The sequence below is a fragment of the Emys orbicularis genome, chromosome 13 (assembly GCF_028017835.1).
Source record: "Emys orbicularis isolate rEmyOrb1 chromosome 13, rEmyOrb1.hap1, whole genome shotgun sequence".
NCBI lineage: Eukaryota > Metazoa > Chordata > Testudines > Emydidae > Emys > Emys orbicularis.
In genome coordinates this window covers 41104082-41235502 of record NC_088695.1, presented here as the reverse complement: position 1 = coordinate 41235502, position 131421 = coordinate 41104082, and the positions used below count along the sequence as shown (strand labels likewise).

Genomic DNA, 131421 nt, shown 5'->3' with positions numbered 1-131421 from the left:
AAAATGCTTTCCTCCCCTGGGAGGCAAGAAGTTTTGGTTCTCCAAATGTGCACTTCATCCTAAATGTGTGTAAATGTAATGTTCATGAAGAGGGCTGGCTTGACAGCCCTGTGGGCTGATGTCTTCTGTTGATCCATAGAACACTGACAATGCAAGGAACAGAAGCAGTGTAAGCTTCCCACATCCTGCCACCTTAATTTGAAGGGGTCACATATAGAGGGCAGGGGTTAAAGTGACACTGTCACCTTGATACTTCTTTAAGTAACCTATTTTAAAAATTCCAGTTTCTGTAAAACAGCCTTTAAATAAATACTCTGTCCTGACATTTAAAAAAAATGTATAAGGTTTTTCTGCTCCTGTACCGATGTTTACCAGGGTCTTTCCATCATGGAAGAAACTGACTTTGAAGTCAGTGGGTGTCAGGGCCAGGATATAAGTAGCCAGGGCTAGTAGTTAGCATAGGGCAGGGTGCTGGGTTCCCATGCCAGTGGGGGTTCAGAACCAGGAGGTCAGGAATCAGGCTGAGTCAGGGTCAGGTAGCGCTCGGTGAGCAGCCCAAAGCATGGTGGAGCCCAGCACTTCCTTCTCCTGTCTCCTGACCCTGACCTCCTGATTCCTAGTATCTGACTGTCAGTTCATGACCTCCTGGTTCTGAACCCTGGTTGGCATGGGGAGATGGTCCCTCCTACCCCATCCTACATTAATCACTGGCCAACTTCGTCCCAGTGTCAACAGTTTGTATGGATGATTTCCTGTTCCTCCTTCTGGCTTAAGTAGGGGGAGCGGGCCAACCAGAAGCTCCAGTGTTCCAGGCTCCGGGGTGATGCCCGCTATCTGAGCTGGTCTTCAAGGAGTTTTGATTCTAGTTCCTGTCAGTAAGTTGTTGGCTGCAGTGTGATGATAGGTAAGAACGCTGTGGACCTGGATTCAAGTTCCATGGATTGCAGGGATCTTCCCAGCAGGCAATTGTATTTGTACAATCTAACTTTAATGCCCCTTTTAATTTTGTTTTAAACACTCAAAGGTACCTTAGCCAGCCAGGCAATAGGCGTCCTTTTTATTCCCCCTTTTCCCAAATCTGCAGATTGAATTTGCCAAACCTTATGGAAAAACATAAACCCCTTGAATTCAACTGGCCCTTTGCTGATAAGAGAAAATGGGCATCTCTTCTAGGAGCAGAAAACAAAGAGCAGAGATCTCAGAAGCGAGATTTTGATAGTTGATGCAAGAAGATGGGAACAGTCAGCTGTGAAGCAAGGGATAAAAGAGGAGATTTGAGGCCAAAGAAGTGGTGAGAACTAAGAGAAGGGAAGCAAAGTGTTTGATCAGAGAGTGGCTGGGAACTAAAAGGCTGTGAAGTCAGAGCAGCACCCTGAGATTTCAGGCCCATTGTGATGGACTTGTACTTGTAAGCTCCAAGTTCAAAACTGGCTACAGGGAGAATGGATTTGGCAATCTTCTCCTCAGTGTTGTCAACCTCCAGCATTCAAAAATCATGAATAGGGCCTCCAAAATCTAGAGATTGTCTCTCAACTCATGACCTGTGAAAGAAATAATACAGCTCAGATTCTTTTATCTGCTTTCTGGTTTTGGAGCTTTTAGGGCCAGTTTTCAAGCTTTTCTCCACAACCCTGATATCTAGAACATAAGAACGGACACACTGGGTCAGACCAGTGATCGATCTAGCCCAGTACCCTGTCTTCCGACAGTGGCCAATACCGGGTGCTTCAGAGGGAATGAACAGAACAAGGCAATTATCAAGCCATCCATCCCTTGTCATCCAGTCCCAGCTTCTGGCAGTCAAAGGTTTGGGGAAACCCAGAGCATGGAGTTGCACCCCTGACCATCTTGGATAATAGCCACTGATGGACCTGTCCTACATTCACTTATCTAACCCTTTTTTGAACTGTTATACTTTTGGCCTTCACATCATTCCCTGGCAATGAGTTTCACAGGTTGACTGTGTTGTGTGAGGAGGTACTTCCTTTATATTTGTTTTAAACCCACTGCCTATTAATTTCATTGGGTGACCCCCCGGTCCTTGTGTTATGTGAAAGGGTATATAACACCTCCAGATCTATTCACTTTCTCCACTCCATTCATGATTTTATAGACGTCTATCATCTTCTTAGTCATCTCTTTTCTAAGATGAACAGTCCCAGTCGTTTTAGTCTCTCCTCATATGGAAGCTGTTCCATACCCCTGGTCATTTTTGTTGACCCTTCTCTGTGACTTTTCCAATTCTAATATATCTTTTTTTAGATGGAATGACCAGAACTGCATGCAGTATTCAAGGTGTGGGAATACCATGGATTTATATAGTGGCATTATGATATTTTTCTGTCTTCTTATCTATCCCTTTCTTAATGGTTTCTAACATTCTGTTAGGTTTTTGACTGCCATTTTACATTGAGCAGATGTTTGCAGAGAATTATCCACGATAACGCCAAGATCTTTCTTGAGTGGTAACAGCTAATTTTGATCCCATCAGTTTGCGTATATAGAATTTTTCTTGTGGTTTTTATATGAAAGCTGAGATTTTCTTGTAATTAATTGACTCCAGGAGCTGGAGCTTAAGGAAAAATCACCAAATTGCACAAGAACTGTGATACAATCATGAGTTTGCAACATGGCAGAACTTAGCCTGCACTGGTGTGCATTATATACTGCACTATAGATGTGGGCATGATTGGTTGTGCCTGATGAGCACAAAGGAACACATTCTCCAGTGGCAGAGTAGAAATAACTTCCACTGACATCAATGGGAGTTCCTCCTGTCCTGTGATGAGGGAGCAGTGGCCCTGGGCTGGGAGCTGCAAGTCAGGGTGGTTATGCACTGGCAAATATGGGGAAGCTTGTACAAACTCTGCCTGCTCAATGTCTGGATCACTTTGTCTCATATTTGTCCCTAACTGTAGATACATTTACAAAGAAGCCCTGGGAGCTAAGGCAGTAAATTGAAGAGCTGGTGCTGAAGACTGAAAACTGACTCGCAAAACTGGTGTGCCGCTGAGATCTGCAAGAAGGCCGATATCAGAGAGCCGCAAAATACGGTAAAGAAACTGTCACTGCCGACAGCTGAGTTTAGAGCTGAGATCCGGGAGCAGATACGACAGCACTGGGAGCTGAGATGTGAGAGGCAGGAACTAGATGCTGGGAGTTGAGGCCTGAGATCTGAAAGCTGGGAGTAGCCCAGGCACACTGAGGCAGGGACACTGAGCTGAATGTGTGCTATACTCACTTGCCTTGCAACTGCAATAGGAAGACACAGCATGAAAGGCTGAACTGAGTGGGAGTTCCCTTTTATTGTCAGTGGACCGTATGTGGTAGGCTTAATTTCTTGCTGATGTTCTATATTCTCCAAACCTTTTTAGGAGGTATCTGCTAGTACAAAGGGCTATTTCTCCCTGCCAGAACAGGTAGTTATTATTTAACAAGTTAATCACCTACGTTAGTCATCACAACACTTGACTAGGAGTGAGAAGGCAAATAGCAAAACACTGAGGCTGAGATTTTCAGAGCTGCTGTGACAGTTTGGGGAACCTGTCTATGTACAACTTATAAATTCCAGATTGATTTAATCAACTGTCTGTATTCCTTATGTCTTATGATTTTCTTTACTGTGTTTGAATGCCACTTACTCCTTGCATGAAGGAGGCAGGGGAGTGGTGACTAAGGCCCTTTATTTTTTGTTTTTATTTTGTTTAAAATTTCCTGAGTATCTATCAGCCTTTATTACAAATAGTTAAAAAAGAGGTGAAAATTGGTGCACAAAATTAACTTCACAGTTTTCTGGATAAATATCAGGGTTCATATTAGGGGATGGGAGGGCAGAAATAAAGCAACAAATAGAGAAAGTACGAGTATTGAAAGTTAAAGCAGTTTAATGCTGCGGTTTATTTCATGAACTGCACATTAACAGTATGTTCACATAGGCACATATATGCATATGCATGGGTATCTTCCATTACACTGCCTTATTTTAACACACAGCCTTGCATTTACACCTAGATTAATTTATTATTAACATAAACACATATACTAATGTAATGTAGTGGATTTACTTAACATAATCAGTATTTTCATGTACTTGAGTGGTCCAAAATTTGAGTGAAAACCAGCAAAAACTAAATAACAGTTTTGTAAAACTCAGGAATTTTTCACTAAAAATCAGTAAAAACTGAAAATGAAGGGCCTTCTCTATGAATAGATCAGTCATTAAAGGCTATCAGCACCTGAATAGATCTTGCTCAGGCAGAGGGAAAAAAGAACTGCATCCTAGCTAAAACCAGTTTTCTCCAACTTCTCTGAAGAAGGCTAGGGTTTGAAGGAATAGAATATTTCCAGGAGAGGGAGCCACACCATGAGGTGTTGGTACATCCCTTTAAAAACTCAGAAATAGAAATTGGGTGGGTTGGACTGACAAAGGAAGCTTGGGGCAGGAGAGTGGGACAAGCTTTTGGAGGAAGAGGGACTTTCTGGCTGTGAAACCAGACAAGGCTGAAGGAAGCTGGCTGCAGGAGAGAAAGGAGAAGCCATGAGCTGCAGGAGGGGGGATTGTGGACACCCTAAAGGACTTTGATGAAGTCCCAAAGAATGTTCAAGACTGGTGAGGAAACTGAGACAGGTAATGGCTTATAGGTGTGTTGCTGTTTTTACCTAGAACTGTATGGCTCTTGTGCTGTCTAGATTAATTGTGATGGACACAGGCTTTGCAAAAGGTTTCTGTTTGCATCAATTATTACATGTCCCTACAGAGGTAAACTGTAAACCAGAGTGCCTGCAAGGTTGGAGCTTTGGGAAAGGTGTTTAAGCAACTGAGGCATCTGGAGGAGCCTGCATCAGGCTTGGGACCTGGGCAGTTGGATTGCAGGGGCTCAACTCTCAGAGGTGGGTGACAGAAAGAGAATCTGCTCCCCATGAGCATGCCTAGAAACTATGAGCCTGGACTCTGTTCAGACTCCAGAAAGGTTAAAAGTGCATGGTCCAGCATGTGGGACTCGAAACGCAGCGATCTGGTGAATATCCAGCAGGGGGAGCTTGACTAGGGCCATGACAGCTGCTTAAAAGATTTGGATACCCCATTCCCATTAGAAATGATAAGGAATTGGACATCCAGAATCTGGATGCAGCTTTGAAAATCCTGCCCTAAAATCTATTTTACACAAAGTTCCTTAAAGGCTTCACAGGTAACCAAGGGATGGTTTTGAATAACAAATGTCCCTTTAAAGTGTCTGCAGGATCTTAGTGCAAAACATCACTAACCTGAATTCTGCAAAAGTGCAGGATGCTTAACATGATCAAGGCTACTAATATAGCTAAGTGTCACTAGGAAAAGGGAGATGAGGTGGTGATGATATCATTAAGAATAATTGTGGCTAGCAGCTTCCATTTGAGGACCTCAGAGTAATTTAGAAATATCAATGAAACAAGCTTTGCAACCCCACTGTGAGGCAGGGAGGTATTACTACCTCATTTTACAGACAGGTTAAGTAACTGGCCCAAGATCATAAAAGAAGTCCATTAAAGGCTTGATTCAAAGGCCATTGAAATCAATGGAACAATTTCAAGGGGGTTTTAATCAGGCTACAGCAGAACCTGAAATAGATCCCACATCCTCTCTCTCGTGGGGCTGTACTTACTTTAATCACAAGAGGAACCTTCCCACTCAAGAGAGGGAGAAAGATATGGAGCAAGCCCCTCTACTGGATACAACTTGCACTTCCAACAGAGAATAAAATCACATGGGGGTGATAGCACCCTAAAATATTTCACTAGTGTAACAGCCTTATTATATTATGGAACATTTTTACGGCAAATACACATTTTGTTTTGTATTTCTGAAGTAGAGGCTTGCAGAGAAACTCCTATCAGACCCCAGAGCACAATGCATTCGAATCTTCAGGCAAGATATTCAAAAAATAATTAAAATCCTGTCCTACTCTGAAAAGTGACTGTGAAGATGGCCCTGTGGGGAACCACGTGTATTGTCTCTGGTAGACACCACATCACATCTGCTTGCTTTACAAGAAGAAAAATGCTTTTCTAACTGGCAGCTCTGCAAACTTTCAGTCGGATTTTGAAATCACTCTGGCTTCTTTCTTCCCATGTGTCATCACCACTAATAAAGATTCTGCAAGTGGATTGTAGCTAATTCTCTGGGTGATAGCTGAGACAGAATAGAATCCAGCTCAGTCTCCCATAGCGGCACTGGCTGTGCAGTGATAACAGGGGGGAAAACTAGCAAAAACTTACGGTTAGATATAGGCTCAGTCAGTGGCAAAATTTGGATCCAAATTTTGAGCACACCAAAGTTCAGAGGCATTTGGTTCTGTAGGGTGTTGGTTCAGGTCCATCTCTACTTATCTTTTGTCCGTGGAGTGAGTAGCGCTGAATAGAATGATCTAATCTGTTGACTGTGAAGGTGCCATTTTTATTTACATTGTAAACTCTTTTTGACAGGGAATGTTTTTTTGTTATGTATTTGTACAGTTCCTAGCATAGTGGGGCCCTGATCCATGACAGCGGCCCCCAGGAGCTAATGTAATACAAGTAATATTCTCATTGTCACTTTTCTGACTCATAGCTGCTCTTTAACGAGTTTTGTCCCTGGCTCAGAGAAAAGGGAGGATTTTAATTATGATTGTGTGGCGTAGATATTGCAGAATTCCATATTAGAAGTGGCTGCATTTCAAGGTATATCAAGTGATCTTTCAATATATTTTATTCAGTGTTTAGAATTCTTCTAGCTTAAAAGCCCCTACATAAAGATAAGGTATTGTGTGGCTAGTACACTGTCTCTCACTCTACTAGTCATTGCCAGAAGTCCCCTCCTCTCAGTTGCGATACTTTGTGGAACTGATCTTTTAGAGGAAGCAAATTAGGGTTTCTGCATCTGAAATATCATTTCTGGTGGGGCTGCCATCATTGCCTGTTAAGGGTTAATAGTTTGGGACATGATATATCATTGAAAGCCACTGGGTGTTGGCGGCACTTGCGGGATTTCATTACAATGAGCTGCTTTTCCATCAATGTACTGTGTCAGAATGATGTCTGATGTCAGAAACTGTATGTAGAAACTGCACTACCCATGGCAGGTGACCTTATGATTTGCAATTCTGGTTGCCTTCCAACATATACATCCTTGGATATGACATCGTTAGGTATAACCTCGCAAAATATCTTCATGGGATGAATTCACTTCTCGGGACTCATAATATCACTCAGTGAGGATCTTACTTTATAACAGTTAACCTTCTGCCCCAGGACGTTGCCATTAATGACATTAGAGAGTTGCTAACAGTAGGATGCAGGTTCCAGTTTGTTGTTGTGTTTTAAACTGTTAGGGGTAAATCAGATGAAGAGAAGAGATAGTGAGGAAAGGTGATGTTGGCAACAGTCAATAGGGGTCTCATGTCCTATTCTACTCCTGCTGTCCTCTAGGGCCAAAAAATTCTTGAGAGGTAGTGGAGTTCTGCTGGGCTGGTTTGAAATTTTGGGAAAATTTCATCATGATTTTTTCCCATTTTTTTTTCCAATTAAATTTTGAAAATTTTCATTGAATTTGGGAAAATTTCTGTACAAAACTATGACAGTTCTTCCAGAAACTGTAATGTCCAGTGATGTTCCTTAAAAATATCCCAATGGACTTAGACGGACCCCCGCCCCATTCTGCAAAGTCATAGGCACAGGTTTAACTGTACACATTATGAATGGTCGCAGGAACTTAAACGGCACTACTCACAGTACATAAAGTGAAGCGCATGCATTAAGTCTTTGCAGGATAGCTAACTGGGATGACCTCAGTATGGGCAGTATTTCTTATGCATTCCCTTAGCATGTGCCGTATTCCCTGTAGTAGTAACTGTAGGGAATACTGTACACACTCTGGCAATGATACCGGTTTACCAAGGTGAAATGGGAACGTTTTTAAGGGTGACCACTGCCAGGGCCGTAGCAACAAAGAACGTGGCCCCCTTCGAATGGTGGCCCCCTCTGAACATATGTCCGGGCGGGGCCCCTTACAATGCAGAAACTGGAATGCGGTATTTATTTTGCCACTTTTAGGGGCCCCCTTTCTTGCGGGGCCCCCTCCGGTCGGAGGGTACAGAGGGCGCTCGCTACGCCTCTGACCACTGCACACTCTATTTGAAGAAACAATGTGCTTAAATACAGGTCACAATATAGAGTGATATGTTGGGATTACAACAGCAAGGAATAGTCTCCTGTCATTTGTACCTCTGTAGTCTTGTTGCTGTCATTTGGCTTGGATGACTGTTACTAGCTCAACAGCTATAAATACAGAGGCCCCAATGCTTATTCCCAGGAACCTATTGCAAAAAGCTCTGTGCTAGTTCAAATCAAACCATTTCCAAAGTAAAATCATATGGTTACATTATCTTCTCATTTACACCAGTGTGACACACATTGTCCTCATTCGGCTTAGCTTGGCTGTCTTGGTGTCAGCAAAGGGAGAATTTGGCCTATGGTGTCTTCAAGTGCTGTTTGAGTATTTGTATTGATTGAACTGGCCCCTGACTTTGTTCATGACAATGTTTTCCCATGGTATTTTAAAGTCTCCTAACTCCACCAAGTGGATGATCACTTCACTGCACTTCTACCAGTAGCCAGACGAACATGCAAAAGAGCCAGGAGGTTGGCACCAATCACAATAGCCACTGGTCACCTGGGAAGTTGAGATAAAGACCGGATTGGATAAAATAAGCCTCCCTTGCCTCCCTCCACCTGAGTGTTCAAAACACTTAGGAACAAAACCTCCTCTTGTTTCTGGCATGCACTGGCACCAGATGTGCCACAGCACTTTGAGAATGTTTTAATGGGATTTCCGGTCATCTGCAGACTGGGTTTGGGTGAGAGGACCCCATCAGCTTTCCTTCCGAAGGACTCCAAGCAGGGTGGGAGGGCTGCCAGTTGCCCCAGACTGTAAGACATGACTCCACCAGGCTGCACTCTAACAAGGTAAAGCAGCCAGGCTGTTGGTCACCCCAAAAAGCCATAATTGGGTAAGTATCTGAACTGTGTTGGGGCTCTGAGGCAAATATCCAATATCCTTGTATCTCCGAACAACAGGGCAAGAGAGTGCAATTGTTTAGGGTGATCCAAATGGGGCATAAAAAGGAGCCAGGGCTGGCCCTCTATTGTGTAGTGTTCTCAAACACTAAGCCACACCTCAGGGGTGTGGAGAGACATGAAAAAGGACACTGCCGAATCCTGCAGAGTCTTTTCTCCAGATTCTTGGAACCATTATTTTAGAAATTAAAGCTGAGATTTTTCAAAGTCACCGTTAGGATTTGGATCCTCAATCAGCCCCAGCCTGTACTGACCTCAGCTGACATGGTTTAAGCTAATTTACCCAAAATGCACATGGACTCGCAGTGAATTATTTAGTACGTTATTTTTCATTGCTGAGGAGTTTTTAAGAAAAATGTCTTTTTAATGCCACCTAGTCTTGTCCTGTCTGTGACGGATTAGACAATCGAATAAATCTTCCCCATCTGGGATCTTATGATATTTGGCAGCAAGGTATATAATTCCCACATACTTGTGGATATAGCAACTAGAATTGGAACATGACAATAAAATTAGATCACGATATAGTGTACTCGTAACTAAAGCCAAACAGCAACTTGTATTAGCAGAAAGCCCAGGCTAACTGACTAGTATCGGGGGGGGGGGGGGGGGGGGAGGGGAGTGTCAACAATATTTATGCAAGAGAATTTAGGAGCAGTGTCATTACAGTTCTGCCCATTCATGTGATGATAAGCATATATGAAAATAGTATGATTATTTCAAAGACAATGCAAGTGACCAAAGGCTTACAGGGAAACATTATTGAAGAGGAAATTTTAGGAATGGGGAAGCACTTATAAAAGGAGCCTAAATAAGCTGTTTCTGGAGCTGTTTATAATGCTTTTGGAAAATGATTGTGGTCGTCATTTTTGAAGGCAGCTTGTAAATAAGATTATTCCAGACAGCTTACAGCAGAATTGATTCATAGCATCTTAAAATCTTATTCAGTCCTACATAGTATGGTGCCTACCTATCAATTTTGTTCGTAAGACTGAGGGGGGGAGGGAGAATGTAGGCAAGGCCATAGAACTGAGTTAATACATTCAGATCAATCAGGGTTCCTGAAGACACATCAGTGATGATAAGATGGTTGCCCCTCTACATTGCAAGTATTCTGGTCTTGTTTTTCAAGTGCTATATGAATTTTTACTAACATTTACCAGGTTATACTGCAATCCAATCTTACAACTAGAAATGGCTGGAAAATGGTGGGGGAAAAAGTCATGAAATTCTTTTTCCAGTTTTTTAAATCAAAATTTGAGATTTTGATAAATTTTGTTTTTTTTTAAATTCCCATCAGCTCTATGTGCAATCTATAAAACTGGGGCCTACTCAGGAGTTGGATGAATATTCTGCAGGAAGTGCTCTTGGTGATGGAAATGCAGTGATTGAGTCTGAACCAGTTACCAATGCTATTGTTAGGGATGGTGGGATTAAGGGGCTACCTGCCATTATTCAGATGAAACAGAAGACAGAACTTGACCACTTGTTGTGTAAACTTCAATAGCCGTTTGAGCCAGAAAAGGTACATTAAGGGTGGTGTCCGCGCCTCATTTGGTCTCTAATATGCCCATGTATAGGTAGAATGGAAATCATAATTGCTCTTGTTTATTATGTCCATTATGACCTATATTTTCAAAAGTAATGAGTGATTGTGGGTGCTTACCTTGAGATACCTAAGAGAGGTCTAATTTTTCAGAAAGTGTTGAAAATCAGAACCCATTAATGTATCTCAAGCTGGGCACCCAAGAATCAGTTGCTCCTTTGGAAAATTTAGGCCTGTGTTCCTTGCCTCCTGTCCTAGGCTGTTCAGTGATGCTGTACAGCATTAAACAGCTGCTGCATTCCACTCCAGAGGTAGTTGAACCACAGTGGTGTTTCCTGGGTATAGTTTGTAAATAACGTTGTGATGAATAAATACTCATTTGTTAGTAATTATACTGGAAAGAAAAAAGCCTGGGGGAAGTGAATGGGTACAAAGCTGCCTTGAAACTCGTATGGTGAGACCGAGAGCAGATTGTACTTCAAAATTCTTTGGATCAGCACATGGACCTTCCAATAACCATTTCATCCGAATGGCTCATGAGCACCTCCATCTCTTTAAGCACTGAAGCCCATCACCTTCAGTTCACAGCGCTCTTGAAAATATTAAGTGATTACATATTCTTGCAGTCTCAGCATATATTTCCATTTACACTCAATTCTCAGTGTGATACGTAGAAAATTATATAGAGCAAGCCTAAAAAAAAAAAAAAACCCCAACACCAAGCCTTGAGTTTCTAGTCACAGCAGCTACTGTACCCAGGGTCAGCGCTTCCACTAGGCGACCCTAGGCGGTCGCCTAGGGCGGCAGGATGTGGGGGGCGGCATTTCGCTGCCCACAGCAGAATTTCGGCGGCGAGGGGCTTCTTCCACTCCGGGTCGTTGGCCGAAATTCGGCGGCGGGTCCTTCACTCACTCCGGGACCCGCCGCCGAAGTGCCCCGAAGACCCAGAGCGGAAGGACCCCCGCCGCCGAGAACACAGCTTCAAAGGAGGAGCTGCCGCCGATTACTGTGGAGGAGCGCTGCCACCTAGGGCGGCAAAAACCCTGGCGCTGCTCCTGCCTGTACCTGTATGTTCAGCCTTACAACTCCTGCTGTTTAACCAAAATATCCCTCCTGGGTTGCAGCAGCATCATGAACATTACTGAACTTACACTGCTGAGCTGAACATAACAACTGTACTTGAAAAGCTGGGCTCCCTAGTGTGTGGGAAAAGGCATTGAGCTCAGTTAATTAAACCCCAATGGACTGATTCAGCCTCACGGTTGCTGCACTACAGGGACACCCAGTGTTTCAGAACAAGCGCCAGCCTGGAATGGCTGAGACTGTTGGAGTGGGAGAGGAAACAGGGCAAAAGCCATTCAACAGCTCTCTAGGGGATTGATTGAAGTAGCAGCAAGGGCTTGTCTAGAAAGAGTTAGTGAACAGCAAGTTGGAGTGTAAATGTACAGCACACTAGCCTGCTGTTCATTAACTGATACCCTGTACACAGGCAATTCCTAGTGCACTTTGGCATACAGTACTCCTGCTAGAAACAACTTCAGAGGAAGTAATCGGTTTTCAAAAGCTTGCAGGCTAACAGAACTACCACCATCTACCTTGGGTGATGACTAAGAAAGGGGAAAATGACTCCCCATTGAAGAAACAAGGGAAATTGCTTGTATCCCTCCCTTAGATCATAACCAGCTGTTCCTCTAAGTCACTGGTTCCAGGTGGATTCTTGCCCTCCACACCTTCTCTGCATTGGGCAAGGGGAGAAGAAACTTGCTGCTGTTAGCTACCTACCACTTATATACCTATAACGTATGGGGGCACATGGCAGTATCCTCCCATTGCTGCTTTTAGGCAGAAAGTGCTATAATCTATTACAATATTGGCTTTTATTTGGCTTCAAGAACATGTTAAAAAATGTGACAAGAGCAGGATCAATATATAGATCAGCATAGTTGTAACTATTGGATTCATTATTTAGCACTGAGGGTTAAGTATCAGAGGGGTAGCCGTGTTAGTCTGAATCTGTAAAAAGCAACAGAGGGTCCTGTGGCACCTTTAAGACTAACAGAAGTATTGGGAGCATAAGCTTTCGTGGGTAAGAACCTCACTTCTTGTACTTGCATCTGAAGAAGTGAGGTTCTTACCCACGAAAGCTTATGCTCCCAATACTTCTGTTAGTCTTAAAGGTGCCACAGGACCCACTGAGGGTTTTATTCCCCAAAGCCAGACCATAGAGGTACAAGTTTTTAGGCATCAAATCAACTTGATTCCACGAGGTGCAGCATTTAAGTGAGATCCACTGGTTTATTGGAAAGGTAGATTGTTTCTGCATTGCCAAAGTTCCCCATAGCACAGTTTCAGCTTACTGATGCTCTAACAGCAGAGTTCGTGCACATGTGTTTACATAGCATTACACTGCAATAGTTGCTATGCTAATACTCTTACGTTTCCTATGTGGGGAGGCACAGGGCTGTTTGCTATTTATTTAGGATTCTGACAACTGGAACAAGCTGCCTGAGTGTCGATAAAAAGGGTCATTTTCACAGGGGATTGTAGCTGTACACCAGGAATGAAGTGATTCAAATACCTCATTTGTGTGATTCTTTTCACTTGGGAACTGGGATAAGTACACTTTATAAAGAATCTCCACTTCAAATGGCAAAGCCAATAGCTCCCTGCAAGACTCAATCCAAGAGCTAGAAAAATATGGATGGGGTATTTGTTCTGACTTATTCCTCCTCCTTATCGCTTAAATAACCTTCTCCTATTCGCTTTCTGGGTTGAGGCCAGAAGCCCAGCAGCTCTTATCCATTAGAACTTTGGCTCATTCTATGAAGAGAAAGTATTGGCACATTGTTTATTCTCATATTAAGGACTGAGCGATGATTGTGTGGCACTGAGTGCATTAAAAAACAAATCTTGGATAATGCACAAGAAAGAGGAGGCTCAAGAGTAGAAAGAGTGGTTCAGTATGAACACACACCTCAGTCCAAACTGGATCTGTATCCAAAATGAAGTCCTACCACAGCCACTCTGCAGTGTCTAGCTAGAAAGCAATGCTGTCTGACTCAGATGCCAAGTCATCCGTTTAGGAAAAAGCATCCACAGCTTATGGAAGCAGGCTTGCTGCCTGAGGTTGAATTTTTAGAGCAGCAAACTCATCTTAATATTGGTGCATAAACAGACAAAGAGCATTTGGGCAATCCTCAAAGAAGCGTCTGAGTGTGTTATTTATCAGAGTGAAGTTCCCATAGGAAAAGTCAGTGTGAACAGTATTGAGGCAGAGAATCACAGTTTACAAATTCAAAGGCAGCATTTCATTTAAGAATAACCATGCATCTCCTTAAATGCCTTGCACATTACCAAAGTGTAAAAGAGGCTAACTTTCCACATATTGATTGCTCCTTCTGAAATTCAGTCTGTGGCACAAGTTCTGCTAATGCACCGGAGTTGTATGTGAAAACCATGCCAGCTAGCATCCATTTCACCAGTGTTTCTGTTGTGTCACCATCCTGACCATTTTCAACGCCATGTCCCCTTGATCGGATGGTACCTACCATAGGGAAAGAGAGTGTGTTATTAATTGCTATGCGGAAGCAGACTGCTAGCTCTAGATGTTTCATAGTCACACTAATATTTAGCTTGCTTTTCTAGGACAGCCTTCACCTTGCTCCCTGGTATTAGTGCATTGTGAGAGTACCTTCCAAGTGAGGACTGCAGTCAGGTAAAGATGGGGAAACAGAGGCACAGACAGGTTAAAGTGACTTTCCCAGGGTCAAACAGGAATATGTGGCAGAGCCAGGAAGAGAAAACAGGTCTCCTAACTCCCAGTTCTGGGCCTTAAACAGAAGGCCGATCTTCCTCCCAAGCAGTGAGAACTGACAACATTAGAAGCAAATTCCATGTGGCTCAAGCAGATACACGGCCATGGGAATGTCCCTAATCTAGAAGCAAGCTTAGGCTCTTGCTCTAGCACTTGTGAAAATAAGTTGGATGCAGTTCAGAGTTTGGTTGTTTTTTTGTTTCCAAGGTTGCGGGAAGGAAGACAGGGGGCCTGATTCTGATCTCATGCTAGTCTTACACCAGTGGGAGTAACTTTACTGAAGACAATAGATGTACTCCCATTTAAAAAAAAAGCCAGTGAAAGGATAATAAGACTTTTCTGCTAAAGAGGGAAATAAAGAGTGCAACTAGCAGGGCATTAGGATGGTGGTCACAAATATACAATGAAGGCCTAAAAGTGACTAATTATGGGAAATTCCACGGCAAGGCCAAGAAACAAGTGAATTAAGGTGGCTGGATTCTGAAACTGTTTCCTGTTTCAGGAAGGCTGGGAAGCTGCTAGATACAGTTTGGTGGTCTTCACTTAAACAAGCCTCAGTATGTTGACTAAATAGGCTTCTAATATTTTGGACTCTGCAAGGAAAGTGCAATTAAGATTTACCCTCCTCCCATTGTTCTGGATTGTTGTACAGAACATAAAGATTACATTTGTCTCAATACAGTAGATACATCTACACTGTGTTACAAAGATGGATGAAATGCAGATTACCGCTCTTTGTTCAAACAATTTAGAGAGACAGCATTGAATTAAGATCTGATTTTCCATTACCTTATTCGACGGTCAATTAAACCCGAGCAAAGTACTGGGTGTAAAATGCTACCAAACCAGAAAGGCAGCGTTTTACAACCTGTGCTCCACACAATGCATAGTCATTGACACCAGTACAGAGAAAGGGAGAATAAGGCCCATTAAGTCTGTGCTGGGTATTATGCAAAGTCTGAGTGTAAGCCAGATCTCCAAACCAGGAAGTTAATTAATCAAAGGAATAATCTACATAGTCTGATTCGGGAGTGTTCATGCAAATGTGGGAAAGCATTTAGCCATAATATGCAGGCAAAGCAGACAGATACATCATTCACAACTTGACTAATATTAGGTTTCTTCTTTCAGCAAATGTGCTATTTACCATGTGCCCAGCCTTTAGAATCCAGTAAAAGGCCAAGTTCTCATAGGACTTATGGAAAGCAGCTGTCTCAGAGGACTCTGGAGATCCATACAGAGCCTTCCATTTTTGTTGGCTGAACTGCTTCAGTTTAGGCCATTTCAGTTTCTGAACCCATGCCTCCTGGCCTAAGTTAGGGATAGAAGAGTTATGTTTCATTATTATTTGTTTATAGTAAGGCAGCATCTAAAGGTCCCAACTGAGATTGGCATCCCATTATTCTAGACGCGATATGAACAAATATATAGCAAGTATAGTTGGTCAAAAAAATTTGAATGTTGAAAAAAAAAATTTTTGCAACCACAAAAAAACCTTTTAATAAAAAATTCAAATGATTTTCTTCCCCGTGGGTCAGAGTCTTGTAAAAATTCCAAAAGTTGACCCAAAGGTTTTGATCAGTTCTAACAACAGCAGACGGTTCTGCTCTGAAGAGCTCACAATCTAAATAGATAAGACATACCGACTGCGGGAGGGAAAGACAGAAACACAGAGGAGTGAAGCAGCTTGTGCCTGGTTACCTAGCACAGTGATTCTCAACCAGGGGTATATGTACCCCTGGACGTACGCAGAGGTCTTCCAGCGGGTACCTCAACTCATCTAGATATTTGTCTAGTTTTACAACAGGCTACATAAAAAACCATAGCGAAGTCAGTACAAACCAAAATTTCATACAGACAATGATTTGTTTATACTGCTCTATATACTACACACTGAAATGTAAGTACAATATTTATATTCCAATTGATTTATTTTGTAGTTATATGGTAAAAATGAGAAAGGGAGCAACTTTTCAGTACAAGTGCGCTGTGACAGGTTTGTATTTTGATGTCTAATTTTATAAGCAAGTCGTTTTTATGTGAAGTGTAACGTGAGGGTACGCAAGACTCCTGAAAGGGGTACAATAGTCTGGAAAAGTTGAGAGCCACTGACCTAGCAGGCTAGTGGCACAGCTGGACACAGAACCCAAATCTCTTGAATGCCAGTCCAGTGCCCTGCCCATTGCACCACACTGCCTCTCAATGGCACAAGTCTGACTCTCCTGACACAAAGCGGTCTGTACCAACAACATTCAGGTTTAAACAGAAACACAAGGTAGAGAGGTGTCTCCTTGGAGAAGTGGCAGCAATAGCAACTCCAGCATATTCTGATTCCCCTTCCCACACAACATCCTGAAGCCCTCCCTTGCTACACAGAAACCTAAAGATGGACACACCGGCAGGTAGGAATTCCTCAGCTCAGCGGGGCACAGAAGACCAATGTTAGGCGGTTCCCACCATAATGCATGCGTAGGCAAAATAAGCCTCATTCTGGTTCTAAATGTATATCGATACCAATACAAGCACCGGTCCTGCACGTTGCTGGACTCCCTGTCCCCCAGGTTGTAGGAATCGAGGCTGTTCAGCACCCTGCAGGATCAAGCTGACAGCACAAGCTGTGATAGCACAAGCACCCATTGGAAACACGCTCTGCATTAGGGCCAGTGTTTTGCTGTTTGTTACAGTCAATCAACCAGGAGAGTCTGAAAAGGCGACATCTGTTTTCAAGACCAAGCTAGGGAAGAGAAGAGTGTTGAGACAGCAAATAAAGAGACCAGTTTCAGGACATTTAAAAAAACTATTACTGTTTTTAAAACCACCGCTCAGTTACTACAGCAATTCATGCTGTAAGAAGTGCAGCTTAATTTTACCTCAAAATTAGCAATTTGTGGCACTCCAATTTGTCCTACCAGTTTTGACATCCTAAATAGCATCTATTTAAAGAATTATTGATTGCTGGGCTGTCCATGAAAAGGAATTGAAAAGGAGAGCTTTGGGTCGTCTGTTCTTAGCAATTAGGGGCTGAGAGATTACAGCAATAAACTCTGTTCAGGAGTCTATTTTAACAAAGGAGAAAAAGGAAACAGAATGAACTCTGGGGATTTGCTGCAGAGTGAGATATTCCAGTGACACCTAATGTGGCCCACAAGCTTCATTTCACAAGTGCGGAGTCTCTTAAAGACGAGAAAAACTTTTGAGCAACCACGATGTACATGCTGAGCAAGCATGTGCTCTTGGGCAGGTGCACATGTCCTTCAACCCCACCTGCTCCAGACTGATCATTAGGCTCACTCATTGTGTCACTTCTGACACCATTATTAATTATTTCTGTTGTGGTAACGCCCCGAGTCCTCAGTCAGCATTGGGCCACCTTGTCCTAGGTTCTGTACAAACACATAATAAGACATGGTCCCTGCCCCAAAGGGCCTGCCATCCAATACAATCAATATCAGTAGGGCAGGAGAAAGGAATGAAATAAATATGTCCAATTTTATATATGCACCAGTCATGTTTTGCATGTATAAATAAATAGTCACCTGCCTGCTCCTTAGTTTGTGATTAGTTAGTTGGTGAATTATGTGGAGGCATCATGGAAAAAGTAGGTTGTGAGGAGTATTTGACGTGAAGGGAGGGGGGCATTGGCTTTACTGCTAAATTTAGAGGGCCTTCCTCACGTAGGGGGCTGCCTGGAAGTAGGCCCATAAATTCTTGTAGGGGAAGTAGACATAATGGGGGATCAAGGCTAGAGTGGGTGGGGTGATGTGGTAAAACGTATGAAGGGGCAGAATTGTGAAGGACCTTAAAGGAGAGGGCAAGAAGCCTGCACCTGATCTAGTGGGTAAGGGGCATCCAGTGGAGGGATTCAAGTAGGTGTGGCTCTGTGCAGGGGGATGGTTGACAGAGTCAGAGCATCAGGTCAGAAAGATGATAACTCAGTTATTTGTGCTTTGGGAGATGAGGGGCCACTTCTTTCTTTGTGCTATAAAATACCTAGCACGTAGTAAAATAGTTAACAACAAAATACGCCACCAGCGTAACCTGTGATGCCTGGAAAGACATAAGAGAAGACAATGAAGTAAATCACATCCCCAATAATGGCTAGGGTCAGACAGTAATAAAAAAAATCAGGATCCACCCTTATTGTTGGCTCTATTTCAGGAGTAGCAAGGTTTGGATTGCTGCCTTTGGCAAACTACACTACGTTGACATAGTTAGGAGTTATGTCATAGTATGTAATTCAAGAAGCTGGAAGTAAGCATGGCAGAGATGTAACTAATGTGATCAAATTCTTAGAGTGGGGGGGATATCTCGTAGCACCAAATCCCTGTGATCTGAGACCTAGCCCAGCATTTCCCTTCGAACTTAATTTCTACCTTCCAACTCTGTTGCAAAGCTAGTTTCCAACAGTGAATCCTATTCCTCATGGAACTATGGTTAGCAGTGTCCTCAGGACTGCGGGACAGATTCTGAGCTGTATCTCTCAAAGGTACAACTCAGAGGTACATCCCAACTGGAGGATGGTTGGGGAGACAAAACCATGATTGTGCCTCCCAAAATCTGGTCTGGCTTGGGGGCTTATTATAAATTAGAATAGCCACTGGGGGCTAACTATTTATAGGCTTACCTAGACCATTTAACACTGTAGTACCTGAGCATCTCATAATATTCATGAATTTATCATTGAAAATCCTGAGGGCAAGGAAAATTTATAATCCCCATTTTCAGATAGCGGAGGAGGGAAGGTGGTGAAACTGAGGCAGAGCTTAAGTGGCTTCACCAAGGCTCACTTAGGAAGCTTCTGGAACTGTTTGGAACAGAACCCCTCTCTTCTGAATCCCAAGGCAGTGGCTGCATCACAAGATAGTCCTTCCTCTTAGGCACTTCATGCTCATATTAGGACTGGCAAAAATATTCTGTCAAAACTGTGTTCCAACAGAAGATTTGGTATTTTGATTATATGAAACTTTTCACAAAAAGCAGCTGCCTCCTGTGGTAGATTTTTTTTTTTCAAACAAACAAAAAATCTACCACAGGAAGCAGGCACTTTTTGTGAAAAATTTCATTTAATCTAAACACCAAATGCCTGGGAAACAAAAATATTTTCAATTTGGCTAGTCTGCTGTGGTGCCTCATGGGAACTGTAGTTTGGTTTCCTCGCATCCCCATTCATTTTTATGGCTTGGGCTCCCCAGCTGGACTACATCTCCCATGATGCAACCACCTCCCGTCACTACAAGGTGAGACTGTGGTGCATCATGGGAGGAATTGGGTGAACAGGGAGCTCAACCTGTTGAATGGACACATGAATGGACGCACGAGGCACCTCAACTACAACTCCCTGAGGCACCATGGCAGCTTTTCCAAATTAAAATATTTTGGTGGGTTTTTTTGTTTTTGGGGGTGTGTGTGTCGGGGATTGGAGGGGGGGGGGCGGAAATCAAAAGGTCAACATTTTCTGCAGGAGGGGAAAAAAAGCCTGTTTTCCAAACAACTCTACTCAATTTCCCTGTTTGCCAGAAGAACTGGTTGCCTTGTGGACAGCCTGAGTGTGCAGCTGTTACTTTAGATGGCTGGATGAGGAGAGCCGCACTAACAGCTTCAGCAGACTGAGCTGGAACTATTGGCACATACGGAAGCGTTGCATGATTTACTGAGTGACGCAATGTGCCCATTTTGGTGCATCTTTTAGGATGTCTCAACCACTGTGTATATTTTATAAGCCACTTGGAACTTCTGAAAGAAACAGTCCTTGTTTAAAAAAAAATGCTTGAAAGCCACTTTTCAAATCTGTTTTTAGTGATCTTATTTTGCCATAGAAGGGGGAAAAATTGGCCGCAGGTACCATCATTTACTACCAGTCACATCAGCATAGAGTTAATGCTCCCAGCAGAGTGGGCTTTAATCTAATTAACTGAGAATTATTTAGGGATAGTTAACTATCCAGCACGGCAAACAGACTTTTCTAGGTCTGTTCAATAGCTTCAGTGGAACGCTACATGGAAGAAGAATGAATCCTTACCCATGGTGTCCACAATGAGATCCAGCTGTCCGTTATAGACAGTAACGTTGACATTGGCTGCCAGCAGCGCATCCACAATATCAGTGACAGGCTTCATGAAGTCGTCGGCCATGTGTAAGAAGACTTCTTCTGACTGACCTATTCAGACGGATCCAAACATGAAAGACAGTGCAATTGTGTCATCTTTAAATGGAAGCATCAGCAGCAGGGCTTGCCAAGAGTTGTGAAATGCAATTCGTTGCTGCAGAAAAGCAAGCACTGGAACGGTATATTCCAGACCACAATGATCAGTCTGAGTGACTGGAGAGAAATGGAGAATGGCCAAATTCCACATATATACAGGGGCTATCAAAGCAGCACAGGACATGTTTCTAACAGTACTTCACATGCGGATTTGTCAGTTTCCATCTCCCATTACAGATCTGGAGGGGTGTTGGCAGGTATTCAGCATTGCTCTGTTTCCCTCTGGTTTGATTTACACCCTCCTTTCCCTGAACTCTCACAGCACTGGCTTTCTGGCAGAGGAGAATGGCTAGGAATCCTTTTGGCAGACTGAGCTGCACAGATAGGTTGCAGCTGCTCAGGCATGAGGCATACTCTCCGTGCCAGGGTGTGCACCTAGTTAGACCCTGGCAGGCTAGAGAGGAAGACACAAGGACCAGAATCATGCCTATGCCCATAGGCCTGCCCAGTTCCCTGTTGTGGGTCTTTTTAGGAGCCTGTCCCACAGTTGGGCCCAAGCAGGATGAGAATTTTAACAAGCAAGTCAGGGAGACTTTATGTGGTACAGCATCAAGACTGCTTTGAACAGACTACAATATTGTGTAAGTGACAAGCTGCCCATTAGAGCCATGTCAGAGGGTAGGAAGGTACCTCCCCACGTGACAGAGTCAGGAATGATTGTCAGCTTCTTTCGGATGGGTCCATTCATCAGGTCACTTAAGCTGTCCTTATGCAGACGTTCAACATGGCGCTGGTAAAGTTTAACTGAAAGGAAAGAAAAGAGTTTATTCTGCGGCACAGGGTGTTGGATTTAAAGATGATGGATAGGCATGAAGATGGTGTCTGATAAACAAACACCACCAGGCAAAAACAAGTCTTATCGAGGATCATTCAGTTCAGACCTAAGAAACTCTTTGCTACTGAAACCGCAATAGTACACAGAGGAAGAGACTTGCTGATTTTTAAGAGGTCTACAGTAGAAGATAGAATCAGCCTATAGCATGGTCAGAAGATAGAAGAGGAACAGAGTCATTATCTTGTTCCTTTTTCTGCCAGTGCATATTGTTCCCAACAGTACATTTCTGGGCTAAGTTTCTGCTTTAGCTAGTAAGCCTGAACATCAACTCTTCTCATCACCAGACGAGTTAGTTTTGAGCTGCAACCAGTTGTTACTTTTAAAAGTAAGGAGGGCTCTTCACCTCATCCCTCCACTCCCATCTGTCTCTGGGAGCCAACAGAGACAGTAATAAAAAGTTATTTTATTTCCATGTCAACATTTAAAGGCGATAAAGAAGTGATGGCATGAAGGCTGATGGAGGCAAGTGTCTAATCAGATCATCTCATGCAAGTGTTTGGAGGACATAGTTAGTTCATAGGTTGTGAAGTTCCACAGTAATGTATTTACTACTGCCTGTGACTAATATCCAGGGTGCACAGGGTGTATCTAGGTGGAATCATATGCCACAGAAGAGCTGTGGTATATCTCTCAAGAGTATTCTTCAAGCCCTCCTTGTACGGAGGCCAGTAGGTTCAGGACTTGAGAACACTGGAGGCATCTTTGCAAGATGTGGTAGCCACTGACAGTTCCTACCGCCTACAACCACACGTCTGGGTGCTCAGCACCTCTGCAAATCAGGCCCTTGGAAGCTTAACTTCATAAACGTGCTCCTCTCAACTTACGAAGATGGGTATTTTCATGTTTCGAGGCTTTGAGATCTGGAGACTTCTTGGCTAGGATGTTATAGAAATTCACGTTGTCAGTGTTCTGAAAGAGGGAGAGAAGAGGATATATCAGACTAGACATTTGGTCCCTTGCTCCCCTCCTTTTTGATGATGGGTTTTGGGAAAGGGATTTTTCCAGTTCCCAAAGTTCACACACAACTGTGTGTGAGAGAGAGTGAGGGAGAGCATAGGCCTTGCTACTCATTTTCTTACCTAGCCTTGAAGAGGAGGGAATCTCCTTGAATCCCACCACCCCATCCATGGCTCCAGAGTTTCCACCAGCTGCAGCCATAGCCTCAGTGCCACAGAACTCCCAGATGCTCCCTTCGGCTAGACCTTCCCAATGTGAGGCTTCCCATTGCTCAGTTTCCTCCTATCACACCAGCCTCAGCCATCCCACCAGCCTCAGCCATCCCACGCGCTCCCTTCTGTTAGTGTCAATCAATATCTGGCATCCATATTCTGGAACAACTGATGCAGCCAATTCATCATATCCAAGAATTGTGGATTCACCACATCCCTAATACAGCCAATAGACTGGACATGGACCAGAAAAGAGATGTGTTTCCATTAAAATTACTCAGAATTAAAAACAAGACCCTACAAATTTCCCATAATTAAATTTTAAATATTTAGAAGTTCTGATGTAGAAATCATAAATCATTCCTTAGCAACAACCAAAGTGGAGCAGCTGTGCCATCCCCTGTTACATACACACTGCAGCTGGTCTTATTTATGTGCTTTACTTTAAATCATCTGTTTAAGTGCTTTACTGAATCAAAACCTTAGTGCTGGACTGCTTCGCACCCATCTGGGCCTCCTTCTCCATTGCCTACCACCTTGTGTAGTCATTAACACCAGTGCAAAGAGAGTATCAAATGCTTTCAAGTCAGCATGGTGGCACACTGAGTGCACTGGTGTGAACAACTGCACAAGGAGCGGGATAATGGAGAATCTGCCCCTTCTGTACGTTAATAGCAGAGCGTTACCTGAATTTGTTCATTTCCATAAGCCATTAGCATAAGTAACTTACAAATCTTGATGCCAGACAGCATTTTCATACCTGTTCAATTACATCCTCGGTTTGACTCCAGAGCAAAGTGGCCAGTGTGTATTGCCCTTTATTCACTGCATTCATGACCTTTTTGGCAGCGGCAGTCACCTTCACTAGACCTTGATCATCAAGGAGAGACTGGAATGCAAACAGGGAGAGAACAACCAATTTTCATGGAAGGAATTTGATTTGAGGCCATAAGTCAATGTCATGCCCTGTTAATTATCAGTATAATTACCATTGTACTGGTTGAAAGCTAACCTAGAAATGGAAGTCTCCTCTTGGATTTAAATTGTATAATATAAGGTCTTGAATGAAGCCTTAAAAACCAGAACAGCTATTGCAAATAGCAGAGATGGAGTAGATACTTACAGTGCTGTAAAGGTATGGCCCCCAGGAAAGCACAGAATCTAGAGAAACAAAATAGGTTTCAAGCATCTAACAATTTCTCTGACAAAATTTTCCCTCTAATATAGCAGGGATAATAGTGACAGCAGCATAGAGAGGCAAAGATGAATTACTCAATAAAGAGGCATTGTCAGATCAAATTTAGTACAAAATTTAGGCACTGAAGCTGTTTACAAAGTCTAAACCCACCACCATGACATTAGCTTCCCACACATTAGCTAATGGAACTGTTTAAAGCAACCAATAGACATTTCTCCTGCAGCATTTGCAACTGAAACATTGCAGCACTGTGCTAGTGCATGAGAACATGTAGACAGATTTGCGTAGTCAATGTTCACCTGTTTGCAAACAGTGCAAGTGGACAAAAAATATAAATAAGTCAGATTTTTGAAGATAAGTTATAAGCCAGCGTTGTTATTTGTAGCACAGGTAGGGAAGATTGTTTAAGGTAAACCTATAGCTTCCCACCCTTCTAACTTCCCAAATCTAAATCCAGCTCCTCCAATGGGGCCTGCCTATGTAGATCTCACTGTAGGATCAGGACCCTAAAAAATGCTTTCAACTCTGCCATTTTCTCCCCAAGCAAACAGTCATCCCAGCTTTGTTGACTATCACACTGCTGTGGCTGGTGGCTTCTAATGTTAGCGGTAAACTTAGAGATGGTTGGTAAAATGCAAACAGTAGTTTAAAAGCCAGATGGGGTAGAAATTTAGAAACACTTAGACCTCCCAATGTAAAGCCCCCTACCTACTGTAGAGGCTAGTAGTAAAACAGGCATTTTCCTACCTCCATTTTTTAAATGTGCTTGGATCACATAAGGCCAAACTATTCAAGAGTGTACAGCAGAGATTGGGTGCCCACCTGGAGACACCTTTGACCTGCTGTTCAGAGGTGCAGGGTTCAGGTGGAGTTGTGGGTTCTCAGCATTTCTGAGAAATCAGGCCTCAAGCAGTCTAACATTTGAGTTTCACAGTTTCTGGATGCCCAAAATCAACAGCCACCAAATCAAGGAGCATGCCAATCACAGGGCGAAAGGAAGGAGGCTGGAATAGCTCTCCCTCAGCACGCCATCCTTCTAAGTACCACGGAGAAAACAGTTTCAGTTGCAGCCTTGTGAATCCTTCAGTGGCTAAGCCTTAACTGAAGCATTTGTTTACTGAAATACTTCAGACTTTTAGTGACTTTTAGGGACACTCCCCGGCCACCCATCTAAAGGAATATGAGTTTGTTACTAGCCATTTTGAATTTTTGACTCCTCTAGAGTGGGGCTGGTTTAATTACAGCTCCTTGGAACATCAATGTACATTTACCCTGATTAGATTGCCTGCATTCACTGGAGATCTGCTCCATTTAAAGTAGCACAGACAGTATTCTAGACAGAGGTGGACTTTTTGGGGAGAGGGAGAAGTTCACAAAAATCCTATAAACGTACCTACAGGAGAAATCCATGAATCTCCGAGAGCAGCCCCACCAAAATTGCACTCTATGCTCCCATCGTGAATAGCCTTTAAAAATAACGTAAAGAGAGCTTTTAACACACATTTCGGTAAACAAGGATCTTCTAGCTATTCTTCTCCTTAACCAGCAAATGGTAGAAACAGGCTTCACAATGCAAGATAAGCAGAAGTGCCTTTGTGTTTGTCATAGGTTTCACCCCTACTCTGAACTTTAGGGTACAGATGTGGGGACCTGCATGAGAATCCCTAAGCTTAATTACCAGCTTAGATCAGTATGCTGCCACCACCCAAATCGTTCAAAACAGCTGCTTATGAGTCATTTGGGAAACTCTGTCTTCCCCCCCAAAATATCTCCCTCCCAAGTACTATAACCCTTCCCTGGATAGCCTTGAGAGACTTCTCCACCAAGTTCCTGGTGAACACCGATCCAAACCCTTGGATCTTAAAACAAGGAGAAATTAACCATCCCCTCTCCTTTCCCCCACCAATTCCTGATGAGTCCAGATCCAACCCCCTTGGATCTTAAAACAAGGAAAAATCAATCAGGTTCTTAAAAAGAAGGCTTTTAATTAAAGAAAGAAAGATGAAAGGAAAACCTCTGGGAGAGAGCATACAAGCTTCTCTCACAGACAACAGATTCAAAACACAGAGGCTGTTCCCCTGGGCAAAACCTTAGTTACACAAAGAAATCCCAATTTGATTATCCCTCTAATGCACAAGACAAGTCACAAAAGAAAATAAACATAAACCTATTTATTTCTTCTCTAATACTCACTACTCTGATAAGAGGCTGATTCCTGGATCTTTTTTCTCTCCGGGCACAAAACTTAACGAACACTGAGACAAAGGAAAACTTCCCTCCTTCCTCTTGAAAAACCTTATCCCCCCATTGGTTCCTCTGGTCAGGTGTCAGCTAGGCTAGGTGAACTTCTTAACTCTTTACAGGTAAAAGAGGCATTAACCCTTAACTGTCTGTTTATGACAGTGTTACAGGAAACAACCCTTTCATTTTAACTAGCATCAAGACAAAATGACAAATGAGATCTGATGAGAGTCCATTTATGTTCCAAATGACTATCAATTCATCATTGGCACTTGTCTTGGTAAGAGGAGGCTCTGTAAGAGTCGCTGAATTCATTCTTGAACTTCATGGCCTGACATGATTATCATAGGATAAGACAACAGCACCAGCAGAAGGAAGATAGGAAGGGAGTACATGGTTTGCATGTACACTGTATCTATAAAAGCCAGTTATGGAAGCTCAAAGTTTTATGAAATTTCTAATTCAGTTTGAGCCTTTGAGAATAAGCTGCTTCTTTCAGTGATCTTGGGCCCTCAAGAGCCTTGTCACTTGTCAGAGGCACATGGTGTATTCAGGACATTGTTGAATCACCCAAGTCAAGCAACTGACTCTGGGCTAAAGAATTTATGGGGCAGATTTTCAAAGGCACAAGTGGGAATTGGGTGCCCAACTCCTACTGACTTCCAATGGGAGTCGAGCACCTGACTACCCTGTGTGCCTTTGAAAATCTACCCCAACAAGGCTGCCTGTGCTCCATTTAACCCCTGAGACATGGGGCACAATGTAATCATTTCCTAGTTATCCACTTCTTAGCTTGACTAAGATCTTTCTCGTCTACAGTGAACAAACTTTACTCTCTAAAAATGAAAAAGCTTCTACTCAAAAACAAAACAAAAAATCAAATACACCATTAGACCCTTCTTTAAGATGTGAGAAATACACATGCTGCCAGGGAAGAAGCTGTTATTTACTCACATAGGGAATGATCTGCTTTACCTTATACAGCTCTAAAGCGATTCCAGCTGCCATTTTTCCTCCATAAGATTCTGAGAAGATGTAAAATGGAATAGTCTGGAAAAGGAAACCATACCATAAGGCTATTAGGCTCCCAGAGCAATATACGTTTTGCCCACCCTCCGCCACCCAACAAAACCCAAACTGCACCTGTTCATCCCTCAAACACTAGATATTTTGTTTGTTCATTCTGAGTTGCACCTAAAGAGGCTACGATCCTACAATGCTCTATGCACAGAACTTCATTGTCTTCAGTGGGGCTCACTACAGGCACAAGAATCCATCGGCCTGAATGGAGGATTGGGGCCAAAGACAGCAGCACAAATAAATGCAGCTGCAATAGATGTCAATTAGACATCCAATGTCACCTTTAAATCGGGGAGAAAAAAAGGACATCAGTTGTGCCTGCAGGTTTAAAACAAACAATAGGAAGTACTTCTTCACCCAATGCACAGTCAACCTGTGGAACTTGTTGCCCAGGGGATGTTGTGAAGGCCAAAACTATAACTTGGTTAAAAAAAGAATTTAGGTAAGTTCATGGAGGATAGGTCCATTAACCGTCATTAACCAAGATGGTCAGGGATACAACCCCCGCTCTGGATGTCCCTAGCTTCTGACTGCCAGAAGCTGGGAGTGGAAGACAAGGGATAGATCACTTGATGATTGCCCTGTTCTTTTCATTCACTCTGAAGCACCTGGCATTGGCCACTATTGGAAGACAGGATACCGGGCTAGATGGACCATGTGCAGTAGCTAGTGGCATATGCTACCTTCTGGAGAGGCTGTTATCTTCCTCTGTCTAGCTGTTTACTAATCCTCTCTGATGCCTTGATTAGAATCACAATTTTCTTTAGTGTTATTAAACAAAATGAGTTCCTTACCTGGAATTCTTTCTTTGACCTGAAGAATTCTTTAAGAAGAACCAGCATATCGGAAGATACAGTGGAGAGATCTTTTGCAAACGCATTACTATCATTTGTGTAACTGAATCCAGTGCCAACGGGATTATCGACAAACAGTAAACTGGCTGCCTGCAGCTATACAACCAGGAGAAAGGAGATTTGTATGAAGTCTCCATTCAATTACTAATACATGCAGATTTCCCCTTTTCCCAGTCCCAGACGTGTATTACAGACAAGTTCACCAAACCATGTTTCCTCCACCAAATCAAATGGGTAAGCCTATGCTTAAATGAGCTGCTCTGAGCAGCTGTTTCTCCAACTACAGCATTTTAGGGATAAAGTATTCAAAGATAAGCAAGTGATTGCAAACATGTGGAGGAGAATGGTTCAATACCACTTTAAGTGTTTTTGTTGGATCAAAAGTAGAACTACAGAAAAATTCTGGTCTTAGGAAGAGTTGAATTTAAGATGGACACTGTACTGCTTGGGGCATTTTTGTCCTGGTCAATCACCTGACTAAGAAGGCAAGGATCTCATCTATAAGTCAATGAGTAAAAGCTAAGATTACCAATCTTAAACTTTCTACTATACCCAGGTTGTATTTCTTGGTTTCAGTTCTGCATCCAAGGGACCAATTTCTTCAAAGTTCCCAAATCCACAGCCTGAAGCTCCTGGACCTCCCTACGGGGGAAAACAAAACAAGAAAGCTAATTAGAATCAAGACAAACCAATGGAGTTTGATCATTGGAGTTACACAGGACTAGTTTGTGTGCTGCATGCTAAAATGCAAAGGGAGCCACTGTCTTCCTTCATTATAGATATGCCCTATTTGTGGAGAGAGGAATTTAAAAGACTCAATCACTAATTTGGGACAGCATTTGATTATCTTTATGCCAGGCAGATACTATTCTGAAGCTTTTCTTCCCATGCAGAGATGAGCACACTTCAGTGCAGTAGGGTATGGAAGAGTCAGCTACTGAGCTGGTGCATGTATAATAGTCAGTTTTCCCCAGGTGCACGGGATGTGCACCACACATTGCAGAATTAATCCGGAATGTGAAAGACTGCATCAACTGGTGGATTATATTCAACATTAGCTACTGTAATATACTGTCTAGGATTTGTGTGTGAGTATAACACACACACACACACACACACACACACACCCATTTGGATAGAACTGGTCTCCACTCTAAACTAAAAGTCCCAATCTTTTCCCTCTCCATACAGAAATCTTTCTAGGCCTCTAATCATTTTCACCAATTGTCTCTGACTTCAGACTGTTGGATCTGCCCTTTAGTTATGTGTTCACAGGGAGCCTAGCACAAAGGGGTTGAGGTCACTAAGTACAATCACAATCCAAAAAATAATGAACTGTCTTGATTTCTGCTATATGCTTCTTGATATAGGGTGATCAGAGCTAAACACATATTTCAGGTGAGGTGTCCCATTAATTTATATAATTGCTTTTTAACATTTTCAGTATTCTTTTGTAACCTGAAAACCTAGTTCAGACAGGACTCAGAGAATAAGTCATAGCTCAGAATCTTATTTCTGTGTAGCTAGACTATCATGGCAGATCACTATGCTGAATGGTGCAGAAATCAAGATTCCTTTTAAAATGTCTTTTACAATATCTTACCTGAAGCCACATAATGAGCGGTAATTCTGTGAATTTTTTGGCAGAGTTGTTTGCATAGTAGAGCCACCAGAACATGTGTGCATTGCTTCTGACTGTTACATACCCCCATGCTTCTTTCTGTTCTTTTGATTTCTTTACAACTGCACCTAAAGAAAAGGGGTATCTGATTCAGTCAAGTAGAGTTGGGCATTTGACCAATCCAAAAATAATTGGTCAACGAGAGGTCAAATATTGTCAAATCATGTCAAAATTGTCAAATATTTTACAGAACTAATTTATTATAACAGTAACAATAGTAACAACAAAGAGAGACTTTATGGTCTGCAGTAGGCTAGGCCTTAGATAGATACTTATGCCTAACTACAAAAAGTAAGTTCTTAACTGTTATTGGAACTCAGAAAACTATGAAACACAATGAAATGAAGTTCTAAAAAATGAAAGAATGGCACCATGATGCAATCAAAAAGGTAGGTCACTGCCTATACCAGAGAATTCTTGTTAGGATAACTGACGGTGATCAAATAGCCAGTCAGTTGACATTGTCATTTGATTATCAACTGACATTGTCAACTGACCAGCTTGCCAAAAATAAATTAGAGTGTGAAACATTTGGCCTTGAAACATTTGACCAAAAGAGACTTGGCTGAGACCCATGAGTTTTAATTTTGGGTGTGGTAATTACAAACACTCTCATTCAAAAATATTTACTACTGAACAAAACACCTGAACCCTGACTACACTCACACTTCCACCCAAATCCTGCAAATATTTAAGCACTTGCATAACTTTGACTTCAGTGGGTCTACCCACAGGAATGAAGTTATGCATGTACTTAAGTGTTAGCAGGATTGGGGCCTTCCATTATCGCTACCACCAGTGCAGCTGTCCAAATGCTGGAATAAATTTTCTGGACCATACATGCCTTTTAGTACTTGCAAAGAGCCGGGCTGAAACACTGGTGCCATTGAAGACAATGTCAAGTCTTCCATTGACTGTAATGGGGCCAAGATTTCAGCCTCAGGGTATAACAGTTTGGTCCCAGTCTTACAGGCAAGATCAAATCATGTTATTATAGTATCAAACTATTGTTAAGTTAAGGGCCCTAAGAAAAGTCATCATTAGGGCCTGATCCAAAGTCCAGTGAAGGCAGCTGAAGACTCATATTAACTTCAATGGGCATAATCTACTATGGTGTATGATGCAGATGCATTGTAGGGAGCAGACCTTTAAAGCTTAATCCCCTCCCTTGTCTTCTTTATCACAAAATAGTCACTAGAACAATGTGGAATGTCCAATAACTGAGAAGCAGGTTGGTCAGTAAAGATGCCCTAGAGCATAGTACTGGAATGATTCCATTTTTTGGTTAGAAATTTGGGTTAAGAACTGCTACACATCTGTGCAAAAGCACATTAAAGTGCTGGCTTATTCTGAAGGGGCGCTGTTTCACTTGGATTTCAGGAGCAGCAGCATTAATGGCCTTGAACAAACCTACAATTTGCTAGCAGCGTTATCAGAATGTTTTGAAAACACTGCAAGTAGAGGAAGGGTTACCCATGTAGAATGATATTATAAACAGAATTGGTTTAGCCGTGTTCTCTTTAGATCTGATGTGACCCTCTGATATTTTTCTTGACACTTTGTAACATCAATAATCCACATTCATTCTTACTGCCAAGATGGACTTCAGCTCATCAGTTCACATCGTGTCATGGTTTCAAAAATAAGGATAGCACCCTCGACCGGTCCTCTGCATTCGTCTGTGTCATTTGTTGACAAGCTATTTGGGACTATTAACATTACCTAAAAATGCTATCTGCTTTGAAGTGCACAATGCGTTTGCCTTATATTCAAGAAAAAGTCTCTGCTGTCCAATCAAGCAATGACCTCCAAGAGAGAGTTTGGTATATGGCTCTAAAGACCTATAGCCCTGATATTACAATTGGATCCAGAACAGCAGACCATGTGCCTATGGGGAGCCCCATTGAAATGGGTGCAAGGATCTGTATAGGATCCAGGTCCAATTGCAGGATGGGACCTTAATTTTCAGGCAGCTTCACTTCAGGGAATACTCCATTACCCAGTACCAAAGAGCTTGGATCATAGAAGCTGAAGGTGGAAGCCAAAAGGCCAGGCCACAAGAATCTTGTGGTAGGAAGGAAAGTCAGCCTCAAGTAAACTAAAATGCTTGCAGTTAAACCACATACATTTCCCAGTAGAAGTGTGCATCTAACTTTAAATCAGTTATTAGGAGTTAACTGGGCACTTGCTTACAATGGTCAACATAGGTGTGTCTCGAAGTTATTTTTCTAACTTCAGGATAAATCCTGAAGCTGGGCTTGAAAGCAGTTTAACAGCTGATGTGCAGAGAGGCAGCCTAATTTTTACAAGTCCTTATAACCCCTTAAATGTTGCATTACACAATAGCTTGCAGTAAATCAGAGAGGTGCAATTTGAACAAGGAATATTGTTTTTTCAGCTTGTTAACTATTTTTCCTTTTTGTGTTTTCAATTTATTTAGTTATTTCAAGAACCCTAGAGGTCCAGCAAGATCATCAATTGTATGACCCCTCATCTAAAACCTAGGCTAATAGATCATATGCATAGAAAATTATCCACATAAGACAAACAATGTCTCCCCACTTATATCTTATCAATAGCCCTGAAAGTAAGCTCCAAAACATCTCAGTTACATTATTCTTAGTCGTCTGATTAATGTTTTATCTTAGAAAAGTTACACAACAGAGACTTATCTTCACTTGTCCTGGGAGACCAGTGATGGTGGGGAGGGTTAGAAGCAGCAGAGTTTAGAGTGTTAGATTCCATCTAAATCCTGTTCTGTGTAACAAGCTGGCATCTTTAACCCACCCCACACTAGGTTCCTGCTGTTCAGGTAGGGGAAGTGGACCGTTTTCTTCAGGGATAAAAAAATCAGCCACATAATAAAGACTGACACTTAAGGGTGCACAGCACAGAGCTCTAAATTAAAGAGGGGCACATCATGTTCAAATTAAAACACCACCCCCAACCAAATATTTTTGGACACACCCAATTTTCAAACTTGATCCCCAAGCCTACAATCCTGAGGTTGTGCAGACTGACCCATGCAGAGTTCTATTAAAGTCAATGGGGCTCCGTGTGGGGGCAAAGGGCCATCCACATGTTCCTTATTGAAGGATCAGGGCCTCAGAGAGCAGTTCTTACGCATACCACATAAATAAGAGACTGCCTGTTTACCACTTCAGTAGCGCAAGGCTACTTTTACGGGAGTAAAAAGAAAGAGCTACTCCTGCAGATGGGAGGGGTGCAGAATACGCCCACAGCAGATGTACATGTACGTTCTAGGACATTGGATCAGATCTCTGACTCATGCAAATACTTGCCATTGATTTCAGTATGGCTACTTACATGTACTTACATATTCTTAGGGCCTGACCCTGAACACGCTTGGGAACTTTTTCCACTGCGAAAGACTAAAGGAACAGCCAGAGTGTTCCAAAAAAGGGATTACATAATTAATGTCACAGGATAGGCAAAGCTTAAAACAGTGTGAGCCTGGAACAGACCCCCTTAAAAAGGATCAGACTTTGAAAGCTCTGCACAAAACTCTCAGCACATCTGGATTTAGATGGTTCTGCCAGGGTCTAGCACAAAAAATATCTGGAGGGCGGGTATGCAGGGTAAAAGAAGGCATCATTCATTCCTTAGTGTTCACCTAACAATAAATGCCTGAAAGTTTGACAAGCCATAAAACAGTCAATTTAGAGCAAGTTGTAGGAGAAAGGTGCTTGTGAGTAATGTCCATCACCCCTAGCTTCAACAATTCCTCATAGATCTAGTGAAACATGCATCTCTCGTACCCTCCGCCCCCTACCAAACATACCTGAACCCAAAGTCAGCAGGAAAAGCAGCAGGATAACATGTTGTCTAAGCGGCAGCTCCATCTCCGCAGCAACTGGGGAGTTTCCTGACTGAAAATCATATGACTCGGGTCTCTAGTCAGCTGCGTAGTGAAAAGGGAAGTGCTGGCTCTCTGGTTAGAGAGGGAGCAGTTACTACCCCAGGGCGCCCTCTCTCCTCCCCTGCATGGTAAATGCAACAGATATCTGTGCTGCAGATAATATACCAGTTACACTTAACATGGTTCTATCTGTGCGGCAGATTTAGCTGGCTTGCCAAACCGGCTGATTTCCCTATGTTATGCTACAGCAGGGGTGGGCAAACTTTTTGGCCTGAGGGCCACATCTGGGTATGGAAATTGTATGGCGGGCCATGAATGCTAACAAAATTGGGTGTTGGGGTGTAGGAGGGGGTGAGGGCTCCGGCTGGGGGTGCGGGCTCTGGGGTGGAGCTGGGGATGAGGGGTTGGGGGTGCAGGAGGGTGCTCCGGGTTTGGACTGAGGGGTTTGGAGGGCGGGAGAGGGATCAGGGCTGGAGCAGGGGCTTTGGGCCCAGGACGGGGGTAGGTGTGTAGGCTCCCGGAAGCAGCGGCATGTCCCCCCTTCTGGCTCCTACGCGGAGGTGCGGCCAGGTGGCTCTGTGCATTGCCCCGTCTGCAGGCGCTGCCCCTGCAGCTTCCATTGGCCACGGTTCCCAGCATGCGAAGCCCCCTTGCTGCCCCTACGTGTAGGAGCCGGAGGGGGGACATGCCGCTGCTTGTGGGAGATGTGCGGAGCCACGGCACGTGCAGAGCAGGGCCAACCTCCGATCCTGCTCCCTGACTGGAGCGCCGGAGCGGGGCAAGCCCCGGACCCTGCTCCCCAGCGGGAGCTTGCGGGTCGGATTAAAATGTCTGAAGGGTCAGATGCGGCCCCCGGACCGTAGTTAGACCACCCCTGTGCTACAGGGTTTATTGGGTTTGTCTACATGAGAACTACTGGTTTTTCTGATGCTGGACACTAAATCCAGCCTGTGAGATGAGGAAAGGAATTGTATATAAAATCAGTGAGTGATTTGTGTGTGCTAAAAGGATGTACAATCATTGTTTCCACAACTTCTCTAGTGATTTAGGTTTTCCAAATTCATTCTTCCTGGAGACATAATCCTAAGAAAATATTTCTCTCTCTCTCTCTCTTTTAATGTCCACACATCTCAGCTTCTCATTTCATGGTATTCAGGTTGGACACTTTCTATAAGAACTCCTTGCTCCTATCTTGCAGATACCCAAACCAAAAACATTTATCTACAAGAGTAATTTTTCTGATGTGAGTAATCCACTGAAGTTAATGAGACTCCACATATGCATAGGGCTCTACCCTGTAAATCTGACATCAGTCTCATGGATTTAAGATGTTAATATCAGTTCTCCTTAGAACGTAAGAGCAGAATTGTTTTACATGATTAACTTTACATGGGGTGTGTTGGGGGGATAAAGGGGAACAGAGAGTTTAAATGATAATTAAGGCTTTGATCCTGCATCTGGCTCCACCCAGCCATATTCTAATGCCCATGCATAGCCAGCTGCAGGATCAGGGTCTAAAACAGACACTCCTCTGTGCCAAGGTGGGTGAGGTAATATCTTTTCATGGACCAACTCCTGTTGATGAGAGAGACAAGCCTTCGAGCCACACAGAGCTCTTCAGATTGCTCCTCAGTGCCCAAATACTCATGAATGTCACTATGAAAAAGAGGAAACAGGGAACAATATTGGAAATACGGGCCCTGGCCCTGCGCTGAGCTCCACAGTCGTCAAAAATAAATACTATGATAAAACCAGTCGATAACACTCACAATAATTATTGATGATCCATATGAACACGATTGTGATAGAGTGATTGACAATCCAGTCATTCCCTGCTGCAGCATGCACTGTTCTCTGGCTGTAGTTCACCGCTGCTACTGACAGGTGACGTCTGGAATGCAAAGCTGCTGGGTGACCATAGAATCATAGCAGATAAGGGTTGGAAGAGACCTCAGAAGGTTCTAGTCCAATCCCCTGCTCAAAGCAGGACCAACCCCAACTAAATCCCAGCCAGGGTTTTGCTGTGCTGGCTGCTGCTGGAGCCCAGCCAAGTGTGCCTCGTCATCGGCCTCATCAGCCTTATCCAGGTAATGTTCAGCATCACCCGCTGGGCTCAGCTCAGCCTCTTCCTGGAGGGGGCGCTGCTGCAACCGACCGAGAGCACGCAGCTGGTGTGGGACAATGACTCCCTCAGGTACCGGGGGGGGCACGGGACGGCGAGACTCCCTCAGGTATTGGGGGGTGGGGCGGTGAGTTTCCCTCAGGTACCAGGGATCAGGTACCGGGGGCGGGGCGGCAAGACTCCCTCAGGTACTGGGGGGGCAGGAGCACGGGCGACTCCCTCAGGTACTGGGGGGGGGCAGGGCGGGGCGGCGACACTCCCTCAGGTACCGGGGGGTGGGTGGGTTGGCGAGACTCCCTCAGGTACTGGAGGGGAGTGGCGGCAGCAAGACTCCCTCAGGTACTGGGGGTGGGGTGGGGCAGCGTGACTCCCTCAGGTACCGGGGGGGGGGAGTGAGACTCCCTCAGGTACCGGGGGGGGCAGGGCGGGGCGGCGACACTCCCTCAGGTACCGGGGGGTGGGTGGGTTGGCGAGACTCCCTCAGGTACTGGAGGGGAGTGGCGGCAGCAAGACTCCCTCAGGTACTGGGGGTGGGGTGGGGCAGCGCGACTCCCTCAGGTACCAGGGGGGACAATTCGGCGAGACTCCCTCAGGTACCAGAGGGGAGCGGCGGCAGCGAGACTCCCTCAGGTACTGGGGGTGGGGTGGGGCGGCGAGACTCCCTCAGGTACCCAGGGGGACAATTCGGCGAGACTCCCTTAGGTACCGGAGGGGAGCGGTGGCAGCGAGACTCCCTCAGGTACCAGAGGGGAACGGCGGCAGCGAGACTCCCTCAGGTACTGGGGGTGGGGTGGGGCGGCGAGACTCTCTCAGGTACCGGGGGGGAGTGCACGGGCGACTCCCTCAGGTACCGGCGGGGCAGGGCCGCGGGCAACTCCCTCAGGTATGGGGGCGGGGGCAGGCTGTGGGCAATTTGTTCCTTGCCTCCTGTCCTAGGCAGTTCAGTGATGCTGTACAGCAGTAAACAGCTGCTGCATTCCACTCCAGAGGTAATTGAACCACAGTGGTGGATCAAGTGTTTCCTGGGTATAGTTTGTAAAGAACGTTGTGATGAATAAATACTCATTTGTTAGTAATTATACTGGAAAGAAAAAAGCCTGGGGGAAGTGAATGGGTACAAAGCTGCCTTGAAACTCGTATGGTGAGACCGAGAGCAGATTGTACTTCAAAATTCTTTGGATCAGCACATGGACCTTCCAATAACCATTTCATCCGAATGGCTCATGAGCACCTCCATCTCTTTAAGCACTGAAGCCCATCACCTTCAGTTCACAGCGCTCTTGAAAATATTAAGTGATTACATATTCTTGCAGTCTCAGCATATTTTTCCATTTACACTCAATTCTCAGTGTGATACGTAGAAATTTATATAGAGCAAGCCTAAAAAAAAAAAAAAAAACCCCAACACCAAGCCTTGAGTTTCTAGTCACAGCAGCTACTGTACCCAGGGTCAGCGCTTCCACTAGGCGACCCTAGGCGGTCGCCTAGGGCGGCAGGATGTGGGGGGCGGCATTTCGCTGCCCACAGCAGAATTTCGGCGGCGAGGGGCTTCTTCCACTCCGGGTCGTTGGCCGAAATTCGGCGGCGGGTCCTTCACTCACTCCGGGACCCGCCACCGAAGTGCCCCGAAGACCCAGAGCGGAAGGACCCCCGCCGCCGAGAACGCAGCTTCAAAGGAGGAGCTGCCGCCGATTACTGTGGAGGAGCGCTGCCACCTAGGGCGGCAAAAACCCTGGTGCTGCTCCTGACTGTACCTGTATGTTCAGCCTTACAACTCCTGCTGTTTAACCAAAATATCCCTCCTGGGTTGCAGCAGCATCATGAACATTACTGAACTTACACTGCTGAGCTGAACATACCAACTGTACTTGAAAAGCTGGGCTCCCTAGTGTGTGGGAAAAGGCATTGAGCTCAGTTAATTAAACCCCAATGGACTGATTCAGCCTCACGGTTGCTGCACTACAGGGACACCCAGTGTTTCAGAACAAGCGCCAGCCTGGAATGGCTGAGACTGTTGGAGTGGGAGAGGAAACAGGGCAAAAGCCATTCAACAGCTCTCTAGGGGATTGATTGAAGTAGCAGCAAGGGCTTGTCTAGAGTTAGTGAACAGCAAGTTGGAGTGTAAATGTATAGCACACTAGCCTGCTGTTCATTAACTGATACCCTGTACACAGGCGATTCCTAGTGCACTTTGGCATACAGTACTCCTGCTAGAAACAACTTCAGAGGAAGTAATCGGTTTTCAAAAGCTTGCAGGCTAACAGAACTACCACCATCTACCTAGGGTGATGACTAAGAAAGGGGAAAATGACTCCCCATTGAAGAAACAAGGGAAATTGCTTGTATCCCTCCCTTAGATCATAACCAGCTGTTCCCCTAAGTCACTGGTTCCAGGTGGATTCTTGCCCTCCACACCTTCTCTGCATTGGGCAAGGGGAGAAGAAACTTGCTGCTGTTAGCTACCTACTACTTATATACCTATAACGTATGGGGGCACATGGCAGTATCCTCCCATTGCTGCTTTTAGGCAGAAAGTGCTATAATCTATTACAATATTGGCTTTTATTTGGCTTCAAGAACATGTTAAAAAATGTGACAAGAGCAGGATCAATATATAGATCAGCATAGTTGTAACTATTGGATTCATTATTTAGCACTGAGGGTTTTATTCCCCAAAGCCAGACCATAGAGGTACAAGTTTTTAGGCATCAAATCAACTTGATTCCACGAGGTGCAGCATTTAAGTGAGATCCACTGGTTTATTGGAAAGGTAGATTGTTTCTGCATTGCCAAAGTTCCCCATAGCACAGTTTCAGCTTACTGATGCTCTAACAGTAGAGTTTGTGCACATGTGTTTACATAGCATTACACTGCAATAGTTGCTATGCTAATACTCTTAAGTTTCATATGTGGGGAGGCACAGGGCTGTTTGCTATTTATTTAGGATTCTGACAACTGGAACAAGCTGCCTGAGTGTCGATAAAAAGGGTCATTTTCAAAGGGGATTGCAGCTGTACACCAGGAATGAAGTGATTCAAATACCTCATTTGTGTGATTCTTTTCACTTGGGAACTGGGATAAGTACACTTTATAAAGAATCTCCACTTCAAATGGCAAAGCCAATAGCTCCCTGCAAGACTCAATCCAAGATCTAGAAAAATATGGATGGGGTATTTGTTCTGACTTATTCCTCCTCCTTATCGCTTAAATAACCTTCTCCTATTCGCTTTCTTGGTTGAGGCCAGAAGCCCAGCAGCTCTTATCCATTAGAACTTTGGCTCATTCTATGAAGAGAAAGTATTGGCACATTGTTTATTCTCATATTAAGTACTGAGCGATGATTGTGTGGCACTGAGTGCATTAAAAAACAAATCTTGGATAATGCACAAGAAAGAGGAGGCTCAAGAGTAGAAAGAGTGGTTCAGTATGAACACACACCTCAGTCCAAACTGGATCTGTATCCAAAATGAAGTCCTACCACAGCCACTCTGCAGTGTCTAGATAGAAAGCAATGCTGTCTGACTCAGATGCCAAATCATCCGTTTAGGAAAAAGCATCCACAGCTTATGGAAGCAGGCTTGCTGCCTGAGGTTGAATCTTTAGAGCAGCAAACTCATCTTAATATTGGTGCATAAACAGACAAAGAGCATTTGGGCAATCCTCAAAGAAGCGTCTGAGTGTGTTATTTATCAGAGTGAAGTTCTCATAGGAAAAGTCAGTGTGAGCAGTATTGAGGCAGAGAATCACAGTTTACAGATTCAAAGGCAGCATTTCATTTAAGAATAACCATGCATCTCCTTAAATGCCTTGCACATTACCAAAGTGTAAAAGAGGCTAACTTTCCACATAGTGATTGTTCCTTCTGAAGTTCAGTCTGTGGCACAAGTTCTGCTAATGCACTGGAGTTGTATGTGAAAACCATGCCAGCTGGCATCCATTTCACCAGTGTTTCTGTTGTGTCACCATCCTGACCATTTTCAACGCCATGTCCCCTTGATCGGATGGTACCTACCATAGGGAAAGAGAGTGTGTTATTAATTGCTATGCAGAAGCAGACTGCTAGCTCTAGATGTTTCATAGTCACACTAATATTTAGCTTGCTTTTCTGGGACAGCCTTCACCTTGCTCCCTGGTATTAGTGCATTGTGAGAGTACCTTCCAAGTGAGGACTGCAGTCAGGTAAAGATGGGGAAACAGAGGCACAGACAGGTTAAAGTGACTTTCCCAGGGTCAAACAGGAATATGAGGCAGAGCCAGGAAGAGAAAACAGGTCTCCTGACTCCCAGTTCTGGGCCTTAAACAGAAGGCCAATCTTCCTCCCAAGCAGTGAGAACTGACAACATTAGAAGCAAATTCCATGTGCCTCAAGCAGATACATGGCCATGGGAATGTCCCTAATCTAGAAGCAAGCTTAGGCTCTTGCTCTAGCACTAGTGAAAATAAATTGGATGCAGTTCAGAGTTTGGTTGTTTTTTTGTTTCCAAGGTTGCGGGAAGGAAGACAGGGGGCCTGATTCTGATCTCATGCTAGTCTTACACCAGTGGGATTAACTTTTCTGAAGACAATAGATGTACTCCCATTTAAAAAAAAAAAGCCAGTTAAAGGATAATCAGCTCTTGAGTCCTTTAGTTCTACTTTTTGGTACTCCCACTGGTAACATTTCTCGAGGGTCATTAAGGGAGAGGATTTATATGTATTAAGACTTTTCTGCTAAGGAGGGAAATAAAGGGTGCAACTAGCAGGGCATTAGGATGGTGGAAACAAATATTCATTGAAGGCCTAAAAGTCACTAATTATGGGAAATTCCATGGCAAGGCCAAGAAACAGAAGTGAATTAAGGTGGCTGCATTCTGAAACTGTTTCTGGCTGGGAAGCTGCTAGATACAGTTTGGTGCTCTTCACTTAGGGCAGTGCTTCTCAAAGTCGGGCCGCCGCTTGTGCAGGGAAAGCCCCTGGCGGTCCAGGCCAGTTTGTTTACCTGCCGTGTTGGCAGGTCCGGCCGATCGCGGCTCCTACTGGCCGCGGTTCGCCGCTCCAGGCCAATGGGGGCTGCGGGAAGCGGCGCAGGCCGAGGGATGTGCGGGCCACCGCTTCCAGCAGCTCTCATTGGCCTGGAGCAGCGAACTGCAGCCAGTGGGAGCCGCGATCAGCCGAACCTGCGTACACGGCAGGTAAACAAACTGGCCCGGACCGCCAGGGGCTTTCCCTGCACAAGCGGCGGCCCGACTTTGAGAAGCACTGACTTAGGGCACATCTTCACCGGCAATGTTAAAGGGCTGGCGCGGCAATGCTTTAACATGGCTTGTGTAGTCGTGGCATAGCGCTGGGAAAGAACTCTCCCAGCGCTCTAAACAAACCACCTCCATGAGGTGCACTGTCGACACTGGTACTTTACAGGGCTAAAACCTGCAGCACTCAGGGGGAGGTTTTTTCACACTCCTGAGCGAGAAAGTTGCAGCGCTGTAAAGTGCCAGTGTAAACAAACCCTTAAACAAGCCTCAGTGTATTGACTGAATAGGCTTCTAATATTTTGGACTCTGCAAGGAAAGTGCAATGAAGATTTACCCTCCTCCCATGGTTCTGGATTGTTGTACAGAACATAAAGATTACATTTTTCTTAATACAGTAGATACATCTACACCATGTTACAAAGATGGATGAAATGCAGATTATTGCTCTTTGTTCAAACAATTTAGAGAGACAATATTGAATTAAGATCTGATTTTCCATTACCTTATTCGACGGTCAATTAAACCCGAGCAAAGTACTGGGTGTAAAATGCTACCAAACCAGAAAGGCAGCGTTTTACAACCTGTGCTCCACACAATGCATAGTCATTGACACCAGTACAGAGAAAGGGAGAATAAGGCCCATTAAGTCTGTGCTGGGTATTATGCAAAGTCTGAGTGTAAGCCAGATCTCCAAACTAGGAAGTTAATTAATCAAAGGAATAATCTACATAGTCTGATTCGGGAGTGTTCATGCAAATGTGGGAAAGCATTTAGCCATATTATGCAGGCAAAGCAGACAGATACATCATTCACAACTTGACTAATATTAGGTTTCTTTTGTCTTTCAGCAAATGTGCTATTTACCATGTGCCCAGCCTTTAGAATCCAGAAGAAGGCCAAGTTCTCATAGGACTTATGGAAAGCAGCTGTCTCAGAGGACTCTGGAGATCCATACAGAGCCTTCCATTTTTGTTGGCTGAACTGCTTCAGTTTAGGCCATTTCAGTTTCCGAACCCATGCCTCCTGGCCTAAGTTAGGGATAGAAGAGTTATGTTTCATTATTAATTGTTTATAGTAAGGCAGCATCTAAAGGTCCCAACTGAGATTGGTGTCCCATTATTCTAGACGCTATATGAACAAATATATAGCAAGTATAGTCGGTCAAAAAATGTTGAATGTTCAAACAAATTTTTTTTTTTGCAACCACAAAAAAACCAACAACTTTTAATTAAAAATTTCAAAGGATATTCTTCCCTGGGGGACAGAGGCTTGTGAAAATTCCAAAAGTTGACCCAAAGGTTTTGATCAGTTCTAAGAACTGTGACACGTTTATATTTTGATGTCTGATTTTGTAAGCAAGTCATTTTTATTTGATGCATTTTTATGCAATAGCAACTCCAGCATATTCTCATTCCCCTTCACACACAACATCCTGAAGCCCTCCCTTGCTCCACAGAAACCTAAAGATGGACACACCGGCAGGTAGGAATTCCTCAGGGGGGCACACAAGACCAATGTTAGGCGGTTCCCACCATAATGCATACTTGGGCAAAATAAGCCTCATTCTGGTTCTAAATGTATATCGATACCAATACAAGCACCGGTCCTGCACGTTGCTGGACTCCCTGTCCCCCAGGTTGTAGGAATCGAGGCTGTTCAGCACCCTGCAGGATCAAGCTGACAGCACAAGCTGTGATAGCACAAGCACACATTGGAAACACGCTCTGCATTAGGGCCAGTGTTTTGCTGTTTGTTACAGTCATTCAACCAGGAGAGTCTGAAAAGGCGACATCTGTTTTCAAGACCAAGCTAGGGAAGAGAAGAGTGTTGAGACAGCAAATAAAGAGACCAGTTCCAGGACCATTTAAAAAAGCTATTACTGTTTTTAAAACCACCGCTCAGTTACTACAGCAATTCATGCTGTAAGAAGTGCAGCTTAATTTTTCGTCAAAATTAGCAATTTGTGGCACTCCAATTTGTCTTACCAGTTTTAACATCCTAAATAGCATCTATTTAAAGAATTATTGATTGCTGGGCTGTCCATGAAAAGGAATTGAAAAGGAGAGCTTTGGGTCGTCTGTTCTTAGCAATTAGGGGCTGAGAGATTACAGCAATAAAACTCCATAATACGAGAGGATTGTTTGTCCAGATCAGTACAGGAGACTATTTTAACAAAGGAAAAAAAGGAAACAGAATGAACTCTGGGGATTTGCTGCAGAATGAGATATTCCAGTGACACCTAATGTGGACCACAAGCTTCATTTCACAAGTGCGGAGTCTCTTAAAGACAAACAAAAACTTTTGAGCAACTGCAATGTACATGTGCTTAAGCTGAGCAAGCCTGTGCTCTTGGGCATTTGCACATGTCCTTCAACCCCACCCTCTCCAGACTGATCATTAGGCTCACTCATTGTGTCACTTCTGACACCATTATTAATGGTTTCTATTCTGGTAACGCCCAGAGTCCTCAGTCAGCATTGGGCCACCTTGTCCTAGGTTCTGTACAAACACATAATAAGACATGGTCCCTGCCCCAAAGGGCCTGCCATCCAATACAATCAATATCAGTAGGGCAGGAGAAAGGAATGAAATAAATATGTCCATTTTTATATGTACACCAGTCATGTTTTGCATGTATAAATATATAGTCACCTCACAGCTCCTTAGTTTGTGATTACTTAGTGGGCTAATTATGTGGAGGCATCATGGAAAAAGTAGGTTGTGAGGAGTATTTGATGTGAAAGGAGGGGGGCATTGGCTTTACTGATAAATTTAGAGGGCCTTCCTCACATAGGGGGCTGCCTGGAAGAAGGCCCATAAATTCTTGTGGGGGGGTGTGTGAGTGGGGACTAGAGTAGGCCAGAGCAGCTGCGCAGGCCGGCAGCCAACTAAGGAAGGGCTTACTGGGGGTCAATCAGGGCCAAGATTAGAGCCAGCCAATGAGGGCTAGGCTAGACACTATATAAAGGCTGCCCAGGAAAGGAGCAGGCAGTCTCTCCCAGACCTTTAGAGGGGGAAGGTCTGTCTCCTGAGTGAGAAGACCAGCACCTGGGACAGCGCAGTGCTAGGCAGGCCCAGGGGAGCAGAAGGGAACTCCAGCCTGCAGGCCCTGAGGGAAGGGCCTAACCCGGTGCAAAGGGGCCGAAGGGGAAGTGGCCCAGGGAGAGAGGTGCACAAGGGGAGAGATGGAGGGCAGGAAGGCTGCTGCCAAAGGGTCCCTGGGTCGGGACCCAGTGTAGAGGGTGGGCCTGGGTCCCCCCTTCTTCCTTGTATTACACCTGGCTGTTGAATTGGCCATAGTGGACTGCACCAGACCCCTGACACATGGGGTTAGACTTTGGGGTGTGGTTGGCCACTGTGGCTGAAGGGAAAGATTGTGGTTAACCCCCCCCATTCCCCCCGGAAGGGGGTGAGGATGGACTAGGGGGCATTGCCGGAGGGCAGTGGCCTGAAATGGACATCGCTGAGCGGGGAGCAACGTGGGTCCGGACACCAGCAGAGAGCAGAGGATGGACGGGACACCACCAGCAGAGGGTGCCCCGCCAAGGACTGAGCTAATTCCCGGAGCGATCAGTGGGAAGCGCCGTGGTGATGAGTCCCAACCCTGTCACAGGGGGAAGTAGACATAATGGGGGAGCAAGGCTAGAGTGGGTGGGGTGATGTGGTAAAACGTATGAAGGGGCAGAATTGTGAAGGACCTTAAAGGAGAGGGCAAGAAGCCTGCACCTGATCTAGTGGGTAAGGGGCATCCAGTGGAGGGATTCAACTAGGTGTGGCTCTGTGCAGGGGGATGGTTGACAGAGTCAGAGCATCAGGTCAAAAAGATGATAACTCAGTTATTTGTGCTTTTGGAGAGGAGGGGCCACTTCTTTCTTTGTGCTATAAAATACCTAGCACGTACTAAAATAGGTAACAAAAAAATACGCCACCAGCGTAATCTGTGATGCCTGGAAAGACATAAGAGAAAAGACAATGAAGTAAACCACATCCCCAGTAATGGCTAGGGTCAGACAGCAATAAAACAAACAAACCAGGATCTACCCTTATTGTTGGCTCCATCTCAGGAGTAGCAAGGTTTGGATTGCTGCGCTTGGCAAACTACAGTATGTTGACATAGTTAGGAGTTATGTCATAGTATGTAATTCAAGAAGCTGGAGGTAAGCATGGCAGAGATGCAACTAATGTGATCAAATTCTTAGAGTGGGGGGGATATCTCCTAGCACCAAATCCCTGTGATCTGAGACCTAGGCCAGCATTTCCCTTCAAACTTAATTTCTACCTCCCAACTCTTGCAAAGTGAGTTTCCAACAGTGAATCCTATTCCTCATGGAACTATGGTTAGCAGTGTCCTCAGGACTGCGGGACAGATTCTGAGCTGTATCTCTCAAAGGTACAACTCAGAGGTGCAGCCCAATTGAGTGTGCAGCTGCTCTTCTGGATGAGGAGAGCCGCACTAACAGCTTCAGCAGACTGAGCTGGAACTATTGGCACATACGGAAGCGTTGCATGATTTACTGAGTGACGCAATGTGCCCATTTTGGTGCAACTTTTAGGATGTCTCAACCACTGTGTATATTTTATAAGCCACTTGGAACTTCTGAAAGAAACAGTCCTTGTTTAAAAAAAATGGCTTGAAAGCCACTTTTCAAGTCTGCTTTTAGTGATCTTATTTTGCCATAGAAGGGGAAAAAATTGGCCTCAGGTACCATCATTTACTACCAGTCACATCAGCATAGAGTTAATGCTCCCAGCAGAGTGGGCTTTAATCTAATTAACTGAGAATTATTTAGGGATAGTTAACTATCCAGCACGGCAAACAGACTTTTCTAGGTCTGTTCAATAGCTTCAGTGGAACGCTACATGGAAGAAGCAGCCATACCCACCTATGCTCTCTCTCCCATAGCATCGTGTGAGCAGAAAGGAGGGGACCCAAGCCCATGGGTCTGACCAGGATGGGATAGTCAGGGGGCAGCCAGCTCCCTTGTGTCCTTCCAAAAAACTAATACAGGGGCTCTACAGGGATGCAAAAATGTGTGTGGAGTATATGGGCCATGTTGCTTCTCCCAGCAGCAGTCAGGGTGCTCTGCCAAGAGTACTAAGGGACAGCATGGAGGAAGAGCACCCAGGAGCAGTTGGAGGCACTAACCCCTACATAGAGCTGCCCTCCCATCACTGCACCACGGAGTGTGTGTGGGTGAGTGAGTGAGGAATCTGTGGATTTTGGGAACTGAATTCCTGGTCTTTTCTGGGAACAAACCCAGCTTAAACCCTCTCCAAGAAAACTTTAAAGCGAATAAGATCTATGTGTCTATTGCCTGTGTTCCTGAAAAGGTGACAGAGTGTGATTTGTAAGATATAGAAATGTACCTCAATGTAGAGGAAGGATAATCCATTGGTTAGAGCAGTAGCCTAGGCCCTGGGAACCTGGGTTCACTTCCCTGCTCTGCCACAGACTTCCTGTGTGACCCTGGGGCAGTCACTTAGTCCTTGCATGCCTTGGTTCCCCATCTATAAAACAGGGGAAATGGCACTGCCCTTCCTCAGGGGTGTTGTGAGGACAAATACATTAAAGACTGTGAGGTGCGTAGGTATTATAGTAGTGGGGACTATGTAAGTACTATAGATGGGGGGATTGTATAGGGGCCGGCATACAGATTCAAGTACAAATGTTAATGACCAGTGTACATCTTTCTCTTCAGAGAGAAGAAGAATGAATCCTTACCCATGGTGTCCACAATGAGATCCAGCTGTCCGTTATAGACAGTAACGTTGACATTGGCTGCCAGCAGCGCATCCACAATATCAGTGACAGGCTTCATGAAGTCTTCGGCCATGTGTAAGAAGACTTCTTCTGACTGACCTATTCAGACAGATCCAAACATGAAAGACAGTGCAATTGACTAAGTGTGTCATCTTTAAATGGAAGCATCAGCAGCAGGGCTTGCCAAGAGTTGTGAAATGCAATTCGTTGCTGCAGAAAAGCAAGCACTGGAACGGTATATTCCAGACCACAATGATCAGTCTGAGTGACTGGAGAGAAATGGAGAATGGCCAAATTCCACATATATACAGGGGCTATCAAAGCAGCACAGGACATATTTCTAACAGTACTTCACATGCGGATTTGTCAGTTTCCATCTCCCATTACAGATCTGGAGGGGTGTTGGCAGGTATTCAGCATTGCTCTGTTTCCCTCTGGTTTGATTTACACCCTCCTTTCCCTGAACTCTCACAGCACTGGCTTTCTGGCAGAGGAGAATGGCTAGGAATCCTTTTGGCAGACTGAGTTGCACAGATAGGTTTCAGCTGCTCAGGCATGAGGCATACTCTCCGTGCCAGGGTGTGCACCTAGTTAGACCCTGGCAGGCTAGAGAGGAAGACACAAGGACCAGAATCATGCCTATGCCCATAGGCCTGCCCAGTTCCCTGTTGTGGGTCTTTTTAGGAGCCTGTCCCACAGTTGGGCCCAAGCAGGATGAGAATTTTAACAAGCAAGTCAGGGAGACTTTGTGGTACAGCATCAAGACTGCTTTGAACAGATTACAATATTGTGTAAGTGACAAGCTGCCCATTAGAGCCATGTCAGAGGGTAGGAAGGTACCTCCCCATGTGACAGAGTCAGGAATGATTGTCAGCTTCTTTCGGATGGGTCCATTCATCAGGTCACTTAAGCTGTCCTTATGCAGACGTTCGACATGGCGCTGGTAAAGTTTAACTGAAAGGAAAGAAAAGAGTTTATTCTGCGGCACAGGGTGTTGGATTTAAAGATGATGGATAGGCATGAAGATGGTGTCTGATAAACAAACACCACAAGGCAAAAACAAGTCTTATCGAGGCTCATTCAGTTTAGACCTAAGAAACTCTTTGCTACTGAAACCGCAATCGTACACAGAGGAAGAGACTTGCTGATTTTTAAGAGGTCTACAGTAGAAGAGAGAATCAGCCTATAGCATGGTCAGAAGATAGAAGAGGAACAGAGTCATTATCTTGTTCCTTTTTCTGCCAGGGCATATTGTTCCCAACGGTACATTTCTGGGGCTAAGTTTCTGCTTTAGCTAGTAAGCCTGAACATCAACTCTTCTCATCACCAGACGAGTTAGTTTTGAGCTGCAACCACTTGTTACTTTTAAAAGTAAGGAGGGTTCTTCACCTCATCTCTCCACCCCCATCTGTCTCTGGGAGCCAACAGAGACAGTAATAAAAACAGTTATTTTATTTCCATGTCAACATTTAAAGGCGATGAAGAAGTGATGGCGTGAAGGCTGATGGAGGCAAGTGTCTAATCAGATCATCTCATGCAAGTGTTTGGAGGACATAGTTCATAGGTTGTGAAGTTCCACAGTAATGTATTTATTACTGCCTGTGACTAATATCCAGGGTGCACAGGGTGTATCTAGGTGGAATCATATGCCACAGAAGAGCTGTGGTATATCCCTCAAGAGTATTCTTCAAGCCCTCCTTGTACGGAGGCCAGTAGGTTCAGGACTTGAGAACACTGGAGGCATCTTTGCAAGATGTGGTAGCCACTGACAGTTCCTATCGCCTACAACCACACGTCTGGGTGCTCAGCACCTCTGCAAATCAGGCCCTTGGAAGCTTAACTTCATAAACGTGCTCCTCTCAACTTACGAAGATGGGTATTTTCATGTTTCGAGGCTTTGAGATCTGGAGACTTCTTGGCTAGGATGTTATAGAAATTCACGTTGTCAGTGTTCTGAAAGAGGGAGAGAAGAGGATATATCAGACTAGACATTTGGTCCCTTGCTCCCCTCCTTTTTGATGATGGGTTTTGGGAAAGGGATTTTTCCAGTTCCCAAAGTTCACACACAACTGTGTGTGAGAGAGAGTGAGGGAGAGCATAGGCCTTGCTACTCATTTTCTTACCTAGCCTTGAAGAGGAGGGAATCTCCTTGAATCCCACCACCCCATCCATGGCTCCAGAGTTTCCACCAGCTGCAGCCATAGCCTCAGTGCCACAGAACTCCCAGATGCTCCCTTCGGCTAGACCTTCCCAATGTGAGGCTTCCCATTGCTCAGTTTCCTCCTATCACACCAGCCTCAGCCATCCCACGCGCTCCCTTCTGTTAGTGTCAATCAATATCTGGCATCCATATGCTGGAACAACTGATGCAGCCAATTCATCATATCTAGATGAATCCAAGAATTGTGGATTCACCACATCCCTAATACAGCCAATAGACTGGACATGGACCAGAGAAGAGGTGTGTTTCCATCACAGTTACTCAGAATTAAAAACAAGACCCTACAAATTTCCCATAATTAAATTTAAATATTTAGAAGTTCTGATGTAGAAGCTAGAAATCATTCCATAGCAACAACCAAAGTGGAGCAGCTGTGCCGTTCCTTTTACATACACACTGCAGCTGGGAGGAATGGTTACACAGGCTTAGAGAGAAAGGCAAAAAGATAGCCAAAGTATCATCCTAAAGCATGAAATGAGGAAGTGAAACCAGCCATGCACAGAACACTGGCAGCTGCAAAACAGCCAAAAACAAGAAGCAGTTTTTAGCGTAATCTTTCAGCTTTAGTATAGCATTATGTGACTTTTTTTTAAAGTCACATATGGTTCACTTATGTAGCACTTGTCGCTGTAAAACACATACTTTGGCCCAAGCAAGCAAAGCATGGTTTTAAAGTTAAGACTGAGTAGTACCACTGAAGTCAATGGGCTTATTCATGTGCTTTACTTTGAATCATCTGTTTGAGTGCTTTAATGACCTTCAAAACCTTAGTGCTGTACTGCTTCGCACACATCTGGGCCTCCTTCTCCATTGCCTACCACCTTGTGTAGTCATTAACACCAATGCAAAGACAGTATCAAATGCTTTCAAATCAGCATGGTAGCACACTGAGTGCACTGGTGTGAACAACTGCACAAGGAGCGGGATAATGGAGAATCTGGCCTATCTGTACCTTAATAGCAGAGCGCTACCTGAATTTGTTAATTTCCATAAGCCATTAGCATAAGTTACTTACAAATCTTGATGCCAGACAGCATTTTCATACCTGTTCAATTACTTCCTCGGTTTGACTCCAGAGCTCAGTGGCCAGTGTGTATTGCCCTTTATTCACTGCATTCATGACCTTTTTGGCAGCGGCAGTCACTTCCACTAGACCTTGATCATCAAGGAGAGACTGGAATGCAAACAGGGAGAGAACAACCAATTATTCATGGAAGGAATTTGATTTGAGACAATAAGTCAATGTCATGCCCTGTTAATTACCAGTATAATTACCGGTATACTGGTTGAAAGCTAACCTAGAAATGGAAGTCCCCTCTTGGATTTAAATTGTATAGTATAAGATCTTGAATGAAGCCTTAAAAACCAGAACAATTATTGCAAATAGCAGAGATGGAGTAGATACTTACAGTGCTGTAAAGGTATGGCCCCCAGGAAAGCACAGAATCTAGAGAAACAAAATAGGTTTCAAGCATCTAATAATTTCTCAGACACAAATTTCCCTCTAATATAGCAGGGATAATAGTGACAGCAACATAGAGAGGCAAAAATGAATTACTCAATAAAGAGGCATTGTCAGATCAAATTTAGTACAAAATTTAGGCACTGAAGCTGTTTACAAAGTCTAAACCCACCACCATGACATTAGCTTCCCACACATTAGCCAATGGAACTGTTTAAAGCAACCAATAGACATTTCTCGTGCAGCATTTGCAACTGAAACATTGCAGCACTGTGCTAATGCATGAGAACACGTAGACAGATTTGTGCAGTCAAAGTTCACCTGTTTGCAAACAGTGCAAGTGGACAAAAAATATAAATGTCATATTTTTGAAGATAAGTTATAAGCCAGTGTTGTTATTTGTAGCACAGGTAGGGAAGATTGTTTAAGGTAAACCTATAGCTTCCTAACCTTTTAACTTCCCACATCTAAGTCCAGATCCTCCAATGGGGCCTGCCCATGTAGATCTCACTGCAAGATCAGGACCCTAAGAAATGCTTTCATCTCTGCCATTTTCTCCCAAAGCAAACAGTCATCCCAGCTTTGTTAACTACCACACTGCTGTGGCTGGTGGCTTCTAATGTTACTGGTAAACTTAGAGATTGGTGGTAGTTTAAAAGCCTGATGTGGTGGAAATTTAGGAACACTTAGACCTCCCGATGTTAAGCCCCCTACCTACTGTAGAGGCTAGTGGTAAAATAAGCATTTCCCTACCTGCCATTTTTAAAATGTGCTTGGATTACATAAGGCCAAACTATTCAAGAGTGTACAGCAGAGATTGGGTGCCCACCTGGAGACACCTTTGACCTGCTGTTCAGAGGTGCAGGGTTCAGGTGGAGTTGTGGGTTCTCAGCATTTCTGAGAAATCAGGCTTCAAGCAGTCTCACATTTGAGTTTAACAGTTTCTGGATGGCCAAAGTCAATGGTCACCAAATCAAGGAGCATGCCAAATCAGTTGCAGCCTTGTGAATCCTTCCGTGGCTAAGCCTTAGTGACTTTTTGGTGACTTTTAGGGACACTCCCCTGCCACCCATCTAAAGGAATATGAGTTTGTTACTAGCTTTGTCCTGAGGCCATTTTGATTTTTGACCCCTCTAGAGTGGGGCTGGTTTAATTACAGCTCCTTAGAACATCAATGTGCATTTACCCTGATTAGATTGCCTGCATTCACTGGAGATCTGCTCCATTTAAAGTAGCAGAGACAGTATTCTAGACAGAGGTGGGCTTTTTGGGGAGAGGGAGAAGTTCACAAAAATCCTATAAACGTACCTACAGGAGAAATCCATGAATCTCCGAGAGCAGCCCCACCAAAATTGCACTCTATGCTCCCATCATGAATAGCCTTTAAAAATAACGTAAAGAGAGCTTTTAACACACATTTCGGTAAACAAGGATCTTCTAGCTAGTTCTTCTCCTTAACCAGCAAATGGTAGAAACAGGCTTCACAATGCAAGATAAGCAGAAGTGCCTTTGTGTTACAGGAAACAACCCTTTCTTTTTAACTAGCAGCAAGACACAATGACAAATGAGATCTGATGAGAGTCCATTTATGTTCCAAATGACTATCAATTCATCATTGGCACTTGTCTTGGTAAGAGGAGGCTCTGGAAGAGTCACTGAATTCATTCTTGAACTTCATGGCCTGACATGATTATCATAGGATAAGACAACAGCACCAGCAGAAGGAAGATAGGAAGGGAGTACATGGTTTGCATGTGCATTGTATCTATAAAAGCCAGTTATGGAAGCTCAAAGTTTTATGAAATTTCTAATTCAGTTTGAGCCTTTGAGAATAAGCTGCTGCTTTCAGTGATCTTGGGCCCTCAAGAGCCTTGTCACTTGTCAGAGGCACATGGTGTATTCAGGGATTTGTTGAATCATCCAAATCAAGCAACTGACTCTGGGCTAAAGAATTTATGGGGCAGATTTTCAAAGGCACAAGTGGGAATTGGGTGCCCAACTCCTACTGACTTCCAATGAGCACCTAACTACCCTGTGTGCCTTTGAAAATCTATCCCAACAAGGCTGCCTGTGCTCCATTTAACCCCTGAGACATGGGGCACAATGTAATCATTTCCTAGTTATCCACTTCTTAGCTTGACTAAGATCTTTCTCGTCTACAGTGAACAAACTTTACTCTCTAAAAATGAAAAAGCTTCTACTCAAAAACAAAACAAAAAATCAAATACACCATTAGACCCTTCTTTAAGATGTGAGAAATACACATGCTGCCAGGGAAGAAGCTGTTATTTATTCACATAGGGAAGGATCTGCTTTACCTTATACAGCTCTAAAGCGATTCCAGCTGCCATTTTTCCTCCATAAGATTCTGAGAAGATGTAAAATGGAATAGTCTGGAAAAGGAAACCATACCATAAGGCTATTAGGCTCCCAGAGCAATATACGTTTTGCCCACCCTCCGCCACCCACACAAAACCCAAACTGCACCTGTTCATCCCTCAAACACTAGATATTTTGTTTGTTCATTCTGAGTTGCACCTAAAGAGGCTACGATCCTACAATGCTCTATGCACAGAACTTCATTGTCTTCAGTGGGGCTCACTACAGGCACAAGAATCCATCGGCCTGAATGGAGGATTGGGGCCAAAGACAGCAGCACAAATAAATGCAGCTGCAATAGATGTCAGTTAGACATCCAATGTCACCTTTAAATCGGGGAGAAAAAAAGGACATCAGTTGTGGGTTTAAAACAAACAATAGGAAGTACTTCTTCACCCAATGCACAGTCAACCTGTGGAACTTGTTGCCCAGGGGATGTTGTGAAGGCCAAAACTATAACTTGGTTAAAAAAAGAATTTAGGTAAGTTCATGGAGGATAGGTCCATTAATCGTCATTAACCAAGATGGTCAGGGATACAACCCCCGCTCTGGATGTCCCTAGCTTCTGACTGCCAGAAGCTGGGAGTGGAAGACAAGGGATAGATCACTTGATGATTGCCCTGTTCTTTTCATTCACTCTGAAGCACCTGGCATTGGCCACTATTGGAAGACAGGATACCGGGCTAGATGGACCATGTGCAGTAGCTAGTGGCATATGCTACCTTCTGGAGAGGCTGTTATCTTCCTCTGTCTAGTTGTTTACGAATCCTCTCTGATGCCTTGATTAGAATCACAATTTTCTTTAGTGTTATTAAACAAAATGATTTCCTTACCTGGAATTCTTTCTTTGACCTGAAGAATTCTTTAAGAAGAACCAGCATATCGGAAGATACAGTGGAGAGATCTTTTGCAAACGCATTACTATCATTTGTGTAACTGAATCCAGTGCCAACGGGATTATCGACAAACAGTAAACTGGCTGCCTGCAGCTATACAACCAGGAGAAAGGAGATTTGTATGAAGTCTCCATTCAATTACTAATACATGCAGATTTCCCATTTTCCCAGTCCCAGAAGTGTATTACAGACAAGTTCACCAAACCATGTTTTCTCCACCAAATCAAATGGGTACGCCTATGCTTAAATGAGCTGCTCTGAGCAGCTGTTTCTCCAACTACAGCATTTTAGGGATAAAGTATTCAAAGATAAGCAAGTGATTGCAAACATGTGGGGGAGGATGGTTCGATACCACTTGAAGTGTTTTTGTTGGATCAAAAGTAGAACTACAGAAAAATTCTGGTTTTAGGAAGTGTTGAATTTAAGATGGACACTGTACTGCTTGGGGCATTTTTGTCCTGGTCAATCACCTGACTAAGAAGGCAAGGATCTCATCTATCAGTCAATGAGTAAAAGCTAAGATTACCAATCTTAAACTTTCTACTATACCCAGGTTGTATTTCTTGGTTTCAGTTCTGCATCCAAGGGACCAATTTCTTCAAAGTTCCCAAATCCACAGCCTGAAGCTCCTGGACCTCCCTACAGGGGAAAACAAAACAAGAAAGCTAATTAGAATCAAGACACACCAATAGAGTTAGATCATTGGAGTTACACAGGACTAGTTTGTGTGCTGCATGCTAAAATGCAGAGGGAGCCCCCGTCTTCCTTCATTATAGATATGCCCTGTTTGTGGAGAGAGGAATTTAAAAGATTCAATCACTAATTTGGGACAGCATTTGATTATCTTTATGCCAGGCAGATACTATTCTGAAGCTTTTCTTCCCATGCAGAGATGAGCACACTTCAGTGCGGTAGGGTATGGAAGAGTCAGCTACTGAGCTGGTGTATGTATAATAGTCAGTTTTCCCCAGGTGCACGGGATGTGCACCACACATTGCAGAATTAATCCTGGAATGTGAAAGACTGCATCAACTGGTGGATTATATTCAACGTTAGCTATTGTAATATACTGTCTAGGATTTGTGTGTGTGAGTATAACACACACACACACACACACACACACACACACACACACACACACACACACACACACACACACACACACACACCCATTTGGATAGAACTGGTCTCCACTCTAAACTAAAAGTCCCAATCTTTTCCCTCTCCATACAGAAATCTTTCTAGGCCTCTAATCATTTTCACCAATTGTCTCTGACTTCAGACTGTTGGATCTGCCCTTTAGTTATGTGTTCACAGGGAGCCTAGCACAAAGGGGTTGAGGTCACTAAGTACAATCACAATCCAAAAAATAATGAACTGTCTTGGTTTCTGCTATATGCTTCTTGATATAGGGTGATCAGAGCTAAACACATATTTCAGGTGAGGTGTCCCATTAATTTATATAATTGCTTTTTAACATTTTCAGTATTCTTTTGTAACCTGAAAACCTAGTTCAGACAGGACTCAGAGAATAAGTCATAGCTCAGAATCTTATTTCTGTGTAGCTAGAATATCATGGCAGATCAGTATGCTGAATGGTGCAGAAATCAAGATTCCTTTTAAAATGTCTTTTACAATATCTTACCTGAAGCCACATAATGAGAGGTAATTCCGTGAAATTTTTGGCAGAGTTGTTTGCATAGTAGAGCCACCAGAACATGTGTGCATTGCTTCTGACTGTTACATACCCCCATGCTTCTTTCTGTTCTTTTGATTGCTTTATAACTGCACCTAAAGAAAAGGAGTATCTGATTCACTCAAGTAGCATGAGCATTTGACCAGTCCAAAAATAATTGGTCAACAAGAGGTCAAATATTGTCAAATCATGTCAAAATTGTCAAATATTTTACAGAACTAATTTATTAAAACAGTAATAACAAAGAGAAAGACTTTATGGTCTACAGTAGGCTAGGCTTTAGGCATAAGTATCTATCTAACTACAAAAAGTAAGTTCTTAACTGAGTTATTTTAACTCAGAAAAACATGAAACACAATGAAATGAAGTTCTAAAAAATGAAAGAATGGTACCATGATGCAATCAAAAAGGTAGATCAGAGCATTCTTGTTAGGATAACCGACGGTGATCAAATAATAGCTGGTCAGTTGACATTATTTGTCAACTGACCAGCTTGCCAAACCTAAATTAGAGTGTGAAACATTTGGCCTTGAAACATTTGACCAACAGAGACTTGGCTGAGACCCATTAGTTTTAATTTTGGGTGTGGTAATTACAAACACTCTCATTCAAAAATATTTACTACTGAACAAAACACCTGAACCCTGACTACACTCATACTTCCACCCAAATCCAGCAAATAACTTTGACTTCAGTGGGTCTACCCACGGGAATGAAGTTATGCATTTACTTAAGTGTTAGCAGGATTGGGGCCTTCCATTATCGCTACCACCAGTGCAGCTGTCCAAATGCTGGAATAAATTTTCTGGACCAGACATGCCTTTAAGTACTTGCAAAGAGCTGGGCTGAAATACTGGTGCCATTGAAGACAATGTCAAGTCTTCCATTGACTGTAATGGGGCCAAGATTTCAGCCTCGGGGTATAACAGTTTGGTCCCAGTCTTACAGGCAAGATCAAATCATGTTATTATAGTATTAAACTATTGTTAAGTTAAGGGCCCTAAGAAAAGTCATCATTAGGGCCTGATCCAAAGTCCAGTGAAGGCAGCTGAAGATTCATATTAACTTCAATGGGCATAATCTACTACGGTGTATGATGCAGATGCATTGTAGGGAGCAGACCTTTAAAGCTTAATCCCCTCCCTAGTCTTCTTTATCACAAGACAGTCACTAGAACAACGTGAAATGTCCAATAACTGAGAAGCAGGTTGGTCAGTAAAGATGCCCTAGAGCATAGTACTGGAATGATTCCATTTTTTGGTTAGAAATTTGGGTTAAGAACTGCTACACATCTGTGCAAAAGCACATTAAAGTGCTTGCTTATTCTGAAGGGGCGCTGTTTCACTTGGATTTCAGAAGCAGCAGTTTGTTCAAGCAGTTAATGGCCTTGAACAAACCTACAGCGTTATCAGAATGTTTTGAAAACACTGCAAGTAGAGGAAGGGTTACCCATGTAGAATGATATTATAAACAGAATTGGTTTAGCCATGTTCTCTCTAGCTCTGATGTGACCCTTTGATATTTTTCTTGATACTTTGTAGCATCAAGAATCCATATTAATTCTTACTGCTAAATTGGACTTCAGCTCATCAGTTCACATTGTGTCATGGTTTCAAAAATAAGGATAGCACCCTCAACCGGTCCTCTGCATTCGTCTGTGTCATTAGTTGACAAGCTATTTGGGACTATTACCATTACCTAAAAATGCTATCTGCTTTGAAGTGCAACAATGCATTTGCCTTATACTCAAGAAAAAGTCTCTGCTGCCCAATCAAGCAATGACCTCCAAGGGAGAGTTTGGTATAAAGCTCTAAAGACCTATGGCCCTGATACTACAATTAGATCCAGAACAGCAGACCATGTGCCTATGGGGAGCACCAGTGAAGTGGGTGCAAGGGTCTGCATAGGATCCAGGACCAACTGCAGGATGGGGCCTTAATTTTCAGGCAGCTTCACTCCAGGGAATACTCCATTACCCAGTACCAAAGAGCTTGGATCATAGAAGCTGAAGGTGGAAGCCAAAAGGCCAGGCCACAAGAATCTTGTGGTAGGAAGGAAAGTCAGCCTCAAGTAAACTAAAATGCTTGCAATTAAACCACATACATTTCCCAGTAGAAGTGTGCATCTAACTTTAAATCAGTTATTAGGAGTTAACTGGGCACTTGCTTACAATGGTCAACATAGGTGTGTCTCGAAGTTATTTTTCTAACTTCAGGATAAATCCTGAAGCTGGGCTTGAAAGCAGTTTAACAGCTGATGTGCAGAGAGGCAGCCTAATTTTTACAAGTCCTTGTCTTTTTATAACCCCCTAAATTATGTATTATACAATAGCTTGCAGTAAGTCAGAGAGGTGCAATTTGAACAAGGAATATTGTTTTTTCAGCTTGTTAACTATTTTTCCTTTTTGTGTTTTCAATTTATTTAGTTATTTCAAGAACCCTAGAGGTCCAGCAAGATCATCAATTGTATGACCCCTCATCTAAAACCTAGGCTAATAGATCATGTGCATAGAAAATTATCCACATAAGACAAACAATGTCTCCCCACTTATATCTTATCAATAGCCCTGACAGTAAGCTCCAAAACATCTCAGTTACATTATTCTTAGTCATCAGCTTAATGTTTTATCTGAGAAAAGTTACACAACAGAGACTTATCTTCACTTGTCCTGGGAGACCAGAGAGGGTGAGAGAATCAGCAGAGTTTAGAGCATTAGATTCCATCTAAACTGGCATCTTTAACCAACCCCACATTAGGTTCATGCTTTCAGGAAGGGGAAGTGGACCTTTTTCTCCAGGAAAAAAGTCAGTCACACAATAAAGACTGACACTATAGCTTAAGGGTGCACAGCACAGAGCTCTAAATTAAAGAGAGGCACATCAAGTTCAAATTAAAGCACCACCCCGAACCAATATTTTTTTGGACACACCCAATTTTCAAACTTGATCCCCAAACCTACAATCCTGAGGTTGTGCAGACTGACCCATTAAAGTCAATGGGGCTCCGTGTGGGGGCAAAGGGCCATCCACATGTTCCTTATTGAAGGATCAGGGCCTCAGAGAGCAGTTCTTATGCATACCACATAAATAAGAGACTGCCTGTCTATCACTTCAGTAATACAAGGCTACTTTTATGGGAGTAAAAAGAAAGAGCTACTCCTACAGATGGGAGGGGTGCAGAATACGCCCGCAGCAGATGTACATGTACGTTCTAGGACATTGGATCAGATCTCTGACTCATGCAAATATTTGTCATTGATTTCAGTGGGGCTACTTATATGTGGTTAAGTTACATATATTCTTAGGGTCTGATGCTGAACACGCTTGGAAACTTTTTCCACTGTGAAAGACAAGGGAACAGCCAGAGTGTTCCAAGAAAGGGATTACATAATTAACGTTACAGGATAGGTAAAGCTTAAAACAGTGTGAGCCTGGAACAGACCCCCTTAAAAAGGATCAGACTTTGAAAGCTCTGCACAAAACTCTCAGCACATCTGGATTTAGATGGTTCTGCCAGGGTCTAGCACAAAAAATATCTGGGGAGCGGCTATGCAGGGTAAAAGAAGGCATCATTCATTCCTTAGTGTTCACCTAACAATAAATGCCTGAAAGTTCGAGAAGCCATAAAACAGTCAATTTAGAGCAAGTTGTACGAGAAAGGTGCTGGTGAGTAATGTCCATCACCCCTAGCTTCAATAATTCCTCATAGATCTAGTGAAACATGCATCTCTCGTACCCTCAGCCCCCTACCAAACCTACCTGAACCCAAAGTCAGCAGGAAAAGCAGCAGGATAACATGTTGTCTAAGCGGCAGCTCCATCTCTTCAGCAACTGGGGAGTTTCCTGACTGAAAATCATATGACTCGGGTCTCTAGTCAGCTGCGTAGTGAAAAGGGAAGTGCTGGCTCTCTGGTTAGAGAGGGAGCAGTTATACTACCCCAGGGCGCCCTCTCTCCTCCCCTGCATGGTAAATGCAACAGATATCTGTGCTGCAGATAATATACCAGTTACACTTAACATGGTTCTATCTGTGCGGCAGATTTAGCTGGTTTGCCAAACCGGCTGATTTCCCTATGTTATGCCACAGAATGTATTGGGCTTGTCTACATGAGAACTACTGGTTTTTCTGATGCTGGATGCTAAATCCAGCCTGTGAGATGAGGAAAGGAATTGTACAGTATATTAAATCAGCGAATGATTTGTGTGTGCTAAAAGGATGTACAATCATTGTTTCCACAACTTCTCTAGTGATTTAGGTTTTCCAAATTCATTCTTCCTGGAGACAAAATCCTAAGAAAATATTTCTCTCTCTCTCTCTCTCTCTCTCTCTCTCTTTTAATGCCCACACATCTCAGCTTCTCATTTCATGGTATTCAGGTTGGACACTTTCTATAAGAATTCCTTGCTCCTATCTTGCAGATACCCAAACCAAAAACATTTATCTACAAGAGTAATTTTTCTGATGTGAGTAATCCACTGAAGTTAATGAGCAACAGAGGGTCCTGTGGCACCTTTAAGACTAACAGAAGTATTGGGAGCATAAACTTTCGTGGGTAAGAACCTCACTTCTTCAGATGCAAGAGGCTTGCATCTGAAGAAGTGAGGTTCTTACCCACGAAAGCTTATGCTCCCAATACTTCTGTTAGTCTTAAAGGTGCCACAGGACCCTCTGTTGCTTTTTACAGATTCAGACTAACACGGCTACCCCTCTGATACCTGAAGTTAATGAGACTCCACATATGCATAGGGCTCTACCCTGTAAATCTGACATCAATCTCATGGATTTAAGATGTTAATATCAGTTCTCCTTAGAACGTAAGAGCAGAATTGTTTTACATGATTAACTTTACATGGGGTGTGTTGGGGGGATAAAGGGGAACAGAGAGTTTAAATGATAATTAAGGCTTTGATCCTGCATCTGGCTCCACCCAGCCATATTCTAATGCCCATGCATAGCCAGCTGCTGGATCAGGGACTAAAACAGACACTCCTCTGTGCCAAGGTGGGTGAAGTAATATCTTTTATTGGACCAACTTCTGTTGAGGGGAGACGCAAGCTTTCGAGCCACACAGAGCTCTTCTTCAGATCGCTCCTCGGTTCCCAAATTCTCATGAATGTCACTATGAAAAAGAGGAAATAGGGAACAATATTGGAAATATGGGCCCTGATCCTGCGCTAAGCTCCACAGTCGTCACAAAACCAAAGTCGATAACACACAATAATTACTGGTGATCAATATGAACACGATTGTGACAGAGTGATTGACAATCCAGTCGTTCCCTGCTGCAGCATGCACTGTTCTCTGGCTGTAGTTCGCCGCTGCTGCCGGCAGGTGGCGTCCGCAACCCGAAGCTGCTGAGTGATGCCTCTCTTGTCCCGCGTGGGGCACCGTAGTATCCCTCCCCTCTCCGGCCTCCTTGTCCAAGATGGCGGCGGCCGGTGGAGGGGGCCCTGTGCGGCTCCGGCTGCTCTTCGACTACCCGCCCCCCGGGAGCCCGGGCTGTTCGCTGTGCTGGCTGCTGCTGGAGCCCAGCCAAGTGCGCCTGGTCACCGACCTCATCAGCCTAATCCGGGAAAAGTTCGGCTTCAGCCGCCGGGCTCAGCTCAGCCTCTTCCTGGAGGGGGCGCTGCTGCCACCGACCGAGAGCGCGCGGCTGGTGCGGGACAACGACTCCCTCAGGTAGCGTGGGGTGGGGCGGGCGCGAGACTCCCTCAGGTTGGGGGGGGGGGCGCGCGAGACTCCCTCAGGCACCGAGGGGGGAGGGGCGGAAGCAGCGAATCTTGGTGGGGGCATCTCTGGCCACGGTTCAGTTGCCCCCGTGGGAGATTGACGCCCCTGATGTTTCTGCCTAGGCTGCCTTGGCCCAAGGTGGTGCTTTAGGCTGGGACAAAAAAATGGAGCCATAGGAGAGGGGGCTTTTTAAATTATTGTTAGGAAACTCGGCTGTTCCCCAGGTGGCTGGAGGAGCCTGGGCCTTGAGGCTCAAATCTCTGCCTTGCAGCGAGCCCAACCAGGAGTCGTCTCTCTGCACCGTCTCCGTAGTGTTGCTTTCATATAGCCAATTTTGGTTGGATGTATTCCTGGAGATTTCATCACCTGACGTAATCTTTAATTAAAGATTAATCTTTAATTCCCAGAGATTCCAGGCCAATCTTGGAGGGTTGGCAACCCTACTTTCATGGCTGCCCCGCGCCGCTCTTGCCTAGTGGATGGGAAAACCTGTTTCTGAAAATAGCTAACAGGATTTGGAACACCCTCTTCCCCTTGCGCAGACACCTTTTAATACTTTTAAAATCATATCAGCCGGTCATATTGTAGCCTAGGTTCAACTCTCTCTTGAAAAACATCTTTATTGTTGCCTGGAAATACCCTTAAAATCTTGAGATTTTGGAGGCAGGCCTGCAGTGTCCTACAAAGCCGGTGTGGTTAGATGTTGACAGATGTTTGGCTGTGTGTGTGTGTTCTCTCTGTGTGCCGCCCCAGCCCTGTGTAGACAGCTGGCACGACAAACCTTGTGCGAACCGCCCAATGACCATAAGATTCATTAAGGGACGAAGGCACCCAGCCAGGTTCATTGTTGACGAAGCACGGCACTAGCATTCTGCAGACTCTACGGGACCACTAATACATGTATACCTGTAACAATGGACCAGCTCAGTGAACTCCCTCTGAGATACATCTTTATATTCTAATACAAATAAGTTAGTACTGCCCATTTGACATAGTTAGTTACTGCCCCCTGACGTGGCTAGTTATCACACATCACCTTGTACACATTGGTTTGATCAAAACATTTTTATTACGTACTGTCTTCCTGACCTTATCTTTTAGGAGGGGTCAGTGTGTTCCTGTTATCCTTGGGGAATGTTTTTGTAGCATTCTTGATATCTGGATGTTCTGGTACCACTTGATATTGAGATGTGTTTGCATGAGTACTTTGTGACTAGCACTTTTTAGGAATGTGTATTTCTGCAATATCAGCCCTGTTTTTGCCAGATTTTGTGAGCAGGTTTTGCCTCATACCAGGCCTTTGATACAAGGGCTTATGTCTCAGGGCTCTCTTCCTACTACAGTCTGTGCCTCAGACCAAACAGTTTGACAAGTGTGGCTAGAGGAAATCTGGGGTGCAAGACAAGGCTTCTTAAATACTGGAGGAAAGTGCAGCCCATGTTCCCTGCAGACTTCCCACTGAGCTCCCCTTCTCCATGGCATCTGCACTGGCATGTGGTCCCCTTAAGCAACAGAGACATGTTGCAGTGTGTGCACACCTTCCGTCCTCCGTTCCCCCCCCCCCCCCCAAGTGAGCATATGGGGATTTTAGCCTGTTTGATGGCAGCTAGTTTAGTCCTTGGTGGCATAATTTGTTGGGAGATTTATAGGTGCATCTCCTCATCTACTAAGTTAATATTCCTTAGCTGCTAAGTGAATAGCTGTGACATCCTTATTTCTAAAAGACAATAATCCTAATAACTATTTCAAACTCAACATGTAGAAAGGAATATTAATTTGCTAGTTATCCTGAACACTTGTTTCTCTTTGTCTTTTTCACAGAGTTAAATTGGAAGAGGTAGTTGCAGATAGTTGTGATGAGATGGGTAACAGTATCACTTATTCATCAAGAAAAGAGAGAAAAAGACACAGGCAAAAGTTGGATGAAGAGGGAGAGTCTAAAAGTGAAGATGACCGACACAGAAGGAAAAAGAAGAAGAAGAAACAGAACTCTGAACATCTTTCTTATAAGGAAGAGGACTCTGTAAATGTTCAAGACTCTTGGAAAAAGTCCAAGAAAAGAAAAAGAAAAGAAGAGGTGAATGGAAGAAATGGTGTCACAGGAGGTAAGGATGACAGTGGTCTTGATGAGTCCAAAAAGCTTAAAAAAAAGTCAGAGGGGGAGAAAGAGCTGGAGACAGAAAGAAAAGATGCTAAGCAGAGAAAGACAAGGGCAGTTAAAGGAAAGACTGTTTTAAAAAAGGCCAACAACAGTTTCCTTCTGAGTCCTAGTAAAAGCAGCACAGTAAAAAACATTGCAGCACAGTCCAGCAAAAAGAGAGGGGGAATTTCAGATTGTGATTCTTCCAGCACATCATCTGACAGTGAAATGGATATGAAACAAAATAAATCCTCACATAAACCTGTGGCAGCAACCCTACCCAGAGACAAAGCCCAACTTGCTGCAAATTCTGCTATAAACGCTGCTAGTAAATTTACTGCAAAGTCTAAAGATGAAAATTCCCCTAAGACTGCAATTAGTAAAAAAGCTAAACCCCAGTCCTCGAGTTCAGATTCTGACTCTAGTATGGAGGAGGAGCAAAGCAGTAACTCAAAGAGAAATTTGCTGTCTAAAAATCCACCAATTGTGAACATTATGTCAAAGTCCCTCAAGGCAAAAACCTCCTCTTCAAAGTCTGATAGTTCAGATTCAGAGACATTTGTTATTAAAAAGCCCATAGCAAATGTTGGCTTCAATAAATCCTTAGTAAGAAATGGTGATAAACAGTTGCCAACTAGCAATCAAGGACCAGCTGTAAACCCTAGCAGTTTTGGAAGGGGACTTGGAAGAGGAGAGGATAATGTCTTCTGGAGAGGATATAGGGGCCGTGGGTGTCGTGGAATGATCCGAGGCTGGGGCCGGGGTCGAAGCCGAGGAGAAAGCAATAGTGTGTCTTTCAACTACAGCAGTGAAAGCCAGAAACAGCAGCAGTTAAATGAAGCAGCAAAAAACACTTCGGTTGTTATCCAGGTGAGTGACTATTTATGTCCTTATAACACATTTCTTTAAAGATTTTTTTTTTAAATTTATAGTTTTCTTACTAAAATGTTAGTAATTGAATATACAAAAACACAATAATACCACTAGCTCTTATATCGTGCTTTTCAACGCTAGATCTTAAAGCACTTAACAAAGAAGGTCGATATCATTATGCCCATTTTACAGATAGGAAATTGAAGCACAGAGAAGAGAAGTGATTTGCCCAAGGTCACCCAACAGGCCAGTGCCAGAACTGGGAATAGAACTCAGGTCTTGAGAGTCCCAACTGAGTGCTCTATCCACCAGGGAACACTGCCTCTCACATCAAATGAGCATAAATTGTAAAAACAAAACAAAAAAGATAAGAATAAGCCCAATGTAAAGAATACAACTGTACTGTTCATATGGTTAAGGACAGCTAACTCACATCCTGAACAAGTGTTTGTAAAATACTGTTGTTTTATATTATACACATAGCTTGTGCTCTGCCTTTTGGGTTGGATGCTGGTTTGTGTGATGGATTTTCTGAGTTTTTTCATACAGCATTAATATTGCTTATTTGCTTTTGTTAAGTAATTGAATCAATAAGTTTAATGTTTATTTTACAGAATCCAGTGGAAGTTCCAAAGAGGGACTATAGTGTACTACCTCTATTAGCTGCCCCTCCACAAGTAGGGGGGAAAATTGCCTTTAAGGTAAGGAAATCCTAAAATATATAGTGTTAGTCATATGGCTCAGATCTCTTTCAGATGTACCAGTATAATAAAATTTTGCAATTTATTACTTTAGCTACTTTAGCTGTGACATCCAAAAACGTTGCAATGTTCACACTTGCATTATTTAGTGATTGTAGCTCTAGAAGTATCAGACAATATGTTTGCATTTATCCTGATATGCAGTTAACCTTGGTTCCCCTAGCTTGTAAGTTAGATGAGGAAAAATGGGCCCCAGTAGGATTGACATCACAACCTTTCCAGATGAACTATAAAGCTAGGCCTTCAACCATTAGCATAAGAACTGGGTATCCAAAGAACCCCTTTTCACCTTCATCGGTGAATGGCATTTTTGTCTAAATCTTTTTATAAGAAATCTGGAACTCTGACTGGTTCAAAGCCCTCTAAGCCTTCTGGTATGCCTTGTATTTGCTAGTAGCTCTAAAATTATTCATTAATCTCTCTAACCAAGGATTTTCTTGAATAAAAGCACCTGCTATAGTTTTGATTGTGCATATATTTTCAAATTGTCTTACTCTAAAGACACAGCTTGAAAGGAATCAATTGATGCCTCTATTTTAGAAAGCTTTTGAACTAGTGCGTTTAAGTTTATTTTGTTTTAACTTAATAGAATGACAACGTAAGCAAAGAAATGTCATACTCGCCATCTCCACCTCAATTTCAGTAGGAATTCGTAGACAAATCTGAATAATAGATCCTTCCCTCAGACCACATGAGTCAAGCCTCAGTTAATCAAGCTGACTTTGAACCTTCCCAGAACGCCTCTCTTTTCCTTGGAAAAGCTATCATGATACGGACAACTCCTTAAAGACCACCCCAGAGAGAAGTGCTTCACACACACAAAAATGAAGTCACTATGAAAATCCTCTTAAGTTACTCTTTCTTTCTATATGGTGTTTCTGTGACATCATTGCAAAATTTGCTATAAAAATAATGCTACTTCATTTCCAAAATCAAAAATAAAGAAAACATTCACTGGTGCTGAGGAAACTGGAGTCACAGTGATCTCTTCTTGAAGCCCAAGCTGAATGGAAAGCCACTGGAGCAATCAGTCATGGAATACTAGCTGGGGCAAGCATTAGGGTCTAGGAGCAGAATGCACAGCTCTTATGCATTTCACCTCAATGATAGGGCCCAGGCTGGATAGTAAGTGGGTCAGCAAGGGCCAGAAGCAGGAGATACAATTTTTCATGTCTTTTAATGATTTATATTTTTCTTTTAACAGCTTTTGGAATTAACTGAAAATTACACTCCTGAAGTATCTGACTACAAGGTATTTTTTCAAAAAATGTATGTATAATACTATAGTGGGTAAGACAAGGTTTTGGGGGAGTCTTAGATATTTTATAATTCTGTGCATTGTATATTCCCCCCCCCACTTCTCATGTTACCATGCAGATTATTTCCAATATAAATATTCAAAATATTAAAGTGTTGTCAATAGAAAAACACATGTAAACAATACTGCTGATTTAAGAGCAAACAATTTAAAATGTGAGGAAAAATTCCAAGCTTTTGGATGCAAAAGAACATTGAAAGACTTGGCACATTTGTTTGAAGTTGTCAAGACATTTCATGGAATTATTAAAAACATACCTTTGTAGCAGTTTCAAAGAACTTGATTTATAGCTGACTGATTGCCACAGTCACTGTGGATTAATGTAGCAATAAAAGATTTGGGGTTATTGGCATTACTAATTTCAGTTCATTTAAAACTTTTTAAAGTTAATTGTTTAATACTTTAACAGATTTTTTCAGAACTGGACAAAAGACTTCATCAAATAGAAATGTGTGCTCTGGCTGTGTTCAAGCATATCCTTGTAATGTAATATGAAATACTTGTCAAATTTGCTATGCTTCACCATAGGACCGTTTTTGTTGTTTTTTGAAGGAGGGAAAAATAATCAGTTGGAATGCTGATAACAAACAGCTAGAGCTTGAGATTCTTTCATCTTCAGCAGGCAAGTATATGTAACTCCAGAAGTCAGTATGTAAATATCTAAAGTAATTTCTGCTGCAGTGGTAAACATCTGTAAGACAATATATTACAATTTTTCAGACACATTTTTTCAGCATTACCTCAAACATCATAAAATTTCCCACAGATTAAAATAGTATGTTAAATACAGAAAATCCATGGCACTTGCTTGCTGTCTTGAAGTTGGTTGTACATATTGCCAAGCAGGTTTGGATACTCGAATGACTTGTCAGGTGTGGCATCATGCATACAAAGTTCACTTTGAGTTGTACTATTCACAGTGTTGTGGTCAAAGACCCCCACGCAGTCATTTTAGTTCAAAGACTCAAGCCTGAGGCCAGTTTATTGACATACATACCAGTGCACTGGGGTGCAGTCCGAAGACTGACACCCCGAGCAGCAGCTCGCAGGCTGCTTTATTTCGTCAAACCGCAAGCAAAGTACAAACAATAGTCATGAGTTAAGAAATTAGGGTTGGGGTTAGTCCCTCCCCCAAACCGCGAGTTAAGAAAGTAGGGTCGGGGTCAGTCCTGTCCCCCCCAGTACCTTCCTTATTAATTTTCCGAGAAGTAGAGGGGCGCTTGGTGGTTTTCCCCAGGGGTGGTACTTGGCACTAGTTTGGGTACATTTCTCAAGACACATGTTATTTTCCGGGGTCTTTTGGTTAAAGATTAAGGGGGGGGGGTGTTCCATGGGACGCCTAAAGAGGAGCTATGATTGGCTATTTTTGCAGATAGCCGGAATCACGGAGTGGGTCACAGATCACCTATAGGAGAAGCTGCACGAGTTAAGAAATTGCATTTAGCTAAAGTTACCTATTGCTTCACACAAGTGGTTATTATATTTCATCAGCCATGAACATATTTCATTAGTGCTGCTGCTGGGGCTTTTTATTCTTTCCCTCCTTGCCCCTCCCCCCTCCTCTGGACATGACACTTGACCGAGTTTGGCAGAAAACTGTGTTTTTTAGTCTAGTTCAGGCCCGGCCCTGGGCCCTGCTTTGTGTAAGGGTAGTTAGCATAACAGATCTTTGTTGGAGGGTTTATTTTGGGGCCTTCAGATTCACAGCTCTGGCTATCGAAAAGAAGGCCCCCCCCCTATTTCCCCACAACAGCTAGAAAGTGAACAGTGCCCCATTGGAACTGCACTCTATCATCCAAAAGATTAAAATGGTTAAATGAAAATAAATGGAATAGACATGTGCTTGTGAATGGAAGAAATTTTAGGGCTGAGTCCTTTGAAGTCAATAGTTTTGCCATTGACTTTATCTGGTGTAGGACTAAGTCCTTACAAAGTAATGGAGTGCATCTCAAATACTTGATTGAAATTATGAATGCAAGTAGCTGTTGCCATTTAACAACCAGCATTTATCAACAGCTGCCACACATCTGAGTTTGACATAGTTTTTCCTTATACTTAAATCAGGAGAGATTTGTGATTTGAGTTGGCAAATGTTGACTTTTTACTGGATTTTACTGTGTGGTCTTAACTAGATACCTGTATTGTAATTTGGAAGGGGTTGAATTAGGTCACCTATCTCTGATATATGCACTGTATAATTGAATAGTGACAAATGGGTCCCTACCGCAAACAAATTAGATTAATGAGTTGATACTGTCTCATGTGATACAGTGTAGTATAAAGACAGAGTGGTGTATGGTCATTACTGCTCAACTGCTTCATTGAACCACTGGGGAGTGAATGATTGTAACAGTGTTTGTTGTAATGTGTATTGCTGATTAAATAAATGAACTTGACTAGCTTTTTAAATATTATACAAATAATGTTTACTTTTACATTTATATAAAACTAACTGGAAATCACGTTTTTTTTTCTTGTTTAAGTGGTGAAAGAGCCAGGAAAGTTTGATCTGGTGTACGAGTCTGCAGATGGAGCTGAAGTGATAGAATATGCTGTTTCTCAGGATACGAAGGTGTGTTAATATTCTTTAAACTGCTTGGCTTTGTGCTATGCACAGTTGGAATAGTATCAGTTGTATGTGACTGTTCATTGCAGCTAAGGAACTTACCTGTTTTAATGAGATTTCTATTTGTCAATACGTCTCAATGAAAATGAGCGAAAACAAAAAGAAATAATTGCTTCTTTATAGTGATTGGTGTATATTTATATTATAGCAATCATTACTTCAACATTATACCTCATTTAATAGCTATGTAGGTGTATAGATGTATATACACAATTCGCTGAACAAAATTTTTTGAAGACTTCTTTTCTTAATGTAACAGAATTCAATATTATGTCTAGCATATTTCAGTTTTTACAAGTTTGTCTATTCATCTGGTATTTTACTCTCCCTACATGTGTGGATCTTTGCTGATGTCAGTGGAATTCTGTGTGTATTGGGAAAGCAGAAAAGCAGAGTAGGGATTCACCATACAGATCTTTGTACTATACAGTAGTTCTTGTTTAGTAATGTTCTTGTATAGATGCATAGCTGATATGTACCTTCTTAGCACAAATATAGACAATAAAAGAAAATCTCCTCTGTTTCTCTCCATGCTAAATATTATACGTTTGTTTCAGATAACTGAAAGCTGGGGTGCACTGATTGAACCAAGACTGATTGTTGAACCTTCTCCTACTAATGAATCGACCACCGAGAACGTGAAACTCTAAGATGTGAACTCATTTTCCATATGTGTAAATAGTTGTATGGACTCAGTGTTTTGTGAAGTACTTTCTTTTGGTTTTGAAGACAGCAAATGCACTGGATGTTTTTTAATAAACAATTTCAAAATGAAACTGTGTATAAGGAACTATAAATACAGTTTTTCAAAGGGAATTTTGGTGTATTTAATATAGAAAAGTACATTTGCCTCTCTTTTTAAAATTGTTTTAAATAAAACAGCAGTTTTTCTGCCAAACAGCCATGAGTTACATATTTAGGAATTGCTTGCTAATGGATGTGAAATACAGGAATTCCTTTAAAATCATTAGCTCCAGTTAAGTTTATTCTCTGTAAGGGTATAGCAATATAACAACAATACAAAGATAACTTACTGTAAGGAGAACTTAAAATAACATTTATAATTCATCACAAGTCGGATAGCTAACAATACACATACTCCACTTCTCAGTGTACTATCTTCCTCCACTGCTGCAAGACTTGGCATAAATGCTGTTCCTTGCAGTTATGTAGCACCTTGCATCTGAACATCTCAAAGGGCTTCATAGATGTTAAGTCCTTTTACCCCTGAGAGGTAGGTAGGTATCCTCCCCTTGTAGATGGCAAAATTGAAAACCGTATGTAAAGCAAGTGGCAGAACAAGGACTAGAACACCGAAGTCCGACACTCCTAGGCCGTGCTGCCTCCTATGTGTATTAATCTGTTTGCACTTCTTTAAAAAACTGTTGTTTTTTGTGTTGCCCTTTGTGTTGATATGTTTCAGTGTCCTATGCTGAGTGCCCTTTCTTTCCTCCTTAAATCCCGCCTCATTCAGTATCTTCCAGTAATACTCTGTTGTTGCTTTTTTCATTATTACTGATATTGTGGTAGCACCTTGGAGGCCTGATTGTACGTTGCTTAGCACAATGGCACATAGACACATAAAGATGATCCTTGTCCCAAAGACCAAAGTTTAAGACATTAAGAAAACAGCTAGATACAACAGACTCCTGAAATATTGTCTGTATCATAGGCTGCTCATCTAGATTTGTAATCTATTTGGGTTAGAGAACTTGCCTTATCTATATTATAACATTGTGTAAAGTTACAATATCCTTTGTGATTTTTTTTTTACTGTGTAAATACAGGACATACAAAAACATGTTAACATTCTACATGATCAGTTCAAATATTTTTGGTTTTCATTTGGCAATGTTTTGTGTTGCAATATTAACTTTTTTAAAATTCAGAAAATGGGATAATGAATAAATGAAAAACTATATTTAGTTGAGAACTGAAACAGTAAAAAAAAAAAAAACTAGTAAGATATTTTTGAGCCAAATAAGTTTTATCCCCAAAAGTTTGTGTTTTTAGGTAACTGCTGATTGTTTTTCATTTCTGCAAAAGAATTGCAAACAATTTATTTAAATGGAAACATTTTGCAATATCTTATAGCAGAACTGTCCTCTGCTAACAGAGTAGTCCTGACATTTAATATGCATTTTGTGTAACAGACCCAAGATCCATATTCCCCATTCTACAGCTGAATGTGACTCACAATGTATCATGAATAAAAATTGAAGTGTAAGTACTTAGAAGGTTTTTGAAGATACACATTTACTAATTGTATTTGGCCACTGGGTGGCAGTATTACAGAATATTTCATGACTATAAAAGTCGTTTTTATAGTCCACCAAATCCCTCAACAAGCACAAATCAAGTCAGTTGATATGAAACAATATTGTTTGAATAGACTGAATTTCAATTAAGTGAAGGCAGAGTTTGTACGAAGTCCTATTATGGTTTATTTTGACAGCTACTGAGGTAACGTAATATACCTATACGTTAAACACCTTGGATTATTATAGTTTTTAAGATTTCATTTTGTCTACATCTGTAGTTTGCTTGCATCTTATGTATATCTCTAAAATTGACCAATGTAAATCAAAGTATTCCAGGTTTACAAAATTCTGCTCGCTTGGGAGTAGTATTCTGTTGACTAGCAAATCAAATATCTGCCCCCCCCCCCCATTCAAAATCACATCAAAAGGTGGTGACCAGATGGTGCGCTTGGGCTGATATTTTCAAAACAGTTTTCAAAGGTTGGTACAGTATATAGTCAGTTACTAATTAATGTCATGTTTACATTCTTGCATGCACTGGTACAATACTACATTGTTTTTGATTGTAGACAATAGGGGAAGTGGTGAAGTCTTATTTTGTAGTGCATAATGTTTAGTAAAAGATTCCATTCTAAGACTTAATGTTTGGGGCTAACAGTCTCCTTGCACAACTTCAGAATGGAGTAAGCTTAGAACAAAAGTATGGAGGAGTCTCAACTCCAGGCTGGATTAGCTAAAGTGAGAGAGAATTGATGGATGAATGCCTATTTTGGAAAAGTTTGGAAAACAGTTTTTATAGTTTCCAAAAGCATTGCCAATTGAGTAGATTAAAATTGTTCTTGAAATTATTTTAATGGGATATTGAAAAGACATAATTTGAGGAAGTAAAAACTTCTCAAGCAAACACTGAAATGGTTGGACTATGCCCTTTTGGAGGGGAAACAAGATAACCTTGATCAAAACAGACGTAATGGGATTTAAATTGAAACTGAAGATGCTTAATTTTCATTAATTTGACTGCCTCAGGACCACTCCTTGAGTGGTGGACCTATAAGAAACATTGCTAATTTAATTCTTGAATGGTTTCTTTTAAGTAACTGAATTAAATACTTTTGTTTCCCTTGCACAGGACTTAGTTAATAAGATCACTTATGTCTGCCCATATATAGGTTATCTATGATAAACCAAATAGGACTCTCTGACTCAAACAAAATTCCTCTGCCCAGCTATAAACTGTCTTAGTTATCTAATATCAACTAAGGTACAATTCATTGATGATTTGGAGGAATAATCTATTTTGGTCACAATTTACCTAGTGAAGAATGTTCCTACCAGAGGCAGACCCACTCTTAAAAGTGTAATAATCTATGTTAAACTCTCTTATTTCTTTCTTTCATCAGTGATGAGTATTTTGCTTATATTTAGACTCCAGTGTCCCCTAAGACATTAAAAAAAATCACAAGAAGTGGAAGTCCCATCCTTAAATTGGTATCAACAGAAATAATTAAGATGTTTCTTTGAACAATAAAATTTTAGCAATTACTCTCAGCACTTTGACACTCTTTTCTTGTCTACACTATTTTATGGTTCTGAAGCCTAACCCACTTCTCAGGAGATGTACATGCAATTAAGCTGTACTCCAGCTAATACTGGATCTGCAAATTCTTTAGGAAAGCGGCATGTTTGTTTTTGCCAGGAGCCCTGTATGTTCTATTACATTCATAGCACTGTTAGAGTGCTGGCAACAAACCAAAGGGTTACAGGCACTGAATTCTCTTCTACAGTGGTTTTTTTTTTTTTTTAAATAATCTCTCTCCACTTCCCATTTCTCAACCATCTTGTGTTCAGATGCTAAACTAAAATGTGACCTATCGTATTTTTCTGGGCAACCATTTTAAGGCCCTGATCATGCTGCTGCATCTACATGAGCAAAGCTGTGTGCCCAGGCAGAACCCCAATGAGATTCGGTGCAAGGTCACCACCCATATTACTAAGCAAGAAAATGAAGTCCACTAAATAATTCCTCATTTCCTGATAGTTCGTGCAAGATAAATAGTGCTGGTACAATTCTAGTTGAGGAGGTAAAATCCATATAGATAGCCCCAGACTCAGTGATAATGTATATGTGATTTAGTCTTCAAAAACACTTAAGAGATTTTATTGTAAGGAGTCACTCCTCTTTTTTAGGCTTTATGAGATTTCTTTTCCTCTCTTGCAGGTCCCTGAGCAGCTACAGATGGAAACACCAGTGTCCCCTGCTAATGTATTTTTTAATCATATGTAAATTGGAAAATCAGCAGCTCTCAATGTAGGTTCACTTTAGACCTCTGTTTTAAATAGAATTTAAGAAAAAGCAACTCTATGAATTACAGTGCTAACCACTGGGATGTATTTGAAATGCTAGGCATGGATTGCTGGCTGTGCACTGGCCTTCTTTCCGAGCATAATTTACAGCAGCTTAGGGCTACACTAATTTCATCCTGGCTATTAACTGCAGTGGAGGAATCACTGAGGTCCATGAAAGCCCAGTACCTTGACAGCCAGGAGAGGGGATGGTAGCACAGAATCCATTGTGGTAATTCTGTGTCCCTAATACCATTCCTCTGTGCTAGATTGATCCTCCTGCGGTTGGCTCCACCATCTTTCAGGCCTCTGTGCATCAGTGCAGTGATGCAAAGCAGCTCTAGTGCATCTGAGAAACAGGGCCTCTGTCTTTCACAGCTTACAGCTAGCCCTGTAGGGGCAGCTGTCATTATCTGGGAATTGAACCTGGGTTTCCTGTGTGGTAGTGCTGCCTGGTTTAAATACTGGGCAGAGTTAGTCAAAAGTTACAAGCTGCTGAAAATTATTGTAAAACTATTTCTCTCTCGTTTTCTATATAACAGGTTTAATAACAGTTGGTTTGGGGAAAATATGCTCCTGATCGATTTATATTGAAACAGTTTCTATATGCAAACCTTGGTATCCCAGGTCCTTTACAAATACAGCATAAACAATAGCTTATTTCTTAATCACTGGAGTTGGCCATAGCATGAAAAAATGCATTGTAACATTGTCAGTGATTCAACCCGGCATGTATTGTTTGTTACTCACTGTTTGCACGTTCAGATAAAGCTCAATAATACACAGCTGCAGCAGGCGTTATCAGTGTACACAGAGAAAGTGGGTGTAAGCTAATCTGAATAATGTGATAGGGCAGACCAAGAAGGACAGTCGTGGAAGCAAGGATGGCCAAACCCCAGTAGAGTCAGAAGTCCAATTTGATTTGCATAATCACCACTAAATTATCCAGATCTTTTTGGTTTAGAAATCTGATAGGACAGTTTAGGAGATAAGACTCTCATGACCTTTCCAGAACATCAGGGTTTCAGTCGAGTCAGACATCAAAGTGGCATGCACTTCGACATCTGATGAGTTTCCACGATCTCCACGTCTTATATAAACCAGAAATGCAGAAAGCACAAAAATATAGCGTTTGGCTCAAGGAGTAGGGGAAGTTTTTGATCTATTCTTAGACTGTCCTAGTCAGTTTGCTCATTTCTCATATGAAGAGCTATTAGGAATTTATAAGTGGCACCCTTGCTTCTGAGTCAGCACTGAACCAATCCCAGCATGGAGCTAGAGGATTATATGAGGGGGAGGGGAGATTTCTAAAGTTTTATAATGGAGGACCTGACCATGGTGGTTATTAAAGATCCCATGCCACCTTTTGCAAATATAGGGTGCCGCCCCTCTCCCTTAGCCGCCCCAAGCACCTGCTTGTTAAGCTGGTGCCTGGAGCCGACCCTGATAACACTGCCTATCTGAACTCCTCATGCGCTTTCGACTGCATACACGCACTATTGCCAAGTCTTGACATTTTATCACAAGGATCACAATATTTGGCACTTTTCTTTAAGCCCTAGACTCTGCAGTCAAGTGAATACACTAGACTCTAAGGGTTTGTTTAAAAGTAAGTTTCTAGTCCTCATGGTTATGGATATAGTTTTGAAAATGTGACCTTAAAGATGCAAATGCCAGAAGGAAACAAAAATAATGTAAATGTTTTTTTTTTTTTAAATCTCACAATCTGTAAGTCAGTCTCATGATTTCTGAGGGCTGATTTATGATTTCTCAATGCTTGGAGTTGGCAATACTGTACATGATTCCTAATCCTAAATTGTTGTGCAGTATTCCTTTTCTTTCTTGTACAGCTGCTGTTTCCCACTGCAGAGGTGACCCCTATATACTCAGAACGGTATTGTAAGGCCTAGTTAAGGAATATTTATAAAATGCTTGGAGATTCTTCAATGGAAGTAGCAAAGTATTATTACTATTTAGTTACTATTTCTGTTTTATTTTTATTACACAGACTATTACGCAGGTGTAGAAAATGGACAGCATCCAAATGTAATCAGAAAAAAATGAAAGTGAACTTCATTACTGGCCATTTATTCGTCCTGTGCTGTTCATCCTAATCAAACTTATTTTTTCCACCTATGAAATGGTTTAGCATAATAAAAGAATAAAGATAAAGACTGAAATGAGATTTAAAAAAATCACAGCATTGCAGCAAGCAGAGAAATGGTTCAACAATTGTGAATTTCAAGCAACATAGTCATGAGTAAGGCTGCGTGTCTGTCACAGAAGTCACGGATTCTGTGATTTTCCATGACCTCTGTGACGTCTGCAATGGCTGTGCTGGTTCAGGGGCTGCTCAGAACCAATGACCTTTGAGCCTTTATGGAGTCTCAGTGGCTTCATTTGACTGCAGTATTGTGGACACAAATATTAGTGACCAAGTAAGATTATTTTGGCAGGATACTAGTAATACTCTACTGGTCTAGAGAGTAAATCTGAGCCTTACTGTGGGTCTGGTTAATGTGAATGTAGAGTGACTTTTAGGTCACGTATGGCAATAGCATGTGATTTGCCTTTCTCTTCTGTATTTTGAATCAACCTAAACTTGTTTTTTTTAGTAACTGAGTTACTGGACTGTCTTTAAAGACATCTGGGGTAGCAACAGGAAATACTGATTTTTACAAAAATTACATAAATGCATTAACTATTTTGACCTGAAGGTAAAAGGACTATTTAAAAATAAAATAAATGTAAGATATATATAACCAGTACTTCACAATAAAACGTATGAAAAAAATCATGTTGCAATTTTTGTAATATTTCAAATTCCTGTTGCTTGTGTAGATCTTTCACTCATGCAATTTGCTTTCTTCTTAAATGAGCTGCCAAGCTCCCCGCTCATCCTGAAGGGCGCAGGAGTGGATCTGCATGTTGCGTGAAGGGGCTGGGACCAGGCAAACACACTGAAGGCATCAGATGAAGTGGGCTGTAGCCCACGAAAGCTTATGCTCAAATAAATTTGTTGGTCTCTAAGGTGCCACAAGTACTCCTGTTCTTTTTAGGCAAACACACTGCAACTTTATATGGGCGTTTCCTGCTTTGCAAGTCTTTCACTCCGGAGCAGTTTTGTTGGAGCGTCACCCCGGCCAACCTGAAAGGGGCGAGGGTGAAGCGGAGAGGAAGGGCAATACATTGCAGAAAACCTCTTCCCTGCTGCTCTTGTATTAGAGCTAAGCTAAGCGCCAGCGGCTCCCTGCCCCCCAGAGGTGTGGCTGGGGGTGAATAAGCAGCGAAGCAGTAGCCAGCCCTGTTTGCTTGGGGAAATTGCAGCCTGGGGCGGGGGAGGGATTTGCTGGGGAGCCTGGCCCTGCACTGAACTTCCCTCCTCCACGTGATTTCCAGGAACCGCCACCCCGCTGCTCGCTTTGAGTTTCACTTTCCCCTCCCAGGCCCGCCTCTCCCGCCGCCAGCGGAGCGGGTGCCGTGTGTTACTGAGCATGCTCGGGGCACCCTAAGTAACCCAGCCCAGCAGGCAGCAGTTGCCTCCACTACCCCGGCCATGGCGGAGCTATTGCGGGCGCCGTCCGTGCCCTCCCTGGCCGGGCTGGAAGAGGAGCTCACCTGCTCCATCTGCCTGTGCCTCTTCGAGAGCCCGGTCACCACGCCCTGCGGCCACAACTTCTGCGGGCCCTGCCTGGACGTCACCTGGAGCGGCCTCCAGGCGGGCTTCAGCTGCCCGCAGTGCCGGGCCAGCTTCCAGCGCCGGCCCGAGCTGCAGAAAAACACGGTGCTGTGCCGGGTGGTGGAGCAGTTCCACAGCACCCAGCCCGCGAGCCCGGCCGCCGAGGAGAAGAAAGGCTGGGACGGGAGCCGCTCCGAGGTGGCCTGCGACAGCTGCCTGGAGGCCGCGGCGGCCAAGACCTGCCTCACCTGCATGGCCTCCTTCTGCCTGGAGCACCTGCGGCCCCACCAGGAGAGCCCGGCGTTCCGCGACCACCAGCTGTGCCCGCCCCTGCGCGACCTGCAGCAGAGGAAGTGCCAGGACCATAACAAGCTGCTGGAGTTCTACTGCCGGGACCACGCCAGCTGCATCTGCTGCGTCTGCCTGGTCAGCCACAAGACCTGCGCCACCGGCCCGGTGCAGGACGCCAAGGCGGAGAAGGAGGTGAGGCGGGCGAGGGCCCCGGGCCCGGGGGTGCACGGACCGAGGTGCTGATCGGCACTGCCCTGCCCGAGCTCTTATCTGGTTTGCTCCGCGGGTATCTGACCTCTCCCGCCCAGTGGACATGTGCAGCACTGGTTTAAGGGCAACCCAGGATTTACCCCGGCCCTTCCCCGAGGCCCTGCTCCCTCCATCTCCACGGTCTCCTTTGCTCACTCACTTTCACTGGGCTGGGCCAGGGGGTGGGCGCTCTGGGCTGGGGCTGAGGGGTTCTCAGGGTGGGAGGGGGCTCTGGGCTGAGCCTGGGGTAGGGGATTGGTGTGCGGGAGGGGGGGTGAGGGGTGCAAGCTCTGGGAGGGAGTTTGGGTGTAGGAGGGGGTGTGGGGTGCTGGCTCTGGGAGGGGGCTCAGGGCTGGGGTGCAGGAGGGGGTGCGGGGTGCTGGCTCTGGGAGGGGGCTCAGGGCTGGGGTGCAGGAGGGGGTGCGGGGTGCTGGCTCTGGGAGGGGGCTCAGGGCTGGGGTGCAGGAGGGGGTGCGGGGTGCTGGCTCTGGGAGGGGGCTCAGGGCTGGGGTGCAGGAGGCGGTGCGGGGTGCTGGCTCTGGGAGGGGGCTCAGGGCTGGGGTGCAGGAGGCGGTGCGGGGTGCTGGCTCTGGGAGGGGGCTCAGGGCTGGGGTGCAGGAGGGAGTGCGGGGTGCTGGCTCTGGGAGGGGGCTCAGGGCTGGGGTGCAGGAGGCGGTGTGGGGTGCTGGCTCTGGGAGGGGGCTCAGGACTGGGGTGCAGGAGGCAGTGTGGGGTGCTGGCTCAGGGCTGGGGTGCAGGAGGAGGTGCACACCTGCAGCTTTTGAACCCGTTGGCAACAGTCCAGTGAATTATGAAAAACTTGTGCCAATGGTGAGCTCTTAATTCTTCACATCTACAGCCACTAGAGCTATTCAGGTCTAGATCAAGGGCCTAAGCACCTTCCACTCCCTGTGACTTAAAAGGGAGTGGGTACTCTGAGTGTCACAGAAATGGTTCCTAAATATTCTTCAAGTGGCGGAATCTGTATGTAGTAGACCAGGAAAGTAGCCTTTGCAAGGGGGTTTTAAGAGGGATGAAAGTGTGGGGAGTGGAGGAATCACATGGCTTATTAAGGGCCCAGTCTTACAAGCTTTTATGCTTAAGACTTCCATTGATTTCCATGTGAGATCTGTAAGCTCTGCAGTTTAGGTTCTGGCCATAAACATGTTTATGCACAAATACCTCTGTGACTCACAGGCATAGCTAGTGTGATGCTGTGGCCCAGTGGGGCACTGGAGTGGAAGTCAGCACAACCTGGGTTCTATTCTTGGGCACGTCACTTCACCTTTGTTGCTCAGATTTACTCTCTGTAAAATGAGGAGAACGACACTTGCCTCCTTTTGCTTCATCCTTTTAAGAACTTCAGCTGAAAAGTCTTCTGCACAGGCTGGGTGGTGGAGGTAGAAGAAGCATGCTCTGGTTGGGAAATCTGATGGTGAAACCAAATATACTTTCCCGGGTGGCTCAATTTGAACTGTTAGTGAGACGTATTGAATTCATATAACAAACCTTTCTCATCCTGCCTAAACTGTATTGTTCTGTGTGTACAAAGTAGAACCTAAACACGGTCGGGCAGGGCTTCTTAGCAACACCCTGGAGAGAAACTGAGCCAAGATAATAGAACACTGGGTAGGCCAAATGTGAAGGCCTGTTTTTTGGATCTGGGGTACCTATTTAGGGTGGGGTTGGATTAAAATTATGTTAAGGTTCAGTCTTAAACCCCCGAGAGCCAGGAAGGCTGCTGTGATAAGTGTGCTCTGACAGAGGTGCTGTGATAGGAGCACTGCCTTGGTAGACTCGTGTTATTGATACAGGACTGCGTGAGCGTCACGACTCAGAAAACATGGCGCTGCATCAGTCATGCTTGCTCACCATCCCAGCCGTGTACAGAGATTGTCTTTGTTTGTACAGTTAAGGAACATTGGATTTAAAAAAAAAAATCCTGTGTTAAAGGCTGATTAAAACTAACCTTTTAATTTGCTTTTCACTATTTATATGGTGCCTATTGGGAAGAGGTGCAGTATCTATGCTTTTAATTTGGGGTCTGATCTGTTTGCAGTCACAGCTGAAGAACAGACTGACGGAGCTGTATAATCAGAGCGAAAAAGCTTCTCTGGCGCTGGATGAAGTGAGGGTGCTGCAAAGACAAGCCAGTGTAAGTGGATAACCCTTGTTTAAAAATGGCTCTTGTTCTGCTATTGGGGTTATGCTAGCCACTGGGATCCTGGCTTCTTGTATGTGGATCCTGTAATACTCAGATAAGAATGACGTTTAAGCAAACACCCTGGGACGTACTGGGGTACAATCCAGACTAATGAGCAGCTGTGTCACCCCTGCCCTGCAACCTTGGGTACCTTATGATACCTTGCTGAAGGAGCTCCCACCTGGGATACTCACAAACAGCCTTCCAGCATGCAAGCCACACCCTGAATGTCTGTATGCAACTGCAGCCTGCCAGCCTCACTTGGGTTACATTCTGGCTGGCTCTCATCAGCCTTATACTTCAGGGCGACCCCAGAGCTGTATGTTCTGTGCTGGCCAGCCCTCTCCTTGACAGTACAACTTGTATACAGTCTTTTATGTCTGTAATAGAAATAATATGCACACAGTTGACACCCCAAATGGAGTTTCCCGCACACTTCAATTTAAACACACTCGATTAGATAAAATAAGTGTATTAACTATAAAGAGAGACTTCAAGTGAGTACAAGTAATGAGGCATAAAAGTCAGAAATGGTTACAAGAAAAATAAAGATAAAATGCAACTGGTGCCTAATTTAACAGACTATGTTAAATTCAAAGTGAAGTTTTCTCACGACATGCTTTCAGCAGTCCATCGGCTACTTACTTCATTGTTCACATGCATTGAATGGATGGGGGGGGAGGGGTTGGGGTGTTTGTTCCTCCTTTTTATAGTCTCAGTCAGGAGACAAAGTCTATTTGGAAGAATATTCCCTGCTGGTTTTTTCCCACCTGTTTGAACTTCCTTTGTCTCCCCTTCCTGCTTCATGACTCTGGTTACTGCTTAAATGCAAATTAAGCAGAGCACACATTACTTTTTTTAGGACAGACCTGTTTGCCAAATTTTGCTTGGTAGGGCTGTAGTTTGGAACATGTATTAATAACATCATACAGGGAAGTTTTATAACTTTGCAGACAGTGTTGCCACACACATTTTATCAGGAAAATGTTGACCAGCAAACTTATGAGTTTTTTCAAGTGATTTGATTCCTTACAAGACATGCCTTGTACAAAAAAAATTACAATGGTGTGGACATGGGATACATTCTGTCACATATAGGGTGACCAGACAGCAAGTGTGAAAAATCGGGATGGGGTGGGGGGGTAATAGGTGCCTATATAAGAAAAAGCCCCAAATATCAACTGTTCCTATAAAATAGAGACATCTGGTCACCCTAGTCATATACCCATATGAGTAGTAGTTTGACAGGATGTGTACAGAAGGCATTGTAATCATCTGACTAAGAATGGCCTATGTTTATATGGTAATCCCCGTTGGTACTAACGGTGGAGTTAGAACCCATTGAAAAGCATGAGCCTGTACAGCTTGAGCTAAAGGAATAAGAACTGGTCCAAGCCCACCGAAGTCAGTGGGAGCCTGCTCCCTAAAGAGGGAGGATAGTCCAGTGGTTAGGGTCCTAGCCTGGGATTTGGAAGACCGGGGTTCAGTTCCATGCTCCACCTCCAGACTCTTTTCTGTGATGTTTGGCATGTCATTCTGGGCGTGTCTGCATGGGGACACTCAGGAGAACTAATCCAGATTAACTAAAGGTGTGAATTAAAAGTGGATTAGTTAAACTGCATTAAACCCGTGCGTGGACATTCTTCAGAATTGAGAGTGGCCTTAATTTGGTTTACCTTAGATTGCTACAGACGCTAGCTGAGGAACCAGACACGTTGTCTCTTTATTGCAGACTAGCCACTACAAGGGGACAAAGAACCACATTCACCCCATAATGAATCCCTCTTGGGGAAAGTGAGGGTAACCAGCTGGCACTCCTTGGGGTGAGAGCACGCTTTGTGCAATCTCACTGACGAGCCGACTGGAGACTGTTTAAACTCCTCCGCCTTTCTCTCCCCTCTACCAGTAAGCAGGCGTGTGCATGGCACTGCCCTCTGAATGTGGCGCTTCTGTGAGCTGTGCTGACTGCCTGATACTGTCACCTCTGCTGTACAAAGGAGCAGGGGACTTGCTGAGGGTGTGCGTGCCCATGTAATCTCATGGGAGCGGCATAACTGAAAATGGTGACGTGGAGGCTCCTGCTGTTGACTTGGATGTCGTGGGGAGCTGAATTTTTTTGGGCTTCTGATGCTAGGGCTGAACTTCACCCAGCTGGAGTCAGGGGAGAGGAGGTGTAACCTGTTTTAACTCAATATGGGCCTTTGTTGCCCTCTAATAGCTGGACCACATATAGAGATCTGAGTCTGCTACTGTCTCCAAGCTAATGCATCTGGTCTCTTAGCTCAGGCAATAGAAGCTCACGCTGTTAGATCCAGAGGTCCCAAATTCAATCCATGCTGATGACCAATGGGCTATTACATGTGAATACCCTGCTGGGTCAGAGACCTCACATTCAGCTCATCCCTTCCGAATAATAACTTTGCACCCCCATCGGGCCAGTCTGTCTTGGGGGATCTGGAAGTGATTTGCAGACGTTAGTTAATGATGCCTCACAAAACCCCTGTGAGACAGGAGTTGTTATAATCCAGGGGTCAGCAACCTTTCAGAAGTGGTGTGCCAAGTCTTCATTTATTCACTCTAATTTAAGGTTTCGCGTGCCAGTAATACATTTAAACATTTTTAGTAGGTCTCTCTCTATAAGTCTATATTATATAACTAAACTATTGTTGTATGTAAAGTAAACAAGGTTTTTAAAATGTTTAAGAAGCTTCATTTAAAATTAAATTAAAATGCAGATCTTATTAGTTTAGTGCAGTGGTTCTTAACCTGGGGTGCCCGCACCCCCTGAATGTGTGAGATGCCCTTTCTGGGGGTGCGAGACATGCGAGATTTTTTTTAGAAGGTAAATCTTCAAAAACACAAATTAAGCACAGGCACATAAGTACAATTACTTTGTTTCATCAAATCTATTTATTAACATTATACATTTTTTAACGATTACTGTAATATACATACGAAGTTTTCAAGTTTTTAAGCTAATTGTAGTGTAATTTTTGATAAGGGGTGCGAGAACATATTTTGAGAATTCCAGACCATCAGCGGGCTGAGCGGGGCCGAGTGTAGTGTATTAAATTGCCCCCCATAGGAATGTGCTACTTACAGTGTACTACTTACGGCTGCCAGTCCTGGTGCTCCGCAAGTAGCACATTCCTACGGGGAGAAATTTAATACACTACACCGGCGGACAGAACCACAGACAGGCGGTAGGCTAAGCGGCTCAGCCCGCCGCCGGTCTGGGGTTCCATCCGCCGGCTCCTGCCAGCTGGGGTCCTGGCTCAGCCGCTGCTGGCCGGGGGTTCCGTTCACCCAGGCTGGCAGCGGGCTGAGCGGGGGCAGCGGCCGGGACCCTGGCTGGCAGCAGCGTGCCAGTAAAAATTGGCTCGCGTGCCGCAGGTTGCTGACCTGTTATAATCCTTATCAAAATCCTTATCAAAAGAGGTGTTTTGACTTCCCCTTGAAGTCTTGATTTGCAGTTCTCCATTCTAACCACAAGATGGCAGAACCTGCCTTGTTTCATGCCTAACACTGAGTGACTGATTTTTGGGGGCGAGGGTGGGGATGGGCTCTGTTTCTGCTCCCTTTGAAGTGAATAGGAGATTTGCCATTGATGTGGGGGGAAGGATAAGGCCTTTTAGGGGACTGCTGTGGGGAAATGGAATGCAGGCAGAGATAGTTCACTACAGTCCTTACCCCACAAGTAGCCGCTTTGAAACCAATGTCAATATGTTGGTGATTTAGGAGACAGCTGCCCGAAAGATGGATTTGCTCAGAAGTGAGTTCTTGGAAATTAAAGCTTTAATAGAAGAAGAAGAAAACCAGGCAATGAGGAAGGTTGAAGAAGAGGAAAAGCGAGTCTGTGATAAGTTTGATTATGTCCATAACGTCCTGGGAAAGAAGAAAAATGAAATTCAGGTCATCAGGGACCAGATTGAAATGGCACTGACTGAAGATGATGATATTACATTTTTAAAGGTGAGTTCTGATGTCCGACTTTGTTTGAGCTCAGAAAGAGACTTCGGAGGAGCCCTGCTCTAAGACTTTTTATCAATCCGTTAACAGTACATAAAAAGAGATTTTCTATAAAGATTATATTAATAATTGCTATGTGATTTGGCTTTATAAAAGGCATGGAAATGAGTCCTTTGAGTTAACTGTCCTGTGAGTACTCTAGGCAGTGATAGGATTTACCCGTTGAATCACTGGTTAGAATTGTTATTCCTGTTGTTGTCTGCATAATTGTTTTCTCCCTTTTTTTTTATAGGCAAATTATCCTCCAGTTTCTTTCTTTTTCTCGCAGCCTTTAGCCACAGTTGCCCCCTCCTGGCAGGGTCAGTTAACCAGAGAAGTAGTCATGTGTAACTTAAGTTCACTGCTGTGAGCCATCTACAATAGCTCTTCCTCAGTTTTCAGATATCATGTGAAAAAATAATCCATGTAGGCTCCTTTTTATTGAATTTTGCCATGAATGATCAGTGTTTGAATAGAACCTCCCTTCCCCCCAATAAATCAACACACACAAGAAATAATGGAGAAGCAAAATAATTTAAGCCAGTTATGACATTCCAGACTCAAATTTTTCTATGCAGTGACTTATCCCTGGCTTCATGAGCTTTTCCATATCTTATTACAGAAAGCAGCAAAATTGCGAAACACTTCAACCAAAGATGTTTTCATCCCCAGAATTGATCTGGACCAAAACTTGATACACACCATTTATCAAGGTGCCTTTTCCCTTAAAGAAATAGTGAAACGAACGGTGAATCAACCTCAGGAGAAGAAAATGGAAGGTACGATATCATTTCAGAGAGAATTACCACTGTGGGCCTCTGTTTTATTGTTTTGAGATTAAATAGTATAACTTCTTTAAATTTAAAATATTCAGAGGCAGACTTTTCTGGTTTGTTACAATTTTGTATATGGATGTTTTAAAACTGTTGGTCAATTGAGCTGTTTTGTAAAGTAATGAAACCCTCCATCTCAAAATAAAAATGCTACAAGTTAAATACTCAGGATGTTTAGGAAAGAGAACTGATGTAGGTGTGTTTTTATTTAAAGCTTGTCAACAGGACTAAACAGTGGTACGCTTTATTTACATTTGGATAAACTTATGTGTGTCTTGATACTTTCCCACTGTTTTTTCCTTTGACAGAACTCTCATAGAAAGCTATATTATCATGAAGAAGTAGAATGTGATAAATAAAGAATTAGTCTTGTATCTTGACCTATGAGGAGAAATTCACCAAGAGAATTAAAAATGTGGAAAGAAATGGAATTACACTTTTCCTGTATATCTGTCGGCAGGTTTATCTGTGTTCCTAGCACGTTGGGCTTTCCCTCATCTGTTCCGCTATTGCAGCCTTAGCATAGAATATTGTTTTCCTTCCGTACTCCTCTGTGTGTGTGTAGAGTCACGTTGTAGAGAGCAGAAAGTTGGTTGTTCGATACGTGATCTTAGACTGGGGAAGTAGGGCTGGGTGGAAATCATGGAGCCAAGAGTAAAATGGTGAATGTGAAATAAATGTTAGTGAATTTTATAGCACTGATCGAAGAGTGGGTTATCCCCATTAAGCTTTCTAGTTTATTGGCTCCGTGTCTGCAAGTCAGACCTGCTGAATGGGACAGATATCCCTCTTATCAAATCAAAAGTGTTGGGCTGTATTTTTCATCTGTAATTAAGTACATTCTTGAAGTGTGACAGGGTGTCAGGTTTTATACCCTCTTTGTAGAGGTGCAGAGTTATTCTGCTGACTCACCTTGATAACCAGTCTAAGCATGGCTCTTTAGCTTCACGTTCAGGCATATAAAAGGCTGACAGTCACTCAGAAGGAGAAAAAAAATAAAAATCTAGAGGGAGTAAGTGTTTGTGGGATCAGACTTTTGTTTGTAAGTACAGTCTAGCTGCATGGGTCAGCCATATGCCTAAGGATAAAGACAAATCTCAGAATGGGGGTGATTTTTGAATTATAGCCCACCGTGGGAAACTGGTGGACTTCTTTATAACTAAAAATCCATCTAGTTGAAATGGTCTGAACCTCTAAAAGAAAATGCTTACACTGGGTTTAAGTGCCTGTTTTAGGGGTTTGTGCCATTTCAAGTAAATATTTTTTTAAATCCATGTAGTTTAAACTGATGTACTTCTCCAGTGTAGACAAGGCCTGTGCACGGTGTTGGAAAGTGAAGGGGAATCTGGCTTGTTTACAAAGTGTTTGAAGAGGCCACGCTATCTTCATCATGTCTAGAGCCAAGTCTTTTGTTGCTGCACAAAAGCTAGTGGGCTTGTAAGGGCTGCTAATAAAGATCAATATGTATCTGAAACAGTTGTACTTACTGATACAAATATCCATAACAGCAGGTGGACAGTCCAGACCAAGTGTGGAAGAGAAGGGTAAGTTCACCACGCCCTGTCCTCCTTTCTCCCCTGCTTCTATCTTTTTCACTCCTTCCTTGGCTGTTTTTAAATGTTTTTAATAAAAACAGATACAAAGTATTGGTACTGATCACTGTACCTGACTCTCTGGCAAGACCAAGCTTTTTTTTGTTGTACCTTGTGTCAGATGTAGGAAGACGACAACATTGTAATGAGCTTATCTTTATAAACGTGTGCCTTGTTGTTCATCAGTATTACAGTGGACTGGGGCTGCATTGTGTTAGGTGCTGTGCATGCAATGAGAGAGAGTCCTTGCTGTGAAGAGCTTATATTGTAATAGAGAAAGGCGTAAAGCGCTAGAGACTCTATGACGTCCACTAGTGCCTTTCCTGTTGCCAGGTTCTGAGACCTTACAGTGATGTCTGGCAGCATAAAACTCTAAGACAGATAGAAACTACTAGTACCCTATTTTACTGATGCAGAAAGATGAACTTAGCCCCATTAAGCTGAGCAAAAGTGTTTGTAGGAGTGGGGCTTTAGTTGAATTCCCAGCTCTGCCACAGATGTGGGCAGAGATCTCCTGACTCCCAGCCAGATACTTTAACCCCAAGACTATGCTTCCTCTCATTGTACCTTGTTACAGCAATACAGCTCTAAAATATGGCACGTGTGATTTCATTGCAGCAAATCTACAGTGGAAACCTAAGGCTTTTCAAATAAACCCTTCAAATAAACTCTCAGCATCTGGAAGAAAAGCTGTTGGATCACGTAAGTTAACGGGTGGCCATCAAAACCCAAATGCTGCTCATTCAGTGTTTCCTCTAGCAGTCAATGCAGCAGTATCTGCGAGAGCAAATAGATGACTACTAAGGGGCACTATCAACTTGAAAATCACATCTCTGTTTGAAACAAGAGCAAGCTTCTCCAAGACGACTAGAACTGAAAGCTCAGGGAAATTATTCCCCCAGCCCTGAGTTTGGTTAGATTGTATACCCAGTGATGTCAGCTGTACAGTGCATGTGGCTGATGGTTGTATATCTTGTCTCTTGCATGATGACATCCCTCCCAACAGGGCAGAGCCCAGAACTGGGAAGTTCACACCCCTGCTCTTTCTTAGGCTCCACTAGAGGGCATGTACCTGTAACGGCTGCTGCAAAAGACAGAAATGTGCACTGAAAGGCGGGCCCAAGCAGGGTTGGTTTGTTGCTCCTTCACCCACCCAAAAGGCTCCCCTTCCCCCCTAAATTTCTGCAAGGGAGACGACAGAAAATTGGAAAAGTTTTACAAGTCAAAATGAATAACTTGAGGAGCCCTTAACCAAAGGGTGTGCTTTCGAAAAGTCAAGTGAGTTAGTTTTACAGCGTTCAAGTTGACGGTATTCCTCTAACATAGCTTTGGTATGGGAATGGCAGGTAACATCTAAAGGGGTGTGCCCTTGGAGAGAACATTCTTGGTATGTAATTTGCATAGCCCAAGAATTTAGTGCGTGGTGTGTTACTGATAGGGACTTGAAATAATTACAACTCTGCCTATTGCTGGAGGCACCTACATATACATGTGAAACGCCCGAAGATTGTAGATTGATGGCAAGATCATGCCCTGGGCCTCTATGCTGCTTTTCTGTGTCCAGATGGTGCAGGGCCCTGGCCTTGCGAGGTGCAGAGTTTTCTGCGAGGTGCAAACCCAATGGGATCTGAGAACACCTGGCATCTCGCAAGGTCGAGTGCCTCGTGAGGGCTAACCAGGCAAATTGCACATGGTGTGGTGGCCCACTGGTCTGTGGTTCAGGCACTGCTGTGTGTGTCAGTGCAGGTGGAAAGGCTAAGCAAGACTCTCCTTGGCCTTTCAGTTCTCTGCCTGCTAGTCCAGCTATTCCACAGTAACAGTGCAAGGGACCAAAGTCTCCATTAAGCTGGCCATAAATGTCTGTTCCTTGACTGTTGTTGCATGTGATGCGTCCTGCTTTATAAGCTGCTCATGTTCTGTCTTCTCCCTTCACAAGAAGCTGCAAAAATAGGTAAAGCCCATCAGAAGCCTCAGTCGGAGTTGAGTGAGGATGCAGACACCAGTGAGTGATGGATTGTTCATTGTTCTTGTTGATCTTGGTTATGTTTATGCTCCTGGGGCCCAATCCTGCCAGGTGCTGAAGCCAAGGAGGGGTGGGAAGGCAGATGAGATTCTTGGTACCTTGCATTGGGACCCATAGATAAAGTGCCCATTGGACTGATGTATCTTACCTTGACTTTTTCAGTCTGATTTGGCAAGGTCTCCTCCATTCCATTGGCTTAAAAAAACAATCACCTTGCGAAGAAATGACCTATGTATAATATAGAGCTATTAATCTGTAGCTAGAGCTCTTGAAGAGGGTAAAACAAACGTATAGCAACTAGCTATCTTGGATGTAGACACAAGCAATGTTGCACGGGTCTTATGTTAGCTGTGCGTTAGTGGTTTAAAAACCACTGGCTCGACCCTGCAAGCGCCTGACACGTAGACCTTCCGTTGGTTTCAACGGGAGTTCTGTGCCTAGAGCATGTGCAGAATCAGGCCCTATATTGTCAGAGCTGAACTGACTGGTAGCGTATGCTTCAGCCTGTTGGAGAAGTGAGCAACCACGTACACTCTGTGGGTGTGTATGCGTAATATTTAATTTCCAGCATGGAAAAATCTGCATTGGACTGCAATGTGCCTGCACTTCAGCTGCTGTTAACTGCAGTAATTCCATTGGCTTCAGCCGAGCTATACCAGCTGCAGCGTTGTCCTTCGGTGTCAATGGATGTTGTTTTTAAATGTTAATACATCCGGCCTTACACTGAGTAACAGAGACTTTTACTTTTTCAGGGGATAAAAGAAAACCTGCCAAATCTGGTAAGTTCAGAACTTCAAGAGACTTTTACTCCAAAAAAACCCAAAACGTACTACTTAAAATGCAAAGTGGAGGATGGCTGACTTCAGTGTGCTGGAGGCAAGTGGAAATGAGCGCTAAGCTCCTCGTGTCTCTTCAGGAGAGAGGTGTCTGGCTGTGTCAATTTAGCTCGCAAAATTGTGCGTGAGAATGGCCCTCTGTGGGGACTGGACCCGTGGCCTCCCTCACTGAAAGCCTAGTCTCTAGTGCTTGAGCCCAAGGACCCAGTCCTCTAGCTGGCATCCGTAGAAGAGTCATTAACCTCTTCTGTGGACGGGCCACTAGGGAGGATCCAAGACCACCACTGACGTAATGTGAGCTGCACGTGGAAGATACATAATTGTCAAGCTTGGGTCAATAGAGGCTCTGGAATGGAAATGCAGGGGTGAGACAGGGTAGCCTCGGGCTGCATTTGGCAAAGCTGAGAGGAAATTACACCTGAGGGAATTCTGTGCCAAAAAATTCTGCGCATATTTTAAAATTCTGCATATTTTATTTGTCAAAATAACAGAATATAATTCAACCCCCCACAATTCAGCCCTCCCTCGGTTCAGTCCTCCAGCTCCCATCATCACCACCCTATCAGTTCAGCCCCCCCAACCCCATCGACCCCTGCTCTCAGTTCACCCTCCCAGCCCTCTCCCCATCTGCTCAGAACCTACCATCAATACAGTCCCTCACCCCATCAGCCCCCACCCTCCTCACTTCAGCCCCCAGCCTCACCTCTGCTCCTTAGAGTTCTTCACCCTCCCCAGGCCTCAGGAGCCCCCGGTGGGAGCTCCAGCCGCACCTGGGGCTGACAGCGGGAGCATTTTGGTAGAAATCACAAATTCTGCGTGGAAAAAAAATTCTGCAGGGAACATTAGTTCTGCGCTAATTCTGCAGTGTGCAGTGGTGCAGAATTCCAGCAGGAGTAGGAAATGCACACTGTGCCTGAGCCAGCTGCGTCAAAGTCCCTGGCAAAACTTCCCCCCAGACTTACGCCTGTATTTCCTGTTCCTGCAAGGGGAAAAGTGTCCTCCCTCCTGATTTCTCTAATGGGTGTCGAGGGCACTGAGGGCTTTGCGGGAGGTGCTGTGCACCTGCAGGATTGGGCTCAGGATGACTAGGTCAGTCAGGTTGCAAGTCTCCCTCTCACGCATGACTTGCTGAACACTTAGAGGAAGAAATAGCTAAAAGTATAAGATGGGGAACTGGGTGACTTAGGGGACTTGGCAATAAGATGTGGAGCTGCTTAACCTGTCTCAGTTTCAAATCGGGCCAAGGTCGGTAGTGGCCTGTGTGAAATAAGTTAGTGAGCAGTCCACACCCAGAACCCTCATCACAGCTACCCACCATGGGCTGGCTCTACAGAGACGCCAGAGAATGTAAACTCAGCCTGCAGTTTGCCTTTTCCCCCTTGAGCTGGTCCCTGCAGAAAAGGGTAATGACTGTTGGTGGGACAAGGCAGGGGATGCCTGGCTGGCAAGTTCCATGTTGTACCTGTTCTGTGGCTAACAGAACTCACTCTAGTAATATGCTCTTTAATACAACCACTGGAATTTCTCCAGGCTGTCCCATGTGCAGAGGGGTTCTGGTTTTCTACGGCCTGTTCTATTAATCTGAGGTTCATAGATTTAGCTTTAGGACATTATTGGATTACATGTAAGGAAACTGCATGAACTTTGCGTGTTCCCCAATGACGAATTAAGTGACATGCCATTGTTTCTTTTTCTTCCATAAATTCAGCACCAAACACTGCGAATCCAGGTGCAACATCTCTTGAAAGCTTTTTAACGAAATCGAGAGAGGAGCTCCTGGAGTGTAAGTAACCTGACGTGTTATGTTTTAAAAATGACTGATTCTTATTATGATCACATTAGACTTCAGTGGTATTATGTGACTCACTTCTTTCTGGATCTTTGCATCGCTATGGCTTTATTAATGTACTGAAATTGCCGGTTAACTGATATATATATATATGGGGAGTTACTAGAAAAAGGGTAAGGCCGTTAACTACTAAAATACTGGACCTGTTGCCAGAGTAGGTCAAATTCACTGCTAGCATAAGTGTGACACTAATTTTGAGGTTCACTCACTTATGGCCCTGCTGGCCTGGGATCACTGTTCCAAATGAGTTTGCTGGGATATGGTATAAAGATTCAACTCCGCAGGTGGGGTTCATTGAACGTTAATGGCATTTAGGCTCCGAAGGCATTTTTAAAAATGAGAGTTGGGCTCCTAAAAGAAGGGAGACTTCAGACTGGAAGATAGTAATTGCAATGGTGGGATCGGACCCATGGCCTGTCTAGTTCAGTATCTTGTCTGCAGCAATGGCCAGCACCAGATGCTTCAGAAGAAAGCCCACAGTGGGCAGATAAGGGATCATTTCCCCCACCCCAGAAAGGTCTCTTGCTGACCCCTAAGAGTTGCGGATTGGTTTCAAGACCCACAGTGTGAGGCTCTCTCCCTTCCACTACTCTCTGCTCATGCTAACCGTTAGAAAGCTGGTGATCCGCCTACAGCTACGCCGTGTCGGCGGCATTGTGGAATGCTTGTTATGTTGCACGTGTGTCATTGCCTGGCTTGCCCTTTGGCACTACACTTGTGGGGTATGGCCTGGGGTTCTCGTGCCAGTTGAAGCCGGGCATGTTGCAGAGCTCTGTCTTGGGAGGGGTGGCCGCCTCCAGGCAGGGGTGTAGGTTGATGATGGCATATGCCTTTAAGTGCCACATCAATAACCCCTGTGCTGCCAGAGTACCAGGGCTGTGTTGTCAGTTCCCTTCGGATACAGCGAGAAGGGATCCTTCCACTCTCCTCCGCCACCCTGAAATCACCCAGGCCACAGGGCAGCAGTCGAGCCACTCCACAACCACGGCCATTGTCTCAGGGCTACAGGAGCCTCCACGGGTCCTGGCCTGGGCCCCCAGCCTGCTGGAGGAATGACTGTTGGCGCTGCAGAGCGGTGGATCAGCAGGCGCTGCCTTCATCCCGTTCCCATGTACTGACCCTGACTGCAGGCATCTTGCTCAACACCCACGCTTCCCTATTTCTGTGCACCAGTTCTGCTGGATCGGAGCCAAAGAGTAGCGGCTGCAGGGTTAATTCCCTGGAGGCCGCACTTCTTATGGTGGTCGGTTGGGGTGTGTGTGTAATGATCTTGAGGATACATGGTTTGGTGGGATGGGTTGTGTTTTTAATCTGTCCTTATTCGTTAACACATCACTAGCTCTTTCCCTTTACATGTGGCTGTGATCAGACTGTGTGTAACTCTGTGTCTGGGTTAGGGGATCATGTGGCCAGAGAGCACTGAGGGGGGTGTGTGTGTGTGTGTGTGTGTGTGTGTGTGTGTGTGTGTTCAAATCTCAAACTGCTATCTTTCCTCTCCTTCCCAGCCTGGCCGCACTGCGGTGGCCATTCCTGTCCCCCCCGACCCCCACCCGGAGGGGAAAGTGTGTTGTGTGGCACTAGCTGCCATGCGGAAAAGGGGAAGCTACTGGTGTTTTGGAGAGTAAGCAATAGGGCCAGTAACTGTTCTGTCCCTTCGCTCCCCCGCTCTTTGTACGTATACATACATACACACACACACACACACACACGGACAGGCACGTCCATGCACTCACACCTTGCGTTAGTATTTATAATGTATCGATGTATTTCTCCATAGATGCTGCTAAAATCACGCTGGATTTCAACACCGCTCATAACAAAGTGCTGTTATCAGACAGAAACACCAAGATGTCGGTCTCTGAAATACCCCAGAAGTATAGCCCCCACCCTCAGCGCTTCACCTACTGTTCCCAAGTGCTGGGCTTCCAGTGCTTCAAGAGGGGCATCCACTACTGGGAAGTGGAACTGCAACGGAACAACTTCTGCGGCATCGGCATCTGCTACGGTAGCATGGACAGGCAAGGGGCGGATAGCCGCCTGGGGAGGAACAGCAGCTCCTGGTGCATTGAGTGGTTTAATTCGAAAATTTCAGCCTGGCATAATGATCTTGAAAAATGTCTGCCCAACACCAAGGCCACCAAGATTGGTGTGCTGCTCAATTACGAGGGAGGATTCGTTATTTTCCTGGGTGTTGGCGAGAAACATAACTTGATCTACAAATTTAAAGCGCAGTTCACTGAAGCGCTGTATCCTGCTTTCTGGGTGTTTTCCAGTGGCACTATGCTTTCGCTCTGCCAGTTGAAATAATAGGCTGTCACACCTGAATCTGGTTGCTCAGGGTATTTACATCTGCTCGAGCCCTCTCTCTCTCTTTCCGGGATTCACTATTTTCCGGGATTCACTATTGTAGTTCTAGCTTGCTCATTTAATTCAAAGCACATATGTTCTTGCTTTAGCTTGCTGGATGGCTTTTTCTAGTGGCTCTCTGCTTATCCAAAACCACTAGACTGCAGTCCTGCAAGTACTGGAAAGTTACTGGTTAGAAAAGCAAGATCTACAGACTGGATTTAGTGCTCTAGTTTGACACAGATGAAGAAAGGTGGCGTTTACTGCATATGAATGTAAAGGAGAGCGAGAACTTTTCTCCGTCTCTAAAAAGATTTTACCTGTGAATATTTCCAGTTTTATAACTTAAAAAAAGAAGGTCACAGAGGGCAGAACAGGAATTCTATTTTTAAACCTACTAAATTGTAATAAATAATTTAAGGCACTTGGTTTTTATAGCAATATTAAAGAGGAAATCCCAAATACGCCAAGAGGCAACAGCTCCACTGTTCCTCTTTCTACAGAGGGAGACAAAGATTTTTGCTACACAATGCATCAACTGAATCTTGGGTCAAGTAGCACCAATATTTTTCTGTTTGGGCAGGAGGTTTAACTGGCTGTCGCATGCAGTTTGGGGGCTGGTGCGTCCCATTCTTCCCATCTGAATTCCTAAATCCATAGGTGGAGCACTGATGACCATGAAAACACTCTGAGGTTTTCCCTGTAATCACTAGATAGCAAAGATAGTTCAAGCAAAAGCCTGTAAAAGAACCCGGTTTCTTCTTTTACAAGAGAAATGATGACCATATGACAAAATCAAATGATTTTCATGGCTAAACATAAGGGTCAGATCCAATTACCACCGATGTCAGTGGGAGTTTGATTCTGTCCCGAATGTAGGAATTTTTTTTTTTTTTCTGAAAAAGCCCAGCATTGTCTCCCTCTCTTGCTCGATCCCATCATTGGTTCTAGAGAGTGATTTTTTTTTTTTGCTGTCTGATTTCCTGTTGCTCAGGCAGTAGTCTATAGGCAAGAGACCAGCCTTGCACAGGTATCGGAGGCCTTTAGAAATGGTTAAACCTATGGAAGATACTTCCTACACATGGTTTGTCTAACACTATTGCCGATGGGTGTGGGTTGAATTAAATAAATACAAGTCTTTAGCACTGGATGGTAAAAGCCAACGTGGGGTAGCATATTGGAATAGCAGACCAGAAACTTCTAAAGGAGACGAGCAAGTGACAGTGATATACCCAAGAACCATGTATCGAAGCCAAGTGTCTTCAGAAAGAAGCCCTGCAGAAATTCCTCTGTAGTAGCTAGGGTTAAGAAGTTACTGATTTATCATTGGCGTATCTGAATTGTCTTAAAGAAAGATTTGATGGGATGGAACAACACAAATTCTGAACATTTGCGGGGTATTAAAGATCGGAAAGGTGAGCAGCACCACAAAATGCTCCTGCTGTAGAGATCAAGGTGCTTTTCAACCCCACCATTTAGAAAAAACAGCCCTGTTTGAAATGAACAGAATTTACCTAAAAAACTTGATGTGGTTTTTTTAATCTAAAGGTTCTATTTGCTATGCCTCTTGGAATGAAGCATCCAGTCTCACACAATGTATCCGGGTGCTCTACTTCTTTACGTTATAAAGTTCTGCAATACCTCCTTACATTTTGAGGAGTTGTGGGAAGAAGTGGAGAAAAACAGTACGTCTTGGGCTTGTCTAACAGCATTAATGTTGTGGTCACTCACCGCAGGGTCAGAGAAGTTTCTCTTCTGAAGTATGGCATTCCCTGAGTACCAAGTCTCTATGTGCCATTTGGCCATGATACTGAGTTCGGTACTGTGGCTTCCGAAAGTCTGAAAACTGCCTTCGTGCAAAATTGAAGCATCGTTCTGAGCGATGTGTCCTCTTTGGCATTGAATCTGCATGTGGGCTGGTGAATCTTCTAAACTAGCAACATGTTGGAAAGGATGATAGAAGGAGAATACGTTTCTGGCAGTGCATTTTTTATTCTCCTAATGCATTGTTTTTACTTTACGTGCTGTGACATGGGTTTACTTTGGAACACGTATAGTAATTGCTTTGACTCCTTCCAGGCATTGTATGCGGTCTAGGAGACCTTTGCTGTAGTTCACAACTATAAAACCCTCTGAAACTGGAGAAACAACCAGGGGACGCAGCTAAAGGTTGGAGATCTGAATGTCTTGTGCCGATAAGTAGGAGTCCTTGAGAAGCTTTCCTTGCTAGATCTCGGTGCTCAGACCAGTCCATAAAGAACTGTGAAGATGCTGAAATTGACCAAATATATTGACATGTAAAGCTCTTCATAATGGAACTTTGTATGCCCTGTGAAATACAATGCAAAGCCACTGTAGGATTAGAGAGGGGGAAAAGAGTTTTGGTGGCAGAATTTTACAGGGGCTGAAGTTTCTGGAGTGCTTTAGCAAAGCAAAGTATTGCAGCATTCCAGCCTGGATGTTTAACAGCATGTCAACTTCTAGTCGTTCAGAGACACCTGATGTCAAAATATAGTAATATTCTTTTGGTCAAAAAGGGATTTAGTTAAGGAACTCTAGTGTGACCTCAGCGCTGGATCACAGTGGGGTTATTTGGAATAGCTGTGGTCTTGAAATATAGAATGGGCCAGTTCATCTTTCCAAAACCAGTTCAGCAGGAAAGCAATCTGGAATGCAAGACAAAAGCACTAAAATAGCTTAGAGATCAGGAGCTGGTCAGAGACTGACTCACTGACTGTGTAGAACTCCTCCAAGGAAGGAACATAGACAACATGAGTGTGAACAAGGAGGAAGAAACCAGTGCAGTGCTGGACAAAGTTGGAAACCGAGTAATTGACAGGACAAAGACAGAGTTTATGGTGGTATCCAGTGTGACTGCCAAGAAGAAAAAGATGCTTTGATGGGACAAAAGACCCTTAACGTTGTATGGCCCATCAAGAACACACAAAGGGGGGAATAGTTGGAAAGTGGGTCTCGCTGCTTTCCATGTGCTGGGTTCCCCCACCTCCTCACTAAGGTGATCTCAGTCTTGTTGAAATATTCAGGAGCTCTGGGGTCTTATTCCCCGTAATGAATCCTGCTTATTGCTCAGGAGAGCTTTGGATTTTTCCTCCATACGAAATGTGCAGTTGACACTTCCTTAAAGAGTCCTACCTTGTATTCATTGTAGGTGCTCCTGGGTCGCTTTCCCTCCTAAAGAGTTCTACTTTCTATTGAGGAATTCTAGGATTTTTATGGGATCTGGGATCTTTTCCTTGTGTGAAGTCCTGCACAGATTTCAGGTGCTGTGGACTTCTATCCACACAAGTGTTTCTAGGTTTTACACGTGGTCTGGGAGGTACATGCTCTCCAATAAAGAGTTAACTAGTATTCAGGCATTTTGGATTCCCTTTCACATAAGGAATCCTACCAAGTTTTCTGATGTGCTGGAATGCTCTTCCCCACTGAAGAGTTTAAAATACTCCCTGCGGACAGTCCCTCTAAGGATGCCTGCTTTTGGATGCATGGGTCTTCTCTAGGCCTGTCTGCCCATCCTGCAGTGCACCAAAGCATTAGAGAGCCATTCTGGAGTAATCTTCTTGGAAAAGGTCGTGCTGTGCGGTAGCAACTTGCGTATCCCTGTGCTGCCCAGAGCTGTCAGCAGTGGGAGTCCAATTCTTGCTGTCCATGCTCTGACAGAGATCCAAAAAATGAAAACCACAGTTTGGGGATCATTTCTATGGGATGTGTCATGGATTAGCAGGGGTGGACAAACAGACAGTTGTATTGGTAACTTCTATTTTCAGGCTAGCTGCAAGACACATGGTTGAGATGTCTATACTGTTCTCAAATCAAATGAGAAACACTTAATTGGCTGCATTTGCAAGAAACTGTTTTGTTCACTTTTAAGTTATAGTGTTTAGTGCTTAGCTTGATATGCTTGGACTACATTAGATGGAATATCTGTTATAAAACAGTTGACGTTAGACGTAGCATAATAAAAATTTGATCAATTGTTTTCAATGCAATCTCAAGATGATGCAGCTAAAACCTCATAGGTAGGGTTTTTTTCTCTTCCAATAATGGTTTAAAAATAGTATCTTTGTCATCAGTTTAAATACCGACAATAGATATAGTCATCCAGTGGATTACTTCTGTCCATAAGAAAAGTCCTTTTAAACTTAATTTTCTAGGAATTCAGTCTGGAAGAAAGGTGACCCAAAAAGCCAGAAGCATTTTGGGGAGGGAATGTGCAAAAATGTAATGAGTGGAGGGACACAAATATTCAAAATGTTTGAATCACTAGAGCATTCTTTTTGCAATTTCTCTGCATGTGAAATTTAACAAAAAATCTTGTTGCTAAGAAAAATGTGTCCAATTATAACAAGTTTTATTGAATGCATCTTTGATTAAAATTGTCTACAGTAACTAGGACAGTCCTGTGAGCCAGTTGATACTTATTGTGCTCTTGCTTTTAACACTTATATGTAGTGATGCATCAATAACACCTACAGTCTGTCTCCTTAGGGAAGCCTGTAGCCATGTATTTGGGAGTTCTATCCTGTTGTTGGGACTGATGATGTACAAGCTGCATGGTGTGATGAATCTAATATCTGTCATGATCTTTTATTGATTCTGCAGCTGAGTGAAAGGTTTGTGAATTCAATAAAGTCGGATCGTCATGAAATGACTTGTTTAGTGATTTAAACTGCAGAGATTGTGCTCCCTATAAATGCGGACTATATAGTCCACAAATAAACAGTACTTGGGGTGTCTTATAACTGATAAGTGATTGGAGTGTTGTGGGGAAGGGCGAGACAAACCATGTTGTACAATTTTTATAGAGAGCCTTTCTAAACAGTACCCAAGCACTTCACAAACTACACGGAGATCATTCCTCATCTACCACTGAAATGCACCCACCTCTGGGCTGGGACACTAACTGCTAAACAGCAGCACAACATCATGGTTGAGGTGTAGACCATTATTGCACCCAGCGGAAGCTGCAGACAGAATTCAGTATAAGCAAAAAACTGGAGGAAAAGGGAGACACAACTGCGACTTGCCTCTGGTATAAAAACGCACCACGGATTCTCTGCATACGTATTGCCTAAAAGATGGCTGCCCCAGCTGCCTGTAACTAATAATATTTATTTAATACGTCTGTCATAATAAAGCCCAGAGACGCGGATTGGGCTGGAGGACCTTCTTTGCTACGTAAGCACTCGCCACGCAAAAGTCGATATAAGTGACTGAGGAGCACCCAGACAAACTAAGTGAGTGTGACTCTTGGTGAGCACTGAGAGCGCCACCTCCGTGATGGGTATTAAGTGACCTGGATCTCTTCTCCCTGGCTTACTTTTTCCTTTCCAGTGTCTCCTTGGGGTGACCTTGGGGGAAAAGATGGGGGGGGGGAGATCTATTTCTCCCTCAACGCCACCTCGCCTAAAAAGAAGACAATGGAGAAGTACCTTCTCCAGGGTCATTGTCTGGGAGCCTGCCTTGGGAGTGGGGGGAGGCTATTGGCTCCAGCATTAAGAATAGTTCCTGGCTATGGAGGAAAACGGATTCCCCACTTGCCGCCTGTGCACTGCCCTCCTCCAATGTCTCTTCCTCCTCACTCCGTGCAACTCCCCCCTTGCAGGTGTCCACAGACAGTGGTGGGGTAGTGGTGGTGTCACCCCCCCATAATTGCATGCAGCTCACGGTAGAAGCGGAATGTATGGGGCTGTAACCCAGAGTGCCCGTTTGCCTCCCTGGTGTTTTGGTACGCTTGCCTGAGTGCCTTGATTTTTGTACGACACTGCTCTGTGTCCCTGGAGTAGCCTTTTCCTTCATGGCCCTGGAGACTTTAGCGTATGTATTTGTGTTCCTTTTTTTGGAATGTAGTTCTGCCGTAACAGATTCATCTCCCCAACATGCAATGAGATCCAGTACCTCCCATTCGGACCATGCTGGAGCTCGTCTGCGAATCTACTGTGTGATCTCTTGTGATGGTGGGCTCTGCATGGTCGCCTGTGATGGTGGACTGTGCTGATGGTGACCAAACAGGAAATGAAATTCAAAAGTTCCTGGGGCTTTTCCTGTCCACCGGGCTAGTGCATCGGAGTTGAGAGTGTTGTCCAGAGCCGTCACAAGGGAGCATTCTGGGATAGCTCCCGGAGGCCAATAACGTCGAATTGCGTCCACAATAGCTTTAACCCGGGATTGCGATCTCAATTTAAGCGCTACTCCACTTGCCAAGGTGGAGTACATAAATCGGATTAAAGAGCCCTTTAAATCGAAAAGACAGTTTGATCATGTTGACGGAATCATTTTTTTCGAATTAACTTGGCTAGTGTAGACCAGGCCTGAGTCAATGTCTAGTTTAAAAACTATTCCCCTGGGTTTTCCTTTTCGCCAAAAAAAGAAATCTTCTCTTCTAATACAGGTTTTATCACTGGAGTAGCTGAGCTCCTAGTAGCACATTGAGAAACGCCTAACCTCTGTCGTGTGTGTGTGTGGGGGCGGGGGGGTTCTCCCAGGGGGAGAACTGAGTGTGCAGTGGAGAGTTTGGTTTTTGCCTTAAGGTCTACCCTGTGGAGGTGCTCTCGCTCTCAGCTCAAAGAAGGGTGTCTCACGCTTTAAGGTGGTGAGGTTTGTGGTGGTCCTTGATTCCTGGGGGAGTTTGTTCCACTTTTCAGTTACATTGTTTTTAAAAGACAAAGCATGTAAAAGAAATCAGACTGGTGTATGTGAGAGTAGAGCCTGAGCCACTGTGCTACCTTAAGCAAGATACCTTTCTCTTCTGGCTGGTAGTAAGATGCCTAGATTCTCCTATGTCCAAGTGCACTGCTCTGTCCCCAACGTGCTGGGTATTAGTTTGTAACTTCTGTTCTGGGCAGTATGTTGACTTTATTTTATGAAGGTTCCTGGGGAAAAGGGACTCTAAAATGCTCTCCTCACTTGTGCATGCAGTGTCCATGTGGTTATATGCGTGACTAAAAGGCCAGGATTTGGCCAATGCTTCAAAAGGGAGACAAATACATATTTTGAACCTTCCTGAATATAGGTCCAATGTTGCAGACCTTAGGCCATAGAAGAAAGTGAAGAGTATTGTGAAGTGATCATTATCCATGTGCATGTAATTTTGGGGGGTGGGAGGACACATAGCTATTATTAAATTCTAGGGCCAGATTCGGATCTCACTAATGCTGGTTTCACTCCACTGATTTCAATAAAGTTATTCCAGATTTAACACTAATGCAAATGAGGACAAATCAGATTGCAAACAATAGCCTGTGGAAGTGTGGATGGAAACACTTATCAAACCGTCAGTTTCCAAAGGTTTGTTTCCCTCCTCATAAGAAATAATTTTAGCCTTTCTACAACGTGCAGTGTTTACTTCTTCCTCTCTTGCTCTCTCTTCTTCCTCTCCCCCTTTCAATTGAGTGGCTGCAACTTCTCAAATAATCAATATGTCAGTTAAAAACATGTCCCGGTGTGGCCATTGTACCACTCCTATTCAAAGGCCATGTCATTTAGACTTTCATTGGCAGCTATTTTGTCCCATTAAAAAGTTCAAGACAGCAATTTGTGAATCTTGCTCAGCCAAGTAGAACTGTGAAAAAAGGAGTTATTTTAAAAGTCAATTAATTGTGGTCTATCGGAGCCCTCTTCATTCACGTTTTTTTTTCAAGCCTTGTCACTGGCTCACATCTGTCAGCCCTGTGTTTCCCAGGCTGCTATCAGATGCCGTTACATTGTAAATAATGGGTTTATTCAGGCCCTTTATTGGACTTTGTGTGGTAGACACATTTGTATATCATTTTACGGTGTAACAATTCCATTTACATAAAATATAGGCAATTATGGGAGCGAGGCCAAAGCATTGGGGGAGGGAGGGAGCAGCCACCGTTCAAATAATAAAAGCTAATTGAAAAGAGGCAGATAATTTAGGTGAAAATGCCAACGTGAGTGATTCTTGATCCCAAAATGATTCAACAGAACTTTAGGCAAGAGACTTGGTTGGTGGTGTGCGCGTACATTAAACACTTGACATTTTCCCATTCATTAAAAGAGTTTGTATTTTTCAATGAGTTATTGTCATATACTTCTCATTTCAAAAATCAAACGGTTTTAATGAAGGGAGAGAGAGAGATCGTCCACAAAGTACAGCCATCTTTCAGCATTTGGATGTAACTAGCTTGGTGGTATTACCTTTCCCAGGCTTAACCCTGCAAACCCAGACTTGTCCTTGTGATTGCAGTGGGACTACATGCATAAAGCCCTGTATGTGGAAGGTAAAAACAGAAAACTTTTGCTAGATTAGCCTGACTGCATTGAATAGACTGAAAATGACTAGAAGAGGTTGCAGATTTTTGGGTGGCATCGTACAGTTCCTGCAAAATATCCTTCCTTCTTCCTGTAATCTTGTAATAATAATTCACTGTCACATGATCCTGATATACAGGCATTTTAGCTGTCCTTAATCTAGAAATTCTAGCTAGATGGAGGGTATGTAACTTCTTGTTATATAACAGAGGGGTGCCATACTGACGTTGCTTGTGGCCTATCAAAAGATTTTTCCAAGTTTTACTTGCTTTGGTGATAAGGGGAACTGCTTGCTGAAGTGTCAATGGGATGATGTGCTGATAGCGTAGAGTAGGTGTCCCTACAGGATACAATCGATTCCATCTTAAAGTCTTGTTCCTACCCTGTGTAGGGTGCATTAATCTGAAGTATGTGGTGGCTTTTTTTTTTTTTTTTTATACAGAGGCACAGAATTAATAAGAGAAATTTATCTACTTTGATACCAAGGTCGTCACTATAGTATTTTAAGTGCATTTTTCCCTAAAAAGTTTGGAATGGTCTGATTCAGCTCCCTTGTACTCAGTGGAAGTTTTGACATTGACTTCAGTGGAATGAGAATTGGGGTGGGGGGAAGAGGGAGAAATAAAAATACTTATTAAACTGTCGTTGTCTTCTGAGTTTGAATGTGCCAAAGTCTCAGCCCAGAATGAACTTGTATGAGCAGATTTTAAAACCCAGCACCTAAGAGTTCCGAATGAAAATGCTGCGTGTTAATGAGAAGTAATTATTACAGTAGAAGCATTTTAGCTCTTCTAGGCCTCACTTGGGGTGAGATGAATATCCTGAATTTGACAAATTCTGCAAGGTTTGTAGCCTTGTCACATTTCGCCCCGTTCAGCTGTAGCACTTGAAAATGCTGCGTTGAGGTGGGGAAAGTGATGCATGGAGAAGTCAAGGGCCAGATTTTAAAGGGACCTACCTCCCACTGATTAACTTGAGTCACTGGCAGAGCTAAGAATAAAATTCAGGTCTCCGAACTCTTTGCCTTGGGCTCTATCCATTGGCCCATACTGCCTTTTCACTGGTGGCATTAAACAGCCAGAAAGTGATAGATATCAAAGGTACTAAATGGGCATCTCTTGAAATATCCGGGTGTTACAGTTACTATGCAAATAGTGCTGTTCTCCTTTCCCTCTAGCTGAGAGACACATTGACAACCTTGAGCTGCGGTCTAAAAAGTACCAGAGCTTAAGTGGTTTGTTCTAAAAGAAAAATTTAGAAGTGTAGAAAGTGGGAGTTAGTTAAACCTATGAGGAAATGAATAAACCTGTATTCATGTAACTGATCACAATCCCCTGCAACTGAAATGTTAAAAATCGACTGTGTTTTGAAATGGTTCGTGAAAAGGTCCGGCTGGCATTAGAAAAGACCCCCTGCTCTCTGAAGGGGCCAAATTTCACCCTGGTGTAAGCAGGCACAAATCCAGTGAGGTCAACAAGCTAATCTTGGCCCTGCAGTCTATTCATGAGCTTGTTACTGGATGGTGTTGGTCCAGTCATTCAAAAACTCATTACAGATTCTTAAGGCTGTTTTTCTCTTTAATGAATCGAAGGAAATGTTCTGTCCCTCTTTTGATTCTGAATCTACAGAGCACGCTCAAGTCCTGGAAAGAACAAATGTTTAGCTGCATAAATAACATTGCTGCTTTATGAAATGTTACAGATCAGACAGTTTATAGAGCCAGCTTCACTCCTTTCTTGGAACAGTTTAAAAGACTGATTTGCAACTGTGGGGAGGAAAATGCAGAACATACTTTCTGTGAGTAAACAAAATCCACTGGTTTAAATGTAGGAACAGTAAAGAAAAAGTCTTGCTTTGTTTTCACTGGCCGTGATGAGAAGAATGCTTTACAGTTATATTGAATCTGCACTAGGGCACAAGGCCCAAATTTGCTAATGTGACTGATGATTTTGGGTGTTTCAGTTTTTGAGTGTCTGACTGTGACTAGAGAGGTCTTAAATCCTCTGAAAATCAGGTCCTTAAATGTGTTGGAAGGTGGGTGCACAAAATCATGAATCACTCTTGAAACCATAGGCCCGACTGACTGGTTTACCTCTTCCCCGTGTGAACGTTACCCACACAATGGGGTGCATCAGGGTAGCCTGAAATCTGTAAACTGATTTTTTTTTTTTTTTTTTTCTTTCAGTGGGAGGAGAATTTGCTGTCTGAAAATGGGAGGAGCTGTTCTCCATGGAGGGCTCAGTCTCTGAATTTGGGGAAAGCTTTACTTGCAGGCAATGGGTCTAATTCACCTGGATAACGAGGGAGGGTAAAATGCTACTCATATGGATTCTGTAGTATGTTACTTGTACTGCACAAGTGTAAATGGCTACACAAAGGGCAAGAAGGTGTCCCAAACCGGCGTGATCTATCCTGAGGGACTGATGGGAAAAAGGCAGCCACTGAGCATTCATGTGCCATGATCTTCCCGTCCTGGGGTGGATGAGGAAAAGGGCCACCTCTGCGTCCCCTGCCAACTATTTGGCGTATCACCCATGCCCCGGTAGCACTTGCTGCCTTTTGTTTGCCCCTTTTTTACTGCTACAATTAATTCTAAGGGCCCAGTTCTTCAAGATGCTGTGTGCATCAGCCACCCATAGAAATCAATGGGGTGCGCATCGCCTCACAGAATCGGGCTCAATCAGTGGAAGAACACAAGTCCACATGCTATAATAATGTTTCAAAGGAACAGATATAAAGCTACCACTGCCCGATCTTATGTGGCTGCTTGGGCCTCGGACCTTTATGAACATTCTAGACTTTTGAAACAAACTTGTACCCGCTTTGTTTACAGGTGTGGGGGATCTTTTTTTTTTAAAGCTGCTGCATGTTTTCCTTTATGGAAAAGTCCTGTAGAATGTAATGGAAAACACCTTTCCTAGAGGCTTTTTTTTTTTTAATCATCTTGGAGACTTGCATGGAGCGTGATGCCCTTTCTGTGCCATTCTAGAGGCTGGATCAACACACTCACAGAAAGGAGAGAGGTGGCTTTTGAATAATTTCTGTAAGACTTATTGCTTATTTCCCTATTAGGACTTTTCAGCAAGGGTTTCAGTATACCTGCTATTTGGGGAATTTGCAGAGGAATAGATTTTACATGGATGGTCTTTCCATTGCCAGCTTCTTACAGCTGGCCTTGAATCTATGTATTAAGCATGACTTCTGGCCAGCTCTTCACCTATGATGTTATATAGCTCCCTGGTTCTTGACCTACCTTGCGTTCTTTCATTTTTCATTGCTTGTCTGTGTCAAGTGCATTATGGCTTTGACACACAATTAGTCTCTGCTTCGTCTTTTCCAAATAGAGGATACGAATGCATTGTGGATGAACTGGGTTGCATTGAGTGACCTACATAATGAAGTTGTGGGCATTACAAACTGCTTGCATAATTTGCTTTGTCTAGGTCTGTACAACCTCTTACTGTCGAGATGACTATAAGAGGCACATAAATGCGTTCACGGGCTCCTATTATGCATGGGGTAATCCAGCTAAGGCCGGGAAGTCTTCCCGTTACCTTTTAGTCTAGTATAGCTTCAGAACAGATGCTATGATTCAGTATGACCCTTCAGAAACTGGGTCAGGTATGAAGTTAGGGAAAGAAACCGTCTCTGCCATGCTCTGAAATGAATCAGTGCCCATGAAATCTCGTGGGCTGCCATTCTAGCTTTCCCAGATTTGGCTCCTTAGAAACAAGGTGCCAAAATCCAAATGTCCTGACCTGATCACAACCACTTGACTTATTTACTTGAACAATGACTGTCTACCTTGTCATGCCAATGAAATTGAATGAACGTGGTCTGACTTCTTATTGTAGTGGTTTTATTTAACTGCCCTTTTATCCAAAGTGAAATATTGGGGTTATCACCCATCTGTTACACATGAAGCCTCATCAGAAGCTGATCTTGCTGTTGAAACGCTTGGGCCTGGTATAAGCAGGTGCAAGTATTGATTTCAAGTTTACTACACCAGGACTATTCTGCGTGCTGGCCGAGGCATCGCTCATTACAATGGATACAGGATCACTTAGCAAGTGTATGGGCAGTTAATACGTCTGGCTGCGAGGCTCCCTCTTTTCTCAGTTCTTTGCCTTGGAGAATCTTTGCTTTAGCACCTGGCTCTAATTGTTACTAGAGCTGGTCCAAACAAGGTAAAGTTTATAAAAAATTAGAAAATGTCAAAATAACTTGGCATTCTGCATGTTTCGTTTCTGGTGTGAAATTTTTCAGTGTTTGTATCCCCTCCCCTTTCTTCCCCCCTTTTGCCGCAGAAAAAGAGGATGGGGGGGGGGGGAGAGAAGAAAAACCCACCCTCATTTTTATTTTTTTGCGGGGAAGGAGGGGAAGATTTTTTTTTTTGATGAAAATATTGGGAACATTTTCAGTTTCCCAAAAAGACCATTTTTTTTTTTCCAAACAAATTAATTTGAAAAATGTCAACCAAGTCTACTTGTTCCTTTGGCTAGTCTTGACTTTTACGCTCTCTTAATGCAGTGAAATGTGTGTCGAGTGTAGCACGGCTGGAATAGGAACACAGTCAACGTGCACACTCTCTCGTGTTATTCATTATTCTGTCAGCCTGTGGGTGGTTCAGGTTGCTAAATTCGAGATTGGTGAGGCACTGCACAACACCATTCCTTAGCCAGGATGGGTAAGGAATGGTGTCCCTAGCCTCCATTTGTCAGAGGGTGGTGATGGATGGCAGGAGAGAGATCACTTGATCATTACCTGTTAGGTTCACTCCCTCTGGGGCACCTGGCATTGACCATTGTTGGTAGACAGGATACTGGGCTGGATGGACCTTTGGTCTGACCCAGTACGGCCATTCTTCTTCTTCTTCTTCTTCTGTTCTTCTTAACTATATATTATATATCTGATATGCATGCTTTTATATGTACATAACTTGTACCCAGATTAATTTCATAGTGGACCATTTGTATTTAAAAACATCTAACACTCAGTAAAACATCGTGTAGCTACGACAAGTTCTTCTGAAAGACTAAGTTACTAAAGGAGTGTCGATCGATCATTAAGCTTTTGAAAACAAAATATTTTATTTTCCAGGTAATGTTGCTGAGATATAGCTAAGGGCCTTTGTACTCAAAGGCAAAACAAATACACAATAATGTATAGGATCAACATGTACAATTTTGTTCCTAAATATACAAAGCAGTCCAATACAGTACATAAGTGATCAGGAAACACACTGTTTGAAAGTGCAAAGTACAGCTGGGAAATGTGGACTGCACTTTAAAAAACCAACCAAACAACACTAACCCTTTAGACAAGCCCACTCATACAAATGATATTCAGTGAGCATGGACTTTCAGAAGAGCAGAGCGAGTGCTGACTCTGGGATGTACCCAACTGTCTCTGAAACTTAAGTTCCTCAAAACTTCATTTTTGCTGAGCAAAGTTCACAGTGCAAACATGAAGTTAACAACATTGTTCATTTACTTAATCACAAAGCAGGAAGATCAGATTCAGTAACAGGACATCCATTTCACCTCTTTTGATACAGCACAACCTTCAGTTCTGTCTCAACTGGATCACTTTCTACACATCGACCGCTACTTACAATGAATTGTGCTTCGAATGCATGTGGTTGGGGGCTAACCATGCGTGCCTTACCAGGCAAGACTTGCCTTGAAATAAACAGTTTTTACCTGCAGTACCTTTTTTATAGGGCTTGACTGAACTGGGACAATTCATCAGGCTAGTAACTCATGTTAACCAGGATGATGATAATAACAAGAGTCCTTATCTACACTAAGGTCTTCAGCTGCTATAACCTGGTGCGGTCATGGGCGCTATACGAATTTACAACAGCCGAGTCTATGCCCCAGAGCCTTAGTTAGCATGTGTTCTAATGAACTGTAACTTCCCAAGAGAGAAACCTCAGGCAACTGACAAACCCACTGATAGGCTGTGGGCTTAGTAGCTCAACTCAAACTCTCAATGTCATTGAGTCTACATCATCCTTACTGTGTGTGTGGGGGGAGGGAGGGAGGGAATCTAATGGGTGAAAGCTGAAGCACAGAGTGAAAAAAAATAAGTGGGGGGAGAATAGGGGAGAAAAATGCTAATGAAAAATACAAAACAGATAGGACACCCACTTAGTGCATCCTCGATTTTGTGAGGCATCTCCTACCTCTAACACACAGCACAAGCTACTCTTCAGCTAGGGGGGAAAGCAGCCCCTTAAAAAATCAGAAGCTCCCCTGGAGGCAGGAGAAGCACCTGTATTTGAATTATAAACAAAGCACTTCATGGATTTAAACCATTCTGCGGCTTCACTGTCCTAGTTTGAGAGGTTCATAAAGCCATAAACTCGAAGAGGCTCTCCCAGCCCTAGCTCTAGTGAAATCTGTCTTCAGCCTTTGCTGAACCTCATGAACAGCATCCAAACATGAGACTGCAATCCTTTTACTCAGCGCTCTCATGACATGCATTTCAGCTAAACTGAAACTCACATGGGTTTGTTCCCCGTTCTCTGGCTGTTTGGTAAATAGAATTGAAGTCCTTAAATCTAGGGGCACAGCCCAGCCAAGCTTCTCCAAAATGTTCATTGCCAGTGAACAGGAAATCTCCAGCACCTTTCTTTACCTTGCACTGCAGCAGGGTTTTTATGGTGCCCCTCCATTCACCCGTTGCTTCATCCTGTCGGAAAATTCTGTTTTTCTGCCTGTAGACTTTCTGGCCGCTGACTTCAACCTGGGACATGTGATTTTCAGGGTCATGGGAAACATTTCGGATTGATCCTCTCACCACTAGATGCGAAGACGACATGAATAGTGAGTTGGTTATGGCACAGCTGTTTCTGATAAAGAGTTCAGCTACTATAGTATTTTAAGTGCATTTTTCCCTAGAAGGAATAATTTTCTGATCTTACATAGCACCTTTTATACCGATGGTTCCACATCACTGTACAATTAATTACCTGTTTGAGAACTTGCTGACAAACATGCAGCCACTTCTGGGGTATAACACAGCAGCTGTGCGCACCAACGTACAATGACAGTCTAGTTCAAGGGTTCCTTAAATGTTTTCAGTCTCTGTTCCCAGCGAGTGACCCTGTCATGGGCCATCACACCAAGTCCCCACTAGTCCTTTTGGACACCAGTTGAAGCACTGTTGGAAGTAGTAGTGTGGCCAAGCCTCAGAGCAGGGCTCAGTCTACACTACCGTTTCTCATACTGCTGCCAGTGGTAGAGGTGCATTGATAGGCACCAGTGCAAATGCAGCTGAAGTGTTTCCCTCTGAGAGTCCCAGAGAAGGGCTTTGCAGATGCTCCACGGATCATAAATCGAGAGCCATTTGTTAGGTTATTAATTTATCTTTTAGATTTCCAGTACAAATTTTGCAATTTTGATTGCTACAGTACTGTATTATTTCAGGTTTCTTAAGAGAACACCATGACTAGTAAAGCATCGACTGTCAGAAAAAAATTGGAAACTAACGCTAGCTATTTCATTCCTATAATGCAACTATGGACAGATATTAGACTTGAATCAAAAATTCACCCGAATCATCATTTGATCAGTAGCCTTGTTTTGACAAAGTTTTGATTGATTCGGATGATGACAAATCTGCAGCCATGTTCCGCCTCCATAAGGACTACAGGGCACTCGATGTTTTAAAAAATGTATTGCCCAATATGAAATCTTCTTGTATAAAACATAAATTAAAACCTAGTGAACAAGACAGACATTTTAGGGCCAGATCTTCCAGTGGTATAAAGCGACACCCCCCCCCCCCCCCCGTGAAGTGAATGCAGCGATGCCATTTGAGGATCTGGCCTAATGTAAACTAGACCTGGAAGTCAAAATAAAATAGAGGGAACTGTTAGTACGCAGTGCTCTGGATGTGTAATGGTTTGTGTTCTGTTGGACACTCTTGGTGATTTCCAGGGGGGGCTTCCTGTGGCTGCAGGGTCCATGCTAGTGAAGGACTGGGACCTTGGGTCTGCTCGACTCTAGAAAATTGTACCAGAAAATCTTACCTTTTTTTCAGCACAGCTGGTGTGCATACACACCTAATTTTGTCTCCTACTGACAAAACCCTCCGTTTTCCCCAGTCCCTTTTTTCGGAGCAACAGAAACCTTTATGCCTCATTTAAACCATGCCATTTGCACACAACCAGCCCCACCTGTAAAAACTAGCAGAGCTGGTTTGGGAAATAAAAATAGAATAAAGGCCTAAATAAGTTTAATCATTTGTGTCTCCAGCACAGAGAGTGTCATCCATTTCACAGCTGCAAACTCATGCCTAGCATTTGCCGGTGTGAAATCTTCCTCTCCGTCCCCGTCCGCCCCCCAACAATCAATGGGAACTGACTTTTCTTATTACATTTCTTCAAGAACAAATTCAATTTGAATCCAAAATACAGGGAACGCTCAAGAGCGTCCCTCAACCATTCTGCCAACAGCCCCTGAGCAAATGAGAGGTTACACAGTTAGCTGGAACTTTGCAAAATATCCATCACTTAGCTCTTTCCTTTGGGGATAATGGTCTCATTAGTGTAAGGGGCACAAAGAGCTTATTTCTGAAAAGTCCAGGAACTTCCTTAGCTAATTTAATTTTCAAGGGCTGCAAGGGCTTAGCACAACAGATGTCTCCGCTCTGCTCTTCATCTCCTTCTTTGTGTGAGCATCTTTAATCAGATGCAGTCAAGTCTATTGACAAGCTATAATGCACTTGTTCCTGTTCCTCAAAGTTGCTCCTGCACGGCTCATGGCCTAGTGACTGAAGACCTCTGCCTTAAGAATAACCATAAAGCCCCCATTCACTCCTGGTGTCATTTACACTTTCATTAGCAGCTATTTTCTCTAATCAAAAACGTTGATGATAGCGATTTGTGAGGGTAGGGCAAGGAAGTCAGGTCATAAATAGAGTCCGTTCAAAGGGCTATTTCTTCTGGTCTGTTGGTGCTATAAGTATAAATGCCCCCCATTGTGCACCCTAGGCCTCCACATCTGTCAGTCTCTGGGGCTGCTGGCTGCGCAGAGGGAGAGTTTGCATGGGAACTGATAACTTCATCAAGTAGAAACAATGGGGTAGATTGCATCAATTAGTTCAAATGAAGAAGAAAGATGATTGGCACAGGAATACACTTTCATAGTAAGACCTGGGCTACTTTCAGTTTTGTACTGATATGCCAATCTAGTTCTACCAGGACAACCCCTAGAATGGATGTAGTTATACTGGTATAAAGACGTCTTGTATCACTATAGCATATAAGTAGGCTTGAAAGGAGTCGATTTTTATCAGTAAGCGTTAGCAAATGTCCATTTCACCACAAACTGACACACTATTTCCATCCATGATCATCAAAATTTACCGTTAGGCAAAGTAAAAAAAGTGCTGCTTGAGAACTTAGAGTTTCATGTAAGGCTATTTCCTTTGGCTAGTCTAATGTAGACAATTCGTGTTTTAATGGCTAGAAACCTTTAACTTTTGAATCTCAATGTCTATTGTCATTAAATAAATATCACGACAGAAGTTCCCGCACCTGTGAAAGTTTAAATTGATAAAAATAAAGATAATTAAAATCTATAATGGTGCACAACTGAAAATTTAAATTGAAAAAAGCTTAAATATAAACATTGATATCTGTTGGAATTATGAAAAAATAAAAATGGAATGCTGCCAATCCTAGCTATAAGCATATTTAACGGTGTCCACATTAGGGTGGTTGTATGGCTTTAACTAGACCAGTATAATTAATATGGTACAATTTGGGTGTGTAAAGGAAAAATCAGTGCAATAAAACAAACAAACATGTTACAGAGCAAGAGACAATACTGAGAAGTAACAGATCAGTAGAGATTTTGCAAGATGAAATAAAGGAGATAAAGCCTTTGCTACAGCGTCATGTTAACGGTTTCCCTACTTTATAGCATATTAATGCATTTGTTTTCTCAAAAGGGATGTGCAATGCTGGGGCTGAAAAACGGTGTCATTAATGAAGGGTAAAGCTTCTCATACAACTAGGTTTGTCACAAGCAATGGACTCCATCAGTAACCAGAACTGGAACGTACGTGTGTGTGTGTGCGCGTGTACTTGTGCTAAGTATAGTAAACCGTTGAGAGCACGATATGAAAGAGAGAGAGTAGAATAAAAGGGAATGTACAGAGGACAATTATAAATGTATCTGTGACCTTGTCATGTGCAGGCGCTGGCATTATGTAGCAGGAACTATTTCTGATTTGGCTTCAGTTTCAAGGTTGCACCCACTGAGTTTATCAAGGATAAAGGATCTCCTTGAGGGATAGCAGAATCAATGATTTTCAAAAAGATCTTTTTTTTTTTTTTTTTTTTTTTTTTTTTTAATTTGATCGAGGGCAGTGGAAATTGGGGTTTTGCCATTGACTTCCACCGATGCAGGATCAGGTCCATTAACATTGTTTGCATCTGATGTTCTACAGTATCTGTGTGAGGTTGCATCTCTAACCAGACTCACTTCGGGAAAGTTTGATGGGGGGGTATAACATACAGCCAGGGCTTAAATTCTCATAGAGTATTTCCTGGAGCCACCAATATGCTATAAAAACTCCAGGGGTTTGAAAATATTTACCAGAGCTCTGCTCCGGACAGCTCTGGCTGAATTTAAGCCCTGGGTACAGCCCCCCAGTGAAATACATGGCGAGGAACAGTCCCCACAAGGATTGCTCTGCCATTACAGCAGTTTTAAGGTGTGATCAGTTTGGAAAAAGCCAACCTGCATAAACAGGGATTTTACAAAATTCTTCATATCTGTGCAGCTAGATGGAAGGTAAGTAAAGAATATTTCTGCTGCACACGTGTGTGCATGTGCAAAACTATCAGAAAGTGAAAGGCAAGGGGACTGTGACAAAATGATTCCAGCAAAAAACTTCATGCCAAAGAGGGAGTGTGTATAATGTACGTGGAAAGAAAAAAAATTGCTTTGACTTCCCACCTACTGGATTCACTGTGTTTGATCTGCAGGTGTGATTTATCCCATCTTTTTACATTTCATTCTTTGACACAAGCTAGTGGAGTTCTCAGATTGAAGAGCAAGAAGATCAAAGTATTTAAAGAAGAGGCAAATAAGCCAAAATAATCAATGCATAATTAGAGGCAGAATATTTTCCTGTAAGTCTGCTTACCAAAATCACTACTGCAAATGGCCAGCAGAAGCTCCATGTTGTCACAAGGACGGCACATCGCTAAAGAACAAAAGAATCAGTTACTGATAAATAAAATAATGATTGCTAACAGACCGGTGAAGTGTTGAGGGGAGTAACCTGATCCATTGATTTCAATGGGCTTTGGACCAGGCCAACAATATTCTTACTGTCCTTTCTTCAGTTCAGTAGTTTTTGGAGATATCATATAGTAGAAAACTTTGGTACTTTACGCATCCATCTACTTTGATCCCTGAAAATATCAAGAATTCTAGGTGGGTTTTTTGCTTAATTTCCAAAGTGTCTTACAATCCCGGACTGCAGCACCAACTGCTCATTGCAACAGTTACAATACTTTGCACTTCTGTAGCCCCTTCCATCCATTGTGTGACACGTTATATTCATTGCTGGGAATGCTGCAGTAGTACTCTGGTAAGAGGCAGTGGTAGAGACCATTGCTCTGAAATACGGGGCTATTTTATAATAAGGATTCTGAGAATTTCCAGACACTGAAATTAATGACTTAACTCTCACAGGGAGAAGTGACTTGCTCACAGTCATACACTGAGCCAAAAATAGAACACACAATTCCTTACTCACAGTCCTGTGCTTTAAGCACAGCGCAAAAGTCTTCCTCACTGATTTTCTGTTACATTCCTTCCTGTCTTAGGCTAGGGCAATTATATCTTGGTAGCCAATATGACTATTTCCTCACTATGAAAGACACAAACCTGATGCAAGAATGATCAGACGACCAGAATCAAGGAGGATGTCTCTAATGAATCTGGGGCCTCCATCCATCTACGTCGAAGAGAGCATTATGGCTGGGATTTCCAAATGGCCTTAAGGGCGTTAGTTGCTCAAATCCTATGCAAAGTCAATAGGAATTGAGGGTTTAACTCTGGAAATCCCCATCCATGGCTCAAAGCCTGCTTCCCTTGGGGACTTTCCACTTCCTTGCTAATAGCATATGCTGGAATATTTGTCATTTTGTAATTTACAGGGCCATGCCTGCTTTGTGACAGACGGATGTTCATACCTGCTTAATTCTATGTCATTCTAATTTTGAACATGCCACTGGGAAATCAGTTCGTTTCTGTTCCAAGTAAAGGTTATTTCATTATGTATTTACTTTGATTTATACTAAGTTTATTATACGGAACGTCTACGTCAGGCACTGCTTGACTGTGCCAATCTCTTTACAATTACATCCTTAAGTGAGTATATTTCCTCAGTTACTGCCAGTACACAAAACTAAGCCCCTCCCCCCAATAGTCTAAGAAAGGGGAGAGGACAGCGGGAAAGTGCTGTCGTTACTCTTTTTATTCAACGTCCTTTTCCCCCCACTTTCCTACAGCCGGCCTCAGCCCTGAGCCACTGCCACGTGGGCTGAAGACATTGTCTGAGGGTCTCTCAGGGTACAAAATGGGAACAGAACCAGGGTAGAATCTTCAAAAGCACGTTAAGGACGTAGGAGCCTAAATCCCATTTACAAAAGACACTCCGATCAAGATCCCCAAAGGCATTTAGGCTCCTCAGTGAGCTCTGGGCTCTTAAAGCGCCTAAATTAATTTCTGAAAAGGAAATGCAGGAGCGTAAGTCACTTCGATGCTTTTGAAAATGTTCCCCCCTGTGTTCCAGTGCTGCTTGCTCAAGTGCCCATGATTAAATTAGCTGACAAATGGGACAGGATAGAATTTCCCCTCACAGCACCGGGAGCGTTTCCTGCTTTTGGAGCACGGAACAGGGGTAGCTCGAGAGACTCTGCTGTAAGCATCTCCCAGGATCAATGTGATGTGATAACAAGGGGAGTAGGGAGAGGGGCAGGTGTTGGGGTTCATAGGTAAGAGATTGTCCCCCTCCTGCAACGAGGAACACCACAACCCCATTCATGAAATTGGCTCCCTGTTGATGGAGCCCTGCACCATTGTGGGACCCCTACAGAAGTGGATCAAGCTCTGCATGGGTTGACCTGCGTAGATCCATTTGCAGGATTGGGGCCTATGGGAGATCTCAGCCTTACCTTCCACAAGGGCCATTTTCTGGAAGTCAGGGCCCGCCGTGCTTTGGTTGCTCAGCAGTTCGTACTGGAAGCTGGCCGTCCTGCGGCTGATATCCCTCTGCGGGCTGGCCTGCAGGAAAAGGGCGACCCGCTGTGGCGTGTGGGCACTGAAGCAGGACACGTGGCGCAGCCGCGCCTCCTCAGCTTCGCTCACCACCAGGTGCAGCTGGCCAGCGCGCTCCACGTAGATGCTGGCACCCTGGAAGTCACTCGCTGGCTTGATGCAGACAGTGGTGTGTCTGGTGCTCGACAGGTTGGGCTCCAGGACAACACGCAGGGCTCGTGCTGGGTACAGCCATTCCAGGGAGCCCTCGGTGCAGCGCAGGTGGACCTGCTCCACGGTGCGGGAACGGGGTTCCCAACTTAAACCACTGCCAAGGCAAGGCCAAGAATACATCGTTAATAATGAACAAAACCTAGGCAGCACAGGCTAGTGGGAGTCAGCAGAGTGAGGTCACTCCCTAACCTGCCACTAACCTGCTGTGTGATCTGGGGTAACCCATTTTACTGCTCTGTGCCCCTGTTTCCCTTTCTACCCTTTGTCTTGCAGATTAAGACCGTCTCTTTTTATGTGTGCAGTGCCTAGAACAACAAGGCCCCCATCTCAGCTGGGCTTAGAATACACATAAACAATCCCCCTTTTTTGTACACGAAACAGGGAAAGAAATGACCCTCGGGAGTCAGAGCCAGCCTGGATGATTTGTAAGTCTTACCTCCTGGTGCCTGGCCACTGCTGGATTGCTCCCTCCACTCTGTTTTCTCCCCGTTTTCAAGAGGAGACAGCAACGTGCCTCAAAAGTCTTGTTGCAGTAACTACTGGATGTAGATTCCTGGTCTACATTATTAATGATTGTTACTACTACATTTCATTATTTCTCTAGTGGCAGCTATTAAAGGAGAGCTGCTTCTGTGGCAAGCTGCCTGGTAACAGATGTAGGGTAACTTTTTCAAACGAGCTGCAGAGTACGTCACCACAGCCCGCGGCCGGGAGTCTCCCAGCCCGGGGTTGACAGAGTGGAGTGGGGGTCCTGCTAGGGCTCTAAAAATCGCTGTGAAGATCGCACTTTGAAGCTGCAGTTTGGATTCTGAAGCCTGCCCCTTGTCCCAGGCTTCAGAGCCCACACTGCAACTTCAACGCTAAGCCTATGTCCCATTTTTAGAAGTGACTCAGGGTAGAGTTTTTAAAAGTGCTCAGCATTGACCTTTCCAAACCAGGACAAAATTCCCATTGCCTTCAATGGGAGCAGGGTTAGATCAATGCTTAGCCCTTTTGAAAATCCTACCCCTTGGAGCAAGTCCTAATGCCTTTCCATAAGAATTAGGTGCCCAAATGCCTAAGTCCCTTTTGAAAATGGGACTTAGACACCTAAGCCAGGTGGACTTTGAAAATGTTACTGGTAGCTACTATTGAAGAGTCATTTCTAAACCAAGAGCTGTAGGCTGGCCCTGATTCTGATCTTGCTCACACTAGCTTTACATCAATGCAATTTCACTAATTTGTCATTACTTTTGATTATACTCGTAGCTTAGATCTGAATCAGGCCCAGTATCTTTATTACTGTAGCTGGTTAAAAAAAGGATCGTAATTTTTGTGAAAAATTTGAACCACGTTTTCCTTCAAAATTATGACAAAAATATTGTTGAAAATTTCCCACCAGTTTTGTATCTTCCTGTTATTTGACGTAGATGATACACTGATTTGATAAGGGGAAAATCTTTCAACATAGCTTGACACCCCATGTTAGGGTGCAGGTGTTTTCTGCAAAGGTCAAATCCTGCTTTTTAAAAAAACACTTAAAATAAGACACTGACATTTGGGGATGTTGTAAAACAGTCTGATGCTATTTCTGCTGTCAGGGTTCAGGCTGCAGTAGACAAGAGAAACAAAACTCACTATTGTTCTTTCTTTCTCTAACATCAAATCTAATGATTGAAGTCATTGCTGTTATATCACTGGATTGCTTTTGTGATGGCTGTAAAAAAGAGGCCCAGCTTTAAAAGCGGGACTGGGATGCTGGAGATCTGGGCTCATGACTCGCTGGGTGGCCGCAGACAAATCAAGCTGCTGCTCCGTGCCTCAGTTTCCCCACCTTCAAATACAGAAATAATATGCACTGTGCCAACCTCAGATCGGTTCTGTTTGTAACAGGCATAAGAGGCTACGCAGGCACCCCCTATCTATGCAAGAGCTTCACCTTGTCTTAGGCTGGGTAACACCTAACCCCAAGAGCTCCCGCTCTCAGCGGACGAGCGGGTGGAAAAATTTCGATCAAATCGGGGGGGGGGACAGACAATCCCCCCCCCCCGAACATCCTCATGTCCTTTGCCATTTTCTGGGGAGTTTTCTGACCTTTCGGGCAGCCCAAGGCGCCCCCCCCCCCCCCAGGATAGCGGCTCCAAACCCAACTCGTTGTGCCGGAAAACAACTAAACCCATCCCCAGGAGACCAGCAACCCCTGGCCCGGCTCTGGGGGCTCCCCACCGGCTGGGGCCCGGGGCCGGGCTCTGCACAGCCCTGGCCGGCTCTTACCTCCCCTTCCAGCTGCAGCGATCGGCGGCGCCTGGCTCCAGCCCGCTCCCCGCCAGCAGCAGCAGCAGCAGCAGCCGTGCCGCCCGCCCGAGGGCCATGGGGGGGCCGCCGCCGAGCCCGCCCCCCTGGCGGCCCAGAGCCCCGCACGCGCTCGCTGCAGCCCCCGGGACAGAGGACGAGCGCGCGGCGCTGCTGCCTGGCCTGGGGCTGCCGCGTTATAAACCTGGGCAGCAGGAGGGGGCCTTTGCTGGGACACCCCCCGCCCCCCGGGTCCTGTCAAGTGGCCCTTTGGCGTTGGGATGGCGGCAGGGCGGGCTGGAGCTTGGCAGCAGAACTGATTGCAATAGCAAATGATCCCCCCCCCAAAGGATGTGGGGGTGGGGGAGTCGCAGTCGGGGGGGGGGCAGGGCCAGCTGCGGAGGGTGCATGGGGGCTCCGGCCACCTGGTCAGGTTCACCGCCCCGCCCCCCTTGCTGTCTCACCACACCCCCGGGGGAGAGGTGGGGGGGGGGGCAGGGAAGGCAGCAGCGCTCGCTAGGCGCCCCCCACCCTCCTGTGGGGACTGCTGCGAGCTGTTGGGCTAAAGCTGCTTCCACTAGATTCCACCCCCCTCCCTCCCCTTGGGCTCGTGCCGCGCCGCGCTGCGCCGCATCCCCGAGCACGAGCTGCAGCCGTGTAGACACACAGGGCCGGAGTTACCAGGCACAGCCACAGCCCGCACCCGCTCTCCGGGTTGGGCTCGGCCTTGCTCTAGCCCCTTTCATTGTCCCCCCTGCCGCTGCCGCCCTTGGGCTCCAAGCTTTGCTCACAGCGCTAATGGCTGTGGGCCATTTTTAGGACCCAAGGGGCAGATCCTCAACTGGTGTAACTCAGCCTTGCCAGTAGCGCACAGTGGATTGACTCCAGCCCTAAGCTAGACTCTAGTGGTTTCATGCAGGGATTTGTGTTGCCCAATGGGAAATAAAGAGAATTGTTTCAGAGTAGCAGCCGTGTTAGTCTGTATCCGCAAAAATAACAGGAGTACTTGTGGCACCTTAGAGACTAACAAATTTATTAGAGCATAAGCTTTCGTGGGCTACAACCCACTTCTTCGGATGCATATAGAGTAAACCATATATTGAGGAGATATATATACACACACATACAGAGAGCATGAACAGGTGGGAGTTGTCTTACCAACTCTGAGAGGCCAATTAAGTAAGAGGAAAAAAAAAAAAAAAACTTTTGAAGTGATAATCAAGATGGTTCAGTACAGACAGTTTGATAAGAAGCAAGTGTGAAAATACTTACAAGGGGAGATAGATTCAATGTTTGTAATGGCTCAGCCATTCCCAATCCCTATTTAGCCCTGAGTTGATTGTGTCTAGTTTGCATATCAATTCCAGCTCAGCAGTCTCTCGTTGGAGTCTGTTTTTGAAGTTTTTCTGTTTTAAGATAGCCACCCGCAGGTCTGTCAAAGAATGGCCAGACAGGTTAAAGTGTTCTCCCACTGGTTTTTGAGTATTATGATTCCTGATGTCAGATTTGTGTCCATTAATTCTTTTGCGTAGAGACTGTCCGGTTTGGCCAATGTACATGGCAGAGGGGCATTGCTGGCACATGATGGCATATATCACATTGGTAGATGTGCAGGTGAACGAGCCACTGATGGTATAGCTGATGTGATTAGGCCCTATGATGGTGTCACTTGAATAGATATGTGGACAGAGTTGGCATCGGGCTTTGTTACAAGGATAGGTTCCTGGGTCAGTGTTTTTGTTCAGTGATGTGTGGTTGCTGGTGAGTATTTGCTTTAGGTTGGGGGGTTGTCTGTAAGCGAGGACAGGTCTGTCTCCCAAGATCTGTGAGAGTTGTGCAAGCGAGCGCGGTAGGGCCAGCTAGAGATCACACAAAGTATCTTTCCTTAGCCCTTTCTGCCTCTCATTATAGCTAACGCGGGAGACAATCCCCCTTTTGTCTTAAAAATATTTTAAAGTGATTAATAACACTTTCTCACTGCAATTTAAGAACAAACAACAAACTCATGTCAACATAATCAAAGCGAACACTGAATGACTGATGGAAATTCAATAGCTTTAACTTTTGCTTTCACGATTACCTTTCGGGGTCCATGCACAAGAAACGCATGAGAGCCCTGCGATTCTCATGCTAAACGCTGGGCTGTGCCTGCCAATAATTAGATTTCTATATGCATTGCCCTTTCCATATTTTCAATGCGCGACATGGGGAGCTGCTCATTTGCAGGTTTGAGAGACTGAGGGTCTTTTCTGCAGCTCTTAAGCGTGGAATTGGGATTTTGCACTAGGGTGATGACAATGTGCCTGAACGCTGTTGGGTGGCACATGCTAAGATGTGCATGGTATTGTTTCCTGCTCTCAATGAGACAGGGCCCATGGTCACCAAGCCTTCTAGGCCATCTGTTACCTTGTCGCTAACAGAGCATTTTCCACAGCTGCATGCAGAGATTTGGGGCCTTTGCACTTCTGCCACAAGCTTTTCCTCCTACTTGGGGAAATGTAATCATTACAAAAAAGACTTCCAGAAATCAAGGAACTTAGAGCAGCATAGTGTTTAGGTCAAAACTTTTAAAAGTGAATGTCTAAAGGTAGGTTTCAGAGGGGTAGCTGGGTTAAAGGTAGGCTCCTAAATCCCTCTTTAGACCCCTCAATACGAGATTGGATTGGATTGAGCATTTCACTATTTTGATCATTTATTTAGAAGCCTAACTTTATGCACTCATTTGAAATCCTTGGGCTTTGCTTTCAGTTTCATGAGGTTTTGAACTCATAATATTCTCCACCTAGCAAAAGCTTTCAGCCTAAATGTATGTGACAGGATCCAAAAGACGGTGCAACTCCGTGTTCCTTGCATATTGTAGATCTATAGCTCGTTTCAGTACGTTATGTGAAAATATTTCTAAAAGTATGAGGCAAAGAAAAATTGGCATCTTAGGATAAGATCTTGTGTGAACAATAGTGTCAAGCTTCTGTGAAACGATTGTCTCGGGCATCTAAGGAAAGAGCTGCTGAAACTATATATGACCTGACCCCATCCTGAATAAAAAGCAACATGCAAATAGTCTTTAAAAAGGTTCGATTGTAGCACAGTATAGGAGTTAAGACGCTGGAGCTCCCCTCCTTTGTGCTAGTCAGGCAGGGTAGGGATATGGAAAGGAGAGGACTTGGGAGGAAACTGACATTATGATGAAGTAGCCTGGTAGGAGGATTTATTCAGTCACAAAGGCCTCCACACCCAAACCAGCCCATCTGCTGCCATCAGGAGAAAGCATTGAGCCACTTGATCTCTGAACCTCTTCCAACAGCAGACCCACAGCTTTCCCTTTCCACCCAGAGCTCTGTGCCTATTTTATTGACTTGTCCTCGGGATTTCTTTCTTTCATCCCCTTCATATTAACACGGGTCACATGACGAAACATTATCTGAGTCTGGTAGGTGGATTTACAAATCCTTGGCCCCCAGAGACCAGGAATCGTTAGCACTTAAGAGGCTGATCAAAAACACATCAAGACTTTCCCTCCTGCTAAAGTCATTAGTAAGTGCACACCAGGACGACATTTTAAGTTGCTGCTCCTTCATTTTCATTTTAAAGAAAATCACACTCTTTGAAAAGCAACCCTCATATTTAAAGACTAACATTAACAGAAATCTCTAATTGTGATCAGGGCCGGCTCCAGGCACCAGCTTAACAAGCAGGTGCTTGGGGCGGCCAAGGGGGAGAGGCGGCACCTGCGGCAATTCGGGGGCGGCAGGTCCCTCACTCCCTCTAGAAGCGAAGGGCCTGCCGCCGAACTGCCGCCGCCGATCGTGGTTTTTTTTTTTTTTTTTGCTTGGGGCATAAGAAATGCTGGAGCCGGCCCTGATTGTGATGTTCACTTTCTCCCATATCTCCTTGAAAACTGACTTCCCTTTGTTAGCATCAAATTATATAGCAAGATATTTGAGTGTCCTTTCATAGTACTAGGACTGGTGGCCCATCAGTGGAGCTTAGAATGTTGTCTTCTCTTTAGTTTGGGTCAAAATAAAAATAAATAAAGCACACTCAGAAAAGCTCCCTGGGAAAATCAAGAGGCCAGATCCTCCTATGCAGTTACATTAGCTGAGGAGCTTGCCTGAAGTTTCCTGGTTGGAAACCCGTGATTACAGGTGGTTAGTTATTAAAGTTATTGTTGCCTCCACTGCAGATGAAATTCAGAATTTTAACCCAGGTAAACAGCAGGTAAGAAATTAAGGATGACCTGGATTTCCAGTTTTTGTAATAAAATTAAAAAAAAAAAAAACAGCATAATTTAGATCTCCTGAAATACTCTGTGAATGTCTTGGGAATCTTAAAACATTTACAAAAAAAAAACAAAACAAAACAAAAAACATACAAAAAAGGCTTGGCAGTTTATCTTCATTACCATTCAAAACCTGGAGTAGGCTCAATAAAAACACCCATTAAAAGGCTACACAAATTACCTGTATGTGAAATACCAGAGACAATGACCCCTTAAAATGCAGTAAAAAAAGAAGTTTTATCCCTTTCGAAAATACTACAGAACCCCTCGCTTTAAAGTGCCAGATCTTCTACCTGTCAGCACTGAAGAAACCACATAAAACTACCATCAGCTCTTTAGAAAATGCAAAGCATTAAACTCGGTGCTTAATTTGTGCCAGGAATTGCCAGTGCTGAGTCCCGGCCCCTCTGGGCTTGGCAGTTCATAGCCCGGGCCCCTCTGGGCTTGGCAGTTCATAGCCCCGGCCCCTCTGGGCTTGCCACTTCAATTATGAATGTAAAAAAAATTGCTTGAGCCCCAGCACCCCTTTCATTACATATTAAGCATTGATTAAACTATAAGAGATGCCCCTTAAAAACAGAATAGTTTTTTTAATTAAAAAAAACCTTGCTAGAAAAGGCTCATTCACAACCTTTGCTTGCTGTGGAATTTTAAAAGGCGTTAATCTTAAAAATCAATCAAGACCACCTCAACAATTACCAAAAGTGGCAGTTTGGGCTAGGGGTTGAAACAAGAATTCCTGGGCCTAGGATCTATTCTGACTGCCACGGACTCACTATGTGGCTTTGGTCACATAACTAACCTCAATGTGCCTCAGTTTCCCCATCTGTGAAAACATGGTTTGAGAGACTACGGTCTCCCACTTGTTCTCAAGAAGGCAATGGCAAAACTCTCATTCTACTTCAATGGAAACAGGCTTTTCAGTGGTCCTGCCTTTTCAGTAAAAATTACTGACTTCAACAGTGTTACACCAGAGACTGACATGGCCCAATATTTATTGGAGTGCTCGCAGATCATGTGATGAAAGGTCAAGAGCAAAACATAGTAACTAGGATGGGCCAGATTCAGTGCTGCGGCTGAGCGGTAGTCTGCAAAGATAAAGGGGTTGGGGTGGGTGAAGAGAGAGAGAGGTGCAAAGGTGGCCTTAAGCCCTCCTTGCTCCAACCACACCCCCAGACCAATAGATGGAGATATACCTACCTATCTCAAAGAAGTGGAAGGGACCCTCAAAGGTCATTGAGTCCAGCCCCCTGCCTTCACTCGCAGGACCAAGTACTGATTTTGCCCCAGATCCCTAAGTGGTCCCCTCAAGGATTGAACTCACAACGCTGGGTTTAGCAGGCCAATGCTCAAACCACTGAGCTATCCCTCCCCATTAAATAAATAAATAAATACATAAATTTAATTAATCAATTAATTAATTTCAAAAGGCTGTACAGAGTAGGGTGTAAGGAGCTGGAGCGGTTACAGCAGCTTTATGCCACCCGAGTATTCCCCTAGGCAGAGGGAACTCTTGAGGTTAGAACTGCCAGGTTTATGGCTGCTGTGTAGGTGTTAAATCTTTCAATTAACTAGTAGTGGGGAGGCTGGCTTGGAGTGTCAAGAACAAGCCTGAATTCTTACACCTTACAAGATACATAGGTTATGCTTTCTTCACTTCAGAAGAATATGGACACCCACAGGAAAACATGGCGAATGCTTTCATCACAGCAGCTTTCGGAATTATCATCACAGCTGGCAATTTCACTAAGGAAAATAACCAGCAACATCTTTTAGAAATGTTAATTACGTAAGGAATAAAATAGGGTATTTAAGGTATGAATTGTTAAAAATTGGGAGAGGAAGGATAAATCAAAAGGAAAGTTTTTATTTAAGTATCATCACCTGTTGTTATAACAGATAAATTATGATACCAAGAAGTCTTGAAATCCTATGATCACAGCTCCTTACTGATTGTCTACAGTCTTGTATTTTAAGGGTGACCCATCTTTTCTCTTTTGTGTGTGCGCTCTTTAGGTCAGGGACCTCATGTTTGTGTTGTGTAAAAAACAGTGTATACTTAGTGTTCACCAAATAACATACTTGTCTTACTTCAGAGTACAAAAAAGTACACACAAAGTTAGGTGTCAAATATTCTCACTCGTTTATTACAGATTTTGAAAGCTGATGTTCAGATTTGTGAATGAACATGGAACAGACAAACAAAATGGATTCAAATGTTTTAATCCACACATATTTTCTTCAGTCTAGTTCATACGGAGAAATACAATACAGATCAACAAGACAACAGAAAGATGCTTTAGGAAATTCAGCAACAGAATCAGTGGTATGAAAATAGTTTTTATTTATTTACAAACATCTAAGAGGAATATGAAGCAGACATCCTTTCAAAAGGATTCCTTTCTGCACATCTTCTCTTCTAAGTCATAAAAACGAGCAGGACACAAAATTAACGGATATAAATCTGAGTAACTCCACTGAAATCAATGGAGTTCTGTTGATTTCCCTGGGAGTTACTCTGCATTTACAATTGCTTACGAACAGCTCACTCAAATATTTTTTTTACTTCTCAACAAAATACACAACACCTACATGCAATGATTAACTAAACTGGTCAGTGCACTGTCAAAGCGACCAAAGATATACTCCTCAGGCAAGCAAAACTCCCATTCAAGTCAATGGGAGTATTGTCTGCTTAAGGAGAATATGATCAAGCCCAAAGACTGCATAAACATAAACCAAAAAGTTTGACCACAAAAAGTTTCCAAAGTCACATTACTGCTTGTGTATAGGAAGGTACAGAAGATTGTTTTAAAAGAAAAAAAAAATTGTTCCCTACTTTTATGACTGGAGTTTTGTGTAACACTTTCCCCCTACAGCTTATTCATTCTTTTTGAAAGCAGAAGAGCAACTAATTCTACCTGGGGGGTTACAAGGCATCTCTTGATGCCAAGGAAAATATAAGTGTATCTACTACCTTTTAAAAAGATACTTTGGAAGTGCAGTATCATGCTGGTTGGTCATTCTTTTATAAATAAGACCTCAAGCACTTTGCAACTGTGAATACACAATGTGTCATTTTCTTTTTGGGGGGTAGGGAGCATGGGGAGGTGGTGGTGGAAAAATGGGCATTTGTTAATTTCTGGGCACTTTACTGAATGATAGCCACAGCTTAATATGCAACATTAGGCACCAATTTATGTTTCTGAATAAATTGATGGATTCCCGCATTACTGTTCTGTGGGAAAACCACTAACCAACCACCCATCACTTTTCTGGATAAAAAGAACACTAAATGTTACAAATTCAGCATTTTGATCCAGTGCTTGGATTTGTAAAAAGCTCTTTGTTTCTTATTTAGTGCAATTTCAGAATCTGCATATGCACATTGAACACAAACATATTACACTATCAGAATATTTCTATCCTAAAGAATAGGCTTTTGTAAACCTTTGACGTGCTGGTATTTTCTCACAAATATTATTTAAGTGACTATGACTAACTCAGTCACAGCTCTTGAAATTCACATTTTTACACTATTCAGAATATGGTTTTTGAATTGTTATTTCTATTATACATATTGAAGGCATATGCTACAAAAATAAAAAATAATTCTGTTTTTCTATAAAAAAAGTCTATAAAGATTAGATAGCTAGAGTTCTAAGAGCTACATGAGTTAGTAGTGGACATATGGCTAACGAGGGATGTAAACTTTGAAGATACAGACTGAAATCCTTACAACAATAGTTTCCATTTCCTCTTTAAAGAGAAGTCAATACAATAATCGGTGTTACGTTTGATGGATGCAAACATTTTAAATTAACAACTCTGAACTTGGAAGTGTAAAGACCATTGTAGATAATGTGGGCACAGAAGACAGGGAAATGTTAAAGAGAAACAAAAGATAGTTTTAAACTATGAAGGTAATTCAGACTTCCAAAACATTACAGCTGGTGAAAGTCAGCCTCGCATCACTTGGTTCAATGGAGCAATGCTGATTTGCTCCAGCTGAAGATCTATCCCAACAGACCCCAATCCTGGGATCAGTGAATAGTCAGCACTCAGTGAAGCAAATAGGAATTTTGAGTGGGCAGAGCTTGCAGGAATGGGCCTTAAACATATGGAATGTGTAAATACTGCTCACAAAAAACAAGTGATGTTTTGTTACCATACACTGTGCTCAATAAGCAGCTACAGTTCCTCAGAACAAGATCAGAGCATATTTTTTTAAAGTGGATAGTTCACATTCAGTAGGACCAACCACACCACTAAAATGTTGCAGTAATCTCTTTTTAAATCTAAAAATATTCTAGATTATTTCTAGCTGACAGTTTAAAAAAAGAAGAAATCTGCAGTCACACTATGTAATGAAATAGGAAATGAAGAGCGTACATACAAGGAATTTCAAAAATGTGTTACTCTTACATCAGAACTAAACAACAGTGGTATATTTTCAACATTCGGGTATTCTTTAAGAAGTCACCATGTATTACATTAACATTTTTAATGCTGTTGAAAGCTACGGAACAATAGACAGACAATATTTTTTCCAGGTAAAGACTAACTTGCAGCTTTTAAGGAGGCTATTTTGGATCTCAACTAAGCCTGCTTACCCCAGTGAAGAACACTGCAAGCACATTGCTGAGTGTAATTGCTAGACTGAAAAATATCAAGGTCCTGATCCTATAAAGACATACGTGCTAAAAATTAATCAAGTTCATAAGTCTTTGTAGGTTTCGGCGCAAAGACCATAAATAATCAGCATTGTCTCTTCAGTGAATGCTGTCTTCTAGAAAAAAAGTGCATTGGACTGATAGGGAGGACCTAAATTTTACACCTATTAAAACATACCATGAATAACATCACATTAAAAAAACAAACAAACAAACAAAAAAAAGCAGCAGCACAGGATACAAGTCTATATACACAGGGAAAAATACCTGACTGAAATGCAATCTAAATATAAGCACAGAACTGTGCACTGACCTCAGAATGGCTCCAACTTACAAGGATACCAAAAACTTAAAAACAAGTCAATTACAAAAAGTGAATTAGAAGGAAGTTTCTAGTATTACAACTGCCCGAGTGCTCCGGTCAATTTTAGTAGTTTTTCAAGCACGTTTTGCAATTACAAATATTCTTTTTTCCCTTGTTGCTAGTTAGCCAACATAATACTGACTGTATGGTTAGTGGAGACCAGACAAATCTAATTCATCATCATCACCACGTCATCTAACTGGGATTAGATTTTGCTTGGACCAGGAACATGGTGCTGAATAAGATTTGCCCTGTCTATGACTGCTAAATCATGGCTTTCTTCATCCTGTTATCAAAATCAGGTTCTCTCGATTGTGTTTATATGGTAGAATTCTAGAATGTAAATAGGCCCAAACAGGGAAAAATTAGTAGGGGCCTGGTTTTCAAAGGTGTTAGCACCCACTACTCCAGCTGAAGTGAATGCAATCCAGAACAATCAGCAGATTACAAAGATGTTCCAAACACACGTGAGATTTAAAGTTAGGTGTGTCCATTTAAAACGGGAGCCTCATCGGTGCATTGGAAAGGAGAATTTGGACTATTTACCCATTGTGATAGTTTTGGCGCTATGCTGGGGTATGCTGTAAACACATGACCACCAGTACGCATTGGGTTATAAATAGATCATAGCCAATAAGTAGCACAATTTCTTATAAAAAAGATAAACATGAATGGCAACTACTGTCAGACCTCAACTATTTTATTTCAAGGGGAAAAATAGAAAGGGTGTAGGGCCCACCTTATGGATTGGGAACATTGCTTTTAAAAAAACAAACAAGTTGCAGAAGACCCAAGAATACAGAAGTGTGTCCAAAAATCAATAAACTTTTACTCTGACCTGTGAACTACTCTAAGAAAAAGATAAATATATATATTTTATACAAATTGTGAAAGTTAATAAGTAAGGAGGTTGTGAGGGGAGAAAAAAGTTCACTCCATATCTAGGTTTTGTGTGCAAGTTTAAGCCCACCAAAAACATTTTAACCTGTAGGTTTATAAACCCAGGAAAAGGATTTATAACAGAAGCACTGACCGATCTTTAGGTACACTAGCATATGCTGCAATAAAATCTCAATGTAGCCTAGAATTACAGCTTTGTGAATGAATATTTTGAATGCTTGCTAAATTAATAGCTCAATATTTCTACAGCTGTACATTTTATTCAAATTAATATGCTTATGAGAAGCCTCTGAGAAATTAAATGTATTCATAATTTATGTCATCCTTAAATGCTGTGTGGCTTTTCTTAGAGTAGGGCATGAATTTCAATAGCAGAGCACCCTCTTCTGAGTAACTAATATATTGCAATATTTTTATGTTTCCAATTGTCAAAGCCTATTTTTAATTAAAAAATAGGATAATCAATAGACAAAACTGTATCAGGTGCTTCATGTTTTCTATCATCTATTTTTTTAAAATGTGAATTTCATCAGATTCACAGCCATGATAAATATACAACAGCACATGAGCAACTACCATTAAAACTGAAAAGTATCTTTATTTAATTTATATGCAAATTAGATGTGGGGAGGCAAATGATAATGTCTTATAACTTCTGCAGACTAAAGTGGTTGCACGGGGAGAAATTCACAACAGAATCTGACAAGAGAAGTTTAAAAAAAAAAATCCTCAAAAAACCACAGGGTGGTAAATTGGGAATTGCAAGATTCCTGTGATCACTTGACATATTTAAATTCTAGCCTTAACATTTGTTTTTAAAAAGTCCTCTGACCTGTGGACAACTAGAGACAATTGCAGGAAAAGTGGGTATGGCATATCTGACTTGGAGATAAAAATTTATAGCGAGTGCAATCGTCTATCACCCTCAAATAGAATTTTCTGAAAGGCTTTCCAAGCATACACCATCTAAATTTGTTACCCATCAAATGCCCTCGACTATTCAGACATTCACTTCTAATCACTCCTACATGCAGCATAATTCTCCTCCCATCAGCATGCAAAGAGCGATGATCTGGCTGAGACAATTAGGGCCATCCTCAGAAAGCAGCTCTCCAAAATTACCAAGTAGGTGTTAGATGAAGTGTTACCTTCACTGTCCATTCTCCTCCTGTATTACAAAGCTATTCATGGATTTGTACTGCCCAGAGAGTATTTCACCCATTTGGCACCAGATCCTGAGAAGTGCTCAGTGAGTTGCAGTCAGTGGAAGCAGGGCCGGCTCTACTGTTTTTGCCGCCCCAAGCAGCGCGCCGAATTGCCGCCGCAGACGGCGGGGGCAGTCAATGTGCCGTGTAGGGCGGCACGCGCGTTTCCGCGGTGGCGGCTGAATTGCCGCCGCGGGCAGCTGAACATAGAAGCTGCCGCCGAATTGCCGCCGCTGCGGAAACGCGCGTGCCACCCTAACGGCGCATGGACTGCCCCCGCTGTCCGCGGCAGCAATTCGGCGCACTGCTTGCGGCGGCAAAAACACACCGACTGCCGCCCCTTGCAGATTGCCGCCCCAAGCACCTGCTTGGAATGCTGGTGCCTGGAGCCGGCCCTGAGTGGAAGGATCCAGCTTGTCTGCATACAGTACCTCCTGGCCAATACACCGTTGTCTTAGGTGCTGTACCTGTTTCCTTCCTCCAACCAAGAACAAAACAAATTGGGAGACAGCCTGTTCTCACCAACTGTGCTGTTATCTAGAGCAGTGTTTCAACGACCGGTCCATGGACAGGCGCAGGTCCCTGAGATCTCCCTGACACAGTTTAGGAAGGCAGCAATCCGGTCCCTGGTATCCATCTAGAGATGGGATGGATTTTCAATCTATCATCTCCTCAGGACCAGGAAAAAAACATTTTGTAAGTTTTGATTTAAGGGTAGGGAGGGGGTTCAAACTTTCAAAATTCTGGACAGTTTTTGATCCTATGAGTATTGAAATATATCTTAAAAATTTCCAGATAAACTTTAGATGACTCTTCCCAACACAGTTTGATAAGTTTAGATAAAGAAATCCTGTCATTGTCTTTCTAACGTATCTGCATTCCAAATACATACCCAGTTTTTCCAGAGCTTTATAACTTGTCTGTAAACATTAGTACACAAGGATAAGAGCATAATACTTAAATAAATATTTTTAAAAATAAGTGTGAATAAGTTATTCAAATATAAATAAATAAAATAGAGGCTTACCAGTTTAAAATGATTTTTAAGCTAGTATAACCTAAATCAGTTTTAACTAATGGATCTATCTATAACATGGTATATCTACTTTGGGTATTTTTAATTTACTTTTTATGTCGACTTTTATGACTCAAATCGCAATGTATTTACATGATAAATTATAAATTCAAAGAAGGTCTATAAGGCTACCAAGTATAAAATTTACATTTTTTGTCAACATTTACAATTAATTACTTTCTAATCACATATATAATAAACACCTTGCAAATCTGTCTAATTATGAATTTACTAATGTCAGTAGTATTTAGAATCTAGCATGTAAACTTTTAAAAAGGGACACTGTCAAGTTAAAACATATTTTTATCTTGAAAGATTATTAAAAATGGAAGAGTTTCAAAAATGTAATTAACTTTTTACCATATAAACTATGTTTGCTTTTTGCTTTTCACTCAGCATGGAAAATTTAAACCAGAAAGGGTATGTTTAACTTCCTGGTCTCTCATGCACTGATATAGTGCTGTTGTGTTTGATTTCCATAAACCTGTACAAAAATGCTTAAATAAATTGTTTAAAAAATGTTTTCATTAACATTAGGTAATCCATGGAAACTTTTTTTTAGATTTTGTAAAACAATTGCATTTGGTTTACAAAACCTAGATATATGGCCTACCCTACTTGACCGTGTCCCTTTAAAACTAGCATACAGAAAACAAAAGGAAAGTTATTTGAGGGCGCTGGCTTAAAATGACAAAAGAGGTAAGAACATTCAGTGTTTAGAGCAAGACTCTTTCCTTAACTTGTCACTGGGCTTAACGTATGCAGCACACATCCACTATAAGTTCAGTTACTGTTTGGAGATCATTTGCAGTACATGAGCTCAATTGGATTGATTAGTGACAGGTTTACTCCTTAGCTTCAAGCTTTTGGCTTTGTAGGTTAAGTTACTCGCTCGTAAAATAACTAAGGAGCAAATATTTATTTCTGCTGAAGCGACCATGAAGTTTTAAACCTGAGAAGCTTTAACCTGACAAGCTTCAACTAGGTCAATATTTACCTTGAGAAATCTTGATGGTTACCTAAACAGGATGTTTATATCTACTGTTACATCTATTCAGAATTTTCGTATCATTGTTTGTAATAATGCTCTTTTGTGGTCACACATTTAAATGGGAGATAAAGTTCTAAATCCCGCAGAGCTATTATTCACCTTGCATGACCTAGTCAGGAAGCAAAATTTACATATGTTCTCCATCTGTTTTAGCAGATAATACATTTTTACTGAATCAGATCATATACGTATATACGATCAATGTGGTGGCACAGACTGACTTGCCATGTTGCTATTTTCAGATCATCATCAGACAAGATCCGTTATCTGTAACAGTTTTTAAAGTGCTGCCAATTGTCATCAAAAGAAACAATCTTGTTATATAGGTCTTAAAAGATGGTTGTGCTACCCAAAGTCACATTTCGATATTTCTGTTATGTGCACCTCATAGTATATTATTGAACTGAGT

At 43.3% G+C, this 131421-nt stretch overlaps 5 protein-coding genes across 5 annotated transcripts; 2 read left to right on the top strand and 3 right to left on the bottom strand.

Moving 5' to 3' along the window:
- Positions 1-13929: 13929 nt before the first annotated feature.
- LOC135887866 (retinoid-inducible serine carboxypeptidase-like) lies at positions 13930-33663 on the bottom strand. Its single transcript, XM_065415646.1, has 13 exons — positions 33573-33663; positions 29693-29838; positions 28642-28731; positions 28030-28185; positions 27131-27205; positions 25308-25380; positions 23840-23877; positions 23477-23605; positions 22372-22456; positions 21343-21456; positions 20470-20607; positions 15598-15761; positions 13930-14180 (listed from the first exon to the last, which is right to left on the bottom strand). Exons 1-13 carry the CDS (start codon positions 33631-33633, stop codon positions 14112-14114), a joined length of 1338 nt encoding a protein of 445 aa, XP_065271718.1. The 5' UTR covers positions 33634-33663; the 3' UTR covers positions 13930-14111.
- A 5866-nt stretch (positions 33664-39529) lies between these two features.
- Positions 39530-59276, bottom strand: LOC135887285 (retinoid-inducible serine carboxypeptidase-like). The gene is made up of 13 exons (XM_065415038.1): positions 59177-59276; positions 55368-55513; positions 54272-54361; positions 53660-53815; positions 52766-52840; positions 51756-51828; positions 50395-50432; positions 50031-50159; positions 48633-48717; positions 47605-47718; positions 46726-46863; positions 41868-42031; positions 39530-39780 (listed from the first exon to the last, which is right to left on the bottom strand). Exons 1-13 carry the CDS (start codon positions 59235-59237, stop codon positions 39712-39714), a joined length of 1338 nt encoding a protein of 445 aa, XP_065271110.1. The 5' UTR covers positions 59238-59276; the 3' UTR covers positions 39530-39711.
- A 1557-nt stretch (positions 59277-60833) lies between these two features.
- On the top strand, positions 60834-69696 carry COIL (coilin). The gene is made up of 7 exons (XM_065415759.1): positions 60834-61097; positions 62970-64158; positions 64776-64862; positions 66127-66174; positions 66793-66862; positions 68724-68812; positions 69424-69696. The coding sequence occupies exons 1-7, from the start codon at positions 60844-60846 to the stop codon at positions 69514-69516; spliced, it is 1830 nt and encodes a 609-aa protein (XP_065271831.1). The 5' UTR covers positions 60834-60843; the 3' UTR covers positions 69517-69696.
- A 7330-nt stretch (positions 69697-77026) lies between these two features.
- On the top strand, positions 77027-93340 carry TRIM25 (tripartite motif containing 25). Its single transcript, XM_065415810.1, has 10 exons — positions 77027-77632; positions 79749-79844; positions 83631-83864; positions 84523-84679; positions 86242-86277; positions 86944-87027; positions 88262-88327; positions 89101-89127; positions 90893-90967; positions 92811-93340. The coding sequence occupies exons 1-10, from the start codon at positions 77027-77029 to the stop codon at positions 93338-93340; spliced, it is 1911 nt and encodes a 636-aa protein (XP_065271882.1).
- A 14820-nt stretch (positions 93341-108160) lies between these two features.
- Positions 108161-115420, bottom strand: LOC135888352 (meteorin-like protein). Its single transcript, XM_065416159.1, has 4 exons — positions 115395-115420; positions 114879-115288; positions 112838-112897; positions 108161-108477 (listed from the first exon to the last, which is right to left on the bottom strand). Exons 1-4 carry the CDS (start codon positions 115418-115420, stop codon positions 108161-108163), a joined length of 813 nt encoding a protein of 270 aa, XP_065272231.1.
- Between the last annotated feature and the right edge of the window lie 16001 nt (positions 115421-131421).

Coding starts and splice junctions, on each gene's coding strand:
- LOC135887866 (XM_065415646.1), bottom strand. CDS start 33,633: ATGGAGCTGCCGCTTAGACAACATGTTATCCTGCTGCTTTTCCTGCTG. Junction 28,186..28,641: donor AACCAAGAAATACAACCTGG/GTATAGTAGAAA, acceptor CTGGTTGTATAG/CTGCAGGCAGCCAGTTTACT. Junction 23,878..25,307: donor TTCATGGATTTCTCCTGTAG/GTACGTTTATAG, acceptor TTGTTTCTCTAG/ATTCTGTGCTTTCCTGGGGG.
- LOC135887285 (XM_065415038.1), bottom strand. CDS start 59,237: ATGGAGCTGCCGCTTAGACAACATGTTATCCTGCTGCTTTTCCTGCTG. Junction 55,514..59,176: donor CCTGCTGACTTTGGGTTCAG/GTAGGTTTGGTA, acceptor CCTTTTCTTTAG/GTGCAGTTATAAAGCAATCA. Junction 52,841..53,659: donor GGTCAAAGAAAGAATTCCAG/GTAAGGAAATCA, acceptor TTCCTTTTCCAG/ACTATTCCATTTTACATCTT.
- COIL (XM_065415759.1), top strand. CDS start 60,844: ATGGCGGCGGCCGGTGGAGGGGGCCCTGTGCGGCTCCGGCTGCTCTTC. Junction 64,159..64,775: donor ACACTTCGGTTGTTATCCAG/GTGAGTGACTAT, acceptor TTTATTTTACAG/AATCCAGTGGAAGTTCCAAA. Junction 64,863..66,126: donor GGGGGAAAATTGCCTTTAAG/GTAAGGAAATCC, acceptor TTCTTTTAACAG/CTTTTGGAATTAACTGAAAA.
- TRIM25 (XM_065415810.1), top strand. CDS start 77,027: ATGGCGGAGCTATTGCGGGCGCCGTCCGTGCCCTCCCTGGCCGGGCTG. Junction 79,845..83,630: donor TGCTGCAAAGACAAGCCAGT/GTAAGTGGATAA, acceptor TTGGTGATTTAG/GAGACAGCTGCCCGAAAGAT. Junction 88,328..89,100: donor GAGTGAGGATGCAGACACCA/GTGAGTGATGGA, acceptor TTACTTTTTCAG/GGGATAAAAGAAAACCTGCC.
- LOC135888352 (XM_065416159.1), bottom strand. CDS start 115,420: ATGGGTTACCCCAGATCACACAGCAG. Junction 115,289..115,394: donor TACCCCAGATCACACAGCAG/GTTAGTGGCAGG, acceptor TTGCCTTGGCAG/TGGTTTAAGTTGGGAACCCC. Junction 108,478..112,837: donor CATTTGCAGTAGTGATTTTG/GTAAGCAGACTT, acceptor CTTCGCATCTAG/TGGTGAGAGGATCAATCCGA.